This window comes from Salminus brasiliensis, chromosome 17 (genome assembly GCF_030463535.1).
Source record: "Salminus brasiliensis chromosome 17, fSalBra1.hap2, whole genome shotgun sequence".
NCBI lineage: Eukaryota > Metazoa > Chordata > Actinopteri > Characiformes > Bryconidae > Salminus > Salminus brasiliensis.
Window position 1 is genome coordinate 2,342,119 of NC_132894.1, and position 103,204 is coordinate 2,445,322.

Sequence of the window (103,204 nt, forward strand, 5' to 3'; positions counted from 1 at the left end):
AGGCTTTCATTCCCACGAGCAAAGTGCTACCCTCTATCTTCCATTCCATAACAACCAAAGCTCTCTCTCTCTCTTTCTCTCTCTCTCTCTCTATCTCTCTATCTCTCTATCTCTCTTTTTCTTGTAGCCACTGCATTTCCACTCTCACCCCCCCGACCCTCCACCTTCTCCCGCCCAGCCTTGTCTGCAAGGCCTCCAGGAAACAGTCATTTGCAGACGTAATTATAGCCACGACGCTCTTCCTCTGCGTCCGAGGCCACTGTGAGCGGTCTTACTCAGCTACACATCACCTCTGTTGTTTTTATTGTTAATGTTTGAACATCAGAAGAGCTCACTCTACCCAAAGCTGTTCTCACAGAGGAAATGAGACAGCCATCATTTCTGAAATACTCCAGCCGTGGAGTGTGGAAGCATGCTGGGATAGGCTTTGACCCATAGCTTCAACCCCTGCTTTCACACTAGGGACCTGGTTCTGGATTTCCCAGAAAACCCCAAAAAAAGGGGTTTCAATGGTATAACAGAATTATGCTGCGCTACACCGATGAGAGTCCTTGGGCAAGACTTCTGACACTATATTGGCCCACCTCTGTAATACGAGTAGGTGCTCTGGATAGGAGCGTTAGCTAAATACCATAAATGTCAGTTAGTTCAACAACAATATACTGCTACAATCCAATCCGTCCATAGAGCAGAATCCCAAAAAACCCAAAACCGGGCCTTTTTAAGCCTATGGATCAGCGGGATGTCTGGAGGAGGAAGAATGAAGCCTACTCTGAAAAGAACACCCTGCCTACAGTGAAGCATGGTGGAGGGTCGGTGATGCTCTGGGGCTGATTTGCTCCCTCTGGCTCTGGAAACCTGCAGCGTGTGGAGGGAGGGCTATATGGATTCAGTCAAGTATCAGGAAAGCCTAGGAGGGAACGTCATGCCTTCTGTGAGGAAGCTGAAGCCTGGGTGTCATTGAGCATCAATTCCAACAGGACGATTATCCCAAGTATACCACAAAGTCCAGCAAGGCTTGGTTTCAGAAGAAGTCCTGGAAGATTCTGGAGTGGCCTTCACAGTCGCTGACTTAAGCCCTATAGAAAATCTTTGTTGGGATTTGAAGACGGTGGTTGCAGCAGGAGGTCACTGACCATGAGGAATGGGCAAGGATTCCTCAGGAAACCCTGCCAGAAAAAAGCCATAATGAGGAGAATGATCTATTAAAATGTTGATGTTAAAAATGTTGGGCTGCACTAGGCTCCTGTTTCAGCTGCAGATCTGCCCATTGAAAATGAAGCATTTCAGTAATATCAGCTCTATTAAAGGAGCGTCTCTGTGCTCTACTGAGCATCAACATGAGCTTCATGGAGGAAAATATGAGGAGTCGTTGTCTAGAAGTTTAGTAAAGCTGCAGAAAGTCAGACTTCAGAGGCGTGTGATCAATAAGCTTTATTGGAATGTAAATGTGGGGCTCAGTCGGGACGTTTCACTGCAGCTCTCTTGAGTCTCTGCCACGGACACAGTCTTCATACTAGACTACAGACGTCTGCTGTGAGCTGCTAGAGAGTGACGGGACGTGTGCAGGTGTGATGGATCTCTTATAAACCAATATACCATCATTCCAGAGAACACAGTTCTCTTCTTCCACTGCTCCACAGCTCAACGCTGGGGGGCTTTGTACCCCTCTAGCCCACGCCTAGCATTAGCATCCACGTTCATGTGTATCTGTTCATCTCTGGGTGGAGCACTGACATGTCAGTCATTCTAGAATTGCTCAGTAACTGCTATGAATGTAGTATGCCATGTCTGTGCTGTCAGATCTGACAGATCTTTAGAGGTTAAGGGGTTAAAGAACAGCCCACAATGTTCCCCAGCGCTCCAGTGGGTTCCTGCTCCTATACCCTGTGGACAGCTCATTAGCAAATGGCCCAGCGTGGTTCAGAGAGAGCAAGGAGGCTCCTCCTGTTGGGTGCGCTCTGTCTGCTCCATTGGCCCGCTGCACTTCACTGAAGCCCCCATTTACATTCCCTTAGCATGCTTGGCTGGCTCCTTTAATATGCTGCCCGGGCCCAGGCCGCCCCCTTTCCTCCCCCCATCCCCCTTCCTCCACAAACCCCCAGCACTATCACTGCTAACAGCCCTCCATCAACCACCCACACCCTCAAAGCCTCCGAAAATCTCCGAACACACACACAGGGACACACTGGAAGGTCCTGAACTCCATTCTCTGTCTGCCTACATTTCCCTCTTTCTCCTCTTTTTTCCTCATCCTTGTTCCTCCTCCCCGGAGAACATGTATTAATAGACTCAGTGGCGTTTAGGTCCGACATCTGCTACAACACTCAATCAGGCTGTAGAAGCTTTACCACAAGCGGTTAAACCAGAGCAACCAAAGAAACCCGGTTGTGGACTGCAGGTGTTCGAGAGCTGTCTGTTCAGTTGTGCCGATTTTGAGATGGTAGTTCAGCAAATCAGAGACCACCCTTCATCTAATCTCCAGGCAGAACAGTCTCCAAGTTCAAGTACAAAAGCTCAAAGAACTCTATGGGTACTAAAATGCTTATTTTTCTGGTTCTTCAGACTGGTGGAACCCTTTTAGGAATAAAAATAGGTCTATATAACACCACCAAGGGTTCCACTGTTGAGTCAAAGAACCCCTTTCAGTACTACATAGAACCCTTTATGCTTCGGATGTAAGGATGAACAGTGTGGGAAAATCTCCTGCAGAATCACTGAAAGCGAAACTCCATTGTTACTACTACAACAACTGCTACGACTACTACTGCTACTACTACTGCTGCTACTACTACAACAACTGCTACGACTACTACTGCTACTACTACTGCTGCTACTACTACAACAACTGCTACGACTACTACTGCTACTACTACTGCTGCTACTACTACTGCTGCTACTACTACAACAACTGCTACGACTACTACTGCTACTACTACTGCTGCTACTACTACAACAACTGCTACGACTACTACTGTTACTGCTACTACTACTACTATTACTACTACAACTGCTATGACTACTATGACTACTACTACTGCTGCTACTGCTACTACTGCTACTGCTACAACTACTACTGCTACTACTACTGCTACTACAACTACTGCTACTACTACTGTTACTGCTACTACTACTACTACCTCTATTACTACTACTGCTGCTACTGCTACTACTACTACTACTATTACTACTACAACTGCTACAACTACTACTAATACACTGCTACTACTACTCTTACCCCTCCTCCTCCTTTACTACTACTCCTAATAATACACTGCTACTACTACTCCTACACCTACTCTTATTACTAATACTACTAATACTAATACCAACACCACTACTTCTTCTAATAATAATAAGAATAATAAGAATAATAATAATAATACTTTATGTTCCAGTATTATGCGAATAAATTATTTCCTAAAGAAACATGATATAGATTTATGGAATGTCAAATATTATGCATCACTACAAGCAGGAATGCTGTGCTCACATGGAAACATGGACAAATTCACAGATTCGGAGCCAAATAGGGCCCCATGCGTCCACCCCTCCGCCTTCTGCCAGCTAACGAGCGCTTTATTCAATTTACCCATCGTTGATTATTCTGTGATTTTTCATTTAAATGCAGAATGAATCAAAATGCCGCTGCATGAAGCTGAACGGCTGAGATAAAGGACTCATTACCCAGCCGAGGCCAGGGAGAACGCAGCCCTCTCAGAGGCTGTTTGCTCAGAATTCAGGAAGGGGTAGGGTTGGGGGTTTGGATGATATTGTCAAACACAGTCACAGCACAGCAATTTCTCCAAAATGTCGCTGATTTGCAGAAAGCCACAAGCGGAAAGAGTGAAGAATTGGGACCGAACTGAAGTTTACAGTGGAGCAGACCAGAATGCTCTATGTTTTGAGGTCAATGAGTTTGTTGGCCCGACTCTTAGCGGCCGATAGATTCCTCTCCCCGCAGAGCCGACCCTGGGTGCCTTTCCAGTCAATGGCTCGAGCTCTTCGCACGTTAGGCCCCTTAAGAGTGGGCCGGATTGAGACGCTCCCACTGGTGTGGATGATTTATGCCTATTCGCACGTACAGCATGTGCGCTTCATTGGGCTTTGCTGACATTTTTAGCTCATTGCTAAGATTGCGATGATCGGAAACACGGCCAGTGTTGTGTTTGGCCTTTCATATTATAATAAGGCCGTTTAATAAGACCCCCTTCAAAACAAATGTCAAAAATATGCAAATCGCTGCTCTCATGCATAATCATTACATTGGGTTTGGGAAGTGTCATCCTGCGCCCGACGGCATCTGATTTATTAAGCAGACGTTTAGCGAAATAGCTTGGATGTTGCTAATGACCTTTAGGCTTTTTTTTTTTCTGTGAGATTTCTTCACTCGGGTCACGATTTGCCGGGCCGTGTCTCTATACACCAGAACCTTTATTTTTAGAGTCTCAGTTCCTGCTGCTTCGTCTCACTCAACCTACTGGACATACATTATGCATCACTATCAATCAGCACATCATTAATATTAAACTCAGTGATGTGTTGTGGAGGACAGATGCCAATAGGGGTTTAATATCCCAGTTGGGATGAACAACCAGACTGGTATTTCCACACACGCCCATTGTCTTGGGCTTGACATCAGCTGCCAGCCAGTCCTTCATAAAATCGAGCTCTTTTCCTGCGCCAGAACATCTACACCCACCGCCCACTCTGCAGCAGTGGGCGTTCATCCCAGGCTGCTGTTCAATTTGGATCAGCACACTTCATCGTGTGGAACACCTGAGCCAGGGCCGGGATAACAGCCCAGACAGAGAATTTGTGGTGCAGAGCGGCCTGAAGAAGTGCTGGGCCGTCCACTGAGAAGATATCCCTAGCTTGTCGGTTTGTGCCTGTAAGAAAGTAATGCCAATAGAATAGGACTCCCTGGAGCAGAGCACCACAGCATATGAAGCATATGAATCTATTGGCACCATGCTGCCTAATGCCAGGCGTGGGCTAGAGGGGTATAAAGCCCCCCAAGCAGCATTGAGCTGTGGAGCAGTGGCTGTTGGGACACCTAGAAGAGGTTCATCCACCACCTTGGTGCCAAGACGCTTGTCTTGAGTTGTACTGGAAGACTGAAGGGCTCAATCGTCCAGCTGAGGACTGAAGGCCTCTGTTGGGCGTTGACCTTTGCCATTAGGTGGGAATGGACTGGGGTCCATGCTTGGCTTTGTAGGCCAGTATTAGGGTACTGAACCTGAGGACTAGCTACTGGAAGCCAGTGTGGAGAACGCAGTAGAAGATGGTTGAAGTTTGGAAGACTGAAGACATTGTAGTTCTGGATCCTGGATCAGCCTGGATCAGCTGAAGGACCTGATAAACTAATGGAAGTAAACATTTCTACAGAACCCATGGTTGGGTCAACCTTTTCGGGAAGCATCTCTAGAGACACCACACCTTCAGCTGAATTTCCCCTCTTGATGATGTGTCAGTCCAGGGATGTGTCTGGGATGTGAACCCCCTTCCTCCAGAGGGGACAGGAGGGTTTCAGCGCAGATTGGTTCATGGGCACGAGCCAGACTATTGTGGCTCTGTCTGTCTGGGCAGACAGCACCAAGAGACCAGCCGTAAGGAACTGGACTGGAAAATAAGACACAAGCCTTCCGCAAGACAGTCATCCCTGCCATGAGTAATTCGAGTTCATGGTCAATCGCTTGTTTGTGTCGGCGAGTCGCGGGAAGCAGTTTATCTGTGGAGCTCGAGCTTTCACTCTAGATTAGTAAGATGGCAGTTGTGGTTATACTGTATAAAGAACCATGACAGCCCAAAGAACCATTAAATAGGCTTAAATAGGTTTTGGCCTGGTTAAAGATAGTTCTACAGTGTATATAGTATATGGACAAAAGTATTGGGACACCTGTTTATTCATTGTTTCTTCTGAAATCAAGCAAATTAGCCAGCTTTTGTTGGCTTAACTGTCTCTACTGTCCAGAAAATGAGGCTTTCCACTCGATTTTACTATGAGAGTTGCTGTAAGGATTTGATTGCATTCAGCAACAAGAGTGTCCCACCTCATCATCCCCAACTCCCCAACTCATCCTATCCAAAAGCATTAGATGGAGCAGAGAACACAGTTCTTCTTCCACTGCTCCACAGCTCAATGCTGCTAGGGGGCTTTATACCCCTCTACAAGCCCACGCCTGGCATTAGGCAGCCTGGTGCTGATAGGTTCATCATGTAGATCTGCTCCAGAGAGTCCTATTCCATTGGCTGTACTTCTCTACAGAGACTAGACAAGCTGTTTGTGTGCATTTGCACATCTGATTCAGCAATAGGTGCAAATTAATGTCACCAAATGCCTTCATTAGAAGTTTTTTTTCCCAAGAACTAGTTGTCCAACTCAAGAACCTTAGTGTAAATGTACTGCAGATGCCCAATAGCAGGGAGGGGCACCCTTGGCTTGCAGATTCCATCAGGTTTGACACAAAACAGGGTGAATTTAGAGGTGCTGGAGTCCAGACAGTAACGTAGGTGGCTCTGCACTGCGTGGGAAACCGCGAGAAAGCTGTTTTGCCTTGGCGGAGAGTCTGGGCGATTATCAAGGAGATCAATCTGCAAGAGGAAATCAGACAATTGGTCGAGCACAGCCTGTTCAAGCTTCTCTTAAACAGGCTCGGTTTCAGGCCTGTGAGGGAGAATCAAGTCAGTAGCTGAATATATACCATATGGACAAAAGTATTTGGACACCCACTCATTTATTGTTTCTTCTGAAATTTTGTTGGAGTAACTGTCTCTACTGTCCAGGCAAGAAGGCTTTCTACTAGATTTTGGAGGAGCATTGCTGTGAGGATTTGACTGCAGTCAGCGACAAGGATGTTCGCCAACTCATCCCAACTGAAACGTACCACCACCATCATCATTCCAGAGAACACTGTTCTTCTTCCACTGCTTCACAGCTCCTCAATGCTGCTGGGGGACTTCATACCCCTCTACTAGCCCATGCCTGGCATTTAGGCAGCATGGTGCCAATAGGTTCATGTTCAATTCTGTTGGCAGTACTTCTTCTCTACAGGGACTAGACAAGCTGTGTGTGTGTTTGTGCAAAGTACAGGTGTCCACAAACATTTCTCAATCTGCAGTGGATCCACTATTCTACACAACACTGAGAGATGCTGTACTGGGCAATTCCATCCCGGTGGGATCTGTGGAGATGTCCTGCATTGAAAGTTGCAGGATTTTGGCAGAGAAACAGCACACAAAGGAACAACTTGGAACAAACGTCTAGGTCACCAAGGGCGTTGCTTTCCACCTCGTTTCCTCCATACCGCATTCTGCTGAGGTTAAACTGCACTAATACGTTGATCTGACGCCAGATTTATGAAGGGGGGCAAATGATTCAGTGGAAAGAGGGCAGTTTGGCCTTCAAAGGACTGTGTGTGTGTGCAGGTGCCCGGTGTGGGTGCATGTATTTATGTATGTTCAGGGCCGACCATTTTCACGAATGCTCACGCATTAGAAGTCAGGCTTCGCTCCACGCACTTTACAGGAACGCTGAAGTGGAGCCCTTGGTATTGGAGCGTGATCCGAGACACAGTGCTAAATCATTGGCCAGCGCCACTGGGAGAGATTTAGAATGGGAGGAATGGAGGAGAAGAGTGTGGAGAGGGGGGTTGTTTCCTCCAACAAAAGCCTCGTTCCCCTCAGCGCTGCACCGTCTTTTCACAACTCTGCATAGCTCGCCCCTCTCCATGGAGACGGGCCTTTGGACGGATTCTCTGAGAACGGCCAGCCCCAGCCTGTGCTCCTGGAGCTCTGGAGTAAATCTCTGACCTCACCACGAATCAGTTTAACCATGATTCTTTCGGAAATGATTCAACACACAGTGGAATCTTTCTCTCATTTTGAACTGGTTAATGATTTGGTGGGAAGGTGGTGCGAGATACTGAAGTGCCATACTTTAAAATGCATTGAATTCATTCATTGAATCCAGGAATCAAACAAGGGAAAGTGTCCAACTAGAATGTTAGGGCTAGTCCAGACCATGCTTCAGCTTATGAGCTGAGGGGATTAGGGGGAGAACCCTGTTGTGGAGGTTTGGGCTGGAGCTTCGGTGGCTTCAGCATGTGGATTGGAAACCAGTCCACCCTCCGATTAGTGGAGCTAGGAATGAGGGTGACGAAGATGTTAGAGGAGGTTAGATTTGGGAAGATTTGGGCTTCATGCAGGTTCCTACCTTGACCTTCAGATGGTGGACGGTTTGAGGGATTTCTTTTCAGGCTTCTGCAGGTCAATGTTCGCCAACTCATCCCAACCCAAAAGTACTGGATGGAGCTCCACCACCACCGTCATTCCAGAGAACACCAGTACACCGGGGGGGGGTGAGGTGGAGCTCGGAGTAAGGTCAGCTCTCAAAATGTCTTTGTATACTGAGGTTGTACAAATATGACTAGGCAAGCAGAGGGGTACAACTGTGCCCCTCTAAATTCTGTGTATTGCCTTAGAAACGCCCCTGCTATGACAGCTCCACCTTGGTGCTGGTAGTGCACTCTGCTTGGCAGTCTGGTCTCCAGGCTTCGTCCTCCCAGTCCACAACTGTCTGTAGAGTCAACCATCAGCGCTAAAGAACAGCCCCACCAGTTCCTGAATAACACGAGCCAGTGGAGGCTCAGTGGTTAGCGCTCTGGGCTATTGATGACAGGGTTGTGGGTTTGATACCCGGGCTGGACAAGCTGCCACTGTTGGGCCCTTGAGCAAGGCCCTTCATCCTCTCTGCTCTCTGGTAGTGTGTGCTCGCTGGTTGTGGGTTCGATTCCCGGGCTCGGAAAGCTGCCACCATTGGGCCCTTGAGCAAGGCCTTTCACCCTCTCTGCTCCCTGGTAGTGTGTGCTCGCTGGTTGTGGGTTCGATACCCGGGTTTGGAAAGCTGCCACCGCTGGGCCCTTGAGCAAGGCCTTTCACCCTCTCTGCTCCCTGGTAGTGTGTGCTCGCTGGTTGTGGGTTCGATACCCGGGATCGTCAAGCTACCCTGTTCACCCTCTCTCTCTATCTCATCACTCTGGGGATATGTGTGCTCAATGCCCCTAGTTCACTAGTGTGTGTGTTTTCACTACCACAGATGGGTCAAATGCAGAGGACACACTACCTTTAATGCTCCTCAGTGTGTGTGATAACATTACGCATTTCATGAGTATACCAATGGTTAAATGTGGGCCTTCTGGACTGGATTGGATTGGACCACAAGAGCAGAGCTGTTGTCTGGTAATTGTGTAGAATGATGGAGATACCAGAGAGCTCCAAATCCTGGTCCCCCACAAGATCTTCACTGTGTCTCCTTTTTGTCCTTCCTATTCATAACCCATTAGCCCAGTCTGTTTGCTCGGTCTTATCGCTGAGCACATCAGCCGCGGTCACGATTAAATTAACGAGTCAGCAGCCTCAACATCTACTGAGGGATTCATTGAGAGAGATATCTATCTGATAGCATCAAACAGCTCTGTCAATTTTAATATTAGCTCTGCGTCCCTCAAACAACATGGGCTGCCCTTGATAAAGGAGCTGTAGCTGATCTTCAGACTATATCACCACTCGGTTCATCCTGGCTGCAAATTGATTAGTCTGAGGTGGCTTCAGAGGCGGGCAGATTCAATGTCAGAACATCAGAGACATGGAAACAACCACAAGAGGCTGTCTGAAGGCGTGCTGTGGAATCTGGCTCCAAGATTAGCATTAGCAGCCCAGTCCTGTAAGTTGTGAGGTGGGGCCTCCATGTCGCCGGTTGTCCTTACTTGGAGCACTTTTGGTGGAAACCGACTGCACTGCATGCCAGGAGCACCCCACAAGACCTGGCTGACCCGGTCATCTAGAACATCCCAGGTTGGTTCTTGTCAGATTCTTGCGCTTGCTGTCTAATATAACCACCTCTGGACAGAAGCCACTGGAATCAGATCAGAAATCTGTGTATTCACGTCCTCCGCGGTGGTGTTTAATGTTAAATTCAGCCTCTAGCCCTGCAGTCTGCCTTTCCTCCACACATCAATGAAAGACTGGGAGGTTCTGAAGAGCTCACTGAACTCCAGCGTGGTTCTGTATGTAATAGGAGACACCGCTGCACCAACAACAAGTCAGCTGGTGAAATTTCCTCCCTCCTAGATCTTCCTCCATCAGCTGTGAGTGGTGTTATTATTGAACAGTGGAAGAGTTTAGGAGGAACAGCTCACAGAGAGCAGCTCAGTGTCCACCGAGTGTCTGTCAGACCACGTAAAGTTACAGAGCGGGGTCAGGGCCGAGTGCTGAGCTCAGAGCAGAGTGCAGAAAAGCCTCCAACTGACTCAATAACAGCAGCAGAGCTCCAGACCTGCTGCTGCTGGTAGAGCTTAGAGCAAAAGAGGGCCAGCTCCAGATTAATAATGCCTATGGGTTTAGAATGGGACGTCATATAAAAGCTCCGGTAGGTGTAATGTGGAGGTGTCCCAATACTTTTTTTTTTATATATATATATATATATATATATATATATATATATATATATATATATATATATATATATATATAGTGTACAGTCAGGAAGTCAGAAATTAAAGTTATGGCTGATTGGTTTGTATATTTAGCCTAAAAGGAATGGAATAATTGATTAAATATTGGCTTCATTTGATGAATCGTGGACATTCTTGATCAAATATTTGCAGTTTTGTGGATCCCGTCATTCTGATGGTGACAAACTCTTGGGCTGGAAGAAATGCACTCATCCAGTGCTCATTCTCCAACTCCTTCTTTCTCTCTTCTTCACAATGACTGGGGCCCAACATTTCCACTGATAATACCCAAGTCACTCAGTGTGTGTGTGTGTGTGTGTATGTGTGTGTGTGTGCAGTTATTTTGCTCTGTGTTTAAAACACAAAGTCCTCTATTGTTCAGAAATCTGCAAAGCCTCTTTAATAAATGGCGAGTGAAAAGCTTACAAGCAGTCCAATCACGTCGCGCTGGGATTTAGGCGAGACTACAAAGGGCAGTGGGGCGACCGGCTGCACCGACGCCTCCACAGCTACTCTGCTCTCGCTCTGAATCACTCACTGATTTGTCACCATGTTAATAATCGCTGTGACACATAGCTGAGTAATGTGCTCTACCGTATCAGCAGCCGAGCTGAATCGAGGAACTGTGTCGTGATCTGGGTCAAATGTTTAGAAGCCAGATCATCAGTGAAAGACTACGGAGTGAATGAGCTGGGTTCTCTAAACTCCTTAAAGTACAGCCTTATTACGCAGTAGATACCATAAACTTAGTGTACAGGTCTTTAATGTCACTCCTAAATCCACAACTTTACAGGAGAAGGGAAAAACTGCTTAACTCTCCATGAAAGTCAATGTAATAAAATGTTAATCCCTTTCATTTGAAAGCATTTCTATTGGTCCATTCATTGTGAAATTTGAGCACAATATAAAGAACAACTGCCAGATTAAATTTACACTATGTGGACAAAAGTATTTGGACACACTTAATCATCTTACTGAATTCAGGTGTTCCATACAGTCCTATCGCCAGCACAGGTGTATAAAATCCAGCCCCTAGTCCTGCAGTCTGCCTTTCCTCCACACATCAGTGAAAGAACGGGAGGTTCTGAAGAGCTCACTGAACTCCAGCGTGGTTCTGTATGTAATAGGAGACACCGCTGCACCAACAACAACAAGTCAGCTGGTGAAATCTCCTCCCTCCTAGATCTTCCTCCATCAGCTGTGAGTGGTGTTATTATTGAACAGTGGAAGAGTTTAGGAGGAACAGCTCACAGAGAGCAGCTCAGTGTCCACCGAGTGTCTGTCAGACCACGTAAAGTTACAGAGCGGGGTCAGGGCCGAGTGCTGAGCTCAGAGCAGAGAGCAGAAAAGCCTCCAACTGACTCAGTAACTGCAGCAGAGCTCCAGACCTGCTGCTGCTGGTAGAGCTGCTGTTAAAGGGAGACCGGCTCCATATTAATAATGCCTATGGGTTTAGAATGGGACGTCATATAAAAGCTTGGTAGGTGTAATGTGCAGGTGTCCCAATACTTTTTTTTTTCATATAGCGTACAGTCCGAAAGTCAGAAATTGAAAAACGGCAAAAATGGAGATTCATTGGCCTGTGGTCAGTAAAGAGCATCCTTTGACCGACACCATGTACCACTCGCGCGTATGGCCTTCAGCTAAGACCGTATAGGCCTCGCTGCATGGAAACTCTTAGGTCACACAGTGTGAAAAATGGCTGTTCAGTAATGTAAGTGACTGATTTAGAGTTTGTTCTCATCAGGCTTGGGAACCTTGTCAAGCGTTTTCAGAAAACAATCCCCTCTGGCAGGGGGAGAGCGGGATTCCTGGGCATCCGACAGCTGGCCATGTGCTGCTGATTAGTGCGGAGGAATTTAACACAGCAAGTGAAACCGAGAGCATGTGGAAGCCTCAGCATGTGAGATGCGCGTGAAGTCCAGGCTCACATTGTTACCAGCAGATTTCTGCTGTGAGCTGTGATGGATAGCTGGACTGTTTGTTGGAGGCAGCTCTGATCTCTGTCCAGAAAACCAAGAAAACCAAGGCATTACGTCACTGTGGGTCCTTTCGGTCCTTTCTGTATCGATTATTGATCTGCTTTTGTCTAAAGCATCTGGGCAGCACTACACTCTTGGACTGTGTTGGACTATTAGACTGAGGTTATACACGATAATAATCCGCCTGTTATAATGCAGGTCAAAATTTAAACTAACTAATATATATAACTAATATATATAGGAATAATTTATAGTATATAGGAATAATATTCAAATAATATTTGAATAATATATATATATATATATATAGGAATAATATTTGTCATTATTTTTGGAGCATGAGACTGCTGGGCTTAATTAGTGTAATGACAGTGTTAATGGGAAATTACTAATTTAATGTGTTTATATGTATATATTGTAAATATATTATATATATTATAATTATATTATATATTGTAGTGACAATAGAGGTCTCAAAAGGGTAAAAACATCAAATGTAAGATTTTTTGTGTTATGTTATGATTTATAAGAAGTAAAAATTTTGACTACACCAAATATTGATTATATTAATAATAACTGTGCGAAAGATAATGTTTATGAAGAAAATTATCCTTTTTAAAGACTTTAAACCTGGTTAAAGATGGATCAGTCTGTATCTGTAGAGTTCTGTATCTACTATAAATGATTCAGTATGGGATATAAATGATTCAGTAACTGCTATAAATGATTCAATATCTACTACAAATGATTCAGTATAGACTATAAATGATTCAGTAGCTGCTATAAATGATTCAATATCTACTACAAATGATTCAGTATAGACTATAAATGATTCAGTAGCTGCTATAAATGATTCAATATCTACTACAAATGATTCAGTATAGACTATAAATGATTCAGTAGCTGCTATAAATGATTCAATATCTACTACAAATGATTCAGTATAGACTATAAATGATTCAGTAACTTCTATAAATGATTCAATATCTATTATAAATGATTCAACATAGACTATAAATAATTCAATAACTGCTACAAATGATTCTGTATCTACTATAAATGATTCAGTACGGACTATAAATGATTCAGTATCTATTATAAATGATTCAGCATAGACTATAAATGATTCCATAACTGCTACAAACGATTCTGTATCTACTATAAATGATTCTGTGTGGACTATAAATGATTCTGTGTGGACTATAAATGATTCAGCATAGACTATAAATGATTCTGTAACTGCTATAAATGATTCAATATCTATTATAAATGATTCTGTATCTACTACAAATGATTTAGTATAGACTACAAATGATTCAGTATAGACTATAAATGATTCGGTATGTACTGTAAATTGTTTGGTGTTCTGTAAATGAGTCAGTATCTCTTATAAATGATATATGATTATCTATCTACTAGAACTCATTGAATAGCATCCACTCAATGTGACAATGATGCTGCCACCACCACATTTCACTCTTCAGGTGACTCTTGTTGAAGAAGGGGCAGTGTTGGGTTTGGACCATGCAGCGTTTTGAAATTTTGGCTTCCCTTCACACGTCCTCCTTCTCTAGGAGCCCGGGGCCCCGACCCCGCTCTGTAACTTATAATACCTCTCACTACCGACATACATACTACTCAATACCACTGGCTTGAGCACTGGGTTGTTGATCGCAGGCTTGTGGGTTCGATACCCAAGTCCACTAAGCCGCCACTGTTGGGCCATTGAGCAAGGCCCTTAGCCCTCTGTGCGGGGGTGCTGTAGTACGGCTGGTCCTGTTTTTGGACCCCAGTGTTCTAAGCTGGGATCCGTGACGTGGATGTTCAGTGTTTGCTTGCTTGGATGGGTGGGAGTGGTTGTTGTTGATGGAAACTATATTCAGGCTGGGAGAACAAGGAGAGGAAGGAGGGAAAGGGCCTTTTTTAGGGCATCAGGGAGGATGAGAGGGCTGCTTTTGGGATGATTCTTATCCGCTGTCAAAGTTTCCTTCTCTCTGCTCGACCTTCAGGTGACCCGGTGCCTGCAGAGCGCCGCAGGCTGTTTATTTTTGCTGTTTGTAATATCAAACAAATACTGGCGTTCGTGGCGTGCTCTCAGATATCACATGGATTCAGATATCAAATGCAGCTGGGCCGAGTCAACACACACACACACACACACACACACACACACACACACACACTCTCTCTCTCTCAACATAATGCTTCACTTTCTCCGTCACTGTTAGTCAGTTAAAGTCCACCTTTATGATGCAGCCCCAGGTAAAAGCCCCATGCGGCCTCGTTAAACTGGCAGTGTGTGTTGTTGGACGCTCAGCTCTGACTTGTCCATTCAGTGGTTGTAGCTTTCCCGAGATCATGTTCCTCCAGAATGCTTTATGAGGCCTGCCCGGGCGATGCTGCGAGTAAATGTTCGGGGTATTTTTACGGCTTGTGTCTGAGGGGGCTCCAGATTTCCCCACCCCTCTCTCTCACTCTCACTTCCTGTCGCGCAGCGTGTTAAGCAGGCCGCACCTGAACTCACCAGACATGCAGTTACCTTTGCCAGACATGCAGGTCTCACTTTACCATGTGTCACTCAGTGCTAACGTCCCACCAGGGACATCATCTGAAGGGGGCTCAAGTTTAGGGCTACGATTTAGTACATAATGAAAGAGTTAGATGGCACCAATAATTATTGTTTTAATAAACAGGGCATATTTGTGATATATGCATTGAGTAAGAATGAGCAAATTAGCCAGTATTAGATTTGCACCACAGTGTTTTGATTGATGTATGATAGTATATTTGGCTCAAGGTTTAGAGCACCAGGTTATTGATCACAGGCCTTGTGTCTACTATAAATGATTCAGAAACTGCTACAAATTATTTAGTAACTGCTACAAATGATTCAGTATCTATTATAAATGATTCAGTATCTACTATGAATGATTCAGTATGGACTATTAATGATTCAGTAACTGCTACAAATGATTCAATATCTATTATAAATGATTCTGTATCGACTATGAATGATTCAGTATGGACTATAAATGATACAGTAACTGCTACAAATGATACAGTAACTGCTACAAATGATTCAATATCTATTATAAATGATTCTGTATCGACTATGAATGATTCAGTATGGACTATAAATGATACAGTAACTGCTACAAATGATACAGTAACTGCTACAAATGATTCAATATCTATTATAAATGATTCTGTATCTACTATAAATGATTCAGTATGGACTATAAATGATACAGTAACTGCTACAAATGATTCAATATCTATTATAAATGATTATGTATCTATTATAAATGATTCAGTATGGACTATAAATGATACAGTAACTGCTACAAATGATACAGTAACTGCTACAAATGATTCAATATCTATTATAAATGATTCTGTATCTACTATGAATGATTCAGTATGGACTATAAATGATTCAGTAACTGCTACAAATTATTTAGTAACTGCTACAAATGATTCAATATCTATTATAAATGATTCTGTATCTACTATGAATGATTCAGTATGGACTATAAATGATTCAGTAACTGCTACAAATGATTCAATATCTATTATAAATGATTCTGTATCGACTATGAATGATTCAGTATGGACTATAAATGATACAGTAACTGCTACAAATGATTCAATATCTATTATAAATGATTCTGTATCTACTATGAATGATTCAGTATGGACTATAAATGATTCAGTAACTGCTACAAATGATTTTTGATCTATTATAAATGATTATGTATCTATTATAAATGATTATGTATCTATTATAAATGATTCAGTATGGACTATAAATGATACAGTAACTGCTACAAATGATACAGTAACTGCTACAAATGATTCAATATCTATTATAAATGATTCTGTATTTACTATGAATGATTCAGTAACTGCTACAAATGGTTTTTGATCTATTATAAATGATTATGTATCTATTATAAATGATTCAGTATGGACTATAAATGATTCAGTAACTGCTACAAATGATTCAATATCTACTATGAATTATTCTGTATCTACTATTAATGACTCAGTATAGACTATAAATGATTCAGTAACTGCTACAAATGGTTTTTGATCTATTCTAAATGATTATGTATCTATTATAAATGATTCAGTAACTGCTACAAATGATTTTTGATCTATTATAAATGATTCTGTATCTACTATGAATGATTCAGTATGGACTATAAATGATTCAGTAACTGCTACAAATGATTCAATATCTATTATAAATGATTCTGTATCTACTATGAATGATTCAGTATGGACTATAAATGATACAGTAACTGCTACAAATGATTCAGTAACTGCTACAAATGATTCAATATCTATTATAAATGATTCTGTATTTACTATGAATGATTCATAAAAAATTCAACAGCTACTATAAATAATGCAATACGTACTGTAAATTTAAGTGTTCTATAAATGATTCAGTATCTATTAAAAATGATATATGATTATCAATCTACTAGAACTAATTGAACAGTGGATCACTGATCTGAATCCCAGGTCACACTGTTTGCCTGAGTCAGAGAGAGCACAATTGAGGTGAGTTCAGTTGTGGTTTCAGAGCTGGAGAGATGCTTTTACCTCCCGGTCACTGGTCACTGGCCTTTACATGTGTCAGAGGAGTCTTGCGCTAATGCTGGGGACATTGCTGGTATTAGAGGGAGTTCACATGAACAGCAATTGGGTAATTAGCTCTCCGAATTGGGTAGAAAATGAAGTAAAATAAATGATTAAAAACTAAATTAGAACCGTCTGTTAGTGTAGTGGTTCTGCAGGTGGGGTTGTAATTGTGTGACTAGCACTGTGTGCGCCATTAGCATGGGCTGGAATGTTCTCCAGTACAGGAGAACGAGCTGTGATTTTAGCGTTGACTGATTTACGCTGTAATTGCATGCAAGGCCCTTTGGCCCTCACATGCCTGATGTTTCTGTTCTAGTGGGGTTTAATGGATGCAGAGTGTGAGTGTTGCTCAGGGACGGAGAGCTGACAGGAAACACATGGCATGTGGAGGGAAAGGCTGGAAAGAAGAGTTCAGATGAGAAGACTCCACAGCTCTGCTCTGAGTGGGCCCTCCGAGTGCACTTGGAGAGCGGCAGCTCTGGCCTTCCTACTGATTTCACTGGAAAATATGATGAAATTTAATTTCAATATAAAATATTTTTTACTCAATTTTCCACCTTAATTTTAGATTAAAATTAGATTTTTTTTGCCAATTACCCAACCCCCTCATTAGTACTCTTTTGTAAGGTGGTCATATGTAATGCTCATGACTCCTCAGACACGTGCTCAACCAGCCACCGCCTCTTTTAGAACTGCCACCATCCATCTCCAGCTCTGATGCATCGGCTGGAGGATGCCGGTCGGTCTAGGCCTGTATTACACACATTATCACAAGTACACTCTTAAAAACAAAGGTGCTACAAATGGTTCTCTGAGCGATGCCACAGTAGAACCACTTTTGGTTCCGTAAAGAACCATTTTTTAACAGACATGTGACCATTAAATTGATTCGGGTTGAAGTTTTGGGCCTTTCAAAGGTTCTTCACATTCACACATCTCCATGACAAACACGGTTCTTTAACAGTTCTTCAATGGCATCACCCAAAGAACCTTCTGTAGCACCTTTATTTTATTTTTTTTAGAGTGTATCACACACATCACAAGTGATGTAGGGAGAGTGAGAGCCATCTATCCACCAGGAGAGTGCACGGGCAATTGTGCTCACTCAGGCTCTGGCTGCTGATGGCCAGTGATCCTCGGAAGAGTCGTAGTGGCAGCACTTCAGTCCGCTGGACCACTCAGATCCAAACCCTTCCAATGCACAGACCATGCCGTCTAACTGACAATTAACACACTGCATAAATTACACTACAGGATCATCCCTAATTAACAACAAACCCAGACTCCAAATCCAGAATCCCCACAGGGTTCATCCCTAATGCACCAGTGAGCACCTCAACCCCCCACCCCCCCAATACACAAACACCACCACCCTGGATGGGCCTACTGCCTGATCTTCTTCTCCCAGACGTTTGGACCAGCCATGTAAGCAGAAGCAGAAGGTGTGTTGGTCTTCTTTCTTGCTCTCTGCTCCTTCCCTGTGTTCACCCTGTGTCCTTTCACCCCATAAACCACCAACCACCCCCTACCCCGCCCCCGTCCTGTCCGCAGGGAGTTGCGCTTTCGAGGAAAGAAAAGAAAAGAAAAGAGAATTGCTCAGCTGCTCTGGGATCTGACACGGCCGTCCAGAGCAGTGACCCGTGGCCTTTGTGACCTTGACCTGTAAATGTGACTTTGCTCACAAACGATCCTGAAATGTGCTGAGAGGCTTTTTTTTATTTTTCAGACGGGGTTCAGGTTTGTTACCATGTAGGTTCATCTGCCGTGGCTGGGACTGTTTAAAGTGGAGGGTGTTCACGGCCCGTTTGTTTCCCGTGCAGGTCCGTGTGGTTTTTCCTTATTGGCCATTGGTGTTGTGAACGGAGGGAGTGGGGTAGGTGGAGGAGATGGTGTGGCTGGGTCAAACGCTTCTAAGTAGAGGGAGTGAGAAATAAACAATGAGCTCTAACGTAAGAGGCACTAAATTAGGAGACCACAAGCTTTTACTCGCTTGTAGATGCTTTACATCAGTCTGGGTGGAGGAGAGCAACTAGCCCATAGTCCTAACCCACAAGCCCACTAACCAACAGAGCCGAATTTACAGATGCAGGCTCAAAGGACAAAGGCAAAGTTCAGCCGTCATAAACCTTCTTCTATCCTGAGGATATCTCAGAAGGTTCCTTATAACCTTATTATAATAAACTCGTCTTTATTTCTCTGATAAAGGCAAATCCATCGTCTCACTGCAAGGCCGTCTTTTCTGCACTCTGTAACCCTTCATAATAGAGACATAATAAAAACATTTAGTACTATCTAGAACCCTAGACAGTAAGAATGCCAACATTTCTTATATATACCATCTTGACAAAAGTATTGGGACACCTGCTCATTCATTGTTTCTTCCAAAATCAAGGGTATTAAAAAGAGCTGATCCTGCTTTTGTTGGAGTAACTGTCTCTACTGTGCATAGACTTTCTACTAGATTTTGGAGGAACATTGCTGTGAGGATTTGGTTGCATTCAGTAACGAGAGCAGGCGTTAGTGAGGTGAGGATGTGAGGATGATGGATGATCACCGCCCCATCTTATCCCCAACTTCTAACTCATCACCCTTCTAAAAGTACTGGATGGAGCTCCACCACCATCATTCCAGAGAACACAGCTCTTCCACTGCTCCACAGCTCCTCAATGCAGCTGGGGGGCTTTATACCCCTCTAGCCCACGCCTGGCATTAGGCAGCATGGAGCCAATAGTTGTTTATCTGCTCCACAGTTCTTCTATTGACTCTGTGTGGTGTTCACAGATATTTGGACATATATAATATTATATATATAAATATAATCCAGATCCAGATCATCTTCATTATAATTATAATTATAAATTATTTATAATATAATTATAATTATTTAAATATAATATAAATATTTGATTTATCTTATATTTACTCTTTTATTAGTTCACCATTAATTTCACTGAAAAACTTGATTAAAATCACATTTCCAATTTCCAACCATTCTGCCCAATGAACTGACTTCTGATGACCTGCATACATTACACTAACAGGATCATCCTTAATTAAAAACAAACCCAACCCCCAGATCCCCCAAGTCGACCATGAAGATGAGCCTGGCAGTGTTCGTCCCTAACGCGGCAATGAACACCCCAACCCCCTAATACACAAACACCACCACCCCCCCAGTCCTCCTGTCTCTGGGAGTCCCAATGCCATATCTTTGCGCCAGGGCTGCCCTTGGGGTGGAGGGGCAGTGGGGACTGGAGCGGCTGGCCATCAGATGTGATTAATGTGCAGAAAAAAGTGGAACAGAGGGGTGGGGGTGGGTGGGCCAACCTACCTCAGGTCTAAGAGCTTGGGGTCCCGCCACAGCTGGTACATTCTCAAGGAACAACAGCATTAAATGACTAACTGTTGTTAGTTTTATTATTATTTTTATTATTATTATTATTATTATAACAGCTATGGTAAAGTACTGGTACTATTGGTACAGTGTTAATAAACTGGCCAAACTGATCATATTACTCATGGGAATGCACCAGCTGTAAAGTGCCCTTATGATTATCATCATCATCATCATCATTATTATTATTATTATTATTATTATTATTGTTGTTGTTGTTGTTGTTATAGTACTGGTAAAACCATCAGAATATTAATAAGCTAATAATACTGACTGTTCTTATATGTTCTCCTTCTGAGAATGCACCAGCTGTCTAGTGCCTTTCTAATAATAATAATAATAATAATAATAATAATAATAATAAAATAACGACTATGTTATAGTACTGGTACTACTGGTACAGTGTTAATAAACTGGTCAAACTGATCTTAATACTTATGACTTAGGAATGCACCAGCTGTCAAGTGCCCTTATTATTATTATTATTATTATTATTATTATTATTATTGTTGTTGTTGTTGTTGTTGTTATAGTATTGGTAAAATGGTCAGAATATTAATAAGCTAATAATACTGACTGTTCTTATATGTTCTCCTTCTGAGAATGCACCAGCTGTCTAGTGCCTTTCTAATAATAATAATAATAATAATAATAATAAAATAACTACTATGTTATAGTACTGGTACTACTGCTACAGTGTTAATAAACTGGTCAAACTGATCTTAATACTTATGACTTAGGAATGCACCAGCTGCCAAGTGCCCTTATTATTATTATTATTATTATTATTATTATTGTTGTTGTTGTTATAGTATTGGTAAAATGGTCAGAATATTAATAAGATAATAATACTGATCTTTCTTATAGTTTCTCATTCTGGGAATGCATCAGCTGCCTTTCTTCTTCTTCTTATAATAATAATAATAATAATAATAAACTGCTCAAACTGGTCATATTACGTAAGGGAATGCTCCAGCTGTGAAGTGCCCTTATTATTGTTGTTGTTGTTGTTGTTGTTGTTGTTGTTATAGTACTGGTTAAACTGTTAGAATATTAATAAGCCAATAATACTGACTGTTCTTATAGGTTCTTCTGGGAACACACCAGCTGTGGAGTAAACTCATCAGCTACAATAATGAATATTAACGTTGTTTTGTTTATAAATGTTATTATAGCATCATTATAACATAATAATAACAACAATAATAATGTTATCACCATCAACAGCAGTATTAGCTGTTATTATGTCGGTTGCTTTTGCTGCTTTTTTAAAAATCTGAATGTGATGATGTGATGAAGATAAAGATGAAGATGAAGAAGTTGACTGTGTGTGTTTTTGAGTTCAGGGCTTTGAGCACAGTCATTGTTTAATCCCCACTCAAGGTTCTGCATTTCTTTAGGAATCTAAAGTGCTTTCCGTGCTGTCATCTCCTTCGGGCCAAGCTGGAATAATGAGGTTGTGATGATAGCAAAGGGGGGCATGTCTGGTGGGCGGAGTTGCTCAGTGCCGGTGGTCGGAGCTCTGGGTCAGTTGTTCAGTACGAAGCTGAGTGTGTGGAGGAGCTGCTGCATCTGTGGAGAACCGAGTTGAAGGGCTTTTTTTCCTCGCTGTGTGGAGGTAAGAGGTTTATCCAGGACTTTTACTGGACTCTAAAACGGCTTAATGCCACATTTACAGCTTTCCCAGTCCTCAGGCAGACTTTCTTGTTCTTAAAAAAACTACTGGAGGAGAAGGTGAACGCTCCTCAGTGGGTATCCAGCAGTGCCGGTGGTCAGAGCTTGGGATTTACCCACCTGACCAGTGGTCCAGTGGTCCAGTAGTTAGTGTTAGGGGTGGTCAGAGACTAGGTCTATGGTACAGCTACATTGGGATGTTTTAAGACTAGTTTTCAGTCTATCTGGTTGATTGAGGTCCCATTCAGTCATTATGGGCTGGTGTACACTGGGTCAGGGTGGTCTTGCCTAGACCTTCTGTAATATAAACTAATTTATGGAGGTTTTCATCACACTTCTTCTGCAGATAATTGATCATTTCCAGGAGAAGAGCAGAAGTTAAGCCCAATCCCAAAATATATTACTTACAATGTTGAGGAACCCTTATTTTCATCGCTTAAGCCACTTGATTAAGTGCCTCCTTTCTGTTCACTGACCTATTTCTTCATTCCTTCCAGCCTTCTCATGATGCCGTCCTTGGACTTGCTTCCAATATTCGTCCAAACTGAGGATTTTTACCTTACTTAGGAGACTGTACATGACATCAAGCCAACAGAGGATTGGATACTGAGCTGCCCTGGTCCACCAGCGCCACCCAGTGGAGTGAAAGGTGGTCTGCCTAGGCTGTGGATTGTAAACCCTTCAGCTGGAGTGGGACCATGGCTGACTCGATGTACTCGGACCTGATAGCCAGGCACTACAACTTTACGGGAAAGTTGCGCAAAATAGACAAGGACCCCGGCCTCAAGGCCGACTCGGTGGTGTTCATCATCGTGTGCTGCTTCATCATTATGGAGAACGTGCTGGTTCTCCTCACCATCTGGAGGACCAAGAAGTTCCATAAGCCCATGTACTACTTCATCGGGAACTTGGCCCTGTCAGACTTGCTGGCAGGTGTGGTGTACACCGCCAACATCTTGCTCTCAGGACCCAACACCTACAAACTGAGCCCCACGCAGTGGTTCTTCAGGGAGGGCAGCATGTTTGTGGCCTTGGCCGCTTCGGTTTTCAGCCTTCTGGCCATCGCCATCGAGCGGCACCTCACCATGCTGAAGATGAAGCTCCACAACAACGGCAACACCTGCCGCGTCTTCATGCTGATCAGCACGGTGTGGTTCATCGCCGCCATCTTGGGCGGCCTGCCCGTCATGGGCTGGAACTGCATCCAGAGCATGAAGGACTGCTCCACGGTGCTGCCTCTCTACCACAAGACCTACATCCTCTTCTGCACCACTGTGTTCAGCGTCATCCTCATGGCCATCGTGGTGCTCTACGCCCGCATCTACACCCTGGTGCGCACCCGCAGCCGCAAGCTGGTCTTCCGCAAGGTGTCCAACGGCCGCGGCGCCAACAAGAGCTCGGAGAAGTCCATGGCCCTGCTGAAGACCGTCATTATCGTGCTGAGCTGCTTCATCGCTTGCTGGGCGCCGCTCTTCATCCTCCTGCTGCTGGACGTGGCCTGCGAGATCGGAGCCTGCCGGATCCTCTACAAGGCCGAGTGGTTCCTGGCCCTGGCCGTGCTCAACTCGGCCATGAACCCGCTCATCTACACGCTCACCAGCAACGAGATGCGCCGCGCCTTCATCAAAATGCTGCTGTGCAGCAAAGTGTGCAGCCAGCCTTCGGGCAAGTTCTCCAGGCCCATCATGGGGGCCGAGTTCAGCCGGAGCAAGTCGGACAACTCGTCGCACCCAAACAAGGACGAGCCAGAATACTCGCCCAGGGAAACCATTGTGTCCTCGGGGAACATCACCTCTTCGTCCTAAAGCTGGGCTCATCCAGATCTGGTCCTGGAGGGCCTTAGGCTGGGTTCACATTAGAAGCCCAACCCAATATTTGTGGTCAGCTCTGATCTTTTCTGGCTCGCTGGACCGCATTCGTGGACCTGGGGTCATCCTGGCCTTTAAAGGACCCAGCAGCCAAGTCAAGTTACAAGCCGCTGCTGATACTGGCGTTGTTTTGAATTTTGATCGGACCTTCAGAAGACCAGGAACTGACCAGAACCCTGCCTCAGGGTTCTCAGGGTAAACAACGGCTGGTGTTTGTAACTAAAAATGGACCAAAAAATGGAGATTCTGACGGCAGCCATAAGCATCTGGGACCCGAAATCGGCTTTTTTGATGTTTGGGTTCACATTTAGGCAAAAAAAATAAAGAAATCAGATTGAATCCACTTTTAAAGTAGTAATGTGAACATAATCCAGATTGCTGATCCAGTTCCTTGATCGGAGAAATCCCCTAACTGAGCTGCTCATGACCCTCCAGGACCAGAATTAGGCACCCTCTCAAAGGGCCTCTGTACATCCCCCCCCTTCCCTTATGTAGCGAATGTATTTGTGAAAGTCTGTTAGTGTGTACAGTGTGTGTGAGTGTGTGTGTGTGTGTTGTTTTAGTGTTATAAGTGCTTGAACCGTTTCTAAGCCTTTTTTTGTTGAACTTTGCTGAACGGCGTGAGAATGCCACCCGAAAAAAAGGGCTCGACTGGGAGAAACAGGGAGAGACTGAATGAAGAGATCCAGGAGCTCGGTTACGAGGCTCTCTTCGCCCACTTCTGAAGGACGTCCAGCACTGAAAGTCCGTCTTCCTCCGACGCCAGAGAGCGGAAAATAGGGAAGCACTTAACAAACTGAGCTGTGTAAACTTGATTAATCAGTATTACCCGTCGTCCTGTTCTTCGTGTCCCGCGGAAACGCGGAAAGCATGTTCCGGCCTGAGGAACATTTAGAATAGCACTTGTTGTAAAAGTGCTCTTTGAGAGCCATCAATAGGCCTTACTGACTCTTCTTATGGATCCATTAAAGCGATTAAAAGTGACGGTAGTTCGTTTTGCTCATTTGTACCATTCCATGGAATTAAATTAAAGAAATGCAGTCAAGACAAAATCGGTACTTGTGTTTCTTTGACTTTAACACAGCGGTCACAGCTAGTGAGGGTCACTGTGGGTGTCCGTGTCGGTGTACAGTAGCATTAATTTATGTCTGAAATGGTCGAGTGCATGTGCTGGGATGCGGGATGTGGGTTAGAGGACTGATTCTGCACTGTACCCCTCGCCCTTCCTCCAGCAGGCCTCACGGTGCACTGCATCCAGGTTGCTGATGGACAGGGTTGCTTCTTTTGCTCTCCCGGGACCGACACCGCCGCCTCTGCATGCTTCAGATCTACAGAAAATAAGACGTAGCTGTGGGTCATGCATTATAAACAAGTGTGTGGGGGGGAGGGGGCGTCTGACGTCTCCATCCTTAACCGCCTCATCCTCATCCCTGTGAGCACAGCATGTCTATGGAAGGCCTCCTCAGTAATATGGGTCCACACCACTAGGCCTTGAGCCCTGAGCCCGTTCTGTCCCGGTTGTCCGTGTTGTGCACACTGTAACACCTGTGTTGTTTTTTTGTTTGTTTGTTTGTTGTTTTTCTTGTTAGTTTGTTAATAAATATTTGCTGTAAAAACCAGAGTTCTGAGACTTTCTGAAGCAGATAAGGCCCCTCGCCCAGTTCAGCACCGCTGGAGAAGATATACACGCTTCTGCAAAGGTTTGGGCACCCCTGGCACCCCTGCTCAAATCACATGTGTTCCTGAAGTGTGAATCAGTCACACCCTCGGCAGAGACACGCCTCTTCCTGTTTATTTACTCAATCTAACATAACATGTGGCGTGTGCAAAAGTAATGGCGCGTTAAATACGGCATGTTTTATTTGCTGCAATCTGTAAAATTCAGCAGCTGAACAGAAACTGGTTTTAAAATCTGCAGAAAATCTTTGCATTTAGGAATATATATTAGAGCTGGGCGATATGATGATATTTTATTGTATGGTGATAAATGTAGTGATGGTGACAGTACAGTAAGCTTTTCTAATCATATGGAGGAGACTGTTATTACTGCTGAATAAACACTGATCAGCTGCAGGTTTTATTACTAACAGTGTAATTAGACTGGGTTCATTAGATGAAGAGCAGCAGATGTTAATAGAGTATAAATCACTGTATTCAGTACAGGAGAGGATCTGAATAGTAGATTATAAGAATCTGATACTGATGTGTTTAGTGTTTTGTGATTAGTGATAAATATCATGTGTCATGGAAAAAGTCTTTAAATATTGTGATATAGTATTTTTTACCATATCGCCCAACCCTGATATATATATATATATATATATATATATATATATATATATATATATATATAAATATATATATATATATAGCTTAAATGCATTTACATGTGTGCATATATATTTACATATATACAATTGAATATATTATAATGCAAACATGTAGAATAAATATATTTACATTATTTTTTTGGTTTCAGGATTAGGCTTGCCTATATTTTATATTTGGTATATTGTTTTAAAAATATTATTATTATTATTATTATAGAATTATATTATATCTGAGCATAATTCAAAGCTTGGTTTCCTGTTATGTTTTTCCTGTTAAGTATTTTAGTAAAATATGAAATATAGGTAAGTTTAAGGTAAGTTTAACGTTGCACTGTATGAATCTCATTTGTGTTCATAGAGCGCCTCCTGCTGGATAATGACTGCAACACAGATCAGGCTGTGACAGAATAAAACTGAGTGAAGGAATGTAACTTGTAATTTCTAAATATTTAATAAATCTACAAAATAATTATAATTTAATATATTTGTTTGTTCTTGTTGTTGTTGCATTTTTCTGAAGGGATTCCCTGGAGTTGTATGATATATGTATGAAAATGATGCTGGGTAGTGTACTGTACTGTACTAAACTGCACTGTACTGTACTGCACTGTACTGTACTGCACTGTACTGTACTTTACTGCACTGTACTGTACTGTACTGTACTGCACTGTACTGTACTGCACTGTACTGTACTTTACTGCACTGTACTGTACTGTACTTTACTGCACTGCACTGCACTGTACTAAACTGCACTCCACTGTACTCTACTGAGAAAACATAAAAACAATGAAAGGCTTAAAACTCAATAATTTCTGTGAAACTGAAGAGGCCGAGAGACACAAAGCTGCACTAGTTTATCATTAAACCCTAGTATTAGGTTGGAAAACCCTGCCAAAATATAAATAAAAAATAATATTGATTATAATCAATTAAGCAGTGTATATAACTATATATGCATGTTTATTTAATGTGTACCAAAAATAAATAAAGAAACAAAATACTTACATGGTGCAGCCACTGCTGACCCAGGCACTACACACAGCGTGTATGATCACCATAGAAAAGCACTGACCAGTAGAATAAGAGCCTAGGGTCACTGTGCCCAATGCTGAGCGTAGGCTGGAGGGGTGTAAAGCCATGGGCGGTGGGGTTCCCTGGGAGATGGAGCAATGGGCGAACGTCCTGTTAGTACCTTTGGGTAAAATAGATGAGCTGGTGTCTTCAAACCTTTCTGGACACGGGTTACGCCTGGTCTTGGACTGGAGGGCTGACCACCTGACCAGCAGCTCCGCTGATTAAACACATTAAAAAATACATAACAAATTAATGTTTCATGTGCAAAACAATTTTTAGATTTATGTTTTATAATTTTTTAAAAAAGAAAATAGAAATTTTTTAGAATGTGCAGAAATGGCAGAATTTAATTAAACAAGTCCACAAATACTGAGAATGTTTGAATTATTTTCCTAAAAAAAAAAAATAAAAAAAAATCTGCATGAACTTTTAACCAGTGAACTGACTCAGCAGCAGGGAGGGCAAGCTTCAACCAAACGCTGACATGGGTGTTTTTTTTTACTGCATTCAGAGGCTATTTCTGCTCAAGCTTTGAATGAGGAACAGTTTTAATCCGCTCAGAGTTCGGCACTTTTACACACAGCCAGCCAAACACGAGCGTCTGGATGTATTTTTAAATATTTGAGTTTATAAATCTCATAAAAGTGAGAAAACCACTAAAAATGAACTAAAGCTTTATGACCAAAAACGCAACCAAACTACACCCCCACCCTTCCAGTTGCTGTGGCCTTGACGCGGAGCATCATGGGACTTGGAGTCCTTCTGCGGCAGCCTTTCCGCTGGTGCGCGCTTGTGGAGGAGCGCCCAGGAACTACATTTCCCACGAAGTGCGTTTTCTGTCACCGTCGGCTCGTTTCACATATGGGGGGAAAGGAGAGGGAGAGAGAAATGGAGAAATGGGGAAGAGACAAACAGGGGGGCGATGAAGAGGAATGTTAGGCGGTTGAAAGACAGGGAAGAAACGCTGAAGTCCTTCCGTGCGTGTTTAGAAAGGGGGACGCGGACGAGCTTTGTCGTGTCCGCCCGTGTGCAACTTGGCGTGAAACGGGCGAGGCGCCTCCCTGTAGCCGGGCTGCTCGCTCGAAGCTCCGGCTGTTCGCCGCGCTGCACCGCGTTGTCCTGACCGACCTGGGGGCCACACGCTTCGGCCACTGCTGCTCGGCGCCGTCGGTCATTAGCATGGCCCCGCTTCTTCTTCTTCTTCTTCTGAGTGGCCTGATAACACTTACTGTTGGCGTTAAATCTATGCAAAGGGAGAGTGGCAACTTCAGTCGCGAATTAATCTCGTAACTACCCTTTTTTTGGGCAGCCATAAACATAAAGTGCCATAAAATTAGTGATTAATCTCGAAGGTAAGTGAAAATGAAGAATAGCTGCTGGGAAGTTATGGGGTAATGTGCTTTAACTGAGTTCTGATGGTAAAACACAAAGAAAGCACTGAATGGTTGCTTTTAAAGCATCCTTTTGTTAAGGGTGTTATTCATGTGTTTTTATAAATGTTATTTATGATTTATTTGTGTCTAATATTATCTGTCCAGGTGTCCCACCTGCCCTACAGCTTGGTGTTTTCTGCCCTACCTTCTAATTAGTCAATTAATTAGAAGTCAAGTAAATTGGTATTGTTATAATTGGTACATATGCAGGTGCTTATAAACTTAAATAACCTGAAAAAATGAACTAAAGTTAGTGTTAAAGTGTCTAATTTTAATTTTAACCTACCCTGTAAAAGCACCTCATTATAGAGAGGTCATCCTTAGGCCTCGGTTTAGTGGCACTGTTGGGCATTGGCTTGGGACGCCACGCAATCGCCAAATTGTACAGCAGTGGTTCCTCATCCTGGAGTACCCCGCCTTCCTTTCCACTGTCCAAGTTTCTTCTTGCCTTCAGTGAAGAACATTAGTAGTCCAGGTCTTAGGTCTAATCCTAATCCTAATCCTAAAGTCTGAGAAACCGGGTCCTGCTCCATGTTGGAGCCGGGAACCCCCCCCCCCCCCCCCCCTTAAATGCATAGGGCTACTCCGAGACTAGGCACCTGCTGTGTGTTAAAGGATGGAGATATTTAGGCTGCTTTGTGATCTAGACCATTTGAATGTGATCGCACCCTCATCCGCTTTTCTCCTGTGTCAGCTTTTAGCAGCAGCAGAGCGAAGGCAGCCCGCATGGAGCGAGCCGGCAGCATCCAGCTGGACATTCCAGACTTCAGCAACTCCGTTCTGTCCCACCTGAACCAGTTGCGCATGCAGGGCCGCCTGTGCGACATCGTGGTCAACGTGCAGGGCCAGAGCTTCCGCGCTCACAAAGTGGTCCTGGCCGCGAGCTCCCCCTACTTCCGGGACCACATGTCGCTCAGCGAGATGAGCACGGTGTCGCTGTCGGTGATCCGGAACCCTTCGGTGTTCGAGCAGCTCCTGTCCTTCTGCTACACCGGCCGCCTGTGCCTGCAGCTGGCCGACATCATCAGCTACCTGACGGCGGCCAGCTTCCTGCAGATGCAGCACATCATCGACCGCTGCACGCAGATTCTGGAGGGGATCCACTTCAAGATCAGCTTGGCCGACGTGGAAGAAGAGCTGGCGGGTGGGCAGGCCCTCAGAAGCGGCGGTGGCGGCAGCAGCAGCAGAAACGCTGAGGCCGAAAGGGGTGGAGCCACGCTCGGAGGGTCCCGCTCGCTCAGTCCCAGGCACGGCGGCTCCAGGGTGATCACCGCTCATGGTGGCGCCGGAGGGGTTCTGGACATCAGAGACGTCAGGGAGGTCCGTGAGGTGAGTCCGTCCGGAGAGTCGATGAGCCCGCAGGTGGTGGAGCACAGCGGCCTGGGCGCAGAGGGTTCTGTGGTGTCGGGGAAGGAGCCCATACTGCGCATCAACCGGGCGGGGCAGTGGTACGTTGAGACGGGGCCTGAGATGGAGAGGGGCGGAGAGGAGGCGGTGCGCGTGGTGGAAGGCCTGCGCATCAAGACGGAGCGGATGGATGAGTGGATCGGGGCGGAGACTCAGGCGTCGGCGGAGGAGGGCAGCGGCGCCGAGGAGGGGCCTACCATGATGATTGACACCTCAGGTCGCACACTGGTGCAGGAGGGCTTCGTTACCGGGGCTTCCCGAGCCAAGAACTCCCAGCCCTCCAGCAGCTTCAGCGAAACCGAGAGGTGAGCATCAGTGCCCCTGGGAATGTTTTGGGCCCGTAGATCCTAATCCTGGTCCTGGAAGAGCTGGAAAACTGGGGGAAGCCTGTGTTCACATTACAGGCCTTATGGCTTTATGTTTTGGGGGAGAATCAGTGTAAAACTTCAGGGCCAAACCAGCATGCTCCAATATATTATATTATAATTGTTCTTAATTCTATATATATATATATATATAATTCATATACATAATTCATGATGATATTATATTTTTCTTATTTCATCCATAACTTCTGTTTATTTATTATTAATATTTATTAGTAGTACTTTTATCTGATTCTTCTGCCTTGACGGTTCAGCCATGGGTTGTCAACTGGCAGCACAAAGTTGAACAACCGCTAAGAATGCAGATACAGGCTTACTTCTCTTTATGTACAGTCATGGCCGAAAGTGTTGGCACCCCTGAAATTTCCCTCCCAGAATATTATAGCAATTTCACACAGTCATTTCCTTTGTGTGTACTGGTACAATACAAACAACAAAGGTAGGAGGAAAAAAAAGTAGGGAAAAAAGAAGCCAAAATTGAATGGCGGGCCGAGGAGGGGCCTACCATGATGATTGAAACCTCAGGTGGGCTTCGTTACCGGGGCTTCCAGAGCCAAGAACTCCCAGCCCTCCAGCAGCTTCAGCGAAACCGAGAGGTGAGCATCAGTGCCCCTGGAAATGTTTTGGGCCCGTAGGTCCTAATCCTGGTCCTGGAAGAGCTGGAAAACTGGGGGAAGCCTGCGTTCACATTACAGGCCTTATGGCTTTATGTTTTGGGGGAGAATCAGTGTGAGACTTCAGGGCTGATGATGTTGCAGTAGTCCAATGTCATCTAATGTCTGATCCAAAATCAGTCCAGCAAACAGGTGAGGGTCAAAACCGGAGCTGTTGTAACCATAACAGAAGGGCTGAGGCAAAACAGGTCAGGTATAAAAGGCAGACAAAACTGGGCAGAAGAGTCTAAACCTAAAAAGGTCGATACACAAAGGACCCACAGGATATGAACGTGACCTTCATTGTGTGGGGTGAGCTGAAAAGCGGAGGAGCTGATGAGCTTCAGGGACGCGTTCTAAAACTGTGTGGTTACGTGAGCTAGCAGAGGAGTCTGGGAAATTGAGTACATATACAATGTTGAGCCATCCTTCACTGAGACAGCCCTACTCCCAACTGGAATTCTGGACCTCTCTTCTTTTGCAAACTGCTCTAGGTCTCAGGTTTTGAAGGGTGCCTTCTCCCAACAGCAGTTGTAAGTTTCTTAAAAGCAGTTTTAAGATCTGTTTTAAGGAGAAGTGGACAGGGCGACAACCCAGCAGCAGGACCGCTGCCTCCTCCTCTGTTTTAGGAGGAACCCTGCAAAATGACCTTCAGCAGGCCACTGATATCCACGTTTCTGCTCAAACTGTCAGAATCTGACTCCATAAGGGTGGTATGAGGGCCCGACGTCCACAATACCACTCTCATTTTCTGGAAAAACTTCAGGGGTGCCAACACTTTCTGCCATGACTGTATATCTTTCTCTTTGGAGCAATGCAGGTAGATGTGATGTGGCCCACCAGTCCCCCTCAGGGGAAGGTCTGGGGGAAAAATGATGTGGTGGCCACACAATGCTAAGTTTTGCATAATTTCAAGACATCCCTTGACTCGCACTGCCTCCTTAACTAAACAATCCAGATTTCTGCCCCATGCTATTAATACAGCCTTAATACATACTTAATAATACATGCCCAGGCCTCGACCTCTACTGTCTGTCCTAGGACTCGCTACATATAGGATAAGGAAGTGAATACGATCGTTGGTAAAAATGTGAGAATCACATGACGCTTGATGTCTATTTCCAGAAGCAGAGTGTCTGAAAAACCCATTATTAGCATCAGAAACGATGAACTGGGTTCTCCTCTAACTGCTGTAGTTCTGTTCCTGAGGTCTGTAACAGCATCTGGACGTGAAGAGAGCTAAAACCAGAGCTGAGGATCGATTTTTGCTCGGAGATGTGATTCAGTTGAGTGAAATGGGCCGTCGGGTTCAGAGCATTGTCTTGGGGCATTTTCTACACACTAGGGTTAACGTTATTGTGGCTGCGTCCCAAATTGCACACATCTGTACTTTACTCAGATCACTACACTAATGAGTGCAGTTCTAATAAGGGTAGCTGTGAAACACTGTGTAGTGTGGTTTAGGACACAGCCCCGCTAAACTACAGTGTCGGACAGAAAGAGCTGAAGCAGAGGAACATGGGCAGGTCTGCAGGGCGTCGGTAGGGCGAGCAGAGGGGGTGACTCGCGTGCCCGTGCACAGCTCTGCGCTTGGTTCATATTGTGCACCAGAGTTTGTTTAGAAACGGACCGAGACCCACCTGCTCAGGTGCCTTCGGCCCACTCGTTTAGCAAAGGCAGCGGAGCAATCGCACCAATCTGGGTCGTTTTAGTCAAACCAGAGCTGACTAGTAAACACTAGGGATGCACCAATCCGATACTAGGATCGGATCTCGGTCCTGATACTAACAATATTAGCTGTATCGGTCTGATCCCAATTCTCTGACCGTTGGTATTCTAAGCTTCACATTCCAGAATCAGAGTAACCTACAGACATCATACAGCGATCATAGCAAACAGCTAGACCTACTGGGAGGAGCCCCCCAGCTAACCAAAAGGGAGGAGCTGCTTGCTCCGATTTAGTCTCATAGACTGAGCCCAGACAGCACTGTGCCGATGTTCAGCACAGTTATCAATTTTAGTGACCAATAAACAGAATTACGTAAATCCTGATGCCTGGCGTCTCTCCCAGATGGTCAGTTATATGCTTTATTAATTCAACAATAGTATCGGATCGGTATCGGGTTCATATATTTGCTGAATAGAATGGATCGATGGGTCGGTGCATCCCTAGTATAAACACCTCCTACGGCACATAAACACTAAAAAGCCATAGATGGGAAGTTGACCCGTCCAGAGCTGCATTCTTTCATAGCTGCGATCAATAGTTTTAACTTTATAGAAGTAAAAAATGATTAACCCAAACTTTCAGTGAGTTGTAAACAAACGACTGAACACCGATACTGAGCGGGAATTACTGAAATGTTAAGGGTGTTTGAAAGAACGGATGGCAGCCTGTGTTTGTGTGTGTTTTGCAGATTTAGCCCAACAGGCAGTGTGGTGGTGATGGCTGAGAGACCCAGGGCCAAAAGTGAGTCCCCAGGACGAGTGGACGACCAGAGGCATCCCACTTCTCAGGTACGTTTACAATCAAACACAGCCCGGATTCTGTATAACCAAAAAAACTGGGTTAGGCCAGATGGTTTAAACAGTTAGTACAGTATGTCCAGATGTTTGTGGACACCCCTTCTAAGGCAAAAACGTATTTAGTCATCCACTGATTGTGCAAGTTCTCTTACTTAGAAAGATGAGAGAGGTACACTTCAACTATGAGAGACAAAATAAGGGGAAAAAATCCAGGATATCTCATTGTAGGATTTTAAAATAATTTATTTGTAAATTATGGAGGAAAATAAGTATTTGGTCAACAAGAAGTTCAATACTTTAACATAACCTTTGTTGGTAATGACAGAGGTCAAACGTTTTCTGTAAATCTTCACCAGGTTTGCACACACTGTAGCTGGTATTTTGGCCCATTCCTCCATGCAGATCTCCTCTAGAGCAGTGATGTTTTGGGGCTGTCGACGGGCAATACAGACTTTCATCTCCCTCCACAAATTTTCTATGTGGTTGAGGTCTGTAGACTGGCTAGGCCACTACCAGGACCTTGAAATGCTTTTTACAGAGCCACTCCTTCGCTGCCCGAGCGGTGTGTTTGGGATCATTGTCATGCTGGAAGACCCAGCCACGTTCCAGTTACGATGCTCTCCCTGAATGAAGTTACATGGATCAGTCATCCTGTTCCCTTTGCAGAAAAACGTCCCAAAGCATGATGCTTCCACCCCCATGCTTCACAGTAGGTATGGTAGGTGTTATTGGGATGCAGCTCAGCATTCTTCTTCCTCCAAACACGACAAGTTTTTACCAAAAAGTTCTATTTTGGTTTCATCTGACCACATGATATTCACCCCAATCCTCTTCTGGATCGTCCATATGTTCTCTGGCAAACTTCAGACGGGCCTGGACATGTACTGGCTTAAGCAGGGTGACACTGGGGGCCTGGCACTGCAGGATCTGAGTCCCTCTTGGCATAGTGTGTTACTGATGGTAGGCTTTGTTACTTTGGCCCAGATCTCTGCAGGTCTTTCATCAGGTCCCTCCGTGTAGTTCTGGGATTTCTGTTCACCATTCTCATGATCATTTTGACTCCACGGGATGAGATCTTGCGTGGGACCACAGATCGAGGGGGATTATCAGTGGTCTTGTATCTCTTCCAGTTGATTTCTTCACACCAGCCTGCTGCCTGTTGTAGAGTCACTCTTCCCAGCCTGGTGCAGGTCTACAATTTTCTTCCTGGTGTCCTTCGACAGCTCTTTGGTCTTGGCCATGGTTAAGTTTGGAGTCTGACTGTTTGAGGCTGTGGGCAGGTGTCTTTTATACAGGTAACGAGGTCAAACAGGTGCCATTAATACAGGTAATGAGTGGAGGACAGAAGAGCTTCTTAAAGAAGTTGTTACAGGTCTGAGAGCCAGAAATGTAGCTTGTTTGTGGGCGATCAAATACTTATTTTCCATAATTTACAAATAAATTCTTTAAAAATCAGACAATGTGATTTCCTGGATTGTTTTTTTTCTCATTTTGTTTCTCAAAGTTGATCCTATGTACCTATGATGATAAATTACAGACCTCTCTCATCTTTCTAAGTGGGAGAACTTGCACATCACTGGCTGACTAAATCTGATTGACCCACTGTACACTACGTTAAAATTCCAGCTACACACCCCAACATGATTTCAAGTGTGAATCTGGAGCTGGACTGAGGACTGAGTACATAATCAGTGCTTCGCCTACAAATGCTCACCTCTCATAGCGCTGATTATGTTGATAAGCTCTCACTGAAACTCTTTTACATAATGCCGGAGACGAGCTGCTCGCTGCTCAGTAAGTATCCAGCAAACCGGCATTTGAATGCAAATTGTAAATACAGCCACCAGAACGTGCTCCTGGTGGTCCGCCAATCTGTACGCACGTTCAGCTCGGAAATTAAAGTTATGGTTTTGTACAAAATCAGACCCCACCCCCCTTACCCCAACACATTTGCTTCATGTGGCCCTGCTTTCTAGCTGAGAAAGTAACGGAAAGTACAGTCTTTACACCCTGTAGGTTTTTCAATACAGCAAAAATAAGGAGTGCCTAGTCTTCTAGTGTTTGTATATTAATATTAAAATTTCATTAAAAAATTCTAGATCGCTGGCCCCAGATGCAGTCCGTCAGACAAGACTTATTGGAGGTCTAGATGTAGGGATATCACAATACCATAAATTTAGTAGTCGCAACTAAAACCACAAAAAAAAAAACAGATTTTTGATATAACTATAGATAAAACCAATAAAGTGAATATTAAAATAATAAGAGCTGCAAAAGTGGAATTGAATCTTTAATCTTATCCCATCTTAAATCCTTATCTTAGGACCCGTCTGCGTTTTTGCAGGATGTTTTGATAGTTTGCTCTACCTTTAATTAACCTAAAAATCACAATTCATAGGAGACAGTCACACCTACTAGATTTTATTTTCAGGAGATCCTTGATGAGTGTCTTCATTTGAAATGCACATGTTAACAGAATTTAGGTGTGTGTGTAATAATATAAATATATATATATATGTGTGTGTGTGTGTGTGTAATATATGAAGTAAGTGCTATACATGAAGTAAATCATAGTGTGTGAGTGTTAACACTATAATTTACTTCATATATAGATGTTACACATACATGTATGTATAGATATGAAGTAAATTATAGTGTAAACACTATATATACTTCATATCTGTCTTTTTGGTTTTAGTTTTGTTTGCTTGTAAAGACTACAAAGTTCTTGTTGTGAAGTGTAAAAATCCTGTTGGATATTGATCCTCTACAGTTTTTTTTGGATGGGGATAAAGAAGAGAAACTGGGTGTGTAGCTGTGGACTGAGGTGGTAGAGTGATTTATTACAGGATATTACACTAACATGACTCTGGTTACGCAGCATTAGGCAGTAACTGGCTGTAACACGGGGAGAACGGTGTCTCAGTCATTACCACTCCGGGCCGGAGCGCTGCTGCTGCTACTGCACTATGGAGCTTTGGTGGTGGAGCTGCAGGAAGAGAACCTCTCTCCAGAACTGCTGCTGTGTAACGCTGCAGAACCCATAGAGTCATATTAGTGTACAATCCTGTAGTGTTACTCTACCACCTCAGCCCACATACTGCTCCACCTTTAGATCAAGCTTCTGCAGCTTCTCTCAGCTCGTCCAGAAATGTTCTTAATCTGTGGCTTAAATTGTGAGTTACACTTCCTGACTGTAGGGGGAGCTCAAGAGCAATAAATGGCCGTTCTTGCAGAATGCTGCTTTAATTTTTTTGCTGTGTAACATTCGTTTGTTCAAAGCTATTTCTTATACCTCGCTGCAGGGAGAGGAGCCTGCAGTGTTCGACATGGGCGGCTACGAGGAGTACCTGCGGGAGCAGGTGGGCGACCGCTGGTTCCGTTACAATCCGCGCCTCACCTGCATCTACTGCTGCAAGTCCTTCAACCAGAAGGGCAGCCTGGACCGGCACATGCGTCTGCACATGGGCATCACCCCCTTCGTGTGCCGCATGTGCGGGAAGAAGTACACGCGCAAGGACCAGCTGGAGTACCACATCCGCAAGCACACGGGCAACAAGCCCTTCCACTGCCACGTCTGCGGGAAGAGCTTCCCCTTCCAGGCCATCCTCAACCAGCACTTCCGCAAGAACCATCCAGGCTGCACGCCGCAGGAGGTGTCCCACAGCGCCTCGCCCGAGACCACCACCGTCACGTCCCGCGGCGGCCAGAACGAAGACGAGTCGCCCAGCCAGGAGGACGGCGCAGAGGGGAACGGGGCGGTAGGAAGAGGGGGCGGCGCTTCGTCCTTCGGGGAAGGGGTCCAGCCGTCAGTTTCCACCACTGGGCCCGACTGAAGGTTCGGCTCGGTGAGGTTTGGGATGGGGTTCGGGGGTGGGGCAGGGGCGGGGGATGGAGAGCTATTTCGTATTATGTCGAGCTATTTCGGGAAGCCCCTGCGTCCCAACGTTCACACTGAGCATGTGCAGAAAGAAGTGCGGAGAGAGCCGAGGGCTCTCTGGCTGCTTGAAAAGCTGCTGTCGGTGAAAAGAAATGGATGTAAACACAAAAAAAATAATAATAAGAGAAAAGAAAACAATAGAAAAAAGGGGGATCAGCTGAATTAGGCTGATTACTTACACGACGGCGGGCCTTTTATTTTATCTTCTTTTTTATTTTTTAGTCCTTTCAACTCTAGAAAAACGAGACAACAAAACAAATGCAAAGAGAATACTTCTAGCGTTCTTTAGGTATTTATGAAAACGATCTCTGCGCTTTAAACCGCATCTACCTTCACCGTACAACTGAACCGTAAACGTCAACAAAATGAAGACAAGCCACACTCCAACAACCTCACACACCACTGGATGCAGTGAATCTTCTGTTTTTTGTTTATTTGCCTTTCCTGTCTTTTATATATGTTACAGTTTTGATTTTTTTTTTTTTATATATTTTTGTACAACTTACCAGTGAAGCTTCAGAATTCAGGACAAAAAAAAAGAGAGAAAGCGAGACGTTGTAGTTTGATTTGGTCAAATTGTGTTTAAAAAAAAAAAAAAAAAAAAAAAAAAAAAAAATTGCCAAACTTCTCTGTGCCAGATGGTGATTATGGAAAAATAAGGCTACGTTCACATTACAAGCCACATTAATCAATTTTGATTCATTAATTAATTAATTGATTGATTTTTTTTGGGGGATTTTTGCTCAGATCGGATTTGGCCATCTTGACTGTTTACATTCATAAATCTGAGTGTCCTGCATATGTCTAATGTGAACGAGGCTTATGATGGGCTTCTATGCGCATCGCCTCGGTTTTGCTAGTCGTTGAGCCGCGTTGCCGGTGCTGTCTGATGCCGTACGCGTACAGGCAAAAAAAAAAAAATGGTGCATGAAATCCGATCTAGCGTCTAGTTCACATTAGTGTCACATGCCCATGTATCGGATACAGATCCGATCTAGGACCGCGTTCGACTCAAATCTGATTTGAAAAGATCGGATCGGATTTGATGTGTCCACACAGAGCTAATAAATAAATAAATAAATAACATCTGATCTGGGTCGCTTCAGCCTGGTAATGTGAACGTAGCCCGAAATAGAGGGCGCTCCAGTCCTCTGTCACTTTGCCTTGAGACAATCTTAATAAGTCAGCCTGGGGTTCGACGCTGCTGCTCCCCGGCTTTAGCTAGGCTAGACGAAATGAAAAACGGGTTCTGTTTGCGTTAGGGCCCCCTCAGGTCTGATCCGTAGCGTCAGATTCCTAATTTGTTTCTTTCAGAGCAAGTGCCGACTCGTTAAATTCGTGCTTGTCGTTAAATTCTTCCGTTTTGCGATTCGTAGGCCTAACAAATAATAATACTACTAATAATAATAATGATGAGCTGTTGAGCTGCTCAGGTCAGGGCGGTTAGTGAGCAGTGTCATTTCTGACGCTTGACTCCGTGATTAGACGGACGTTTGGCACGTGGAACAACACCACCAACAAAAAAAAAACAGAAACCTAGCAATGACTTTTTTAGTTTGCTTGTTTGTTTATTTGTACTTAATCCTCCCCGTTCCGGCCTTCTTTCGTTATTCTGAACGTGTCCATACTCCAGAACCAGCTGCTGAATGTCTGAATATACAGTAATATAGAAAACAGGAAAGTCTTCAACCTCAGATAAGCTACAGTACCACTCAGTTACCTCTCACTCATCACTACGCAATACAGATCTGTTCCAGGCAGATTGGTGGATGCACTCAGCTGATTTCACTTCGTTTATTTCGTTTTTCTCCTCGTTTAGGGTTTTTTTGTTTGTTTGTTTGTTTTTTTTGTCAATACGTGAACTGTGGAGAGACTGTGTGAGTGAGTCTCTCTCTGATCTGTTCTGACTCTAGAACGTGTCCGGACTGATGGGAAACAGGTTGGTTCTTGTTGTTGTTGTTGGGCGGGGGTGGGCTTGTTTGGGGGGGCGGGGGGGGTTTAGTCTTTTTATTTTATTATTATTATTTTTTTTTTTTGGTGGTTTTTCTTTTTTGTGCACGTCAAAGAAGAAACCACGGGGAGTAGAGATGAACCAAAAGCAGGACACTTATATATATATGTACACACACACACACACACACGTGTGCGTGCACACACATGTACACATGCATAGCACTCGTCCATGCTCTGTGTGTGTACTGTGTGTGTATTGTGTGTGTGCGATGGACCAGGTTTGGAGGAAACGCCACGGAATGACTGTGAGTTTTAGGATTTCCCATTTTCAGAGAGGAGAGCACTTTAAACACTGGGTCCGGTGGGGTCTTCACACCCCACCCAACCCCACCCCCTCACCCCCCTCGGCTCATCGTGGACAGATGTTTCCAGCTGGTGCTATGATTTTAACAGATTTGATGACAGGAGCTCTCGGGAACCAAAGGAAAATGTATCATAGATGCCATACCTCTGACACTAGGTGGAAGACGAGGAATTGAAAACATGAGATTACATCCGGCACTTCTAAAGAGCGGATCGGGTGGGTGGGTCGGGTGGGTTTTTGAGGGGGGGGGGGGGGGCGGGGGATGGGGGACGTGGGTTTTAGTTTTTCTTTCTTCTTTTAAAATATCTACTATATATCACTTATGCATATAAAGACAAGTTTGTATCTGTACAAAAAGACAAAGATGCAGTGTCTAAGATCATGGAAAAGGAAAAGGAAAAAAAAAAGCTTTGTTAAAGTGAGGGGCGGTTCTGGGTTATGGAGGCTAGTTTTTCTTGTTTTTTTCGGCTGTGAATCACAACCTGGTTGTGACCATTTGTTTCCTAAAGGAAAGAGAAGAGAAAACAGCTACTGAGTTTATTTGTTTATTAATACGTTTTTTGTTTTTTTTTTTTTGTTTTTTTTTTTCCTCTCAATGGAGCGCACCTCTTATGAATACAGGTCAGGACTTTTCAGCCTTTTTATTTTTTATTATTATTATTTTTCCGTTGTTTTTTGGCCTGTGCCAACGCAGGTCAGCACCTTTTTACGAATATCAGGAACTCTGTGTTCACTCTGGATGTTTACCATTATTTCCATACTAAAGCCGTTGGACCTTCGGGTACCTTCACTTCACAAGTGCAGCAAAAAAAGAAAAGAAAATCACACCGGAAAAGAGAAACTTGGACATCTCCTCGACTCAGTGTAAATACCTATGCCTCAGAAGAAGCAGCAGTAGCAACAAAACGTCAACTGTGTCGACGCAGCATCAGTCAACGCTACTGAAGCCAGGTCAGTGGAAGCAGCGCATGCCGATGTTGCGGGTTTGTTTTTATTATTTTTATTATTTTTTTAATCGTACTCCAGTGGAACCTCATGAGAACACAGCCAAGATAGATTATTAAGACTTTATCTCCCTTCTGAGCGTCTGCTATAAAAGAGAAGCTATGTTTTGTTTAATCAGTAAGTCTAGGTGAAGGGTTTCGGCCTATTTTTGTTAAGCTGGTCGAGGGTGAGGTGATGGACATATCTCTGTATCAAGTGTGTGTGTATGTATGTGTGTGTGTGTGTGTGTGTCCTGTTTTTATTTTTCTAGTTCAGTGCGAAAGCAAGCAAGGGATCTCCGTATGTCAGTAATCAAGCATTCCAGGTGTTTTTACAGAACCACAAACAAAATAATGGAGTCTGGAGCTCACGCTCACGTCCAGCACGTTTAGCCTTCGCATATCTGACGATAAAGACGACGACGACGAAGAAGAAGAAATCTCGTCCCAGTTCCCCAACAGCGCTGGTCGACATCGTCACCTGTGGGCGCTCGAAGTAGGGGTGGGTGATGTTAGTTGGCTCTGTTGTGGTGATATGTGCAGCTCGTCCACAGTGATCTGCCCAGAAAAGTACATTTTCTATACAGTAAGTCCAAATGTTTGTGGACACCCCTTCTAATGAATGCGTTCAGCTTCTTTAAGGTGCAGCCATCGCTAACACTGATGCACACAAAGTACTGCCAATAGATTAGGACACTCTGAAGCCGATAAACATCATCAACTTGTTGGCACTATGCTGCCTAATGCCAGGCGTGGGCTAGTAGAGGGGCGGAAAGCCCCCCAGCAGCATTGAGAAGTTGTGGAATAGTGGAAGAAGAGCTGTGTTCTCTGGAATGATGGATGCTGGAGCTCCATCCAGTACTTTGAACGGGATGAGATGGGGATGGATGAGGTGGGGTGGTGATCATCATCATCATCATCATCATCATCCAACATCCTGACCTCACTAACTCTCTTGATGCTGAATGTAATCAAATTCTCACAGCAATGCTCCTTCTCCAAAATCTAGTAGAAAGTCTCTTCTTCTCTGGACAGAAGAGACAGTTACTCCAACAAAAGCAGGAGAAACTCTTGTGATATGTGAATGAGCAGATGTCCAAATACTTTCGTCCATATAGTATATTACAGGTCTGAAATTGAGCCTGTTTGAGAGGACCATGAACAAGCGGGTGTCCCAATACATTTGTCCACATAGTTTATCATATGATAAAATGTCATATTGCCCACTCCTAGTTCAAACTGACCGGCGGATGTTGGTCCAGCGCTCTTGGGGAAACTGCCCTTTGCCTTTTTTTGTTTTTGTTTGTTTTGTTTGTTTGCTTTTAAAGCTTTAAAACAACATTAGAATAAACGTGTTTATGATGTAAATAATAGTACTATTTAAAGTTTCTAATAACCAGTACAGCTACTGCTGATCAACGGCATTGACTGAACAAGCACCACAGTGTTCCACCACCGGAGTCGTTTCTACAGTTGCTTTACAGCCGGCTGTTCGAAATGACCTCCCAGTGTTATTTCACCTCACGTTCCAACTGGGCTCACTGGGTTCTGGTGCTGCGGGGCTACTGTGAGACTCCAGCGTTCTGCCCAGCAGACCACAAAGCGCCAGTAAGTGCTTCTGACCACGGCGTAGCGCCGTCCGTCAAAGCCACGACAAACGTAGACGTCCTTAAAAGTCAACGTGAATCCCAAACCATCTGAAATCTGAACAGCATGAGGGGGGTAGCGGTGTCTCCGTGTATCAGGGAGGCTTTCTCAGCCAGCTCTCGTGCTCTGTCACATATGGGTGGGGCTGGAGGGTGGAGAAGGTCAAACCCTTGTTTACTATTGGTGTATATTATTTGCCCCACCCTCTGGTCCATGCTGACACTCATCAAAGAATCAGACCCTAGTCGTGTCCCAAAACCACGCCCCATCCACCGCCCCCTACATCTGCATATCTGCATTTAGGGTACATCGTTTGGTATGCTGTACATTATGGTGCATTGTGGGATTGTTACAGTGTACTGAAAATTCAGCACTACGTTTTCAGACACCTACAACACCGTAGGACCCAAAAGTAGTGCACTGTCTAGTGAATAGGGCACAGGTGGTCTTCATTTACGTTTACGGCGTTTAGCCGACGCTGTATTGGGTCACTTGTATTACAGAGGTGGGCCAATGTCGCGTTGGGAGTCTTGCCCAAGGACTCTTATTGGTGTAGCTGGACTCGAACCCGGGGGCTCAGTGGCAGGCAGTGGTATGGTATGATCTGAATGGTGTTTAAAGGGGCACTCCGGCCCATTGATCTGTGGGTTCTAAGCGAAGCTAAGTTCTACCAACTCGTTAGAGCAAGCTAGGAAAACCCCCTTCTATTGATGTTACGTAAAGGTGGGCGGAGCTATTAAACAACTATGAGCACATGTTACGTGAAGGTGGGCGGAGCTATTGAACAACTGAGCACTTGGGGGGTGGATATTTGAGGGCAGGCAGTTAAACTTGTCTTTCGCCCTTCTAGCTGGCTCAGAACGAGGCCGGGTCACCACCGTCAGCACTGAGAAGCTGGGATTCATGACCGCTACACCCATCGGTGCTACGCTAGCCGCCAGGGTTGTACAGCTGTAGGGCTGTAACTGGGTCCCTGCTGGCTGTAGGATGTGTTTGTGCACTGGAATAGAAATTGAGTCTCATCAGAACGAGCAGAAGCTCGGATTCGGATCCAGGTTGACTTTAATGGGGACGGTTACGGAAATCCGTGAAGCTTTTTGGAAAATGTGGTGAAATGTTTAACTACTCCTCACTCTCACAACTTACCACACTTACCTCAGCTCCTCAGCCGCTCTCGTCACAGTAAGCTTGTGAAGAGTTTTCAGTTGCATGTCTCTACTAAGTAGTTCTTCTTCTATTGTTTTTATTTGTATGGTTTTTTTTGGGGAACACTGAATGACAGTACTGAGCCATATCTGCAGATTCGTTCAGTCTTGTCTCATCAAAGTCCGTCTGGAGCAGAATATTTTGGACAGGGAACACGCTTTCCACTTTTCATGGTCGATTTGAACTATTTTTTTTTTCGGATCATATTTTGCTTCAGAAAGTCTTTGAATACGAAAATGAGAAAAGAAAATGTTACTTGTTAATTTGCATGTCTTTGTCATTTGTGATGGCCAGAATGAATCTGTTTATTGATGGAAATTTGCACCGAAATGCCAAAATAACGACCTCGCCATCATTTGTCCTGCTATATTGTTTACGTTCCTGAAGCAATATAGCGCGTTACAAAGTTTCCATGTGTGTCTTATGAGATTTGATCACTTTTTACTTTTGAAATCTTTTCTTTTACATAAACTTTTTGGGGGAAAAAGAAGAAAAAAGAAAAAAAAAGAAAGAGAAAAAAAAAAGGTTTTACTCTGGATTAAGGTCAAAACCCAAACTTTAAGAAATTCGTATGACGGATAAATAATCGATTACCCTCATCTTTAAATTCTTAGACATTTATTGAAATGACCAGACTATGAAACGCCGAATCTCTGGACGTCCAGCAGCGGCCGAGATTCTCGCAGATCAGTGAAATCTTCACGCCTCCTTTGAAATGATGGTACAGAGATCCGCGCGATTCTTAGCCATTTATAATGTGAACGGTTCTTTTCACAACCACTGTTTCTTTCTCTCCTCACTAACAGCAACAGGTTTCGAGTCCATTCTCCTAAAAGGAAATAAAGCACTTTAAGTGTCGACTGTGAAGGATTTGTTACAATGTTCTATAAATGTCTAATTATAAAAAGCCCATATTGTGTGATACTGCTAAACCCAAATTTCTAATATGGAAAATAAACCTGTTTTAATCCTAACGCTGCTCACGTTACTGCGTTCATCCTGCAGACTGATTGTGCTGTTTGTGTTTTTCAACAAAACTACAAACAAAAAAAATGAAATTTTTGTTTTATTTGGATGACCGACCACTCTTCCTCCAGCGCTGGTCATTAAGCATAAAGGAACCCGAACGAAGCGCCTTAAAAGCGCTTCAGCTGCTTTTACAGGGGTTGGACACGCGACCAGCGAAGATGATGGTGTTGATGGAGGATTCCCGGATGAAGAGCAGGAACGGCCTATTGGCTATGAAGTTCTCACGGTTTACGTTGAGGGAGCGCCCGAGCGCCACTACGACCGTTGCAGCCGCTGCCTCGCTGCCCTCTTCATTCACCTGCAACATCAGAGAAGCTCAGATTATGTCGTTATACGTTATTTTTGGGCTACACAGATACAGTGCCATAACATTAACACCACCTAATAGTCAATTTATCAACACAACAGATCTGACACCTGAAGGTGGCATGGGGTATCTGATGGACCCTCTGGGAGCATCCATGATGACCTTTCATGGTCCTTCTTTAAAACGCCTTACTTTTGGTACTGGTACTGACCACTGCATGACCTAAGAGGACCTGCCTGATGTTCTGACCCAGTCATTGTCTAGAACATCACTTCAGTTTGGTTCTTGTCAAAGTGTCTCAGCTTCCAACACCTTCAGGAACTGACTGTTTACTCGCTGCCTAATATGTAGATCCAGCCCTCGACAGACAGGAGCCACTCATCAGCGCTATTCACTTTTGCTGGTTTTAATGTTATGGCAGACTACAATCCCAAAGCATCTACAGCGGACCACTGACCGTAATCACAGAAAGAAAAACCTACCTCGAGGAACGCCTTGTGGTAGGCATCAGAGACGTAAATGCCGCTGTCGACGTCCTTAACGATGCCTGAAAGCAGAGAGCGACGCTGTGAGAAACACTGGGAGACAATTCTCTAAAAGCTACATACACTATATGTCCAAATATTTGTGGACACCCCTTCTAATGAGTGCATTCAGCTTTTTTAAGTTGCATTCATTGCTGACACAATGTGCGAATGCACACAGCTTGTCTAGACAGTTACTTCAACAAAAGCAGCATCAACCATTTTTAATACCCTTGATTTCAGAAGAAACAGTGAATGAGCAGGTGTCCAAATACTTTAGGCCACGTAGTGTATGAGCTTCTGACAGAGGATGAATGGAAGTCTACCTGGGAGATGGGCGTGTTCTGCGCTGAAAAGATGGTCAAGGCCCATGTCCTGCAGCTTCTCCTTGAGGCTGAAGCTGTCCTCGATGCGGAAGCGGGGAATTTGCACACCCACCGTCGTCTCGGTCATGGTGTTCAGCCAGCCAGTGAGTTTCTTATGGGTTAGAGAGTTCTCCACCTTCATTAGAGGGACAGAAGACAACACTTAAAGCAGTGGTTCCTAGTCCTGGTTCTGGTCCTGGAGACCCCCGACCGCCCCCAACACTTCTCTAACACCCCTCCTCAGGTGTTAATCTCAGGGATGGGGTGTTAATGAGCTGATGAGCTGGATCAGGTGTGTTGGGAGCAGGGGGCCCACTAGGACCACTGGTCATCAGTTCCTGGGGCATCAGCATGTTCTTGCGTCCTCTCAGCTAAAACCCTCTTCACTAAGCTGAATAATAAACGAAGGAGTTGAGGCAGAAAATCAATCATACCTCAGTAAGGTTCGTATCCTTCAGTGGCAACACCAGCACCATCGAAATCCCCCCTCCGTTATACGGCAGCTCGAGCACTCTCACTTTGTCCTCGGTGAACTTTCTATACTGGAATTTGGCCTCCTTGTACATCATGTGAACCGGACACTTTTTTGTAGAACTTACGTGGAATTGTGATGAAATCACGTCTTTTTTGTCAAACTTGTTTTTCCACTGACCCTGAAATACATAATAATAATAATAATAAATAAAATAATTTATTTAAAAGCACTTTTCTTTAACTCCATAATGCTTCACTTAGTCAGCAAAAAAATAAACATCAAATCAATATGAACACCAAGTGAAAGGTTTGGAGTTGTGATATAAAGGAGTAATCAGCTATATTAAAATATTACAAATATCAAAATTATGCAAAATTATCATTTACCTCATTTAAATAATCATTAAACAAAAAATAATCCTAACTAGAAATCCTCTGTCTGATCAGTCTCATCATGTGCAGCAACAGCAGCACAACAGCAGCCAGTTCTCATTTTAAGCTTTTATTTTCTGGCCAAAGTCAAACTGAAACTGAGAGATATTAAATTAATCAATTATTAATTCCAGTGTGTCTGTATTTAATATATATTTGTTTTTTCTTAGTTTTTCTCATTATATATATAATATATTATCAATTATATGCATATTATTTTTATATATATAGGCCATATATGTGTGCACACAGCTCTGGAAATTAAGAGTTAAGAAGGAATTAAGAGACCAACATTTTTTTCTTAAATCTGCATCTCTACGTGTCTGGCAGCCGTTTTATTCCAGGAATTTCATTTCAGAGCTGATTCAGCTGAATCTGCAGACTCTGAGTGGCATTAAGTCCCAACAGCAATGTGAAAGACTAGTGGAGAGCCGGCCGAGACATGAGAGCTGTGATTGGTCAGTCGAGGTTATTTCAGCATAGTGATTTCTGAATGCTCTCAGAGTTCAGATATTAGTACTGTGTTTAAATCTGAATAATAACTTCTTTACTTCATAATTATTATCATCATTTCTTTGCACTATTTGAGCAGCTGTTTTTGAGCAGTTCTCATTTCTGCAAAGAAATAAATTCTCTAAATAGCAAATATTTTTATTTGGAATTTAGTGGAAATGTTGTCCATGGTTTATGAAATACAGCGCAAATGTTCATTTCCCCTAAATTCACTGCCTATAACTAGTAAAACCAGAGAAACTGATCATGTAGGGTGTTCTCTTCATTTTTCCCAGAGCTGTATTTTATATATACATACATACACACACACACTGATCATGTAGGTCATAAAATGGTTTCTTATATTAATAGTTATATAAATAAGAAAAACAGAAAAGATACATGTTTTCTGCCCCCTGGTGGATTAGCCGTGCACTTTATGCGCCAGAAAAGTACACACAGATTTCATACAGAAGTTGTACATTTTTTTAAGGCTGTTTAAGGAGTATAAAGGGTTAAACAGGTTTGTGTTCTTTATGCTTTAGTTTCTATAAAAGCTGCTGAGAATTGAATTCAATCTGATCCAAAATAAAAGTCCCATATGCAAAGTCTTATTTAATTGATTGATTTTTTTAATTGGTCCAATGGTCAAATAAACTTAATATAATATATAAAATATGTAATATAATAATAAATATTGTTTTAATTATTTAATAGTTCAGGCTTTGAAGAGTTCATATATTAGAGTGACTATGGTAACTGCGATAGTAAGTGTGATGAACTTGATGAATATGGGTCGGTATTTCTCAGTCCTGGTCCTTGAGGCCCCCCGCCCTGCACGCTTTAGTGCTTTCCTGTTGTTCAGTTCCCTGAGCGAAAATCTCAACTAGGAGGAATGGGACGGTCCTCTTCTCTGAACGTGCTGACCTACAGACTGTCTTACCTTAAAGTAGATGGCGTTGACCAAGACCATCACAGCGGTGGCGTCTATGGAGCCCGGTGGCAGGGTGTCATTTATTTTGCCTTTAGTCTTCTCAGAGATCCAATCGTTGATTTTCAGCCTCGACAGTTCAGGTTTCTCCTGCAGTGAAGGGAGCAAGACTGGTTAATCGCTCATCCCCTGACCTTCCATATCTCACATTTGAAGTTCTGCTTTGGTCCAGATGTTATGGACACATCTGAAGAACATCTGAGAAAGACCACGCTGGTAGAAGATCAAAAGAGAGTGACCTTGAAGTTGAGTGGCATCAGCTTGGCTCCGTAGACCATTTCACTGATGTTCTGGAAGTTCTCGTTGATGACCAAAGACTGCTCTCCAAACAGGCGGTTGGCTGAGACCAGCTCGACGGTGTTGTGTTTCTTGCGGTAGAGACGACAGTTCAGCTTGGCGAAGAAGAAGTGCACCTGGTCTGAGGTCTTCTCCTTTATAGTGTCAAACTCAAAGACCTAGAAGCAAGAAAGACAGGCAGAAGGTCAGCTTGGCCTTTTGAGGAACATCACCTCCAACAGGCCCTGAAGAAACAGCTTACCTCAGATGTAAGCTGCTCCTGTTTAAAATTTCATAATTGATATCTGGAGATATGAGGTTAATGCACATAACTAGTCATGGAAGCTCATGGCCACCAGTGAAGACCCCCTTGAAACCTTCTCAAGCTGTTAAGTAACATCTATTAGACTTGCTATATCTGTGTCAGCAATAGGTGCAACTTAAAGTATATGACTGCATTCATTAGAAGGGTTGTCCACAAACATTTGGCCACAGTGTGATATAGATACAGCTTACTTTCATGATCTGTTCCAGCGTGCTGTTGCAGGCCCCCAACTTCGTCATGGCGAAGGCTGTGGAGATGCTGAGGGGGGACATGAAGATGTTGGCTTCTGGAGGCTTGTCCTTAGAAAGCTGCTTGAAGAGGGACAGGGCGAAGCGGCCATTGGCTTTGGACAGCTCCCACACTCGAGGGTTGGTGGACTCGGGGACCTTCTCTGAGATCTTCTCTATGGCCTTCTCGGGGGGCTTCTCGGTCGGGGCTTCTTCGTGATCGTGCACGTTCGGGTTGCGGTAGATGCACACTGGCTGCAGGGGCAGATCTTTGGGCTTAGCGCTGCAGATGTCTACGGCGGCCTGAACTGAGCTGATGGAGAGGATCCAGAGAGCTCCTAGGCACGCCCACAACTTCATCCTGATCTAGGAGGGAAGACAGACTCGATGAGAACCTCTGAGCTAAATCGGTTCTAGCTAATTGGAATCCTAGCCCACATTTCTCTAAGCTCCATGTGGAACCTGAGTGTGGGTGTATGGGCCCCAAGCATGATCAGTCATTTTTGTTACTGTGCCTTTAAGAGTCCGAGATCTATGTAAATGACGTCTGCCCTGATTGGCAGTCCAAGCTGAAGCTATGCCCTCATCATTTGCCTTTGAAAGTCCACCACTGGAAGTAAGTCAGGAACCAAATGACTTATTGGACGCTTCTGTCCAAAAACTAAAGGCACTTTGAGCTTGGTTTAGAAACCCATATTATTTTTAATATATATTTGATATATATTTTTTAAGACCTTTGCAAACGTCAGTGTGATAATTAACTAAATAACTCATTATCTTAATTGAATAATTATTTATATTATATGATTATAATATTATAAAATATATATAATTAATTACATCAATCAATAAATATAAGCAGTTGTGATTTTATTAGAAAAGTATGTCTAAAGAACTTCATATACGGCTCCAAGGAGAAGCTTTGAACTAATCTAGAACTTTTTTTACACCATGTGAAGGTTCTTGAAGGCTTTAAAAGGTTCCTCACACTCTAAACTCCAGCATGGTTCTCTAGGAAATCTGTTGCTCAAAGAACTCGTCCTTTTAATAAGCGATAATCAGTGAAAACATTCATTATTTTACAAATAAAATAAAAACAGGTTTCAATGTGAAGAACCCTCAGAACATCTAAAGAACCTCCACATCATGCAGAAACTCCAGGAAGAACCCTTAAACTGCTAAAGAACCTTTACACTATGTGAAGGTTCTTGAAGGCTTCAGAAGGTTCCTCACACTCAATCAACTACGTCTCCAACATGGTTCTTTCAGAAATCATTCTTCTACCATCTGCTGCTCAGAGAACCCATAACGTTAATTATTACTCTGATAAAACCTTCAGGACGTCTGAAGAACCTTCATATCATGCAGAAACTTCAGGAAGAACCCATAAACTGGTAAAGAATATTACGCTATGTGGAGGTTCTTGAAGACTTTAGAAGGGTTCTTCACACTCCTAAGACTCAAGGATTTCAAACACAGTCCTTTAGGGATCCGTTCTCCTACCATTCGCCACTTAAAGAACCCTGCGTGACCCTTTTGAGGAACTGGAACCAGGTTTCTAAAAGATCACACTTGACCTTTTGGTGAAGACAGCAGGTCATACGCAGTTACAGATAAGGGTCAGAGCCTCCTAACCGACAAGGAGAAAGACATCAGAGGTCAGCAGAAGGTTCCTCTAAAGATCGTGGAAAAGAAACCTCCGGGCCTGATGTGTGTGTTTAATAGATCTGACCTCAGGGTTCAGTAAAGGTCACCACCGCGTTTCTACGGTAAAACGGCCACGGACATTAAAGTGGAGGAGAAGGAATCTCTGCTTACCTGCTGAGGCCGTAAATCCTCTATAAACGCAGGGCAGCGGTGTTCTCTGTAACAGCAGTGAGTGGACACAGTGGACACGGCTCAGTCTGAGGCAGGTCAGTGTCCTGTCGAGCACTGCAGCAGAACAATTTACTCAGCTCAACCTTTGAGCTATTGATCCGTTTGGCCTTCCTAATCCACTCCTGAGGTGATTGATTTGGCCTGCTGAGGTTTAAGTTTTACGTTTTTAAGAAAAAAGCTTTAAAAAAAGCTACAAATACGTTAAATTTATTATTAGAATTAATTACGCATCTCAAAAATGGCAACTTTACAGCAGGAGGAAAACACCTTCTTCACCTTCAATGGAAGTCAATGTGAAAAGATTTGATCCTCAGCTATTTCGGAGTGTAAAATTTGGACGCAACGTAAAGAAAAGTAAAAAAAAGAATGAAAGATACAAGGTTTAACGCCATTCTGACATGCTGCTTCAGTTCCTGGACTGCTTTACTGTTTCTCCTCTTACTTTGGAGCTTCAGCTTTTGATTTTACACCAAAAGGATCCAGAACAAGAAGTCGTCAACTTCCGTTTCTATGCTGTCTGATCCTGGACGGACTAAGAAGTCCCAAAGGAACGCTGAACCAGAGACGTTTCACCATGCACAGCTCACCTTTCACTCCATTCAGTCTGTATATGGAAACTAAGCTGCAGACATGGGCTTTTTGGCCTGCCAATCAGCCATAACATTAAAACCACCTGTCTAACATTGCGTAAGCCTCCCTCTTGCCACCAAAACAGCTCTGAACAGTCAAAGCACCCTCTGGTCTCTGGCACCACCAAGACTCCTGAGTCCTGTAAATTGTGAGGTGGGACCTCCATGAGCATCAATGTGTCCATCCTAAGCCAGTTCATTGGTTGTCCTTGCTTGGAGCACTTTTGGTAAGCACTGACCATTTACTGACCATGGCGTTTTTTCAGCTCTGGTCCTGAACTAGAGCTGGGCAATATGACGATATTTTATCGTATCGTGATAAATTCTGTTATCTTGATTCGCAATATACTTATGGAGGAGACCGTTAGAGCTTAATAAACACTGATCAGCTGCAGGTTTCATTACTAACAGTGTAATTAGACTGGGGTTTTTTATCATATCGCCCAGCCCCATCCTAAAGGCACCCTGAGCAGCACGTTTTAGTGATTTCCCTGCTCCCAACACACCAGATTCAACTACTTAGCTCATTAGCATGTCCTTGCTGAGGTGCAGGGGTGTCCTAAAGCAGGGAGGACAGGGGGCCTCCAGGACCAGGGTTGGGAAACACCAGTGTCAAATTCTCACAGCATCGCTCTGCTCCTACAAGATCTAGTAGAAAGCTTTCCTCCCTGGACAGTAGAGACAGTTACTCCATCTTCAAAACATCAGGCAGGTCTTGTGGGGTGTTCCTGGTATCCAGTGGTCAGTACCTACCAGAAGTGCTGCCTGGTATATCCACTGTATAAGATTTACATTTACAGCATTTAGCTGATGCTCTTATCCAGAGCGACTTACAAGGTCACTGGTATTACAGAGGTGGGCCAGTGTAGTGTTAGGAGTCTTACCCAAGGACTCTTATTGGTGTAGTACAGCATAGCCACCCGGACCGCGAATCGAACCCTGCATGGTGTCAGTAGTGCCAGTAGTGGTGGCATCTGTTGCGCCAGACCAACCACCAGTATCATCAGTGTTACTCTCTCCACTCACCATGTACTAAAGCAGGGCTGCCCAGGGCTGGAGATCTGCCACCCTGAGCTACCTTGATCCAGGTGATGAGGGTTTTCAGGAACATCTGAATGAAACTGCAGACCTGAAGGGTCTAACTTTAGGTTAGTAGAGAGATGGGGAGGGAAAAAAACAACAAAGAAAAGCACAGAAAAAGGCAGAGTGAAAAATACGTCTCCAGCATGGTTCTCTAGGAAATCTGTTGCTCAAAGAACCCGTCGTTTTAATAAGCGATAAACAGCGAAAACATTCATTATTTTACAGATAAAATAAAAACAGGTTTCAATGTGAAGAACCCTCAGAACATCTAAAGAACCTCAACATCATGCAGAATCTCCAGGAAGAACCCTTAAACTGCTAAAGAACCTTTACACTATGTGAAGGTTCTTGAAGGCTTCAGAAGGTTCCTCACACTCAATCAACTACGTCTCCAACATGGTTCTTTCAGAAATCATTCTTCTACCATCTGCTGCTCAGAGAACCCATAACATTAATTATTACTCTGATAAAACCTTCAGGACGTCTGAAGAACCTTCACATCATGCAGAAACTTCAGGAAGAACCCATAAACTGGTAAAGAATATTACGCTATGTGGAGGTTCTTGAAGACTTTAGAAGGGTTCTTCACACTCCTAAGACTAAGGATTTCAAACACAGTCTTTTAGGGATCCGTTCTCCTACCATTCGCCACTTAAAGATCCTGCGTGACCCTTTTGAGGAACTGGAACCAGGTTTCTAAAAGATCACGCTTGACCTTTTGGTGAAGACAGCAGGTCATACGCAGTTAACTTTAGGTTAGTAGAGAGATGGGGAGGAAAAAAAGGAATAAATAAAAGCACAGAAAAGGGCAAAGTGGTTTACACTGTCATTTAATCTCAATCCCTGCCAGTACAGAATCATCGTTGCACATTAAATTACACGACTTTTTAAATAATTTCACTTTTATCTTTTTTTTCATCTAATTCAAACTTCCAGTCCGTTACCCTCCCTCCCCTTTTGAAGAAAACAAAGCAATTGTATTATACAAAAATGCAATCCAAAATTTCACACAGTGAATTCTTTAACAAAGAAAAAAAAAATTTAACAGCTAGATCCACATTTGGAGAAATAGTCCTAAATATTCCTTAATGGAGTATAATATATATATTTATATAAAAACACTGTTACTCATGTTGCAGTTAGTTATGTACCTTAATTTAAGCAATCTTTAATGAGCTAACCTGGGAGTAATCATCAAAAGCAATTACATTCCCCAAGCTTAGAATTCACAATTAAAATAAAAACAGCAATAATAATAATAATAATAATAATAATTATTATAGTAAATGCAAGAACAGACCCACGTCACGGGAGACAAATCCACATGTGAGAGTAATGAGAATGTTCATCGTGAACAACAAAAAGAACTAAACCAAAAAACACTCCCATCGGGACTCGTACACAATCATCTGTTTCAACACAACGTCCTACATCTACACTACATGGACAAAAGTTTTGGGACACATGCTTTTTCATTGTTTCTTCTGAAATCAAGGATATTAAAAAGAGTTGATCCTGCTTCTGCTGGAGTGACTGTCTCTACTGTCCAGAGAAGGAGGAGGAGCACTGCTGTGAGGATGATCACCACCCCACCTCATCATCCCCAATTCCTCAACTCACCTCATTCAAAACTATTGTTTGGAGCACCACCACCACCACCATCATTCCAGAGAACATAGCTCTTCCACTGCTCCACAGTTTAATGCTGCTGGGGGGCTTTAACCCCCCCTCTAGCCCACGCCTGGCATTAGGCAGCATGGAGCCAATGGGGTCATGTTCATCCTATTCTATTGGCAGTACTTCTCTACAGGGACTAGACAAGCTGTGCAAGTCTGTGTCCGCAACAGGTGCAGCTTAAAGTAATCTGAATGCATTCATTAGAAGGGGTGTCCACAAACATTTGGACATATAGTGTATGAGCTAAACACGAGCGCCGCTGCTACACCTACTTCATACTGTCCATTTCACAACAAACGTGAAAAAAAAGGGGGAAAAAAAAGTGTGTTTTGACGTCATTGATAAGTCCTTCCTGACCCAGCTGTGCACGAGAGAGAAGAAAAACACACACACACTCTTACAAACACACACACACACACACACACACTCTTACAAACACACACACACACACACACACACACACTCCAATACTCATTAGTCCAACTGGACTCCCGCCCTCCCTCCACCCACCCACTTACCCACCCACCTTCAGTTTCGACTAGCTCCTCCGCTTCCGCTTTCGGACTCTACACATTAGTAGTTCGAAAGAAATCAGTATTAAAAATCTACAGACGTTCAAAAAGCAAAACTAGACGACATTTACATCTCCATCAGGAGTCCAAAGCCATGATCAGCGCTTACATTAAAACCAACCAAAAGAAAAGAAACGAGCTCCAAGAGAGGAAAAGAGAGAGAGAGAGAGAGAGAGAGACAGACAGACTTGAGGCTGATTATAAATAAGACGTCGACACTTTTCCGAGGAGAAGAACGGGTAAACGGTTTGGTTCCCTTTTCTATTTACATGTTAGGTGGGTCTCCCACTGGCTGATGGGAGGATGCATGTGGATGTTGCTTTGCAACAATAGGTAAAACAGCTAATCTTTCCTAATGACCGACAAGACGAACCTATTTGTCGGTTCGATGGTTCAGTAAGTGGCTGAAGTAGCTGAAGCCCTTCTGAGTGAGAGACCAGTTTCATTCAAGTAAAGAAACTAATCTAAACCAAAAGACACAACACACAGCTCAACTGAGCCACCTTACCAAAAACAAAACAAACAAAAAAAAACATACGCTGGAACCAGACCTAGAGCCGGTGGCTTGTTTAGGCAGGTTGATCCGCCCTGTCCGTTCGATCGGACGCGTCACATCATCATTAAAGAAGACGGTGAGTTCGGAGCCCTTGACTTAGCAAGGAGAAGACGTGATGGGAACATGAATAGAAAACGATACTACACTCACTCTGAGAATTCCCCTCATCTTATCTTCTACAATTACAAAAACCACTCAGACAAATCGACAGAAAGACCACCAATGTGCCGACAGGCGCTCCATTTCATCCATCCACCTCAAGAAATGTGGACAGGGACACACCCATCTCTCTCCATGTCTCTTCTGCTTAGGAAAGCCTGTGGAGCGCTCTGGAAACTGGCAACCGTCCGGTCTCCAGCACTGGTTCTCAACCCACTCCAGAAATGTGGACGGTCTGAAGGTCATGTGGACCAGTTTGAGAACCAATGACGAACCAATGCTTTAGGGCAGTGGTTCTCAACTCTGGAACCACCCCAGCCTTGCACTGCTATCGCAGACAGATGGGACACTAGTCAGTTAGTCCAGTTCAGTGAGCTACCAGTGATTACAAACATCCAGGAATCAGACCGAGCAAGCAGATTACACCGAAAGATACATTACTAGGAGCGCACTTGGTTATATACCAGTCCCGCACAAAAGCCTATGAATGATTCAGCTTATTAAGAAAACCCTCAATAATCAAACTGCAAGGCTGATGATGCAACTAACAGCAGAAGGCACGGGGAGGTTTCCCCTATAATATTTCACAAACTGGTGGTTTTTCACTACATAAACAAACAACACACCCATGCAGAAGTCCACAAGCGATTTCCGAAGCTGAAGCTGTTCGGCTGCAGCAATAAAGTCATACCACTGGTCGCATAAAAAAAAAAAAAATCATCATCACAAAAATCTGTACAGTCTACAACTTTCATCTCTGCCACTCTGCATAATCGGAGGCGATCGGATGCAATCTTCACGACTGCTCAAATGTCAAAAGCTCTTACGCAAGCGATAGTAACAGTTAAATAAAAATGTACACCAAATAGGTGCGTTAAAGGATGCTGCAGAATGTCTCGAGAGACCATTTAATCAGTGGCCGTATATAAACACCTGTAAAAACGAACCAATAGAAAGGTAAAGGTGACAGCGTGTTCTGGGAATGGGAAATCGAGTGGTTGGAAGCGACCTCAACAGTCAATTCATACGGTTCTCAGAAATCAGCACCCTGATGATCTCGAGAGGATTTGCTGCGTCTATTGAGAAAAGGTCTTGTTAATACCCTGCATTATTGCTTGTGAAACAGGAACTCTATCTTTACTGTCTTTACAAACTCAGAGCTCAGAGGGTATCAGTTTGGCATCTAGGGTCAACAGTCCAGGGTCTACTTTCTATCAGACAGCACAGATGTCCCAGAGGCCCGGCGTCCAGAAGGGTTTACTTATTATCCTTCCCAAACATCTCTGTTCCAGCTCATCTGGTATTTGATCAGGAAGATCACCCAAGTGAGCTGAACACCAGACCTCCAGGTTCTTAAACCACTCCTCAAGGACCAGCCAACAGTCCCGCAGTTTTGCCTAATCACTGGGTTAGAGCAAACGTGTGGACCATTTAGGGGTCTCTTTGGACCAGTTTGAGAACCTCTTCACTAGGGCAGGACATTTCTTGTAAGAAATGAGAGCGTGCACAGCTTCAGTGCTTTCATTTTCACTGTGGGCAAAATCAGATGTAGCCAATGGTTCAACTTACAGAGTTCTGTATAGTAAACTTAAAATAAAAATATGGGGTGGAAAATATCACGATATTTCATCGAATTGTGAAACATAGTTTTAGCATGACGCACAATATACTTATCTGAGCATATCGTAGAGACGGTCAGTGCTTAAAGAACACTGACCAACTGACCACATTTCATTACAAAGAATGTAATTAATCCTGTAAAACTGGATTCACTGAAGTCCTAAAACTGGGATGGGAACCAAATAGCAGCCTTTAAGAATCTGCTGCTACTGATGCATGTTGTCTGTGTCAAAATGTCATGATTAATATCGTGCATTATTAAAATGTCTTTAAATACTGACAAATATCGTACCCAATAGCCCACTCCTACAGCAGAAGCACTGTTACTAGCAGAAATCTCCCATTATGGCTCTTTAAAAGCAACAGTTCAACCAAAAATCTCTCATTTACTCAGTTTTCCAATCCAATTTACCAATTACCCTGAACATCACAACTAGACTATTAAACAAGACTATTAAAAGTTCATCATCCGTCCTATACTGTCCAGGGTACTTCAAACTATGCTATACTCCGACCAGCCGCTAGCTGAATTTGTAGATCTTGGCTGTAGTCCCTTAATTCCCAATCATGACCCTTGCCAGTACATTCATACAGTGAATGAATGATGGTCTATGGAGAGACTCCATATAGGTAGTTTAAAAGAAATGCTTAGCACATTTTCTTTTTGGGGGGGGGGGGGGGGGGGGTGCTGCTTTACAACTCATCATCATCATCATCATCATCAAGCCTTTCTGAGCTATCAGGTGTGCTCAAGCTGACAAAACACAATCTCCATGACTTCCATCGAGCCTGCAGGAGGTGCATTAAAGCCGAATCCCTACAGTGGCCTCCTGGAGAAATCATTAACCTGCCAATCAAAACGTTCCAGCAACTTCACAGAAGTTAAAAAAACAAAAAGTGTCCCGTCAGTTTGATCAGAGGTGGTCAGAGCAACCGTCACAAACTACGTGCTATTTCAAAGAACGATGCGCGTCCTAGAAATAAGCCAGTGTGCAGAACAAGTAAACCGTTGCAGGAGGGAATAAGGGGGAAAAGGCCACACCAGAGCAGAGCACCGTAACCGTAAAGTCGGACCAACACCGTCGCTCGTCCTGAAGATCTGCATGTAGATCAAGGATTTCACTGATGAAGTGAAAGTAGACTGTATAAACATTCATAAAACAGAATGTGTCCAATGTGTCTCTTGTTATAGACTGTTATTATCTTTATTATTCCATCCTCAGGATGAAGCATGTAAATATCACTGTTCAGAAAAGATATCCAAGCTGAGAGGTACATAAGTGTATGGGTTTGAAGAAAAAAACAAAAGTAGGCTACTGAAGATGACTGGCCTTCTGGGCTGCACCAGAAGCTGTAGACTGGGCCGGATGTTTCTGATCACCTCTGAGCAAATATGGTTTTGGACGCTGAGCCACTGCAGTATGAAATAAAGCACAAGACAAATACACACAATAAATGGATCCGGACGATTTCTCCAGGAAGGCCAACATGGCAGGTCCAGCAAGCAAGCAACAAGGTAAAGCGGAGATAGAGACCCTGGGTGTTAGAGACGCAATAATGCCAAGAAACGGACATGAGCCGAGCTAGTGAACCTGAAGGACTGACAGTATACTCCAACACGGTCTAACCTCTGAATCTGAAGGGCTGCCTGTGCATTTAAGAGCAACTGGAATTAATAAGACTTCTCCAACTGAAAGATCACCCCAAAACGTGGGCTGTCCCACTTTTAGAAAGGCCAAATCCATGCCAGGAAAGCCTGGGCAGCTCTGTCTATACTGTCTCTGCCTGGGTGTAAAAATTCAGAAGGTCCAGAAAGTAAAAATTAAAAATCCGGTTGGAAGAAAAATCGGAAAATCCGGATCCAGGAAGATAAAAAAGATCACCTCAGGATTTTGCTCTGAGGCAGCTGAAACACTTACTTTCTAGATCCGGATTTTCCACCACTGCTCACTTTATGAAAGAAGTGCTGCGATGTGTGATTATTTCTGAACATGGCTGGACAGGCCATCCATCAGAACGTGCCCTTAATATTCTGTACACCCTTCTCTGAGCACTGTGGTTACACTACCTCACAAGAGGAGAGGACTCATTTAAATGCAACTTACAAACCAGCAAAAATCTGGACAATGTAAACTGTTCAACTGGAATTATTATTATCATGAACTACGCAAGTGTAATAGTGATAACACGGTAACTACGGAGAATGTAGCTTGTTTCGGAGTTTGAAAGCCAAAATAGTGGATTTCTAATCATTTCAATTATTATTATTATTATTACTTTGTAGACGTCAGCGAGGCCAAGTAAACACTTGCATTGCTCAAATGTTTCTCAGGTGTCCTGAGACGTACAAGGCAATGAGAGATACGTTTTGTCATAGAAAAAAGAAAATTCATTCATAGAACAAAAATAAAAAATAACTGAATAAATTGCAGATACTGCTCATTTCTACAATAAAAAACTAAATTAAAAAAAGAAAACCCAAAACCTGTATGTCTGACTGTGCAAGCTTGTCTTAATGTTAAATGTATACCACCCATATTTGCCTGGTTATCCATTAGTGGTTGTTTTCAAATCCACATTGTACCAACGTAGCCCTTATTCTCAAGGAAATATGGAACATGGAATGTTCAACATCCCAATACTGTGGCGGCAAAAAGAAGAAGTCGCCCAAAAAGAGCAGGAGCGTGCTGGAGAGCAGGACTATGAAGGGAAGGTGTACTGTGGCCTTGTGGAGAGTCTGAAGTGATTATGACTGAAGACCAGCTACTGAAAGTCTTCGTACAAAGGGGAGCAAGCGAGCAAATGAGACAGTGAGAACAGGAGAGACAGGAGGGCCACACCATTCTTGGGCAGCAGGTAGCTCATGACAAACAGAATGGCTAGGAACATGTGTGAACCACCCCGTTCTTGGACAGGTCCGGGCTGCTTGCCACCAGATCAGATGACAGACTCAGTGAGGACGTCTTGCTGGTCAAGGAGGACATACTGCTGCTGCCCAAACCACAGTCCTGCACCACAGAACTCGAACCATTGGAGCCCTCACTGAAAACAAAGAAAGGAAGCAAGTGTAAGAGAAGAGAAAATCCACCCAGGTAAGAAATATGCTTTTTATGGCATTTACATAAAATACTTTACTTAAAAATAAAAGATAACTGATTGACATATGGGTGAAAGAAAATAATTTTCAATTATGATGATATGGTTTGCAATACTATACAATATCAATTATCAAAAACACAGAATCCATTTTAATTCGTTTACTAGGTTTGCAGTAGTACACTTTTAGGTATACAGTATATCAGAATGTATGGTTATTATACAATGTACATTTGCGTAATACCGGTATTGGAGCATTAAGCAAATTTGTTTCCAAAACATTAATGAAGAAAATAATCAGCAGATTAATCCATAAAGAACATCCATTACATCTATTTTTCCATTACTTTTATTTATATAATTATATAATTTTACTTTCATTAATAAATTTAATACACTTTTCCTTGAGGGGTCACTGTGACAGAAGATGGAGAAGAAGGAGGAGGAGAAAAAGAAGAGAAGGGAAAGGAGAAGGAGGACAAGAAAATGAGAGAAGGAGAAGAAGAAGGGGAAGGAGGAGGATGAGAAGTGGGTGGAGAAGAAGGAGGAGATGGAGGAGTAGGAGAAGAGAAGAAGGAAGAAGAATTGTGAAACACTGAAACCTTAAAACGGTGATATTCTCTGAGATTGTTTACATGTAAAGACTGGTGGTCAGATTGGTGGTGTTGTAGTTTGATCCCACTGTTCTGATTGGACAGAAAGTAAACTTTTCTTTTACTCCGATTTACTTTACTTTGACAGATTTTTATACTCTAGCTTCTCGGAAATTCGATTAAAATAAAAAAAAAAAACCTATATATCGACTTGCTTACAGTACCACAATGTACTGAATCGTAACTCCTGTATTGTATCGCCAGCTTCTTGCCAACACACAGCCCTAGACTGGTCAGCGATGACCAAGGCAGCCTTTCAGGGTTTCAGTCGTGCCTGATGATTTAACTCTACCATGGTTTTTGACTTAAGCCTCTTTATCCTCGATAATAAAAGAACACCAGAAGCCTCTTCAGCGAAGGTTCCCAAATGATGGTGATCCTTCACCCCAGTAAGTTCAGCTCCTAGCCTACTTCAATCACTTCAGATCTGATCTACAGTATCTCATCAGCCTTACCTGAGGGCCAGCTGGTGCTCCTCTCGTTGCAAGCTGTGCTCACTCTGGCCATTTTCACTGGCTGCTACCAACTTATACTTCATCCCAGGAGCTACATGGCCCTCCTGCAGCACAAACATAACACGACTGTAGCAAACCACAGGCTCCTCCAACACTGACCAACGCAATGCTAGGGTGGTTTACCTATCTTTCCTGAAAACCATTGTCTATTGTCACAATTATTCTTCTGAGTGCATCCTACCAGAGCAAAGCAGGAGTGTAGGTGGATGGAGGTTTAGGTTTTGGCATTTAACTACGATCAAATGTTGTGATCAAAGGGGTGCATGTACTCATTTAAATTACTGCAGATTAAAAAAATGACAACAGCTAATTGAATTTTGACCTCACTTAAAATAGCTTGACAGCTTTTACTGATATTGGATGTATTTAATTACAAGTCTATTAGGTCTATTAGCACAAATCCCAGGAAGCAATCAGAACAGCTCCTGCAAAAACTCATCTGTAAACATGGGTCAGGGTTCTGCCCCTGAGGGCTTGCTCACCAAGGCCATCTCCCGTGTCCTCATGCCGATCTCTCTCTCCACCTGGTGCAGCTCCAGGCTCAGCTGCTCGCTGGACACGCCAGCTGTTGACCATTCCACTGGAGCTGACGGTCCGGCCATAGAGACGGGCTCTCTCTGCAAAGCCACCACACTGCTGGAGCTCTGCGGCAGATTTAAGGTGTTAAAACCAGTGCCGTAGTGTAGATCAGGCAATATAAAATAATTAATAATCACACAAGCAGACAGTTAGCTAACCAGAGCTCTACATTCTGGAAATATCTTTATAATTAAAACGTTCAATCAGATACAGACCGATCTGAAAAGCAGGGAAATCCCATTACTGAACTGGACTTCAGGTCAATAATCCCTACCTGGCACTGCATTCTTTATTTTATGGCCTTAAAATCACTGTTTTTAGAAAAACGGCACTCTGAATGCTTAGGACATTGATATAAGAAAATATAATAAGCTGCTCACCTCCATGGAACGATTCTGTTGGGTGATCTGTTGGTTGACCTGCTGGAGCTCCATCCTCAGTTGTTCCCTATCTTGGGCAGCAGGGGGCAGACTGAATGACAGAGATAAGGTTACATTATTATTTGCTTACATCTCTGCAGAAAATGCAGCAAGCCTGGATACACAGTTAAACACCTTAAGCTCATGTCATGTGATTTTTTTTAATGACTTTATATGATTTGGGTAAAAAAATCGTACACAATATTAACATAGAGGCCTGTGCCATTCAAAACGACCCTCACCGCTCACTGAAGTATCCCTGAGATGGCATGGTTTGATGCTGGGGGTATGATGATGCTTCACTCCAGCCTCCATGATTTCCATAATTATAATCAACTGCACAAAACAAAAAGCACCACTGAGATGAAATGACCTCATTTTAAAGCAATGAAACTGGAAGAAAGTAACGCATGCATGGGAACCACCCACATTTTTATAACCTACTAGTCTTCATTTTCATGCTCTTTTATTTATTTATTTATTTTTTAACTCTTAACTTAAAGCAGCATTATGCGAGAACTGGCATTTCTTGCTCCTTACCTCCCCCTACAGTCAAAATCTATAATTCACAGTTCGAGCCACCCCTAAACGACCCTTTTTCCGTCCCATTTCTATACGAGCTAAGAGCTACAGAAACATCACGTAAAGTGAAAGAAGCATGTGGGCCGAAGGCCACATTTATCACATTTGGACCGTGGACCGAGGGCCACATTTATATTTATGCCAGCTTTATCAAGATTATATCGTGCAGATAGCAGCGTGCTGAGTCTGGAGTAGCTTTGATTACACTGAGTGGAGCATGGTTTTGAAGCTGATATTTTAAGGTAGAATTGCTACATAATGTTGCTTTAAAGCCTTGAAGCTCATGAGGATGCAGGTTACCTGCACTGGCAGTGTGTTTGGCTGGGTGGCCCGGCACCAGGCCAGAAGGCTGGTAGCCAGATTTGGACGTGCGCGAGATGACTCCGAAGCGTGAAACAGTGGGCAGGGAGCCGAATGGAATGATGGGGTCGTCGTCTTTGACCTCAGGTGCTCTGCGTTGCAGCTCCAATGCAGGATCCCTCAGGCCCTTTTCTACATTCTGCTGATGAGAAGAGCAATTGTTAAAATCTCTATATCAACTTTTTCACTTTCTCACTTTAGTTTATATTTATTTGTGTTTTATAGAGTTTTTGGCGCAATTTAAAATAAATATAATAAATTTCCTTTTGTACATAGCAGATTTGTGCCGCTCATAAAAGAGTAATAAGTATCACTGCCCCTCACTTTTATGTGGCCTTTGGTCTGTCAACATGGTAAAAAAGAACAAACTCGACACAGCAAACAAAGATAACCTTTTGCCTTGTGCGCCCACTCAAAGTCATTACAGCACAACAGAACAACAGCACAGGAGAACCTTTTCAATTCACAGATACTTCACAAACTCATGAGCTCGGTCCAGGGCTTCAACTCACCATTTCCATGTAGCCTGCGGCCATGCCCTCTTTGGATTTCACATCCTTGCCAATGTATGGGACAAATGTGTCACATGACCATGGAGAGTACTGAGCAGCGTAGTCTGGCTCCCTGAAGCTCTCGAATGCAGTGGAGTTCTCTTCCATGTACTGTTGAGCAATAACACAAACACTCAGTATAGTGCATGCAGCACTAATTTTTCAATCTTATGGTCTTAAAGATCTTTGATCATATGGAGGTGGTGAAAAGCTGGCCCTGGTACACCTTCAGCTGCGGAACCACCGCAATTAACACTGTGTTTACATGCACCTTAAATGATGATGTCACAGCCGGTGGCCTGCTTACGTGGCTTTGTCCTCTAGCTTCTTGGGCGTAGCTTGAATCGTAAGAGGGGGCCAGGTTTGGGGAAGAGGCAAAGGGTGGAGGGGACACGACTTTACGCTCTTCTAGCTGGGCCATGATCTCCTTTCTTCGGCGGTGCAGGTCGTCCAAGGTGGGCTGCGATCGAGGGTAGGCAGCCTGAATACAGAGAGAATAGAGCCATGAGGTGACTTTCTGCATTAAACATGGGCTCTAGATTAGTGTCAGTGAATCTTGTCTTACCCTGCTGTGAGACCTGCGAGTCCCATATCTGTCCCGTGATGATTCCGGGAGGTAGGCAGAGGCTCCCGCTGTTTGGGGCTGCGAAGGTGGGGGTACATCCATGGGCACTGGACTCCTGTGCCCCAGTTCATCCCGTGTGTAAGACTGGGGTGGCAGGTGGCCTCCATAAGCTGGGTGGCGGCGCCCATCATGGTGTGGGGGGTAGCCATATCGGGGGTCAGAAGGTGGGGTGGGGTACTGACGTTCTGAAGCATAGGAAAGGGAATAGGAGTCTGGGTAGGGCGACAAGGCTGGATCGGCAGGGGGACCAGGGTTACGGACGTAGCGAGCCATGTGTGGGTAAGTGTAGGAGTTCCCTGCAGAAGAAAATGAATTATGTAACTAAACGACAGAACATTAATAATAATAATAATAATAATAATAATTAAGAAATATTGCTTTAGTTACCTGCAGGGTACTGAGAGGACTCGTACTGGGAGGCAGAAGGCGGTGGTCTCGATTCTGGGTAATAGCCCTCAAGCTGATGTGGTGGGTACTGAGGTATCTGGGCAATTCTGGAGGCAGCAGACAGGTGTTTATGACTAGCCAGGCTCTCTCTGGACCCTCTAGAGTGAGGAGGCACAGGCAACATCACCTTGGGCATGGGATCCAATCTGTCCAAAACAAACAAATCCCTAAATAAATAAACAAACAAACAGATTGATAAATAAATTATCAGGATGCCTTTAATTAAGCCCCCTTGTTAATCTTTTAACAATTTACTATACCCTCAATTATATATTTTGACAGTAAGATTGTTATTTAACCAACTAAAACTTCAATTCGGATTAAAATTGTGATTTTTCTATGTTTTTTTTTTTTGCTAAATAAATTTTAAATTATTTGAGGATTATTCATAAATTTTACTACCTTTACATCTTTGCTAGAAAGGAAAACACAGTTTTTTAGAACCTACCATTTATAAACTTTCCAGTAATGGTAGCAAATGCAAATATTATATTATTTGGCCCATAAATGAGTCTAATTATAATATATGGAACTATAATGACAATGACATTTAATTGCTGTTTGAGACAAATGTGCTTTCCAACCTAAATACATAAAAAAAGACTAAAAAAATCATATGATTAATTAGCTTAATTTGAGATTTTACATTTAAATATAAAATAAAGGAAATGAATTAATTATTGTAAGCTTATTTTAAGAAAATATATTATATAAATAATAATTTATTATAGGCTTAAATGTAACAATGCATTAAAAATAACCCTCATAATGGTGCTTGGTTACTGCCACCAAGAGGGGATGTTAATTTAATGGTACCAAATTTGCCTGAATACGGTCAAAATTCACAGATGCTACTGCTGGGAACATCAGATGACCAAAAAGCACATTGTTTTTTAATATCATTAAATACATAATGTACTACAGCAAGAGCTGCATATCATTCACACTTTAAAACAAACATGCACTCACGAGTCTGGAGGGGATTCTGGAGCACTGAGGCTACCATTGTCTGGCTTTCCCAGTTTGCGAGTTGGTTCGTACGAGGGATCTGCGCCCCGGGATATTAGCAGCCCTGACCCAGGACCCACTTGTATGATGCCATTGGTGACCATGCCAGGTTTGTGGGACAGACCCTCCACAACCATGCCCTCATCAGGAAGAAGGTTTGAGGTGCAAACAATGTCCATGTCGTTAAGCTGCGTCAGGGACTGGCTTAGGGGCTTCCTGGTGGGCAACCGCTTGTTCATCTTGCGATACCTGGCATTAGACAATGAAATCAGACACAGGCCATGCTGGCTGTAGAGTCCTATAAACAACAGTTGCGAACTACAAATGCACTTACTTCTCCAGCTCCTCCTGGGAATGGGCAAATGTGCAGCTGGCTCCTCTGGGACAGCCTCCTTTCTGCTTCATGTCTCGACACATGTAGGTCTTATATTTACTGTGCTGAGGGGCCTGAAGACAGCAGAGGGGTAGGGTTAGAGGTAACCTCTTCAGCCAGGCACCACGGTTCAGTTTCTTGACCTGCATCTGGGCTGTATGGCTGTAAAAGACCACGGATGAAGATACTGACCTGCTGTGGGTCTCCTCCCTTCTTGCTGTGGTTCTGGATGAAGTCCACTAATCCGTGCACAACTGTCTTTACAGCCACTAGTCCTTTGTCAAGCTGCTCCCAAGTTGGTGCAGGGGCATCTAGTAACAGCAGAGGCAAAAGTACTGCTCATTATTGATAAAATAATAATAATTAAAAAACCTTCACAGACTCCTCTGCATCTCCACCCTTGTTTCTGAACGCCTCAGAGAGCTCTCTGGATCTGGCCATGATGGTGATCGTCTTCACCACCACTCACTTCAACCATCAAGAGCAGAGCAGACTAAACGTCTGAGGTTTAAATAAGATGGACTCCTCCAGAATAATCCTCTCCAACCATGTTCTGATCATCTGAAGCTGATGTTCTGCACCTGAGTCTAATTCTACACATTATAAGTAGTAATAAATGTGTGTGGGTTCAGACTGTTTTCCTAACATGAAAACTTAATTTCTATTAATTCTATTTTTATAATTATTATGATTAAAGACTTAAGACTTATTTCTTGAGTTGTTTTTCTTGAGTTTAGTCTGATTACCTCCATCTCTCCATGTCAATCAAATGTTCAGATGGTTAAATAGGTTCAAAAACACCATTATTCATTAAGGTATTCATGAGATGCCCTAATCCATGTGTGAATTACTGAAGCATCTTCACACAGCTGGTCATGAAGCAAACAGCAGTCAATTGTCCAGACACTTGCTCCCCATTACAATAGGGAACCTATTTAAAAAAAAAAGAGGTCACATGGGCAGTGATATAGTGTAGACACAGACCTGGGCTGGGGTCGATGTCAGCCAGCAGCTCTAAATGTAGCCTGAGGCGGTTGAGGTTGGCTGGGTCTCCTGTTCTCTGCAGAGCAATGGTGAGCTCCTGCACACTCTGGGCAAACGATGCTGGGGTCTGCAACTAAAAAAGGGGTAAACAGATAATAATAATTTTTTAAAAATCATAGTGAATCTCTCTCAAAGCACTAAAACTGTGTTTTACTGTGTAAAATATGACCTATTAAACTATGCTACTGCATATAATAGATAATAAATATCTAATTTAAAAACTATAAACTTAAGATATATAAACTATATAAACTTAAGATACATTTTCAGAATCACTGCTATGTTTAGTGGTTTATCTGATGTAAAACAGCTCCATCATGGTACAGCAAGGAAACTCTGACTTTTGGGCACCTCAAAAAAATCTCTGGCACCATCTAGTGAAAGGTCAGTGGCATTTAAATGACTTGGCACTTAATTGTATGACACCAGTTCCCCCTCATAATGTAGAACCTGAGACATATATATATTAATTTTAAGAGACATCAGTCAGACAGACAGCGGCAGATGCAATCTTACATGGAGAAGGAACAGAGACCAGCCATCTCCAGCATAAATCAGCAGTTCCCCTTTTAGCATGTCACAGAATTGAAAGCTCTCCTGCAGTGTGTGTTTGGGATATATCCCTATTCCCTCAGTTCAGTGAAACTAACTTCTAATCTCACGCCTCGGGTCATAATTTTGGTTCAGATCAGACTAGATCAGACAAAACTACGATAATGAACCCTCTGCTTTTGTGCAGAATTAGCTAAATAAAATTTAAAGTTTAACAGATCTGACCAAAACCCTACCTTATCTATGATGGACTGCATGTGGGACTTATGAGACTGGTCCCCGTAGAGTAGGGAGGACCACTGGTCAGGGGCGATACGCAAGCCTCCCTCCATGGCGATCTGGACAATCTGAGAGTCGTGCTCTCTCCGCAGAGCCTCGTATGTGCGGAACTCCTCCTTCAGCTGCATCAGAGAGGAGTCCTCGTCTCGCTTGGTCACCTGGAGAAGACGAAAGACATGAATATGGGCTCTTATCATATGAAACTGCTGCAAATTTACTGATATTTAAAAGGGTAAAAATACCTTAAAACAGGAGGCTCTGTAGAGCAGCTGCACCACGTGTCCTATACTGGTTTTAGAAGCCTGAGGGAAGCGGGGCTCCAGCCTCTGAACCACAAACAAGACCAGAACCTTGCGGGACAGGGCCGACCCGTCCTCCAAAGCCAGCAAGACGAGCTTCAGAGCTTCTTCTTGCATGGCTGCATTAAAAAAAAAGACATCGTTTTAAGCTTCTTTGCATAGTTTGTAGTGAAGCATCTATTATTTTTTCACTTTCACAAAAGGTTCTAGGATGAGAAACTGAATCGCTCCTTTAATTCTGTTCATCCATTACAAAGACAGTCCAAAGACATTCTGTAAACTTGTTAAAAGAGAAAAGTTACCAGGGCCGAGAAACTGGCAGCCGCGAGCTCGGACAGCAGCCCACAGGTTGGAGGAGAGCTGCTGTGGGTTTTGGTGCTGCAGGATGAGCTCGGTCACCGTGCGTTCGCCCAGAGAGCGAGCTGCCCGCATGGCCCGGATACGGCCCTCCTCCTCCACCAGCTGGCAGTGCACTAAGGTCACCAATTTCCTCTGCATGGGCCTGCTGAGAAGGCTCTGGGTTGCACTGCCCAGCCCCACACCTGCACAGAGCAAGCAACAGGGAGAATGAGGCACAGATGTAATACATACATTACTTGGATTATTTTTCTACTGGATTTTGGAATAGTCCGAGCGTTCCTTCACGTAAATCTGTGACATAATGACTGGAGGTGAAGTTAGAGAATCTTTTCCATAGACAACTTGAGTAAAAGCAAAATACTGAGAATCTGCAGATGAACAGATTAGTACTTCCTTTATTTTAGCGTTTTCAGAATAACACTGAACTAAACTACATTACTTTTCTCACAAGGCAGGGGTATTATGGGTATTCTGATTTGAAAAGACAGTACAGATATACAGAATATTAAGAATTTAGAGGATGTTATGCATGAATGTTTTTTTCTGTTCCTTATTTTTTGTTTTTTCCTGTTTATTAATAGTTTCTTTCCACTCGTGACTTTCAGAAACACTAGAAAAGCACAGTCAGGTGTTTACATGGCAATGAACAACCACAGGACCAAAGGTTTTTCCAATAAACATACAGTAAATAAAAATGAGAAAGTACAAACCTTTCAAAATATCACTGAGCATGAAACCGTCTCATACAGTCTTTATATGTTATGAGCTAAAGTTTACTTCTAGTTCAGTTCAGCTTCCTAATGATCATCAACACATGTTTAAAATGTTAAGGAACTATATGTTGAAATGCAGTCAGCAGTGATGCTGAGGTTATGGAAAAGTTATGGAAATAATTCAGTGAATTTAATAGAAACACTAAAAAAAGTATTGGGACACCTACAGGAGCTTTTATATGACGTCCCATTCTAAACCCATAGGAATTAATAATATGGAGCTGGTCCCCCTTTGCTCTAAGTTCTAACAGCAGAAGGTCTGGAGCTCTGCAGTTATTGGAGGCTATGCTCTGAGCTCAGCACTCGGCCCTGACCCCTCTCTGTACCTTTACGTGGTCTGACAGACACTCGGTGTCTGAGCTGCTCTCTGTGAGCTGTTCCTCCTAAACTCTTCCACTGTTCAATAATAACACCACTCACAGCTGATGGAGGAAGATCTAGGAGGGAGGAAATTTCACCAGCTGACTTGTTGTTGTTGGTGCAGCGGTGTCTCCTATTACATACAGAACCACACTGGAGTTCAGTGAGCTCTTCAGAACCTCCCGCTCTTTCACTGATGTGTATAAGAAGGTAGACTGCAGGACTAGAGGCTGGATTTTACGCACCTGTGGTGGCAATGGGACTGATTGAAGCGCCTGGATTCAGTGATTAAGATGTGTGTCCCAATACTTTTGTCCATGTAGCACAATATATAATGTAATATTTTCTGAGAAAGTTTTAGGACCTCTGGTGTTGCTGAGGGGTTTGAGGTAGAGAGCCAGCTCCTCCACACAGATGCGAGCTTCCTCATAATGCTCGGTGTCTTCTGCTCCTCTCACCAAGGTGACGGGCTGAGACTTGGGCACCTGCAGACAGAATCAGCACATTAGTCACCGCAGGGCGGTTCACACACTGTACAGTTGATGTTGTCATCTTTGCATAGTTCACATAGTCTCGGACTTTTTCCACTCTGACGCACTCAAAACAACCGTGCTCCGCGCTTGGCATACTGATGCGGGGCCGGGTTTTCGAAGGCTCCAGGGACGGCTTGGGAGAAAAGTAATGTGTGTGTAGACCGCTGTGAAGTTCTGTGGTCTACATGTCATGCAAAGTATGTAAAGAAGCTTTCAGCAGAACCGGTTCTGTCTATATTGACGACAGAAGGATATTAATATACTATGTTGACTCGCCTTTGGCTAAACCTATCCTCCCTTTTTAACCACTTCCAGGGCAGTGAGTGAGTCATTTGGGGAAGAGTGTGTATTATGTATGTATGTGTGTGTGTGTGTGTGTGTTTGGACTGTACGAATATCTACCGTGACCGTATCAGGTGACTAAGCAAATGCAAAGGAGAGTACAGAAAGATGTAAGATCTCCCTCACTCTCTTTCTCTCTCACACTCACTCACTTTGTGGCACACTCCCTCTCCCGCAATCCAACCAGACGAGAACGACCACAAGCTCTTCTTTTAGAAACCCGATGCCTCAGAAAGCTGCTGAATAACAAATGCGGCTCTACGTAAGCTCCGCTCGCCCTCTCTACCCACTCTTTCGTTGTACCGCTGCATTACCGCGGCGTCCTCCCTTATCAGCAAGACTGAATGAATACATACATTCATTCACTGGGATGATAAACAGCCGTCTAGCTAAATGAGACGTGCAGACTGCAAGCTATGAAAACTCAGCCGAAACTTGGCGTTCTGATCGGTATCTCTGGGAGGATTAAAACAAAAACAGTCAGGTGGCGGTGGCCTGCAGCACTCCGGTTTCCTCGTGCCAGTCCTTTTAGGGAAACATAAAGGCAGGGGAGCACAAACACACGCAGGACAAACGTTCACATACAGAGACTTACATACGGAAATGAATAGGGCTGCTCAAAGCCTAGTTTTCTGTTTAAACAGCAGCTCCTAATGTGCTTTTAATAAAGCAAAACACTCACAGGGGAGCAAACCGGGAGCTTAGGACTGTGAGCTGTGATTATTATTAACAATAATAATAATAATATTAATAATAAAATAGGGCTGCATAATACACATCTCTTCAGTAGAGCGGGGCAATATCAAGTCAAGTGGGTTTTATTGTCATTTCAACTACTGATATTTTTAATATCAGTAAAATTTTTAATTGTATTGTGATAAATGTTATCATCATGACCCCAGGGCTGGGCGCTAAGGTAAAAATACAACTATATCATGATATTTAAATGCTTTTTTTATGCCACACAATATTTCCTCACAATACATGTTATCACTGTATAATCTACTATTCAGATCCTCTCCTGTACTGAATACAGTGATTTATACTCTATTAACATCTGCTGCTCTTCATCTAATGAACCCAGTCTAATTACACTGTTAGTAATGAAACCTGCAGCTGATCAGTGTTTATTAAGCACTAACAGTCTCCTCCATTGATTAGAGAAGCTGACTGTTATCACCATCACTACATTTATCATGATACGATAAAATATCGTCATTTCGTCCAGCCTTACGTGGCGCAAAATATGCTTTTCTAAGCGTATCGTCAAAATCGTCAGTGCTCGAAGAACACTTGTGGGGCTTCGGTGATTCAGCGGTTAGAGCTTCAGGCTATGATGACAGGGTTGTGGGTTTGATACCCGGGCTCAGCAAGCTGCCCCTTAAGCAAGGCCCTTCACCCTCTCTGCTCCCCGGGCGCTGGAGTTGGCTGCCCACTGCTCTGGGTGTGTGCTCACTGCCCCTAGTTCACTAGTGTGTGTGTGTGTGTGTGTGTGTTCACTATCACAGATGGGTCACATTTCGCTATACAGTGACTGATACTCACACCTTCAACATCTTCAACACTGATCAACTGCAGGTTTCAATATAAACAGTGTAATTAGTCTGGATGACGTGCAGCACAATTTCAACACAGAAACACTGTATTCGTTAGAGGACAGTATTAGAAAAGCCATTTTTAATAATGTGTGGCTACTGATGCATTTTGTATGCAAGCATGTAGATCACAGTTAATATTGTGAATTGTAAAAATGTCTGTAAATAATAATATTTTTACTATATCGCCTACTCTAATCTTCAGCATCGCCATCGTGATGTGGGCATGCTCAATAATCACATCGCAGGACGTGCAAGACCACAAAAGGCCCATTTTATTACATACGACGTATTAATAGGGTCAATATATTAAAAGGTTTAATGGCGTTAATCACATCAATATTCTGGGATTAATTCTGATAAATCAAGTTAAGGTGCTTGCTGGCACGTCCTTTCATTTTTGGGTGGAAGAACAAACAAATACATAAAACAAACAAATAAATAAATATAAATAATAATAATAAATAATATGTGCCTAATACATTGTCTAGAGGAATCTGTTTATTTTCTTATAATATCTCAGTGTAGTTTTGAGAACTTCTGCCTTGAACTAAAGTTAGCTAAAATTATTGAGCTTATTAATTATTAATAGAGGAAATTATTGAAGCTCAGACAGAGAAAATTTATGAACGGATGATCAGTCATTGGGCTGGATTAAGCTAAGAGAGGAGCAGCTGTGTGTGTGTGTGTGTGTGTGTGTGTGTGTGTGTGTAAGAGAATGAGAGTTAGTTATGAGATTTAATCCATATTATTAGAATAAATAAAGTGTGATCTGAGCTCAACAGTAGCGGCTCTAAGTAAAACCGCTAATACCTCACTAGTCTCTGTACAGAGTGAGACCTACAGGAGAAAACTGGGGCCAAACTTGGTAAGATTATTAATTTGCAAAGGAAATAAAAAGTATTAAACGTGTTAAAGTTTGACGATTAATCATGTGTGATACGTTACAGTTGGCCGCACTAATTATATTACATATTAATGCTGTAATACACACTGTTCTCATTTTCCGTGATGGATCCACCAGACGCAGATTAAATTCATATCGCCCAGCACCATCACCAAGTACGGGGCGAGATTTGGATATCAGTGTTTAGAATCTGCTACTACTGGTGTTGCAAAGCACTGTGACAGATCTCATATACAGTCAAAATGTCTTTAAATTAGGAGTGGGCAATATGGTCAAATTTTATATCCGGATTTTTATCATCATTTATTTTTTACATTTGATCAGATTTCATCCATTTATTCCCCATTGGGATTTGGATCGCCAATTACCCTACCCGTACGTAATCTCCCCCATTGCACACAATGCCATTCTGGAGAGAGCAAGGCCAATTGTGCTCTCCCGAGTCCTTGGACCAGCGATTCTCTGATCATAGTGACAGCACCTCAGTCCACTGGACCACCCGGGACCCCTTATATCAAAATTTAAATATTGAAATATTCAAATACCCTCCAGCACTTAATTGGTAAATGATGTTTATCTGAAATCTGCTGCACTTCATCCAATGAAAGCCGACTGTAATAAACAGCACAGCTGATCAGTGTTCTTGAGGCACTGCTGATATCCTCGATATGCTTAGCACACCAACTGATCACAATACGATAAAACCCTACATTCAATATTGTGATAACATTCAGGAATGAACCGGACCCGCTCCCACTGCCAGTCCAAACAGTGCTCGAAAGACACCAGAAGTGACTGACTCACCTGACCACAGACCAGCTGCAGCAGGGCGCTGTTGAAAGGCAGCAGCTCGATGTCGGTGCTGATGGTGGTCTGGTCGAAGGGGCAGGCCTTGCGGTGCAGCTTGTTCAGGCACATCTTGCAAACGGTGTGGCCGCAGCCCAAGCTGATAGGCTTGCGGGCGTTCTCCTCGAACGTTTGCGTGCAGATGGGACACAACAGAAACTCCGTCCATTGTGGCGCTTGTACGGGCATCGTAACAAGAGTGGGTCTCGGATGCTCTGGTGGCCCAGGTCTTCTTTCAGGTCGGCGTCTTCCTTCGCGGCCGTGCGCGGGGTCGTTTTGTTAAAAACAAAAAGGCCAAACGTCCTATAGATTCCACGGGAATCGGAAACGCTCTTCTGCACGTCCAGCTTTTCACAGATCTTCAGGCATTGCGGACGTTTAGCACACAGTGCTGAATACATAACCTGCAAAGAGACGAAATTCATATTAGGGTATTTGATCAAAACAACAGGCTCTGGGGCGAGTTTCCCAAAAGCTGCGTAATGGCAAGTACTTCGTTATCTAGTGCTTAGGAATGTCTGTTATTGAATTATTGAGCATTTTCCGAAATCTCGGTAACTAAAGTACTATGTGAACTTGCTAGCAATTTACCCCAAGTAACCCCACATAATCCTTATTTACGATTTAAGGCAGTTTAGCAGCTAAAAGCCAAGAGCAGCAAAATCTTTGAATAATCAATTAGACATCAATAATTAGACAATAATCAACAGACATCAAATTATACTTTATAAACAACAACCATTATTATTATTATTATTATTATTGGTATTCCCAGATACTTGAACTTAAATACCGGACAGACGGCTCTAAATCCTGATATTTACAGTGTTGCACTTTTTATAGACGGCACCTTTTTATTTCTGATCCTAAATAAGATCTAATAACCTTGAAAGAGCAGCGTTTTCTGGTTGAGTAACAGCACATTCGAAATGTTTTAGAGCTGAAAATTAAAAATATGTGCAGGTAGGGAAGCGTAATCTTGCTCAGCTTCACCAAAAAGCTTTTAAATGCTGTTTAAATTCACATTTACTGGTGAAAAAGCACCAGTTTAGAAACAGCAAGAGCTTCTGCAGCAATTTCTCACGCAGTTACTCTTCTCTGAGTAAAAAAAGCTACTAAACTTCAGTGTTTCCTGTAAACAAGCTGCTGAAACTCAACTTCTGAGTTCAGAACCAAAATTGTTTTTATAATTTTAATGATGAGAACTATATATGACTTGTTTTTACTGGTTGTTTAAACGCTTGGTCTCGTAATACAGTACGAAAACAAAAATCTTCCGTAGAATGCTGGTAAGCTTCATGGTATCAGTTCTCGCTATTGCTGATACTGAAACTGTGAGCAAGTTTCCTGCCCAAATTTTCCTCCCCAAAATTGATAGCCAATTACCCAATCTACTCATAAGTACTCCCTTAGACTTAGTGCAGTCTCACACCAACAAATTAAAGTGAAAGGACCGGTTCCATGGATCGGCCTAATTATCCGATACCCGATCCAGCTAATTTTGATAATATCGGGGCCGATACCCGATCCATGCATTCTCTATACATTCTCTACTATGTAGCTCCATCCCCTGACAGGAGCCACTGTAGATGATCAATGCTCAACGTTAATGTCATGGCTGATCTGTATCTATTTTTTCCATTTCAGCTGGAAACACTAAACTAAGCTCAGCTTAGAAAAACTACAGTTTTCAGTCTCATCGGGCGACAGGTCGGTTCACTTGCATACGGCAGAAGCTTGCTGCTTTAAGGCTCTGTAAAGCAGGGGATTTTGAGTGACTAATCAAATTGTGCAAAGCCAGCATGGTGTGACTTGTTATGCCAGGAAATACTGAGACAATTAAGCAAGAAACCATTACAGGCTGAATCATCTGTAACTCTGTAGAACAGCAGGAGTAGCTCTGACTGATTATGCACTACTAAAAAAACATCTACTCGCGTGGAACAGAACTGAAAGCGAGAGTCGAAGTTACTGTTAATGTTTACATTTTCTTCATAGCTCAGATTTTTCCAAAAATAAAAATATATGCTCAGGAAATGTAAAAAAAACTGCAAAGAAGCTTCAGAGTAAAATTAAAGCAAATTGAATTAAAATAATGACCTGCAGCTCATCTCCTACCTTCACAGAAGCTCTGGAGAAACTCTCCTTCAGCACAGCCTCTCATCACGTCTCATGCTGTAGCGTGCCAAACACCCCCTACTCCAACAAGCCGTGCTTTAACCTCACGCCTCCAAACCTAAACAACTACATGAACTGATTTGCTTACCGCACATCTTCAAGCCTCGCCTTCATCTAGTCTAAATGGCTGCGCACAGCATATTCAAATGAGCTGCAGTTCTCTCGTCACGCTTCCGTAACAATCTCAGAGAATCTGCTACCCTGAGAGAAACGAGGCACTTCCTCCTGCGAGCGGCCCGCACCAGCCCGACACCTCCTACCCACCTGACCTCAGACAGGTTTGCATGCTGGAGGATTTCCCTGTGCCTAAAATTAGGTCCTTTGGGAGAAGTGGGAGACCTTCCTGCAGTCTTTATTAGGGGGCTGGACTTCTGAGAAGTTCTACCACAGGTAGAAATAACACCAGGAAATGCTCCAGGTTAGCCAGAACCAGGCTGGCGTGTAAGCGGCAGGATTTATGACGCCCGCCAACGATGTGGGAGAGTGTGTTGAGAAATCGCAGTGTAATGGTGATGGGGAAATAGGACTGAAGGCAATAATGAGAGGGAACTGGGGTGCAGGAAAAAGCCCCAGCAGCTTGGCTTTCAGATCCGAAGTCTAAATAAAGCCTTTATGAGTCAGCACAGCCCACTGGGAGCGGTGTGATTCACACCTGGTCACTCGTCTACGATCTCAAATAGACTTTTTCAGCAATGTGTGACGCTCATATGCCCTCACTCCTCGGTCTGGCCCTCTTAGACACTGTGTGTCCAAATACTTGTGGACATCCATTCTAGCGAATGCATTTAGCTACTTTAAGCTGCAGTTATTGCTGAGACAGATGTGCAAATGCACACACACAGCTTGTCTAGTCCCTGTAGAGTAAGTACTGCCAATAGAATAGGACTACCTGGAGTAGATAAACACCTACTAGACAGGGCTAGCAGCATTGAGCTGTGGAATGACGGATGGTGCTCCAGCCAATACTTTTGTCTGGGATGAGGTGGGGTGGTGATCATCCAAAATTCTGACCTGACTAATGCTCTCGTCATCACTAAAGCCTTCTTCCCTGGACAGTAGAGACAGTCACTCCAACAAAAGCAGGATTAACTCTTTATGATAGTCAATTTCAGAAGCAACAAATAACGAGCAGGTGTCCCTATACTTTTGTCAATAGTGTAGCTTCCAGATTTCTGCAAGTAGATGTGAACCGAACAGAACTGGAACTTCTGGACAGCCTGTTCATTCATTAGTTATTCATATATTGAAATTGCTATTCGAATATTCATCACACTTCATTACAGAAGCTCAACAATTTGTCGTTATGGTTTAACTGGGCTGTAAAGTGCGACCAAAAAAAAAAAAAAGTAGTATATGGTACTGGGAGTTGGCGATACGGCCGAAATATTGCATCACGATATTTAAAGACATTTTCACGATACACATGATCGCAGCCCAAATACTTTATCAGTAGCAGCAGATTCTTAAAAACTACTATTCAGACACTCTCCCTTACTGAGTACAGTGATTTCTATTCAATATGTGCTGCACGTCATCCAATTAACCCAGACTAATTACTCTGTTAGTAATGAAATGCGCAGCTGGTCAGTGTTTATTAGGCACTGACCATATCCTGGATATGCTTAGAAAAGCATAACGTGTATCACGATTAAACTTGCGATAAAACATCACAATACCATAAAATATTGTCCTATCGCCCAGCTCTACAGGATCATTCTCAAACACACTCCTACCCACAGGACGGCTTTGGATAGATCTTATATGACCCGTGTCTGAAACTGTGCCCTACTCACTATATAGTGCACTAGTATTTTGTAGCGTTTTTCAGCCTGATGCCATTAATGCGCCAGTCTACCTGTGAAGCTTCTGACTGTTTACCTGCAGGACTTCATCATCATTCTCGCTCACATTTCAATTTTTCCATACAGCTTGACGCCACATTTTTATTGTTGTCTTTATTCCTGTTTTGCTTTTATTATTATTATGATCCGGTGTTGACCTGAGGAGGACAAGTTCCCCTTTTGAGTCTTGGTTCCTCTCAACCCAAGCGAGAATTTTCCATGCCACCGTTGCCACTGGCTTGCTCAAAAGAGGCTCGAACCCGGATCTCTGCAAAGCTGCTTTGTGACAACATGTGTTGTAAAAAGCCTAAATGAATAAAACTAAAATTTGAAGAAGTACTTCATCATCATTTAAATCCCTTCATCAGTTCAGAAACTCCTAAGTCTGGCATTACCATGCGTCCTGAGTGACCCGATCAGCACAAAGTACAGGTGTACAGAAGCATCTCGAGGGATCACTGCAATCTGTCCCTACCAGCAGAGCACCGCCACGTCAACCGAAATCACAGGAAACATGCAATAACCGCGAGAGCACGCCGCCCACCGTCCACACAAGTTAGCAGAGTACGCTACAACAACAGACTAACTAATGGAGAAAGGTGATACTCGTAGCTGGTGCACAAATGAATCGAGGGTTTAACATCTCGACATCGGCCGAGATCCGTGTTTAGTAGCGTCAGGTTCGTCCGTGGGCACCCTCCGTGTTATTGGTGCGGTGGAAGGACCCCAAGCCAAAACCTTTGGAAGACAACAACAGTAGTCCTGGTAGATAAAGCTAGGATTGAATTTCTGATATTTCAAAGCCCTATGGCCATATATTTACTATAAAAAACAAACAGCACAGAACCTTTTATTTTATTTTAAATTATGTTAAATATTTTAAAATAAGAATGCTGTTTGTGTTTTTGACAAAGTGAAGCTCTTTTTTTTTTAGTTTTGGCCGATATATTTGATGTATTTTAATATATTTTAAGAAGTTTGTCTCCTTTTTTGAATGCTGGGTCAGGGTCCCGCACTATTATTTATTTTAGTGACAAATAAAGAGCAATTTAGTAGATTAAAATCTGTGTTAATTTGTTATATTGTTTAACCCCTCAGGGTTAAACAAGTAGTGTTTAAGTCAATCCTGATGTCTTAAGTCTCTCCCACATGGTAAAGTATATGGTTTATTGATTCAACAATGGTATCGGATCTGTATTGGGTATCGGCCGATATGCAAAGTTTATGTATTAGTATCGGAACTTTTATATTTTTTATATAGTTTAGTTTTTATTTTTGATATTTTTCAGTTTCATTTATTTTTATTTATAAAGATGGTTCAAGTCTGTGTTTAATAAATGATGACGTCTAACTCACAGCATCAAAATTAGTCCAAATCTTTAACTGGCAAAATACCAGTAACACAATCTACTGAGCTGAAAATATCCCCGTGAACCCAACTCTGGCAGCGATCTGGCAGTACCAGGCACCCTCACAGAGACATGCATCCAGGATGGCGCAACTGATGGACCGCCAGCACTTGGCCTGACTTTCGTTTGTTTGGGAACAGCAGCTGTTTGCACCAGATCATCCCGATCACGCGGATCATCTGTCTTCATTGATTTCCACCAAACTGACAGACCTTCTCCAACAGAACAGCTGGTTACAAGAGTCCACCGATCATAGGGTGGATATATTAGGCAGCTTCAGCTTCTCGAAGTTCAGTTTATGATGTGTAAGAATCCAAGACTCTTTGACAAGCCCATCTGTGATGTTCTGGACGACTGGGTCAGAACACCTCCAAAAACATCAGGCAGGTCTTGTGGGGTGTTCTTCCCAGTATGCAGCGGTCAGTACCTATAGGGGGTCATATCACTGCGCCAGAAACCACAGAACGCTTTCCCAGGTCTTGTGGAGTCCATGCCTCGATGACTTAGAACTACTCCGGCGGCATAAGTGGGACCTACGTGACATTAGGCAGGTAGTTTTAATGCTATGGCTGATGGGTGAAGCGTTTAGGATCTGTGGACGGGCTTCTCCTGACGTGCGTCTCTGAGGTCAACGTATTTTACATTCTTTTTTCAGTACGAGGAAATTATTATCAGTGTTAATCAAGCATTACAGCTGTCAAAGTCAATTTAATGAGGACGTAATGGGAGCGGAATTAACGTTCGGATGCTCTTCTGGAGAAGGAGAAAATGCAGTACCGGTCAGGTCTGTACTTGCATAGCCTGCTATGCAAATCAGATATATGAGGAACACACCACAGTCCAATAAAGTCAGCGTAGTTACAAGTTCTTTCACTATCTGCTCAGTTTTTTCACACTAAAACATGAGGAACCTGTGAGCACATGGAGTACACCAGCTAAGCCACCTGAGCAGCATCGTATGATCCACCCCAAAACTCCAACACAGACCCCAGCTTGGCCCACGTCTCCCTACAGAGCATTAATAGGGATGAATGTAGGCCTCTTTGCAGCAGCATCAGCCTCCCCTCTACTGGACAGCCTTTCCACCAGAGGGATTTGATTGCACTCTGCCACAAAAAGACTCAAGATTCATGAGGTCATTTACTGATGTTGGAGCTTCAGTCCAGACAGGACCACTAACACCATTATAACTATATAAGCACTAAGCACACCGGCTGTCTGTCACATGATTTTAAACCATGCTGAAACACTGCTGTGAGGATTTGATTGCTTTCTGCCACAGTAGTGAAGTGCTGATACTGGGAGACTTGGTCCACGACCACAAAGACTACGAAGACTACTTAACTCATCCCAAATGTAAGCGGACGGCGCTCCTTCACCCCAGAGATAACAACAGATGATCTCTAGCTCCACGATCCTGGCAGACCAATAACAGGCTCACGTCTGGTTATGTTTAAAATTCGGTGGAAAGCGAGGAGATTACTTCAATATCAAAGACTTCAATATCATCCAAATATGGTGATATTAGTAGAAATCAGCAGTGTCATCATTTTAGTCTTTACAATGCACGCAAATCCTGCAAATCCTACACATAAATCTGCGGCTTGTAAGAGACCAAAACCAGGCATTTAAAGCCCAAACAATAATTAAACAATATCCAGAAAAAATTACATTTTTAAAATCTGGACTGTTCATGTGACCCTCTGATCAATTATTGTGCATTGTATTTTTATATGACTTGTATTTTATATCATATTTAATATTCGCTCAGTTTGTTAATACAAATTAACACAAAGACCACAAAATTGCTCAACCCGCTGCCCTTAAAACCCCTAAAGTCACAAAAATCATTCCAATCCATAATGCTGCACACTCAATCCATAAATCAGCAGATTTTTATTCGATATTATAATTGAATATATTGTTATTTAATAATCACATTAAGGTTGGAGGTCTCAAACATACTAGCTGAATTAAATATATCAAATATGACACTTGGCTTTTAAAAGAGACACACAGACTTATGAAAAAAACATGATCCACACATGCTAGCTAATATATGTAATTAGTAATTAGTAATTATATTAAATGATCATTTTGTCTTCATTTAACACTTCAGTCTTAAAAAGGCATGAAAAGGCTGCACGACATACATACAATGTGCTGCTTGTAAGGATTGAAATTGGAGGAATTCATGTCGATAATTGAGTGTAGCTTGTAGACTAATTATTATTATATAATTAAACAGCTTCGTAAATTCATATTTATTCATATTTATTCATATTTTACGCGATTAAATCGAAAGCAGTCAGAACAAAGTGCCAGACAGCATGTAGTTAGCTAGCTACAGCTAGCCAGGTTAGCTAGTTAGCTATCTAGCTAGCTGAAGGTTTAAGGTTTAGTTCATATGGAGAAATATACAGCTATTTAATATGACATTATACAGAATATTAAATATATAACGTATAATAACTGAGTTATACAGCTCTAGCTACAACTGTTTGTACATAAAGCAAGCGTTAAGCAAACGGAACCGGCCAGTTAGCCAGGAAGCTATCGAGCTAGCCAGCTAACACGGGAGCCACTTTAGCTACTAGGCTAGCTAGCTAAATGCGCTAAGCTAACGAGCTGCAGCTACCGAAGCGTTTCACGGTTCATTCGAGCGCAGATAAAACCAGCAGGAGCCGCAATAAAGTGTCCGCACCGACCCGTGTGCCTTTACTTTACCTTTTCCTCGACATGTTGGGTTTATTACTGCGTTAAACTGAACCGGTTTGCCACCATAACCAAGCCATGAGCAGCAGCCACCCTGCGGGCTAGCAAGCTAACGCTAGCGCTAGCCTCCCCGGGCTAGGGGCAATAAACGGGCGGCTATTCAGCAGCTTGTTAAAGTGTGGAACTGTGTTTATGACCTGAGCAGAAATAGGAGATATTCGGCGGGTTACTTACAGTTCTTCAGCGATTTATGGCCAAATACAACAGCTTAATCTCGGTCGCCATCTCGGCAGGGGTGTGTTTGCTGTGAGCGGCTACAAACTACATTCAGCGCGCATGCGCAGTCAGCCTTGCGTAATACAACAGTCGGAGACTGGAGGAATAATAAAAAATATATTTATTTTTATTTGGATTTTTTTTATATATATATATATATATATATATATATATATATATATATATTTATGTTTCTGACTGAATTAAACTAAAAGTATGACCATTCTCAAAAAACTATTACCTCTGATAAATCTTCCTTCCAGTTAAAGTGTCCAACATACTGCTTTGAATAACTACAATCCTGCCTCAACCTCTTAAACTCCAGCTTTACTAGTCATTCAGTTATTAATTGCATAATGCAACAATCAAAGAATTGAGAAATTAAAAAAATATCCTGTTTAATATGAACTGTAACAATTTGGGTGATTTTAACACATTTACATTTACATTTTTGGCATTTAGCAGACGCTCTTATCCAGAGCGACTTACAAAATGCTTTGCTATTTACCCAAGAAAGAAACCGTAGCTAGTTAGAATAGACTAATAATTCAAAGGTACCTCTAAGAGGTACACAAATCAGACCATCCTGCAGATAAACAAACAAAAACAAACAGTTAAAGTTACTAACATTGCTGGAAGACCATTGCAACTACAACCCTCCCTTAATGTCTTAAACTCCACATTTATCCCTCAACTATTAATCCGAATACATAAGCTATTATGAATTATTTGGTAACTGTCAAGTTTTGCACATGTTGTGGCACCCCTCAGTGTTCAATTTTAGGGCCCATGAAACTGATGTAAATTGTGGCAGCGCTGTAGTTATGAGATTGAGGAACTGAACGAAATGTCCATCAACTGCAAACCAGGTTTAAGGGTTGGGAGGCCTTGCTCAATACAGAAAATTTACACAATTTCGCAAATAAGTATATTACGATCAGACACAGGAACACACATCCACACTACAGGAATAGCTGCTCAAAGACTTTAATTCAGTTAAAAAGTTCAAATGTCCTTCATAAAAAAAACAAACGAATAAAACAGACACTTAAGACACACTCTTACGCATTTACACACAGTTTCAAAGGCCAAATGGGTTTCAACAGCAAAAAGTGTTACGGTTTTCTTAATTCATCCTCAAAATCCTCCTGATTTGCAGAGGAGTTTGAGAAAAGGATCTCAAGTAATCTCCAATCAGTGAGTGGACAGAACCACAAAATGACCCAAAAAAAATAAAAAAAGTACATTAAAACTCAACACACAAACATTTAAAAGCTTTAAATGAAAATATCCCAACTTCATATAATAATTACAACATATACATGCATAATAAATGAATAGTTGCTAATAAAATCTGATATGATTTTAAAGCACAGTGAAATAAGAGAGCACTTATGTGAGCATTTATGACACCTGACAACTAAGAATGAGGAAGAGATGCTTTAAGATCATGTCATAAAAACTCCCAGCTACCTGGAGCCAATTTAATGCGCCACTTACACACATATACAAACATGCTGCCCAATTATCATCATTTAGAAGAGTTTAGGGAGTTGCCGTAATCGCCCGAGGTCCAGAAAATTTCCAACAGACCCCTGATTCTCTGAGAGTGGTGAAGGCCTCTGGACGTCTGATAGAGAAGAACGCCGCTGAGGAAGGAGTTTTGGGCCATTCTCCGTGTCTAGGCTTGCCTGCTCATGAGTTAGTAGCTGCATTTTTGGACGCAAGTCTCGTATTAACTGGCTTTGGGAGTCCTGAGGAGATGCGTGGAGATGGGTGAGGGGTTCAGGCTGCTTGTTGGTTATATTTTTCAAAATAAAACCAGCTACACTCTCCCTGTTGTGTCCAGCATTTTCAGAATTGTTAAGTTGCAGCGAGCACCCGAGAGCAGAATCTGCCTGCACTCGCTGCATCCGAGCCTTTTCGCCATCATCCTCTTCCTCTTCGCTGCTGCTCGCACCTTCAATCAGTCCATACCTCTTCATGTACATGCAGGTGGCTAACGACATGTTGCTGGGAGACAGGATGCTCATGCCTACGTTGCTCTTATCCAGGGCAGTCTTTCCAAACAGCACAGCGCCAGGATTCGAGTGAGCTCCAGGCGTTTGGCCCCCGAGGGAGAGCCGAGATAGCTGAGAGTCACTCAGGTACTTCAAGGCGATGGCGTTGGCCTCCAGGCTCAGATCTGCACCACCACTCAGCCCCCACATGCTGGTCCCAACCGGTTCAGATAGAGCCAGCCTAGGAATCACGGCCTCAGGGTTTATGGAAGCCAGAGTGCTAGACGAGACAAATGCTGGGTTAAGATTTCAGGATTTTAGATTTTAAAAGAAGAAAAATAAATAAATAAATAAAATAAAAATTCATTAATATAGAAAATGACCTCAGAATTAGTCAGCCACATTTAGCAATACGGTAGCCAAAACAGAACCTAATGTAATAGGGCTTTTTTTTTTGGATAGAAGTGAGTCACATAGCACCTAAAACCACAAAGCAAATCTATTTGAATCTCCTTAACCCGATGCAGGTTGAGGAAAGAGTGTGATGAGTCAGGTGAGGCCTGTCTCACAAGCACGAAATCTGTTTATCACGTGCAATGTGGCCCGTTATTATACCCATTACTCATAGGCAAGGACTACAGAGCTCCTTTTCCTTTAAATAGATACAATAGTAAAACTGGTTACTGGTGTCCAAATGTAAAAACGCACAGGTCTTTATGTAATGCTTTTCACAATGGTTGTTCGCATAGATCTGGGGCCAGGCCTCTTTTGAGTGAGCCAGTAGGGACAACGTTAAGAACATGTGTCTCAGATCAAAAGGGAGTCTAGATTCTCTAAACCGGGCCGAGATTTCCTACCACTTTCCTCTGACCTTGTCGAGGATCATTCTGTGACGGAGGCCTTCGTTTTTTAATGCTATTTTTTGCTATTTCATATAAAGCAATGGTGTGATTATCACAATATAGCAAAGTAGCTAATCACACTGCGATCGTAAAAAGTCGCACAACTTAGAATGTTATAATCACGCAGCTCCGGCCTCCGCATCACACTTGACCTGCAGTGCACTGTTCATTAACATCATTCTGAACAGATTTCACTCATTTAAACGGCTCAGAAATGTAGTTTAAGGTTTTTTAAAGTTTTAATGGTCTACTCAGTAAAATAAACGATGGGTTTAAATTGGGCATGGTCCCATAATGACAGCCCAACAGGCTTGGTTGGGGTCGGGCTGGATTTTTTTTTGGGCCGATCTAAGCTCTAGCGTGAAAGCATTCTGATATATTGGAAAATGTGAATGAAGAATTAAATAAAATAGTTATTTTAAAATAGAATAAATAAAATAGAGAAGAGAAGAGCTGGAAAGCAACCAGATTCCAGCAAAATCCACATCATGTGCAAGTAGAGCTGGACGATATGACAATATTTTATCGTATGGTGATAAATGTAGTGATGATGACAGTACAGTAAGCTTTTCTAATCATATGGAGGAGACTGTTATTATTGCTTAATAAACACTGATCAGCTGCAGGTTTCATTACTAACAGTGTAATTAGACTGGGTTCATTAGATAAAGAGAGTATAAATCACTGTATTCAGTACAGGAGAGGATCTGAATAGAAGATTATAAGAATCTGATACTGATGTGTTTAGTCTGTTATTTACATGCATCACAAAAAAGTCTAAAAATACTATATAAAAGTTTTAAAAATCTGTAACATAGAAAAAAATGCAAATATCCTGCTGTAGATCAGCTATCAATCAAATCATCTGCCCAATGCCTAGGTTGTCATCTGCTAAGAATTTAATGCTGCCCCATATTCCAATGCAAACCCGTCTCGGTTGACTCACTATCTTTGGGGTATTTTCCTTGTGGGACAAACTACCACTTTAAAGTTGGTCTTTAGGTTCTTCATTTACCTGGCGCTCTCCACAGTGGTGCGGCTGGCATTTCCAGAGTGAGCGTCCAGCTCCATGGTCACTCCAAGATGGTGAAGCTGTTTAACGGTGGCTTTCAAAACCTGATTCTGCTCTGAAACAGCAGCTCTCTGGTCCAGGAGCGGCTCCTTGGGTGTGGGTTTATATGGAGGTGAACTTCCAGACCGTGGAGGCGACAGACTGTGTCTGTGAGGATGGTTGCGTACATGGCGTTCCACCATTACGTCTTCAGTTACAGAATCCTGGAGACGACTGTTCACTTGACCCTGCAAAGGGAATGAGGCACTGAGGAGCTGTATCTTTGAGAAGCAAAGGTCTAAGATTTATGTCGGAACTAGTTTTCCAAAGGAAGGTCTTACCAGTAACTCTTGATAAAATCTCTGATCGTGTACAACTTGTTCTTCAGAGACGTCCTCTCGACCTGGAGACTGAGAGCTGTAGTACATGCTAGCACTTTCCCCAAAGACAGGGCTCTGAAAGGAATGCATTCCTGTATTTGATGGGGTGCTGAAAAAAAAAGAAAGTGTTTGGTGCTCATTTTACCCATGAAAATGTTCTATTCAAGCACCAGATTTAGAACAAAATACAGAAATAAAAAGGCTTCATTCAGTAATCTTATAACTGCTATTGACTCTGAGGAATTGCACACAACCACTTAACTTAAAGCAACAGTGTGTAAAAATTTGACCTTAAAATCTGAGCTTCAAAATCATTGGGACTGATATACTGACTGTTATAGTGAGAACAGCAGCTCTATCATTACCACTACATGTTCTACACATAGCTAAGTGCATTATGGAACTTTGTTAAAAAAAAAGTCAGGACATGAAAACACGCAATGTTGCCGGTCAACCCGAGCCATATTAGTGTACTTCCTGTAGTATTGCTCTACCGCCTCAGTCCACATGCTTCTCTACCTTCAGACGCTGCTCCTGCATCTTTCAGCTTGTGTGCGTGTACATCTGTACATGAGGGGGAGCTCAAAGTGTGATTTGTTTTTACTGCAGGGGAGTAAAATTTTATTATTACACTCAACCAACTGTAGGGGGAGCTGAGGAGCAACAATACCAAGTCTCACACAATGTTGCTTAAAAGCAGCAGCACTATGGGAGAACTGGTGTTTTTGCTCCTGTGCTCCCCCTACAGTCTGCTCCCCCCACTTTTAAACTACAGCCATTAATACGAAATACAATTTGAGCTTCCCAGTTCTTGAGGTCTTGTGGAGCATCAGCATGATCCTGGCCCTGCTGTTTTTGCTAAATTTGCTTTAACGGCACCTTTTAAAAAAAAAACAAAAAAAAAAAAAAAAAACACACGAGCAGATGATCTGCGAACCAAAACACAAACATCTAGCTACAAAATATCATACTCATGTTGTGGTGATCTTGCAGAGCTGAGAGGTGTTCCAGGGCCCTGTTCGTCTCTACTGTGGTGGGCTTCTTCAGAGCCAAGTCTCGAGGAGACAGGGCTACCGTCGTTACCACTGGTTTGCCACTGAGGCTCAGGAGGACATTCCAGAGAAGGACCATCGTGTGTGGGGTCCTGACCAGGACCACTCCAAAACAAGCTGGCACCTACAAGAGCAATCACACGAGTTCAGTTCTGAGGACCGTCTCCCACCTGAATGTTGATCAGATTTATAGTGCCTGAATATTTGTAGACACCCCTTCTAATAAATGCATTTAACGACTTTTAGTTGCACATATTGCTGACACAGATGTGCAAATGCACACACACAGCTTGTTTAGTCCCTGTAGAGAAGTACAGCCAATAGAATAGGACTCTCTGGAGCAGATCAACTAGATAAACCTATTGGCACCATGCTGCCTAATGCCACAAAGTACCCCAGCATTGATCTGTGGAGCAGTGGAAGAACTGTGTTCTCTGGAATGATGGTGAAGCTCCACCCAATACTTCTGGGATGAGTTGGGGATCCTGACCTTGCTAACACTCTGGTCACTGAATTCAATCAAATCCTCATAACACTGCTCCTTCAAAATCTAGTAGAAAGTCTTCTTCTCTGGACAGTAGAGACAGTTACTCCAACAAAAGCAGGATCAGCTCTGTTTTTCGAAGAAATAAGGATGGAACAGCTGTCCCAATACTTTTGGCCACACTGATCACGTTCATGAAGATATGAAAAGCAAGTTAATAAAGATGCTAAACACAAGAGGCACCTGTTCCCACTGCAATGCTGACACTTGTCTTCTTTTGGGGCTCAGAAATGGCTGACGTTTGCGTGACCTGTTCCTGCTGGTGTTCCTCAGATGGTTCCTGCGAAGGCTCAGACACCTTACTCTGCGCATCAAGAAGCTTCTGGATCTAGAAGACACAAGTTCACACCTATTAAACATCATATAATACAATCAAAAGTTCAGTGCCATTTGGTGTTTGGACTCTTGGGCTACACTTGAACATCATGAGTAGAAACCCCACTGCCAGGACAAAATCGTGCATTAAACAGAAAAGGTGAAAGGGCAAAGGCCTTTTACTCAATTCAAGAAGGCGTAGCAGCTCCACCGTCTCCTGTGGTCGGTGTGGGATGGGTCATATGTGCACAAAAGGCTTCTGGGGTCTGTCTACCCAGAGAAGAGCTGGAATGCAACCAGATTCCAGGAAAATCCACATGTGCGACTAGAGCTGGGCAATATACTGATATTTTATTGTATGGTGATAAATGTAGTGATGGTGACAGTACAGTAAGCTTTTCTAATCATATGGAAGAGCCTGTTATTACTGCTTAATAAACACTGATCAGCTGCAGGTTTCATTACTAACAGTGTAATTAGACTGGGTTCATTAGATGAAGAGAGTATAAATCACTGTATTCAGTACAGGAGAGGATCTGAATAGGAGTTTATAAGAATCTGATACTGATGTGTTTATTCTGTGATTTATGCAAAGCATTGCAAAAAAAGTCTTTAAATATTGTGATCTAGTATTTTTATCATATCGCCCAGCCCATGTTCTCCTATCCATAAAACAACCTAATAGACTCAACAACCTGTTTCCTCAATTAATTCTCTGAAAATTAAGGAAAAAAGGTACTCAACCACTTTCAGAGGACACTCCGGTTACAATCTGAGCTTTTTATTAACCCTTTTAACCAGAGACGTGCTATTGTTATTAGTCTTCAAATATTTTCTTTAATTAAAAGAATCCCGACATACAACAAGGATGACGAGTTTACTTAAAAATTGCTCAAAACTTAAAGAAAAAAAAAAAAAAAAAAAAAAGTGAAACTGGGTTGATGAGAGCAGAAACCACTCAATACCACAGTACTGGCGATACTGAGCAATGATACTGATACCAACTCTGACTTAAATACTGGATCGACGGCTCTAAATGCTGATATTTACAGTGTTGCACTTTTTATAGACTGCACCTTTTTATTTCTGATCCTAAATAAGATCTAATAACCTCGAAAGAGCAGCATTTACTGGTTGAGTAACGGCACATTAGAAAAGTTTCAGAGCTGAAAATTAAAAATATGTGCAGGTAGGGAAGCGTAATCTTGCTCAGCTTCACCAAAAAGCTTTTAACTGCTGTTAAAAAAACAAAAACACCAGTTTAGAAACAGAAAGAGCTTCTGCAGCAATTGCTCACGCAGTTTCTCGTCACTGTGTAAAAAAGCTACTAAACTTCAGTGTTTCCTGTAAACAAGCTGCTGAAACTCAACATCTGCTGCTAAAAGTTCCATTAAATCTCAGTTTAATGATGAGTAATTTGTGACTGGCTTTTACTGGTCGTTTAAACGTTTGGTTTCATAAAGCAAGGCGTCAGTAGGCTTCATGGTATCTGTTCGCCCTGCTGCTGATACAAATACTGCGCGTAAGTGCCAGTATCAGTATCAGTGTTGGTGCAACACTACGGTCAACTATTTTATTGCTTGGTCGATAAATCTAAACAATACATTTTTCTCCAAAAAGTTAAGTTGAGTATTTTAAAATTCCTTTTATGCAGCATGAAACAAAATGTTTACATATGAAAGTGTGGCTGGTAACTCCCATGTGATTGACGGCAGTGCAGTTGGGCATTTAGTGCATTTATGGCCTTCACCACATATGTGCAAAATAATAATAATAATAATAATAAGATATGGTTTATACCTTTATATATAAAAGTTAAAGTTATCAGTTATTCACTGCTACATTCTAAGGAATCAGAGAGACGAACACATCGCTTTAATATTGAATTCATTTAGCAGCAACAAGAGCAACAGATTTTATACCGCTTCCTCACTAAAGATTATTAAGCATGAAGACATTTACAGTGGTTTTGCTGCCTCTGGCGGCCCATTTAACTGCAGCACAGTACTGATACATAACATGCATAACATTTGCATTGTGATTATTTGCACAGCTGTACAGATGTTAATTTTATATTACATATTATTTTTATTCTATTTATTGTTTAGTGTATTTTTCTCTTAGTGTAATACTTTGTCATACTTTTTTGTGTTGCTCTCACCAAGTCAAATTTCTTGTACGTATAACAAACCCGGCGAGATAAGAGTTTCTGATTCTGATCCAGAATAGCACCTATGTGTTTTCTCCTCAGGTGATTAGCCACCTGTTTGGTTCCTGCTCATTTTAAATACTCCCATACTTTCAATGCATCAAGTCTTTGGAAACTTTTAAAAACCTATTTCGCAACAAGGCTTGGCTCGGCTGCAGCCGCCATCATCTTTTTTCTTTTGCAACGGTAGCTTGGAACGGAGCCGACTGATGACTGGAGGCAAAATAACTTCCCTTATTGTAGCCATTATGTAGTTTTAATGAGGAAGTGCATTTGTTATTTGAACTAAAGTGTTTGAGATGTAAAAACAAGAGAGATCTAATAAAAAAAGACTTTAATCTTTTTTAAAAGATTAAAAAGAAGTATATACATTTTTAAATATAAATCTGAAAAATAAAGCTACTCAACCACTTTCAGGACACTCTAGACGTGCTACTAGTCTCAAAATAAAACAATTAAGATACAATCTTAAATTAAAATAAGCATTCATGAATGTAGCTTACTGTTTTTTTTTTGCTTAACTTAGAAAGACTTTATTATATAAATTTACACCATAGAGTGTGCATGAGAATGAAATTTTGTTGCACTGGCTCGAAGTAGTCATAAGTCAACAGCAGTATTAATACAGTGTTCTTTACAGTGTAGTGGAAAGTGTAGTCAAATATACATACGTATATAAATAAACAAAATAAAATGTGTAGAAATATATATCAACAGTCATTTACAAAATATTGCACTGGAGCTCCTAGGTATGGAGTGCTCAACATATGTATAGTTACATACATATGTTTTTATTAAGAGTTCAGCAGTCTTACGGCATGAGGCAAGAAGCTGTTTTTGAACCTGGCTGTTCTGCATCGAATAGACAACGAAACCTCTTTTCAGAGGCCAGCAGCAAAAACAGTCCATGGTGAGGGTGGGAGGTATCTCGGTTCTGGGCTTTGATCAACAGAGATTAATATGTTTTAAGGTTAAAAAAAAAAAAAAAAAAAAAAAAAAAAAAAAATCACCTGATATTACTGAAACTGGTATACTACTTACAATTTGTGCACATAGAGCCAGCTGTAGAGCTTTCCTATTGGTCAGGCTCTAGTTTGACATTGAGTTCTTGTGTTGCGCAACAGAGCTAAATATACCTGCCTATGTGGTTTCACATATACTAATAGCTAAGACACACTGTGTGATGTACCTGTATCCATTCGGTGTGCTCGATTTACTCATGTTGCAGGTATGGTACTAACTGATGGAGTAAGCGCTTTCGCCTACATTTTGGCAAAGTGGAAAACTGGATTTCACACTAAACTATTACTATAGTACAAACCTGGGCCTGCAGTTGCTTCAGCTGCCGGTCTTGCTCCATCAGCATCCTGTAGGCATCAGCAGGTAGAAGACCCATACCGCCCTCTAGGGGAGGTACTGCAACAGAACTGGGCTGGCCAGTACAGCCTGTCTGCAGTTGGCAACACTGGGCCTGGCAGGCTGGTACCCGCTGCTCCAAAGCTCCACTGCTGGGGCTGGTACAGGGGACACGTTGTCTGTGCGAGGGGGAGCAGTGCTGGGGGGCGCTGGGGTGGCAGACAGGGCTCTTAGTGGGGGATGCATGGCAGCCCAAAGACCGTCGTGTTGGAGAAAGATAGCAGTCCCCATGAGGACTGCTTTCAGAGGAACAGACCATTTGGTTGCTAGATGCCATATGTACATGAGCAGGATGGAGAGGCGTCCCTTGCCAGGTATTGCTTTGGTATACAGGCATGTGGCCATGGTGAGCAGAACAGCAGTTGCAGGTGTTGATAACGGGGTTTGAGGCAGGAGTACTGTGGAAGAGCCTATGCTGAGAAGCGTGCATCATGGGAGTTTGTTCTGGAACGATGGAGGCTTTCTTGTGGCTGGACGCTGGTGGTCTAGATGGTGAGGACGGATGAGGGTGAGGCTTACTCACAATATCCTGCCCAGGTCTCTGCATGAGCTGATGGAACGAGCTGTTTGGTGAAGAGCCAGACTTGGGAGAAGAAGTTGACGAGCCAGAAGATGAGGCTGAGGAACCCTTGCTGGATCTTCGAGCTGTGGAAGGAATGGCTGGCTTGCCTGTCAAAGGCTTTGGGGTTTGGTGTCCTGAGGTGGACTGTGGTCTATTGGCCTTTGGATGGGACAGCACTGGTGTCAGCGGCCTTCTGATGGGGGGTGGTCCGGCCATGCCGCTCTGAGCTGGTTGTCGTGGTCCTGGTCGCTGACTACCACTTCTCGAGCTCCTTTGAGGAGTATTCAATTGGGCGGGAGGAGGAAGAGTGTGGTCATATGATTCCATCGTCTTTCCATCAAGGAAGCTGCCATCTGCTACCATAGAGAGCTCAGGAACTGAGGGCTGGACTTGTCTAGTCTGCGGATATCCAGAAAAGAATTAATGCTGACTGTTAACTGTTACACAACAATTATTGAATATTAATTATCAATAATAATGAGGTTTAATCGTCTAAGACCTGTTGGCTAACTGGATGAGGGTTAGGGGAAGGTCGTGGAGAAAGATCCTCATCCTCAACTCCTGAGTCATGATCACTGGAGGACAGTTTGTTCTGGGCTGTGACTGATGATGCAGCTCTCGCACCCCTGATGAAAGCAGGAGGAGATAAACTGACTGGTTTAGGTCAATTAACATATGTAAACAAATAAAGCCATCCCGCCAAGTCAGTGTTTTGGGCTACGGCATAACCTGGATCAATCTGCATCAATTATTACCTACTAAAGGGAGGCCTAGAACCTTAAAGCACTCTGCAAAAGCCATCATTCACATCGCTGATCAATAATACCTCTTACTATTTCACATTCTGATTACTGTACCTTGGTTGTGCTGAACGAGACAACACTTCTTTAAAGAGCTCAACCTCCCTGCTCTGGTTCTTGGCACCAAGCTCAAACAGCAGGGAACGTCCGTCCAGTGGTTCTACATTCTATCAACACAGACAGAGATGTACCTTTGTCCTCAAAAGTGTCACAGATGATCACATACTACGGATGACTTTTCTATTTGGCAGTATTTGTTTTATCTCAGGAGATAAAGGAGATGATAAAGGAGCAGTCGCTTTCTTCAAGGGACACTCCACCAAATTCATGTAATATGCAAATTTGAACTCAACTGAGATGTTTGCTGCCAAAGTCTAACGCAGGGTTTCTCAAATCTGGTCCTGGAGAAGCCCTGCCCTGCACATTTATCGCTTTCCATTCTCCAAACACGCCTGACTCAACTAATTAGTTCATTAGCAAGTCCTTTTCAGAGGTGCAGTGGGTGGGTTAAGGCAGGGAAACCACTGCAATGTGCAAGCTAGGGCACCTTCAGGACCAGGGTTGAGAAACACTGGTCTAAGCAACTTCAACACACCTTGTACAGCGTGACTGATTCAGTGCTGGTAAGAAGCTGAAAGCTCATGTCTATTGGCCCACCACGCAGTTTGCACTGGTAGAATTCAGGTTCTCGGTGAGTGAGAGAGTAGAGAACCACCAAGAACGCATCACTCTCCGACATCACTCTGGAGGGGGGGGGGGGGGGGGGGGGTCAGAACAGCATGTTTTAGAGACAGTGATCAGACAGAGCAGATATAGTGCAAGTCTGGCATTAGCCACTATACTAACTGCCATTTAGAGGAGTCTAACGCTAATCGAGCAGACAGGTCGAGCAGATGGGCACAGCACTAACCTGTCCTGGAGGGAGGAGCTGTACAGGTACCTCAGACACCACGCCCACACCACAGGATTATGAATGTGTGTAACCCCACTGAGCCATCTGTCACAAAAGAGGACAGTAACTCCATCAGCCTTCAGTAACCTCCCACTCAACTGTTGCACAACTCCCAGGAGTGTTTTGGTAACGGTGTGAATAAAGGAGATTGAATTACAGCGCGACTAAATACAACAAGACACACAAAGAAACACAAATTACAATGAAAAATTCAAGCGTAGTCGAGGAGTAAGAGCTTTCCAAAAACTCCCTTTGTACTGCCATTAGGTGATGGAACAGTAGCTTATCACAGTTTGCTATGGTGCCAGCTTATCTTTAGCTAACAGTCCTGGATAGAAAAAAAACAAAAAAAACAATAGAGCTTCATAGGAACCACAGTGAGAACAATGGTGGTTAGGTTATGGACCAGTGAAATACACAAAGGCAAACTCAACTTCCCCCCACTTTGATAATACTAGGGGCAAAAGCGAGGCACTAACAGAGCTTTTAGTATTCAACAGAGTATGGTTTACCAAATATTGGGCCTTCCTTATTAATACATTTCTAATCAAAAGCCACTTCCACAGGTTTTATGGAGATTCTGATGAGTTTTCTTATTTGGTATATGTTCAATTTACAAGAACAATGAGATCCAACAGTTCTGTGATTTAATAACACATTAATCTGACGTAGAAGGCGGCAGCTTTGGTAAACGAGGCCCAATATTGTCTTCAGTTCAACCGATAATCATGTCTTGATCCGATTAACATTCATATCCTTCATATTTTCTGAACAACTACAGCTACTTACACTCCTACAAGAGGCAGAGTGTAGATCTTGGGGTCCGACTCCAGTATAAGGAGCAGTTTGCGGGTTTGGTCCATCGTCAGGAATCTAGAAGCACAGGGAAACAAATAAAACGAGGGTACAGGTCAGACTAAATAACAATAAACTAATCTTTTATTAAAGACAGTCTGAACTCATTTTCAGTTTTCTGACATTCAGTGATCTTCACAATTCCTCACCCTCGTTTCCTTCCAGCAGAGTGCAGAGGCTGGGCAATGCTAACGGGGCTGCTCAGGTTCCTGGCCAGTGCAGTGGGGATAATGGGCACTGCTCGCACGGGAACAGCCTCCAGCGAGTTGGCGAGGGTGACACCTGCCCAATTCAGCCCGAAGCTGAGCCTGTCCATGTTCTCCAAGCAGCTGAGACGAGCCCGCAGGCTCAGGAGCTTGGACAGTTCCAGGGTTTCTCTGCTGCTGCAGCAATGCTGGAGCATCTGCAAAAGAAGAGGGAAGTGCTTGGTCACTAAACATGATGGAAATTGCAGATAATAGTTCCAATGTAAATAAACGTGTGTGGCATCATTACTCTACTCAAGACATTGGAGACATCTGAGGGACGTGTTAATGCCAGGTGCCTTAGAATCCGAAAGGACAGCAAATCTCAAATAATTAATGCAAGATTAATTGCATCATTAGGTAGGCATTTATGAAATTTCCACATTGTAAAGGGCTGTTAAGGATAAGGAGCGATGCCTATTAGAGAAGTCATGCTATCAAGCCTCATCAGATATTGCATTTTTGTCCATATTTATAGTCAGTTTATTTTTTTTTTACATGAAACATGCAGTTCTAAACAAAAATAATTATATGGACATCTTAATTCGCACACTATATACAGCACTGTGCAGATTTTAGGCACCTATGCACATTTTAAGACCATGTCTCTCAGCAGTAAGAGAGTTTTTACTGCAGAAGCTCCAGATCTCATCAGAACAGATAAAGCAGCTGAACATAAATCCAGTAAAAAGGAGAAACAAGAGCTTCTCATTCTGAAGAAAGTAGTGAGATCTTGTCGGTGAGCTAGTCTGAAGAACAGAGCTCGGTTCCTCCAGGGTTCTCCTGGACGCCCCCCAGTCCAGCCAGCACAGCGTGGAGGATGTGTTCAACTCCATCAGCAGCAGCAGCAGCAGCAGCTCACCTGATTCACCATCATTAAGCCCTGATTTACCACCAAACCAGGTGTTGATCTGAGGAGAACTCTAAATAATACTAGACTCCATGAGAGAGGAGAACTTTGGAGATGTTCTAATAAGGAACACAGTGGCTTATTAATTTTATTTTTATAATCCTAATCCACCATTAGTAGCACAAAGAGACAAGCATTAGTGCTGTTTATCACAGTGAAACCATTTACTGTACTTAAAAAAACAAGACCACTAATAAGAAGGACTATTTGTGCCTATTGCCTTTCAGTGGATAATTGCCTCTCCCTGAGGCAAGACCATTTGACAATCTGTTCCTGACAGGTTGTAGTAACTGCCAGGTTGAGAGGTGATTACCACTACAATATCCACCATCATCCTAGCAACAGGAGGGGGGGGGGAGCTTCTCAAACAGCTGTTCAATCTTTAACATGTGCTACTCACCCACATTAGAAATCAACGGTACATAAACAAACCCAAGATGTTCAAATGGTCTCCATCTTACACTTCTGCCACAGAGGAACGATACAGGGCTTCAGAAGGTACAGATCACGCACCTTAAACGAGACGTCAAAGTCATCTGCAGAGAACACGGTGCTGTCAGTAACATGCTGTGCCTCAAACCAGCACGGCACGAGAACGTCCCCAGGGAGGAGGGCAGTTGGTGCCTTCCCAGTGCAGCCGAACTGCTCTCTGCCAGGATCAAATCGATCCAGGGTTAACGTTACTCCTTCCTCATCTTCAGGGCAATGAATGAGAGGAGTTATTAGTCAGTGACTGAATATTAAAAATATAGATTAACAGATCAATAAATACATCAATCAATTAAATTAATAGATCAATAAACAAACGGAAACCAAACAAGATGAAGACTGTGCATCAGAACCACCACTACTATATACTCACCATTATCCACAGCCAACGTTCCAATGAAGAAACAGGAAAACTGCGGCGTTTTACTCTGCCGAGCATGGCGGTGAGCCAAGCGCAGCGCTTTCTCCAGTAGAAGCAGTCTGGGGCTTCTGAAACAAGCAGAAGGTCAGGAGGAGAGGAGCCCAAAAACAAGCAAGTTCAGAAAACTGCAAACTTGGACTCACCTATACAACGAAAGGTGGAGATGCACGAGATCCCCGTTCGGAGTAGGGTCCCAAAGGTGCAGTTTAGATTTGGGGAATGTCAGGGGACCAATGCCGCTCTCTGCCGACCTACAGAATAAAAGCAGACCAAATTAAAATGTAGGACTGTCATCAAACACACTACTGACTGCACAATACATTATTTCAGGCTCTCCACTGCAGTAAGACGTGCAAGGTCAGGTGCAGGGTCAAATTATATAAAACAACTTTATTGCTGCATTATACAAAAGGCAAATCTGCACTGTTCTTATTTTCCATGACACATCAGTATCGGGTTATATCTAGAGTGCATTATTAATAACAGGTTTGATCATTGACAAATTCCCTAAACAAAATAAAATAATAATGCTGCTATATATATATATATATATATATATATATATATATATATATATATATATATATATATATATATATATACACACACACACACGCACACGCACACATAATTTTGCTTTATTATTGTTAATTTTTTTTATTTATTTTTTTATTTAGGGAATTTGTCAATGATCAAACCTGTCATGATATTAATAATGGTTGGAGAACTCCAAGGTTGGAGTAAAATGTCCAATATTGGGCAGATATAACCCAATATATATATATATATATATATATATATATATATATATATATACACACATACACACACACATACATACACACACTTCTGTTCTTTTGCAACACAATACACAATGGCACATGGTATTAGGAATAATGAACCATTTCTAATAATAAACAATCATGGGATTTCTAACTGGTAGAGGTGAGAATCAGATGAATAGATAGATAGATGACTTTCCCTCTGGGATTACTAAAGTTAGTTATTACAGCAGCACCGACGTAGAGTGAAACACCAATAAGAGCAAAGTAGCCTCCCATATATGTACAGATACATAAACAGAAGGAAGTTATAAGAACATAACTAAGCAGTTAAAGTGTAACGTGCAGTACAGTGCAGTGCAGTATCCAGTATTATATTTAAACTAACAACTGAGTGACTGTGCTCCATACATGGTGTGCTGGTCCCAAAATGTAGAAAAAACTGCCTCACCTGATATTTTGCACAGTATCCGGTCTGCACACAGCTTCCAACACGTGGGAGGGCAAGCCTCGCAGATTCACCTGCACTCCATTCATTCTTCAGAATCCTGCCAGGCATTAAATGAAATACACAGTTTAGGGTGACCTTTCATCTTGGCTTTCAGAAAATGCCACAGGGATACAAACATACAGATTAAGATTTAATTGGTAAAATAACTTAAACTAAACTAAACCTAAATTAAATAAATAGAGTTAGGCAATGCAAACATATGTCAACCTTTTTAACATTAACAGAGTTGTTTTTTTACACTACCCAGTCCCCCCCCCTCAATCAAAAAGTGCTTATATGTACATAGGAATGTGTAACACCTGTATATTTCATTATTTACAATAACAGGGTATTTAAACAGTGCAACAGTATGTATGTAACATAGCTTTATACAGGTGTGGATTTACTGTGATGCATGTAAACACATTCACATACATACATACACACACACACACACACACACATTTTATATATATATATATATATATATATATATATATATATATATATATATATATATATATATATATATATACACACACACACACATATATATATATATATATTTTTTTTTTATAAATATTTATTATTTATATATATATGTGTGTGTATAAAATATATGTATGAATGTGTGTGTATGTGTATATCTGTATGTATATGTAAAAAAAAAAAAATAATAATAATATATATATATATATATATACACACACACACACACACACACACATATATACATACACATACACACAATTATTATAACTATCTATACAAAACAAAAATAAAAGTAAGCTTAAATGAAACAAAACAAAATATCTAAAAAAAAATATAGCTAATATAGCATATAGCTAATAATATGCAAGTATCATTTTAAAAGATCACAAGATAGCTAGTAACTATTATGAGCAATAAACGTAGCTCGCTAGCTAATTAAATAAGAATAATAGATACGTTATAGCTCAACAATAATAATTATAGCTAATAATAATAATAATAATACATATTAATAAATTAATTAAAAAATAATAAATCTAATCTACGCTAAACAAATAAATAAATGAAAATAGAAAGAAATGTTTTAAAATGAACTACTTACAGGAAAAATAAAAATAAAACAGCTATAATTAATTAAAAACATTTAATTGGCGTTTTAGTTATTAACTGGAACATTCGTAAAACCACACAAATGAGGGTGACAGCGGTGAGAAACCCTAAAATTACTCAAAATAAACCCTGAATAGAGTTTAGATCATTTGATTTTCTCTAAGGTTTAAATGTTCGTATGTAATGTTAGCTACAGTCCGTTAGCATAGCATAGCATAGCATAGCATAGCAGGCAGGCAAGCAGGCAGGCAGGCAGGCAGAGTGTCAGGAAAGGTCGCAGAAAAGCCCCCAGTCCGCAGATATAAGCGAGCACATGCTGTAATATCCAGCCTGCACTTTAATCTCACCTGTTTTCACACCGTTTAGATCAAATTCAGAGGAAATCGTCGCATTTTCTCCGCTGTTCCCAGAGAACGTCCGCCGAGCTGCTCCACCCACAGAGGCTAGCCGGCCAGCTAGCTAACTTCTGCTCGACCACCGCGGTTTAAACGTCCCCCCCTGAGCGGTCCTGGTGGCGGTAAAGTGGAATCAGGTCTGGTGGAATTAGTTAATGGTTCACTTCACTCGGGACGAGCCCCGTATCCCGGCAGGGTTCAGTGAAACGTGTTGTCAACAAAACAAAACAAACGCGGCCGCGATACGGAGAGCGGACCGACTCCAAAATCAACTGTGGCGCTGTTTCTAAGCTCCAGTGGCGGGGCGGTCGCTTAACCAATCGCAGCACAGAAGAGCCGCGTCTCGACCAATTGGAGCAAGGCAGCGTAGGCCCGCCCACAATATCAGGTTTGAATGGACCTTCAGATGAGGGACGTGACCTGCTGAAGCCCCTGCTGCTTGTGCAGACCATAAACCACCAGATTGCTGGACTAGGTCTCATTTAATTCCTTTATATTGTAGCTTAATTTCCTTTTTTAGCCTCACTAGCATAAGAAATGACCAAAAGATCAGTCAGCTTTATTATCCCAAACATGATATGTATGCTAATATGTACAGAGCATTCACAGGATGGTCTCAGACCCATGGTGCAACATCAAACATTAAAATAAACATTAAATGACACTAAAAACTGGCTGGAATGTAAGACTCTTAACTATCTGCCACTATTAATTTTACCACTATTAAGCATCATTACTCTCATTACTCTGACCATCGCTGTATTAAGTTATACTACATATATAATGTATATAATAATTAAAAACAATTCATTGGCGTTTTAGTATGTAAAACCATACAAATGAGGATGATAGAGGTGAGAAATCCCTAAAATTACTAAAAATAAACCCTGAATAGAATTTAGGGTTCATTACTCTGGGCTCATTACTCTGACCATCACTGTATTAAGTTCTACGACACCATGATTATTATACTATGATTATGAATATGCTGCACACCTGAGCAGTTAATCAGTTTAGGTGTGTTTGGTAATTTTCTATCAATAATTAATAAATAGTTCTGATCAGAGGAGGATGGGTCGGGTCCCCCTTGTGAGTCTCGGTTCCTCCCAAGGTTTCTTCCTCCAGCTCTAAGGGAGGTTCTCCTTGCCACTGTAGCTAACTAATTCAATAAGAATAAGAAAAGTTATAGCTCAATAATCTAATAATAATAATAATAATAATAATTAATTAATTTTAAAAATAATAATCTATGCGAAACAAATAAATAAATGAAAAGTTAGAAAGAAATTTGTTAAAATTAACTAGTTACAGGCAAAATGAAAATAAAACGTATAGCTATAATTAATTAAAAACAATTCATTAGTGTTTTAGTTATTAAATGGAAATTAAACAACATTCTTATATTAAGTTCTACGACACCATGATGTTTAGGTGTGTTTGGTAATTTTTTATCAATAATTAATAAATAGTTCTGATCAGAGGAGGACGGGTCGGGTCCCCCTTGTGAGTCTTGGTTCCTCCCAAAGTTTCTTTCTCCAGCTCTGAGGGAGGTTCTCCTTGCCACTGTCGCCTTTAGCTGCTCACTGGGGGTCTTTGATCCTTCATGTCTTCTTATGTTATTTCTTTTTCTTTTTTTCTGTCTTGTACTAATTACTGATTAAAGAAAGAGGTCCCTGACACTGACATATAATGCACTTATAAAGTGCATGAATAAAGTATATGTATAGATCTGCCTGAAATGACATAAACATAAGGTATGATCAGTGCAAATAGAAACTGTAGTGCAAATTGGAGGGGGGTGAAAAGGGGTGAAAAGGGAAGGGGAGGCAGTAAGATTTGCTCAGATGTAGAGTCTACAGTTGTGGTCTGTATTTAATTCATTTTCTTGGTGGTTTCTCAAATCAGTAAATCAACACAGGCTCAGAATTATACAAACAGGCTCAAAAATATTCACACTTACTTAGATTATTAATTCTTAAGATTAATAAAGTTCCAAAATGTCTTTTAATTAGTATGTTCAGAGGAGTAAAAGTGACTAGAGCACTGTCCCTGTTAGGCGTGGTGGTCGTAACATCATGCTGTGCTGTTGTGCAGTCAGTGAAAATACTGTATATATGCTTTAAATATAAATACAGGTGTAGAGCAGGACTTTGATACCACAGTTTCCCAAAGCCAGTAAATATAAACCTTAAGACTGTGGCCTATGAATGTGAAAT

The 103,204-nt window shown here is 42.6% G+C and overlaps 5 protein-coding genes across 10 annotated transcripts; 2 read left to right on the plus strand and 3 right to left on the minus strand.

Annotated features, from left to right (window-relative positions):
• The first annotated feature begins 22,078 nt into the window (after positions 1 to 22,078).
• s1pr1 (sphingosine-1-phosphate receptor 1) lies at positions 22,079 to 25,698 on the plus strand. Its single transcript, XM_072660842.1, has 2 exons — positions 22,079 to 22,158; positions 22,712 to 25,698. Exon 2 carries the CDS (start codon positions 22,913 to 22,915, stop codon positions 24,017 to 24,019), a length of 1,107 nt encoding a protein of 368 aa, XP_072516943.1. The 5' UTR covers positions 22,079 to 22,158; positions 22,712 to 22,912; the 3' UTR covers positions 24,020 to 25,698.
• Positions 25,699 to 28,375: 2,677 nt separating this feature from the next.
• On the plus strand, positions 28,376 to 37,727 carry zbtb37 (zinc finger and BTB domain containing 37). The gene is made up of 4 exons (XM_072660609.1): positions 28,376 to 28,838; positions 29,614 to 30,631; positions 33,783 to 33,882; positions 37,197 to 37,727. The coding sequence occupies exons 2-4, from the start codon at positions 29,646 to 29,648 to the stop codon at positions 37,725 to 37,727; spliced, it is 1,617 nt and encodes a 538-aa protein (XP_072516710.1). The 5' UTR covers positions 28,376 to 28,838; positions 29,614 to 29,645.
• Positions 37,728 to 44,694: 6,967 nt separating this feature from the next.
• serpinc1 (serpin peptidase inhibitor, clade C (antithrombin), member 1) lies at positions 44,695 to 50,266 on the minus strand. The gene is made up of 7 exons (XM_072660700.1): positions 49,391 to 50,266; positions 48,838 to 49,053; positions 48,551 to 48,688; positions 46,644 to 46,862; positions 46,171 to 46,345; positions 45,803 to 45,867; positions 44,695 to 45,311 (listed from the first exon to the last, which is right to left on the minus strand). The coding sequence occupies exons 1-7, from the start codon at positions 49,784 to 49,786 to the stop codon at positions 45,132 to 45,134; spliced, it is 1,389 nt and encodes a 462-aa protein (XP_072516801.1). The 5' UTR covers positions 49,787 to 50,266; the 3' UTR covers positions 44,695 to 45,131.
• A 4,956-nt stretch (positions 50,267 to 55,222) lies between these two features.
• Positions 55,223 to 83,163, minus strand: rc3h1a (ring finger and CCCH-type domains 1a). Of its 6 annotated transcripts, none has more exons than XM_072660314.1 (20): positions 83,076 to 83,163; positions 74,657 to 75,102; positions 70,840 to 70,960; positions 69,285 to 69,524; positions 68,926 to 69,101; positions 68,641 to 68,841; positions 67,793 to 67,925; positions 67,001 to 67,119; positions 66,770 to 66,882; positions 66,397 to 66,684; positions 65,368 to 65,573; positions 64,921 to 65,276; positions 64,663 to 64,836; positions 64,317 to 64,466; positions 63,745 to 63,946; positions 63,105 to 63,198; positions 62,824 to 62,914; positions 62,347 to 62,508; positions 61,805 to 61,908; positions 55,223 to 60,642 (listed from the first exon to the last, which is right to left on the minus strand). In XM_072660314.1, the coding sequence occupies exons 2-20, from the start codon at positions 74,885 to 74,887 to the stop codon at positions 60,480 to 60,482; spliced, it is 3,324 nt and encodes a 1,107-aa protein (XP_072516415.1). In that variant the 5' UTR covers positions 74,888 to 75,102; positions 83,076 to 83,163; the 3' UTR covers positions 55,223 to 60,479. The 6 variants fall into 6 exon arrangements, with proteins under 6 accessions (XP_072516415.1, XP_072516412.1, XP_072516414.1 ...); XM_072660311.1 differs by having other exon boundaries at positions 64,627 to 64,836; XM_072660313.1 differs by having other exon boundaries at positions 65,368 to 65,594.
• A 938-nt stretch (positions 83,164 to 84,101) lies between these two features.
• Positions 84,102 to 101,229, minus strand: stil (STIL centriolar assembly protein). The gene is made up of 17 exons (XM_072660259.1): positions 100,941 to 101,229; positions 99,454 to 99,550; positions 98,364 to 98,471; positions 98,173 to 98,288; positions 97,824 to 98,005; positions 96,305 to 96,558; positions 96,090 to 96,173; positions 95,259 to 95,345; positions 94,944 to 95,091; positions 94,406 to 94,515; positions 94,048 to 94,174; positions 92,892 to 93,947; positions 89,230 to 89,374; positions 88,422 to 88,626; positions 87,412 to 87,559; positions 87,035 to 87,318; positions 84,102 to 85,397 (listed from the first exon to the last, which is right to left on the minus strand). The coding sequence occupies exons 2-17, from the start codon at positions 99,537 to 99,539 to the stop codon at positions 84,653 to 84,655; spliced, it is 3,885 nt and encodes a 1,294-aa protein (XP_072516360.1). The 5' UTR covers positions 99,540 to 99,550; positions 100,941 to 101,229; the 3' UTR covers positions 84,102 to 84,652.
• Between the last annotated feature and the right edge of the window lie 1,975 nt (positions 101,230 to 103,204).

Bases quoted from the DNA above. Each gene is read 5' to 3' on its own strand.
- stil (XM_072660259.1), bottom strand. From the start codon at position 99,539: ATGAATGGAGTGCAGGTGAATCTGCGAGGCTTGCCCTCCCACGTGTTG. The intron at 98,472-99,453 runs GTGAGGCAGTTT...TTTATTCTGTAG, and splicing joins GATACTGTGCAAAATATCAG to GTCGGCAGAGAGCGGCATTG. The intron at 94,175-94,405 runs GTACAGTAATCA...TGCTTTCATCAG, and splicing joins TCTCGTTCAGCACAACCAAG to GGGTGCGAGAGCTGCATCAT.
- s1pr1 (XM_072660842.1), top strand. From the start codon at position 22,913: ATGGCTGACTCGATGTACTCGGACCTGATAGCCAGGCACTACAACTTT.
- rc3h1a (XM_072660309.1), bottom strand. From the start codon at position 74,887: ATGCCCGTACAAGCGCCACAATGGACGGAGTTTCTGTTGTGTCCCATC. The intron at 68,842-68,925 runs GTATTTTTACCC...CGTCTTCTCCAG, and splicing joins ACAGAGCCTCCTGTTTTAAG to GTGACCAAGCGAGACGAGGA. The intron at 64,837-64,920 runs GTAAGACAAGAT...CTCTGTATTCAG, and splicing joins CTCGCAGGTCTCACAGCAGG to GCTGCCTACCCTCGATCGCA.
- serpinc1 (XM_072660700.1), bottom strand. From the start codon at position 49,786: ATGAAGTTGTGGGCGTGCCTAGGAGCTCTCTGGATCCTCTCCATCAGC. The intron at 46,863-48,550 runs GTAAGACAGTCT...TATGTATTTCAG, and splicing joins TCAACGCCATCTACTTTAAG to GGTCAGTGGAAAAACAAGTT. The intron at 45,312-45,802 runs GTAGGTTTTTCT...CTGATGTTGCAG, and splicing joins ACCACAAGGCGTTCCTCGAG to GTGAATGAAGAGGGCAGCGA.
- zbtb37 (XM_072660609.1), top strand. From the start codon at position 29,646: ATGGAGCGAGCCGGCAGCATCCAGCTGGACATTCCAGACTTCAGCAAC. The intron at 30,632-33,782 runs GTGAGCATCAGT...TGTGTTTTGCAG, and splicing joins AGCTTCAGCGAAACCGAGAG to ATTTAGCCCAACAGGCAGTG. The intron at 33,883-37,196 runs GTACGTTTACAA...ACCTCGCTGCAG, and splicing joins AGAGGCATCCCACTTCTCAG to GGAGAGGAGCCTGCAGTGTT.